This window comes from Rhinolophus ferrumequinum, chromosome 10, assembly GCF_004115265.2.
Source record: "Rhinolophus ferrumequinum isolate MPI-CBG mRhiFer1 chromosome 10, mRhiFer1_v1.p, whole genome shotgun sequence".
Taxonomy (NCBI): Eukaryota; Metazoa; Chordata; class Mammalia; order Chiroptera; family Rhinolophidae; genus Rhinolophus; species Rhinolophus ferrumequinum.
The window spans coordinates 24,816,516-24,960,694 of record NC_046293.1 but is presented as its reverse complement, the minus strand read 5'-3'; the positions used below and the strand labels follow the sequence as shown (position 1 = coordinate 24,960,694).

Here is a 144,179-nt window from a genome sequence, read left to right as displayed (position 1 = left end):
TTTTCCTGCAGTTCTTGAAGTCGTAACTGCAGTGCCATCCATCACCCTCCCAACAGATCCTCAGGCAAAGCAATTGTTTTTCGAAGCTCCCTTTTCCCCTGACTGGGAACTTGCTGTAGCCAAAGGATTGTCAGAACAGTCCTTCTGGAACAAAATAATGTAGGCTTGTCCCTAGTGCCCTAACTCGATTCTACAGATTTTAATTTTGACATGAAAGGCTCTGGGAGAAGGCAGGGAGGAAGGAAAAATAAGAGGGAAAAAAGGGGGGAGGGAGAGGGGGAGGGAGGAACGGAGGGGAGGAGAGAGAAAGAGAAAAGAGACTTTAGGAGGAAAGAGTGGAGAGCAGACAAGAAGAGAGGAAATGGACCAGGTGTGAAAGTAAAAGAAGAAACAAACAAAATAAAATTATGAAAGATTAGTTTCTTGAGCTTTTTGTTACTCAATAACTTACTGAGGTGACCCTAGAAGTAGAACAGAACATTTCTAGAGAAAGTTAATAGGAGAATCAGTGATAAAAATAGCAATCTTCTGATAAGATTGTACATTTTGAAATTTCCTAAAAAGACAAAATATCTCAACTATCTGCCACAAAGAAGATTTAAACTAATTAATATTTAGCGGTGCTTGGAGAAAAAGTACATTTCAATTTCAGTTAGAACAATAGATGATTTGTCCCAAATATTGCAGTATTTGAGATATACTAAAATTTTACCTGTTGTTTATTTAAAATTCAAATTTATTTTGACCATCCTGTATTTTATCTGGCAATCATGTCCTCAGGGGATTCTGATACATGATAGTGTTTGAGAAATACTGGTATAAAGTAAGAAAACCTGCATTTAGTTTCAGATCACCTATTGCAAAGTGGAGATTCTCACCCCCACCACAGACATACCAATTGAAATCCCCGAATAAGAATCTTTATTTGATATACAACAGATGGTTTTGATGTGCTAAAGTTTGATGACGATGACCACTGACTTCCCCACAATTCTTCCATGGAATCCTCCCTAAATTTGCATTAAAAATTGTTAAATTAATTGAACAGGGGCCTATAAATGAGTCAGGGTTAGGAAATCAAAAGCTAAGGACAACCAATCACAAATAGCCAGCTAGGCTTTAAGCTATAGCCAATCAATAATTTCCTTGTTTTCACCTTTTCTCTATGAAATCCTCTCTTGGAGCTCCTGTGGGTAGAGCACTCCTAATTTGGTGTTGCCCAATTCGATTTTTGTTCAAATAAACTCAAAAATTTTAACTTGCCTCAGCTTATCTTTTAACAGTTCAAGTGTCAGAAGAAGGAACCAAAGGAGACACCCGATGGCCCCCAGGAGCAATGAACAAGCAGGTGTGCTGCCCACTGAGCCCATTGAGCTGCCTGCTTTCTTCTTGTATTTAGTGGTCATAGGTAAGTCCCTCTTGGATCCTAGCTCCCCAGCTTTTGTGTGACAAGCTGTCTGACTTTGAGCATTTCTTTTTCCAGACTGAGTCCAGAAACCAGCCAGAATTGGACATGGTCCAACTTAGAAACCAAACTAGTTGGGGATGAAGCTGGGCCTGACTTAAACTTGATTGGGTCCAGTGTGAGGCCTCAGGTGAATAAAATTTTCTTTTAAGGCTGAATGAGTAGGTTAACCTTACAAACATAATCTTGAATTACAGAGGCCATGGTGGGAAACTTAATCTGGATCCATTTTTGAGGTGCCCTGGAGAAAAAAGGGTTTCAGTCAAGCATTCACTCTAAAAAGTAGAGGGAAAATTTTTTTCTACAGTTTCTAAGTGACCAGAATGACATCTACTGGGACACCCCATTCTTTCCAGAGCCTGCAAATGGGATCCTGGGAAAACTGGCATAAGCCAGCAAAGGGTGAGAATTCTTACCTACGTCAACTCTCCCAGATCTCTATCTGTGGTGCCTGCTTGACAGAAGAAGGTAGAATTTCATGTTGCCCCTTCTGTAGAAATTCAGAACAAGTCATAAGATGTGCCTCTGTGGTATGTGGGCTCAAGAGAAACTGTTGTGTTGTCCCCCACCCCACTACCTAAAAGAATTTAAATTAGAGGCCTTGTCCATAATGAGATTATCAGAGACAACCCTTTGACTTATCTATAGGGCAGGGCAAATGAACATCTGCTCTTCCTGCAATGACCTCCTCCCTTCTGAACCCCTAAGCTGCCTCACCTCATCCTTAGCTCACAATGCTATGTGTACTTTATTGTAACTCTCTGCCCATGAACTTCTCATGTGAGGTTTCCATACATACATATGTAATTAAATTTAGTTATTTTCTCTTGTTAATTTGTCTCATGTAGATTTAATTATTAGACCAGCTGAAGGAAACTTGAAGGGTAAAGTTTCTTCCTCCCACACATTTCCTGCCCAAATTCAGACTCTTGTGAATTTGGTTTTGGAGTACCCGTTGATTATTGATTCTTTCTCTCCCAGGGACAACTATTGCCTCCTGTTTGACTTATTTTGTGTCCTGAGAACTTGGCTTGGCTTTCTACCTGCTTGGGGCATGCAGTTTGTCAATTCTTGTGTGTTCAGGTAGCTCAACTATCAAGTTAGAAGTCCCAAAAATATGACTGGACAGAGATGTGAGTTGCATGCATTTGAGACTCGATCTGGCTGGACAGAATGTGGGTAGTACTCCATTTGTAGCTGAGCTGCTGCTGACTGTTGCCAGCTCTCAGAGGAATTATCTAAGTCTCTTTTGGCTGTCTTTGGGAGTGGCTCTGTATCTTAGGAGAGTAGTATCTTTTGTACCCTCTTTGAGGACACCTCTTGTGTCCATGGGGTTGTTTAACATTGCCAAGGAATAGTCACTGTTTGTCCCAGCTGAAACCTAACAAAATATTTTAAAAGATTTTTTTTCTTAAGGTAGTTCTATACTGTGTTTCCCTGAAAATAAGACCTACGCGGACAATCAGCTCTAATGCATCTTTTGGAGCAAAAATTAATATAAGACCCGACATTATATTATATTGTGCTGTATTATATTACATTATACCTGGTCTTATATTATAGCAAAATAAGACCGGGTCTTATATTAATTTTTGCTCTAAAAGACGCATTAGAGTTGATGGTCTGGCTAGGTCTTATTTTCGGGAAACACGGTAGTCAGAAGGTGGCTCAATTGGAAGCTGATATTCAGAGCCTGATAGGAACTTTTTTGGGGGGCATTCGCTCCTAAGCTATAAAGAAGCTATGTACTCAGAAGGAAAGAAAAATATTCTGAGGCCATTGTAGAAGCATTTTTTTTTTTTTTTTTAAGGAAGGTGCAGCTCACTGTGGCCCATGTGGGAATCTAAGCTGCAACTTTGGTATTATTAGCACCATGCTCTAACCAACTGAGCTAACCAGCCACCCACCCACTCCCAACCCACCCCCATTGTGGAAGCATTTATAAAAACATTCCAAAGACACACAGTTCTAAATCTAAAACATAGAAATCTGAATTTCCACCTTAGTTGGAAATCTCCCTGATATAAAGAAGCAAATTGAAAATAATGTAGGTGGAGTTGTGGGTCAGCCTCTCAGTATCATTTAGGTTGCAACCCAATTCTTGGAGGGACCAAACACAACTGTTCTTGCTTTATAAATTGAATTCTTACAAGAACAGAAATGGCAGCTCTAGAAGCAATACAAAGCCACCTATCCTTTTCACCAATCCCCAAACTTCCCTATTCATCTCAAAAGGCTTGCAGATATTATACAAGATTTGGATTTAGGAAACAAAAGCCCTTCTTGGAGAAACTAACATCCTTTCTCTGTGGCTTTGAGGTGTAAAAGTTCTTCTAGGCTTCTCTAGGAACCCAAATCCATCTCTTTGAAATGCAAACCTCAGATATTTAATGTCAAATGTAATTGAAAAACAAAAAACAAATGCAAAATTCAGGGAGGTAACTCTTATGGTAGGGGGAGAAAGCTATTTAAACAAGTAACAATTTTTTAATGTCTTTTCCAGCTACTTGGAAATTAAGCAAGTAAAAATTTTTTAATGTCTTTTCTTAAACCATCTGAACAGGTAACCTTCACTTATTCCACATGCCAGAAACACAATTTGGATCCAACTATCCGTTTATTAAATTAGTGAGTTTTGCATTATTGTACCTGCCTCGTAGCTAAAATTTTTAAACAAGAGTCATACGATTTATGCATGTCTAAGTTTATGTATGTCTATATATGTATGAAGGAAAAATATACAGATAGAAACTATGAAATTTATCTGTGAACTTGCCAATCCACAGAATGGTAGGGTAACAGACGTCCCACAATTACTTCTTAGTTTTCACTAGAAGTTAAAGTTTCTAAGGTTAGAAATTACAATCAATATATGTAATTAAAACCACTACAAATAATAAAGCTGAAATAAAACAACTGAGTAGGAAAAGTAAGTAATAAAAGTAAAATGCAGTGGGTTTTTTTTTTTTTGGCAGGGGGTAAATAAGGAAAGTCTGAAGGACGTGATTTGTTAAGGAGAAAATCGCAGTTTTGTCTTAAAGTTGAATGACTGGTTGTTCCAAAATGAAAAAAAGTATAGGACAAAAAAAATGAATGGAGAGGCCAGTCCAGTGGCTCAGGTGGTTGGAGCACCGTGCTCCTAACGCCGAGGTTGCCGGTTGGAGTCCCACGTGGGCCAGTGAGCTGCGCCCTCCGCAACTAGAATGAAGTCAATGCAGCTCCCAGATGGCTCAGATGGCTCAGCTGGTTGGAGCGCAGGCTCTCAACCACAAGGTTGCCAGTTCGACTTCTCGACTCCCACAAGGGATGGTGGGCTGTGCCCTCCACAACTAAGATTGAAAAGACAACAACTTGACTTGGAAAAGTCCCGAAAGTACACACTGTTCCCCAATAAAGTCCTGTTCCCCTTCCCCAATAAAATCTTTAAAAAAAAAAAAAAAATGAATGGATGGATGGAAAAATGTTGTATAAGATTTGTCAAAAAGGAATTTTGAGAAAAGAATGTTATGTGTGGTCAAGCTGGCTAAGATTGGAATAAATTTAAGTTTTTGAACAATGAGACTTTGTATCAAAAGTACACTAATGAAAAATTAGATTTTGATTTTCTGTTAAAGGACAAAATTTTCTTGGATTATTAATCTGCACTTGGTAAAAGATTTTGAAAGGTTTTTCCTTACCTTTCTAGTAATTTGGCTGGAAAGCAAAGATTTTATGTCTTTTTAGGACTTTGATTACTTGGGAGAACTGCGTCTTCTCTATATTAAAGAACTGGGTTTTGTTCACAAGTATGTAGCCTTCTGTATTTGTCTTTAAAATTATGTACTGTAACTTTGGTTAAATAGATAAGTCTGATTTCATAATGATCTGTGATTCAGTTCAATAAAATGTTCAAATATTTTGATGTTTTTGAAAAATTCCCCAAATCAAATTCTACATGGAGTCAATTTGATCTAAAACTAACATTGAGGTATCCCAGAGGGTCCCTGGAATATCTCAGAGGATTTGTCTCTGACCTTGTACAGGAGAGATGATAAACTAATTTGGTTTATTTGGTATGTTAAATTAAGTGGGAAGCATTGTCAAATATGTGATGGTAAACCTCCTTACTTTATATGTGTATGGATTACTAACATAGATACTCCAGAAATTATTTGAAGTTCATAGAAATTGGTCAATGCTCTCATTGTCCAATTATTATCTTAAGTTGTTATATGCCACAGAAATAACTATATTTCCTTATCAGATGCGTTTTCATCAGATCTTTAACCATGGCCTTTTGTTTGTTTTAGTTTTAGTCCTTTAGTCACTTACAGTTATTGTTTTCCTCTGATGTTTTTCATAATCAGAGAGATTCATGAAAAGGATTCTGACAAGTATTCTAGAATACAATTTTCTGATGACTTTTAAGATCATACCAGTGAATTTCTAGAACAAATGGAAGAACTGGTTTCAAGAAGAACCAGAATTAATAACACAGGATTGAATGAACTAATGGGGATGATTATTATTTTTATAACTTTTTCTTTGAAATATTGCTGGTTCCTTAATGTTTTATTTTCCAAATTTAAGGAAATCTTTTTCTCTTGAGCTATTTATGACTTACAGTTATGGCTCCATAAACCCATCGTAAGTTGAAAATACCTTAAGTCAAAAATGCATGTTAGTGCACTGAACCAAATATGTGGGTTTTTCCCCCACATTGACTAATTCTCAAACACCAGCTGGGTGACACTATCTACCTGGAGTTAGTGTCAGATCCCACAAGTTAAGGGTCAGTCTCACCAAGACTGCCCCCACCAACTCAGATGCCAATTGCAAGTCCTACCTCCCATACTTCTGACCAGCTGGCTATAAATCTGGAGTTCTTACAACTCCCTCCCGGAGTTCAATAGTTTGCTAGAACAGCTCACAGAGCTCAGGAGAGTGCTTTACTTATTATTACCCATTTATTGTAACAGCGAAATGGAAGAGATGCATAGGGCAAGGTATGAAAAACTCTACTATATACTATATGATTCCAAGCATATATGTTGTGGAAAAAGACAAAACTATGAGACAGTAAAAAGGGCAGTCATTGTCAGGGCTTAGAGGGCAGGGCAGAGCACAGAGTATTTTTAGGGCAGTGAAACTAGCATGATACTATAATGGTGGATACATGTTATTGTGCATTTGTCAAAACCTGTAAAATATATTAAATTGGCACAAGAGGATGTGCCAATTTATTACAATTGATAAACCTACATTGACATGTCTTATCACCAAAAGCCCAAAGTTTACATTAGGGTCCATCCACTTTGCTCTTGTACATTGAAATGAAAAAAAAAAAAAAAAAAGCAATGGGCTTAAGTAGGAGCATGCTTCTTCTCCAGCCATCCTAGAATTACTTGGGATAGAATTTGCTGGGTTGGTGGTGATCATGCTTTTCAAACATGTCAATCATTGAGGATATCCTAACTTGTACCCAATAGCTAACTTGTACCCAATATCTGACTGGTACCCAATAGCTAACTTTCCATAGTCTTAAGCAGCCATTGCTATTGTTGAAAATGGGTTAAATCACTTGTTTCTTTATATGTCAGGGAATAAAGAAACTTCAGAATCACCTCTCCCATTAAATTCTTGATTCCTTGAATGTACTGTCTGATTCATCTTTTTAAAATTACCAATACTTAGTGAAGTGCTGGCATTGAGAAGGCAACCAAAATATAAATGAAATACAGTTCTGAGTTATTAGGAATCTTCCATCCTGTCAGGCATAGCTCAAGAGTCATGCTACATGAACTACATCAACACTCAGTTGGAATAGTAAATAGGATGTAGGAAAAAGCAACTGGAACTGCAAAACTGGTCTAGAAGTTATTTGTTGCCCTCTTGTGTCCAGTTTTAGGAAATACAGCCTCTCCCCTCCACACTCAACACATCTTTCTGCTGCACAAAGTGTGTAGTCCCCTGTGCTTGCTTTTGGGCACACAACAGTAAACAAAGCATCAGTCCACAAGGAGCGGCTCACTATACTGGAGACACTTTGGAAAGTAATCCAAAGGGGATATTGCCCAAGCTGGGTTATACAGGAGAGTAGAAATTAAGCAGCTGAACAATAACGATTGTGGGAAAATAAGGATTATGGTGGAGGTGTTACAAATAGAATATAGCATGTGCAATGGCTTAGAAGCAAGAGAGAGTTTGGAGGTTTTGCAGAACTGTAAATAATTCGGTATGTTTGGAAAGCAAGGTGCCAATGGATTAGGGTGGGTGAGTTGCAGCACTGGTGATGAGAAATATAAATATTATAAATAGCTATGTATGCCATACGAAGAAGTTCCATCTATATTCCAAGAATAATGAGGAGAGTCTTTAAAGTTGTTAGACAAGAGAGTGACTTAATCAGATTAGTGCTAGAAAATTACTTTTGGTGCTTTGTATTATGAATATGGGTGGGGAAACACTGGAACTGGGACACCAGTTAAAGCAATGATTGGAAGAACTAAAGTGGTGATGGCAATAAAGGATTTATAATAATATATGTATTTGAAAGGTATTAAGGAGGTAAAATATCCTTTAAATAATGGGTGGATTTTAAAGATATTAAGGAGGTAAGATCACTATCATTTTGATAACAAAGGATGTGTGTGATGTGTGTATGTGTGTGTGTGTGTGTGTGTGTACCTGTGTGTGTGTGTTGGGACCTAAGGTGAGGGAAAAAGAGAAACTGAGGAAACTGAAGATGACTCACATATTTCAATTGGGTAACTGGGCAGATAGTGGAACCACAATCCTTATGTGGGGGTGGACTATGCAGGGAAGATGATGACTTAGTTTGAGACATGCTAAGATATTGTAATTTAGTTTGCTCAACATTTATTCAGACTTCCTACTTGTACACCTTCCCGCATTACAGAGTGGAAAACTAAAAACTACAAACCTTGTTGGGGGTGGCCAGATGGCGCAGTTGGTTAGAGTGCAAGCTCACAACAACAAGGTTGCCGGTTCAATTCCCGCATGGGATGGTGGGCTGAGCCCCCTGCAACTAAGATTGAAAATGGTGACTGGACTTAGAGCTGAGCTGTGCCCTCCACAACTAGATTGAAGGACAATGACTTGGACCTGATGGGCCCTGGAGAAACACACTGTTCCCCAATATTCCCCAATAAAAATAAATTTAAAAAAGAAAGAAACTAAAAAAAAAACTACAAACCCTGTAGACTCTAGTACAGCTAGAGTTTGAGTGTGATTTAGGTTCCAACAACTACGTGCACTAGCAGAAGACTGCAAAACCAAAGTAAGTGAGGAGAGAGGCAGGGAGTGAGGGTCCATTTTGCTGGTGTGGATTGTAGCAGACCCAGTGTGGTTCTAGAGCCTGAGCCATGACATCTCAATTTGGAAGGGGACCTCCAGGTGGAGGTCTCTTGCTAGTTACTGCTGGAAGCTCAGCGTACAGTCTGTTCTTTAGCTTTTCCCCTTTCTGCTTAAATGAATCTGCTCTCTATAATTAAAGCCTGACTGACTCAAGGTGCCAATGGACATCCAAATAGAGATGTGCATTTGTACATTCAGACATTTAGCTCAGGAGATAGATGTAGATTCGACTGAGGTATAAATATGGGAGCATACACCAATAGATGGTAAATAAAGACACGGGAGTGGATGAGACTAATGAGAAAGAGAGTATAGTTAAAAGACAGAGGTGGCTGGGGCAAGAACCTTGAAAACCACTGGCATTTAAGTGTAACCAGAAGAAGAAAAAGAAATGTACAACTTTACTATCAATTGTCACCCCAATAAACTTTACTTTTAAAAAAAAGAAATGTAAAAGAACCCTGAGTGGAACTAAGAGGAAAAGAAGGGACATGATGTCACAGATCTCAAGGGAAGAGGACATTTCACAAAGGAAGGACTGGTCAACAGTGCCTAATGCTGCAGAAAATAAGAGAGTAAGACTGAAATGTATAATATTGAGCATCAAAGAGGTATTTGTGTTACAGCTTTTCTTAGACTTGTGAAGAGAGGTGAATTAGGTTTCAGGGGAAGGGCAAGATACAAATGTTCCTTGTTTGGAACTTCCCTAGTCTGTTGAAAAGATTCAGTTTAACGAAGTTTTGGTGTGGTCTGTTAAAACACTATTAAAGGAACTGGGGAGAAGGCTCTTCAAATGGAAAGATATCAAAGGTTCATGATAACCAATCAGTATGTAGGGTTTGAAAGAGTAGTACTGTACCATTCTCAGGACAGCTTCAATAGCTTTCTTCACTCTTATACCAGAAAATTTTAAAGGTACAGGTGACCCGACTAAACAACAAGCAAATTCCAATTTCCCTGTGATGAAATTCTGTTCCAACTTTTATTAATCATCCACTCCATCATTCTGTTCCTAGAACTATATCAATGCCAAGTCACTAGAGAAGAAGTCTATCTCCAAAGAAATAATTCCAAAGCTTGCCTTAGAAAATGTGAGCATTATAAAGGCAAAATGTTGTCTGTTTTACTTATGCCATGTTCCAAATGCCTGTAACAGAATGGCTGGAGTATAGAAAGTTTCTCGTGTTTGTTGAATGAATAAATAAATTTTAATTATTCATGGTCATTTATTCAGGAAGTCACTCACTCTTAAGATACCATTTAAATTAAGCTCCAAAATAAATTCATTTTTATTCTCTCCTAATTTTTGTGGAAATGGTAAATGCTTATAAAGTTACCAAAATCTTCAAAATAGTATACATTTTTAAATTATTAAATTCTTCCTTCAGGTTTTCTCCTCTAGGCAAAATAACTTAAATTCCTTTAGTTCTTTCTTACAAACTATATTTTCAAATAGTTTAATTCCATGGTTCCTCACCAGATTTTCTACTACATTTCAAGTAAATTGTAGTACTAAATTATATAAAGGTTTGATTCGTAGTGAATATTAAAGAATCATTCTATGGTTTCCACCTGAGTTCTCATGCTCTCTCTCCCATCCTTTCTGTTTCTCCCTCCTTTTTTTTTCTTCTTACTGTCCACGTCTCTTCCTTCTCTTCTGTCTCTTCCCCCTCATCTCTTCTTCCCTTTCATCTCTCTTCTTTTTCTCTATGCTTCCCTATGGGTGTACTAATTTCAAAAGAAGCATAATCATACTTGCTTTTTAGCACAGTGCTTAGCATATTGTGTTCCGTAAACATTAGTTATTATTATGAACTTTGTATTATTAAAATGCACAAATGTCATTATATTTATATAATAGATTCAATAATTATACACAGTATTATAGTCATAGGACATATTAGTTATCTCTTTAGCAGCTTAAGACAACAAACATTTATTTTTCCAAAATTTCTGTTGATTAGAAATTCAAGCACAGCTTAACTGCATACTTCTGGCTCAGGATATTTCACAAGGCTATGTAGTCAAGGTGTTGGCTGGGACTGAAGTCTGATCAAGGACCCACTGAGAGAGGACCCACTTCCAAGTTCATTCACATGGCTTTTGAAGGCCTTAGGTTGCTGTCTGTTGGCTAGAGACATCTGTTCTTGCCACATGGGTATTTCTATAGAGTAGCTCACATCATGGCAGCTGGCTTTGTTTGGAATAAATGAGCAAACAAGAGATCAGGAGAGAAGCCCAGAACTAGAAGCCAGAGTCTCTTTGTTATCTAATCTGGGAAGATACACCCCATTGTCTCTGCTGCATTCTATTTGCTAGTAGTCCCTAAATTCATCCCACACTCGGGGGAGAGGATTACACAAGGGGATCACTGGGGGCCATCCTACAGGCAGCCTAGGCACATATAATCTATAAAAATATAAATATGTATTAATCATATAAATGTACTAAACTGAATAATTATATTAGTGGTTATTATTTGTTAATAATTATATACATTTGTTAATAATTATGTAAATATAAACTTTCCTGGGTTTTTTTCATATATGCAAATTCCAGGCTTTCTCTGTTTTCGTTTATTTGTTTATAGGTAGATTGGAAAGATGGAGATATCTCACCTGTTAATGAATTTCTAGATTTGTCCTATTTTGTTTGTGTGTAGCCAGTTTTAGCAGTTATTCATAATTTTTGTTGTCGGTTGTTTCAGGAACATTAACAGCATCCTGAACTTGGACCAAACATTTTACGTTTACATGGTCAAGAGAGTGTGGATATAACAACACAAGACCAGCAGCGCCATCAGAAAATTTCCACAAAGAAGAATGATCAGACAAAAGCACTAATTATTGTAGATATAAGTTACTTATGTTTTACATGCACTGATTTTAATTATAGCCTTTCTACTAAGATTCCTTCATTTCTAAAATAACCATTGCCCACTTCCTTTGCCTGTTTCCTTCAACTCTGTTACCTTCCTACCACTTCAGAACATTGGCTAGTCGTTCCACTTGCTGTACTCTCAAACTACCTTCTCCAGAATTTTATCCTCTACTTCTTGTTTATATATCAAAATAGAAGTCTTCATCTCAACTCAATTCAAATGACCAAATTTTGACTTATGCACTAATCATTACGTCAGCTAGAGATGAGTAAGACTTAACCTGTGCAATCAGAAACACTCAGTCTAATGTAGAATGTGAACATGTAAAAGAAAAAATATAATAAAGGTGATGCCATAATTATAAAAACAAAGAGGGTAAGCGCAGTAAAGGGAGAATGATTAATTCTTCAAAAGCAGAGGGAGGGCCGACCCGGTGGCTCAGGCGGTTATAGTTCCATGCTCCTAACTCCGAAGGCTGCAGGTTTGATTCCCACATGGGCCAGTGGGCTCTCAACCACAAGGTGGCCAGTTCAATTCCTCGAGTCCCGCAAGGGATGGTGGGCTTCGCCCCCTGCAACTAAGATTCAACACGACACCTTGAGCTGAGCTGCCTCCCGAATGGCTCAGTTGGTTGGAGCGCATCCTCTCCACCACAAGGTTGCCGGTTCAACTCCCACAAGGGATGGTGGGCTGCGCCCCCTGCAACTAGCAACGGCAACTGGACCTGGAGCTGAGCTGCGCCCTCCACAACTAAGACTGAAAGGACAACAACTTGAAGCTGAACGGCACCCTCCACAACTAAGATTAAAAAGACAACAAATTGACTTGGAAACAAGACCTGGAAGTACACACTGTTCCCCAATAAAGTCCTGTTCCCCTTCCCCAATAAAATAAAATTTAAAAAAAAAAAAAAAAAAAGCAGAGGGAACCAGGAAAGGTTTCTGGGAAGAGGCAGCATCTAAGCTGGGTTTTGATGTACATATAAGCATTTATTTACTGGAGTTGGGAAAAGGATATCTCAGAAAGAAAGAACAGAAAGTACAATGCACAGAGGCATGAAGAACAGTGTGTTATAGGCTACTAAGAAGGGGGAGGTTCTCCCCAGCTTAACTTTTCTGAGGACATATGTTGGCTGGCTCCTAAGTCCTGCGCTGAGTCCATCTTTTAGGTTTGGCTGTCACTACTTTATTGCTTCATTCCTCTACTGCTCTTTTTTTCCCTCCTCCCCCACCCCATATAACCCTCCTCCCTTCTTTTCCTCCCTTTTATGGAAATTTTGTGTGTGTGTCTTTGGGCCCTGGATTTAATTTAGCTGGATTGAACTGTAGTAATAACATTTCTGTACATTTGCCCAGAGGCCTTCAGCTAATGGGTGTATTCTGTACAGGCCAATAAACAGATGGATAAATTCAATGTGCTGTCTCATATCTCTGCCCTGCTTCTCTTTCTTTGCCCTTTGTCCATCTTCCATTGCTTGGAGACTTTTTTTGAAAGCTAAAAATTTTCCTAGGTAACTCAAACATTAGATTGCCTTCATTAAATCGCTTCTGCACCTGACATTTATTTCCATGGAGGACTTTCCTGATGCTGGAGAATGTGTTTTCTACCCACAGGAGATCCATCCAGCCTATGTCGGACGGGAGTTCTGATGCCCAAGGAGCTCTTCCCCAGTGTCAGCAAAAACCTCCGAAAATTACATGCTCATATCTGGGGTTGACAGTTGCTCATTTTTGACTAGTGGTGCTGATTCTGACTTCATGTAACTCAATGATGAACTGATAGTGGGATAGAGCAGAGGCTGACCAAATCACCTTGGGTAAAGTAAATCTGAGGATCAAAACCTGGGCTCTAAAATAAATGGGGAGATGACCTAGGAAAAAAGGGAGCCACCATAGCAGCCATGAAAACAAAAAAATTAACCAAACTACTTTGAAACACACTGCATTGTTGCATGTCAATTAGGCCCAATGAGAATAGATGGCGGTAACTGCTCTTACACCAGTTCTTGACTTGCTTTTTCTCCTTTTCTTTGCTCCCAGCCTGCCTTCTCCCTGTCCCTCTGCCTTGCTCTGAACATTTTGTTCCATTTTCACTGCCCTAACTTCAGACTCCCTCCCAGGACCCCAGGAGAGCACCCCCTCCTACTGCCTGGGGAGACTTTCCTACACCAGTTTCTAGCTAGGCCAGCACACTGAGGTCATTGCTCTCCTTGCCAAATGATTGGCCTGAGTTCAGTTTCTCCATCTGTCTGAGCTTCATGGAAAACATGATTCTTGCTCTAGGCTCTTTATTGTATGTTCTGCCTTGGGTCTGCTTTGCATCTGCTTTTTTTGTGTTTTCCCCCACCCCCATCCCCATGCCTTTTCTTTCCCTGCCTCTCCCCAGACTAGAATCACATCTGTTTTCCAGCCTCTGAACTCTCACTGCAGAGCAGATGGGAAAAGAGCAAGTTCTGGGCCAACCAGAATAGAAAGAGCTGGGATTTGTACTCAGATTTGTTCTAGGGACTGATCAGAATCCATGTATCTCAGAAATGGAACACTTATAGTTCCCTCAGAGGAACCAGAGGTGCTATTTACTTGTTTCTCATTATGTCCATTGTTCTCCCTTCCTCCCAACCAGACAGCTAGCTAGTTTTCTTCTTCCCTTCTTCAATCCCTTCCTTCCCTCCTTCTTCTCTTCCTTCCTTCCCCCAATCATTTACTCTTCTTTCTTCTAGTCTGTAATTTATTAATACTATCTGCTCTCTCTGTCTACCGGCACTCTTCTAATTTAGCACATCAGGGAGACACACAGTGTAGACTATAGGACCTAACAGGTAATTTGAAACTTATATGCTTCCAGTACACATAAGGTCAACCACTCCTCAGATTTGAGTTTCTATAATTTAAGTTGCTTCTCTCCAAAGTGGAGATATTTTAATGGCCTAATGACAAGGGTTACTATGAATAAGAGCAAATACAAAGTCTTTAAAACTCCTGGATCCGAGAAAGTATAATATTATCTACATATTACATGATATAAGGAAAAGTACTGATGGAAAATAACTTAAGCAGAATAAACTTGGTTCTTAATTTTCTTTGGGCCTCTGATGGCATTTTGTTCTTAAGATTCCAGAAACTAAGATTCTTAGCATAAGCTTAAACAAAGACAAAAGACAAAATACAGCTGGTATCTCCTCTCACAGAATTTCTCCACATTTCAAAAGGGTTGAGGGTACTGTATTCCTCAACTTTTCTAACCCTAAGACAGCCAGGCCTCCTTTTGGACAAAACTCATGTGATATCTGTATTTGTTTGGATGTGGGAATAAATAGGATTTCTAGAGGAAGAAAAAAACAAGAGTCTGAACATGTGCATCAAGAAAGAGGCAAAGAGAGAAGAGAAACACAGGAATAGAAAGGAATTTGTAGGTGTTGAAGAGATGAATTTTGAAAAAAAATAAAAGTGAGAAAAGAGAATGGAGAAAAAATTCAACATGGAAGACAGTACGAGATCGGAACAGATTCTGGTGATGTGCCTTCCAAGGATGACACAAAACTATTTAGGTAAGAAGGAACCTCAGGGAAGGGGAGGGGTGTGCTGGGGCCAGATTGCAAGAGGGAAAATAACTCATGGCAGAAAGTCGTACATGAGCTTGGGCCAGTCCTTCTAGGGAGCAGCAGTATCTCTCACCAATGTGGTCATAACCTTTGGAATGAGGGTGTGAGTGACTGCAATTTCCCATCCCTCTTCTCATTTCAGCCTCATTGCACTACTCTGGCCTGGCGCGCTCTCTCTTTCTCTCTCTCTCTCTCTCTCTCTCTCTCTCTCTCTCTCTCCCTCGCTCTCCCTCATCTCATTGTTCCAGGAGGCCAAATTTGAAGTCCTTCCCAGGGAGTGGCCCTGTGCATCTTATTCTCCAGCCAAAGTAGGAATAGCGTGAGAAGGAGAGAGACACAGTCAGCAGCCAAAGGACTCGGTGGAAAGAGCAGAGGACCATAGACAGTGAGTTGTTTGATTGTATAAAACCCTAAATAAACAGAGGGAGTGTGTATGTGTGTGTGTGCGTGTGTGCATGTGTGCATGTGTGTTTACATTGAAGGGCTGGAGGGGAGCAATGGGGAATGTCACTGAACTTAAAACTGAACAGATATTCCAATTATTCATGACATTCAAATAAGAGGAGACACAAAAATGAGCAGATGACATAAACAAGTCACAGATATCAAAAAAAAAAAAAAAAAAAGATTAGGCCCTAGAGGTGAAAGAGACCCCAGGGTAGGGGAAAACATGGACCATTTTGAATACAAAAGTTCCTCTGACTTGGTACAAAAGAATAATGAGAGTGAGAATAATGGTAAGTGATCGAACAACAGAATTTGAAGGAGAAATAAATTTTGGGTAAAAGATAAGAAAAGAGACAGGGTTGAGTCATATGGAGGACCAAGAAAGCTCCTGGGAAGACAAAGATATGGGTTACAGACATCCTTTCCTGGAACTGAAATGCTGGTGTGTCCCTGAGCATTCCAATTTCTACTCTCCCACCACCCCTGTTAGATATGCTGCTCTTGGGACCCAAGGCGCTGCTGTTTCTCACTGCACTCATCATTCCCTCGGGTGAGTCCCTACTTTTATTCTTTTCTCCCTAAAATGTCAGCCTCTCAGCTATACATGTGTGTGACAGTGTGTATTAGAGAGTGAGATGGAAGGAGGTCAAAAGGGGATTGGGAGAGAGATGCCTGCTGCAGAGTTCTAGAATTTCTATGAAAGAGAAGAAAGGAATAGACTTTGTGTTAAAGAAGAAAGAACAGGGATGTGGATAGACATGACCTGACTTAGGGGAAAGTGTCCTAAGAATTATGAAACTCAGGTAAAATGAAGCTATACAAATATTAACATATTAACCAAGAGAGGGTCACACACATAAATATTCAAGTAAACAAATACCAAAGAAAAAGAAACTAATACACTAATACATACACAAACATATAGAGACCACCTAATAAGAAAATTGACCAAATTTAACAGGAAAATAGTGGGCATAGATACACTAACACCTAACAAACACTAGCAGCAGCATACATACAAGTACATTCACATGTACACTAAAAATATGTACCAAATTTATACACAAAAGAAAAATGATCTTCACAGATTTCACAGAAGCTAGCTAAAAGATTAGCCACAGAAAATGAACTTTGGATTTCAAAAAACTTCTACTCTTATTTTTCTCATTCTGCCAGATACAGACTGAGAAGATCATCTTTTTGCCTTGTTCAGTATTGTATCTAGTGAGATGGCCATGGAGAGAGAAAGACAGGACACATTAAAAAGGCTGCTGGTCCTCTCTGTGGAACAGGATTCCATTTCTTTTGGTTGGCAATGAGGGCAAGAGGGCATCCTAAGTCAGGGCGTAACAGAGGAGGGGTTTGTTCTCAGAAATTTGTCATCTTTCTTGAGTGTTTCCACGTTTGTGTGTAGCACTAATGGTCTGAGTGATTTTGTATTGAACTATATAAAAATAAAACACAGAAAGATAAAGTACAACCATTGCTCCATCATTTTCTGGTTTATCTCAAAAGCCTAAGGGGTATAGAGCGCAAGTCACTCACATCCCTTTTCTCCTTCTTTTGGTACAGATTGGACACCTCTAGGGGTCAGTGGTCAAGGAGAAGGTAGGTCAACCCTCGGATCTGGGCTATGTTGGGGTTCTTATCAGGGTAATGCAGACGAATGGTCAGAGTTAAAGCACTGGTAATACAACAGAGATGTGTTGCCAAAGTGTGCGAAATGAGATCTAATTCACCAGTTTCCACAATCCTATCATCTCATTCATAAAACCTTGTCTTTTTTTTATCTACTGAAATATTTTTCCCAAGACCTCCTCTGTGCCATCTCTTGCTTCCACTCTCCTCTATTCATCTCTTATCTCACTCAGAAAATGCCCACTAATTCTAACACAAAGCATTTACCTATCCATGAAACAGTGGAGAAACTAAAATGCAAACACAGGATGAGAAGTCATCTCAATACGACAGTAAAATTATGGCACAACTGGACATAACCCAAAAGTTTGGGCTGCCAAAGGACCAACAGATAACTTTATTCAGCTTAATGAAGGAAACTCCACCCTGCCACCAGACATTCAACCTAATTATAATTTATCTTTCCCCAACCTTTGTGAGCACAGCATTATATAACCCACTAATAGGTCATACAATCAAAATAGTGGATCCAAACTGGTATTTTTATTTTTATTTTATTGGGGAATATTGGGGAACAGTGTGTTTCTGCAGGGCCCATCAGTTCCAAGTCATTGTCCTTCAATCTAGTTGTGATTGGCCCATGTGGGAATCGAATCTACAACCCTGTTGTTCAGAGCTCGCGCTCTAACCAACTGAGCCATCCAGCCACCCCACAACTGTTTTTTAATGAATCAGGATAAACTAAAATAAAAGTAAAGTACATGCAAGTACATTGCAAGAGTGAAGTATTATCTTTAAACTTGTTTCAGTTTTATGCATACACTGGGACATGACATAATTTCTTACTCTGTGTCCTGGAACAAAAGATAAAAATATAGAATTTCTTTTTCTCTGATATGAATAAAATGTTGGAATCCCTGCATTTCTGAACGTAGACCAGATTTCAACACTAGCAAAACTGAAAATCTGAATTCATTTCTCCGGGCTGGTTAAGGTCCAGTCCTGTTTTATGACTTTGTGATGCTTTTCTACCAGAAATATCATAAGATATGATAATATGTCTCCTTAAGATTCCTTTTCATAGAACATTCATGAATCTTACATAAGCATTTATATGGTGATAGCTCATGGAAAAGGTGGGTAAACTGATGAATGTGCAGAAAAACAGGACTCTGCCCTGAAATCCTCAGAAGACAGCTAGGATACACTCTCAACCCCTTTGCTGTTTCCCACTGCTTCATTTCTGTTTCTGTGAGTGGCTGGGCTGGAATGTGAATAAAGAGAAAGGGAAACCGGGCCAGATTAGGCTACAAATGGGAGAGGCTCCACTCCCCTCTCCTGTCCCTGGAATGACTCAGGTCAGTGATTTTTTTTTTAAGTATCCTCTGGAATTGAAACAGACTTGGATTCATTTTATCAAAATTTGTTCTGAAAGAAGAAAGCTTATTCTGAGCATTGAAGCTAAAAAGGCTCTGTTGTCAGATCTGATGATCTTTCTTTCTAGAATTTAAAACAAAAAATGAAAGAGAGAGAGAGAGAGAGAGAGAGAGAGAGAGAGAGAGAGAGAGAGAGAGAGAGAGAGAGAAAGGAAAGAAAGAAAGAAAGAAAGAAAGAAAGAAAGAAAGAAAGAAAGAAAGAAAGAAAGAAAGAAAGAGAAAGAAAAGAAAGACAAGAAGTAAGGAGGTAAGCAGTAAGCAGAAGAAACTCCTTCAAATTATTTTATTGTGTTTTACCGCTATTACAATGATCAATAACTCTGATGTGATTTATAAAAATGCTTTTCTCACCAGATTTAAATCTGACATTTAGACGCTGAAGTTAAAAACGTCAAAGCAAACTATGTGAATTTGCTGACCCCTAGTGGATAAAATAAACTATAACTATAGGCTTTCCATCATGAATGATAATAGTAGGTGGGATATAAATCAAGACAAGCTGTTCTAGAAAATGCTATTATTTATAGTTTCAGATACAGTTTTCTTGGTTTAACCCAATAGATTCCACCTTAAGACCTGGACCATCTTTATTCCTTTTCTCTTGCCTTTATTTCCCAATGATCAACTGCAAGGCATGCCCCTCTCTTCACTTCGCTTCTCACTAAGCATCAAAAAACTATCAACATCACCTTTTGTGAACACTCTAGTATATAAGCATATCAGCAGATTGATATCTAATTACATCAAAATTATAAATATCAAAGTCAGTGTCCTTGGTAAAGACAGTTTTCATTTTCAGTAAGCATTGCAAAGTCACCAATCCATTGTACTTGTTAACAAGCTCTAAGACCATGGGTGAATTATTTATAAATCTGGTGCTCAGTTTTTTCATCTTTAAAAACATGGATTTAAACAGTGCCTGGCACACAGTAAACCCAAATTATTATTTAATATATTTATTATCTGTTATCTAAATATATTTATTATCTAAATATATTTATTATCTGTTAGGATAATGAAATAATATGAATTATTCCTGTAGTCCAATGCTTAACCTAAGTCTGACTGAGAAAGGAGTGTTTGTGGAAGGTTATCTGAGGGCACGTAGTTCATTTATTTCTCTAAATAATACAAAGGAAAAAGGATGTTCTAGGCTAGGACTTATGGGAATATCCATGGAAGTAGGATTGCTTCATTGGGTTACAGGGAAAAGGACTTGACTGGGAAGCAAACAGAACAATTGTGGGGTACTTACTGCCTGTTGGCCACTGTGCTGGACAATTTCACTTACTGGGAGGGCAAGGATGCGATGGGTAAAGAGAATGCTCAGAAAATGTTTTCTGGTTTATTTTTTATTGTTTTGTGTGTTGTTTTTTTTGATTCAGCCAATGTGACTCAAGCGACTTCAGAAACATTCACAGACGATCCTAGTAAGCTACCTTTGTTTATTTCTTGGCTTTCATCCTGGGGATAGAAGGATTGAGAATGATATCTATACAAAGAAAAATGAAGACTAGAAAAGAGGTTGGTGGGTACTCTGAGCTCATGCAGTGCCCTGTCTTAGATGCTTCTGACGCTATAAACATGCCCAATCTTTTTCTCTCCTCAATTCCCTTCTGTGTTAGTCCCTTACATTTACCCCACAGTCCATTGTTTAACTTTGATTTTTCTTGCCCCGTTTTAGATCATCGTCCCATATCCTACTTCCCTTTCTCCTTTTCCTACCTGCATTTTTCATTCTCTGTGTTGTATCTTGGCAGATCTGGTAAATGAACCCTCTACAGATGAAACAGGTAAGTTTTACTACAGTTCTTAAAAAATGGCATGATTCTCATTAGTATTCACAATATTTATTTCAGCACTTGAGTTAATCCTGTATTTTTATCTTTGGGAAAGGGATAAAGGGATGGTGGGACCGTTGTTCAGTGACAATGGGATAAAATGAAAGCGAGGTCTCCTAGTCCTCTAAAAAGATGAAAGAAAGTAGAGTAATAGCTAAAATAAGGCATGGATGATAAGGGCTTCCAAAAATTAGTATGTCAATAGGCCAAATATTCTTCAAAACAATATTACTGCAATTAACTCTATTCCATTGGATATTAGACACAAACCCAGCCATAGCCTTGATTTTGCCCTAATATCTCTGTTCTGCCTTTTTCTACTCTGCCTCCCCCTTCACCAATTCAAAGTCCTTCTCACACCTGCTGTTTTGTGCCTTTTCAGTTCTGGCTGATATCGAACCTTCCACAGATGACCAGGGTGAGTTCAGACCTGGGATCCCAGGGCCACCGGGGCTGTTCTGGGCTTTCCCCAGAGCTGACTATGGAAGGCAGTACAGCTGGTGAAGGATCCTAAGTAGACAGGGTTACAGTTTATGTATCACTTTCTTCCAATAGTTAAATGTAAATTAATGACATTTTGTGATCCCCTAACAAGCAGGAACTGTGCTAGGTGTGTGATATACAAAATACTGACACGTGATCTTTCGAAGTTTCCAAGACTAGATGAGTAAAGGCAAGACATATACACAAAGAAATGTATGGGAAGATAAAGGAAAACTTTCTAGAAGAGAAGAAATGGTCAAACTGAATCTTGAAGGAACTGGAGTAAGCCAGGCAGTCAAGGGGAATATGCATTTTAGCCAAAGGAAACAGCATGTTCAAAGATGTGAAAGCAAAATAGAGCTTGGCATATTGGGGAAACTGAGTTTTTTTAATGATTAGGGCCCAAAACTACAAGGAACAAGTAGGACATGAGAAGATAGAAACTAGATTTTTAACCAATATTTACTAAAAATATGCTACTTAGGTGCCATGAATATAAGGGTGAAAAAACTGCTTTTCTTCTACTAGATATCTTTTTTCTCATAGACAAGATAGATATCCAGATAACTTTATTCAGTTTCACAAAAATGCTATTATCAGGATAAGCAAAGAAGCTATGAAAGACTCAAAAGAAGTCCTTGACTATATTCATTGTTGGGGGTTAGTCTTTTCTGGAGGGCCCATTGACTAAGTTGCTTCTTTAGAAGACAAGTAGAAGTGAATCAAGTAAGTGGAAAGGGAAGAGCTTTTAGGTAAAGAAAACAATGTGGGCAAAGGCTTAGGATGGAAATGAAAAACTATTGTAGAACAGTTTATGCAAAGGAAAGTTCTAATCAGATCTATGGATTGGAAAACCTATGAAGATGCCGTTGCAGTAGTCCCAATAAAAAATGATGGCCTGAAGTAAGGCAGAAGTAGTGAAAATTAACTGTGAGCTGTAAGGGAGAGAAGACTGGTGAGATGACGTTCAGTTTTCCATCAGGTAGATGGTGGCTGTCAGGTGGATGGTAGTACCATTCACTGAAGAAATATTTCAATTGAAGGTAAAGATAATTAAGTCAGTTTGAGATCTGTTGGGTTTGAAGAGCCTTTGAAAAATCCATGAACTCTTCCATAAAATGGCAATTGGATTTATAGGTCTGGAACTTAGAAGAAAGATCTGGGCTAGAAGTATAAATTTGAGAATTCTCAGCACATACACCTGTGATGGAACCCATGGGATAGATAAGATCACCTGGCACACTTCAAAATTATCCTATTAGCAACTCTTCTGATCACATTTTTACAGGTCACTCCCATGGTGAGTCTATTCCCTCAAGATTCACCTTGTTCTTTGATTTGTTCTCCATTCAAAATGGGCCCACATTTAAACTACCCCTAGGTTAGGAGTGACTATCGCTATGACCCTTGCCATTCTTTATCAAATAACTTTTATCAAACAACCCATAATGATTTTAAATTGGAAAAAAAAGGAGAACCCATGATGATGCATCTTATTTAGAGAGAAGAACATTTCTTTTTTGAGGAAGAGCTTCTACAGGATAAAAATCTTTTCTCTCTTTAGCTCTAGGATAAAGCTCATCTGAGCACATGGCTCTTTGCCTTGTATCCCTGCTAAATTTGTTTATTGTCAACAACACAAAGATACTCTCAATACAAAAAATTTCTCAACTCTGTAGGAGAGAAAGGCAAAATTATAGTTCCCATCCTAACTTCTAAATCTCTTTAATTGTGTGAATCAAAATAAAACATTATGGGTTTTCTTTTAGAAGTTGCTAAAAAAGAGTTATTAACTCATTTGTTTCCTATCTATATGGGTATCCTACATGGGTCTCAAGTGAGATAACATGACAGTTGCAGAAGCAGTGACTTCTAGAACTAGTAATAACTGAATAAAATTTCTGCCTTCTAGCCTCGTCTAATGATAAAAATACCACTACAGGTATGATTGTTTCTCCTAAGATTTTTTTTTTTTCTTCCTGAAGATGCCTTGCCTCCTTGTTCTTTGGAGAATACATCTTCTAGTGTACATCCAATTCTTTCTCAAAGAATATTTTTAGTATCCTTTATTCTTCCTCACACATACCCTCTCCCTTCTTTTGAGCTCCTTTCCTAAAACTCATGGTGAAAGATAAAGATTGGACAACTGTTGGATGATCCTGAAACAATCCTTTCCCTAAATTCCCCTTGGACTTTATTTATGGTTAGTGGGTTGGGAAGTTGCTGCAAGGACTCAATATTACTATAGATAGCACGGCTAAAATTGCTTTCTCTAATATACTGATAATTCTGATGTGCAGCTAGGGTTGAAAACTACTGGAACAGAGAAATAATTATGCACTTAGAAGTCTCAGTCTTCAGAATGGGGTTATCAGCATTTGGGTTTGATATTTCGTATTGCCATCTGGATAGCTCTAAAAGGGTTTTTTCCTAGAAGAGCCCTCAGAGATTATTTTAGCCACTTCTACTTCAATAGGGAAGCACCTAAATTTCATTTTAGTCAATTTCCTACTGCTCTGTTTTGGTGAGTAGGAAGGAGATGCCCAACTTACAATGATTCTCTGTGGAGACTACTTTGTGTGTTTTTTCCACTCCTCCTCCATCCCTTTAATCCTTTGTTTATACCTCTCCTGCTTGTTATGCCTCTCCCTGTTTGTTTGTTTTTTTGGTGTGTGTGTGTGTGTGTGTGTGTGTGCTGGGCTTCTTCAGAGTGCCGGGATGAGAAATTTGCTTGCACAAGACTCTACTCTGTGCATCGACCAGTCAAGCAATGCATTCATCAGTTATGCTTCACCAGGTAAGGGATCACAGAATGCCCAGAGAGCATCTTCCATGATAGTGTTTTCATGTCAGTAACAATTTCATGAGCACCCACTATGGAATTTCAGTCTTTGAAGGAACAGAATTTTTTTTTAGCATAACCCTCCTAACTATTCCTGAAGGCGCCAGCTAGAACCTGGAGTCTGGATTGAAGTATAGAGAGAACAAGTTGACTAACAAGTCTAGACGCTAGAGGGCAAATAAAGGTGAGGACTGGAGGAAGGGTAGTCATGGGGGAAACACAGATATATTGAATTTATTATGTCATAGTAAAAGACTGAAATGAAAGATCCAAGTCTGAAGGTAGAAAATAATGGGGAAGAGTATTAAGCTTGACTCTAGGTGGAGTGTGCAAAGTGTTACTAAGAAGAATAATTAATACCATTTCATCCCCTCTTCCTTGGAAGGAGGCGGGGAAGAAAGTCTAAAATACTTAAGGAAGTCCAGATAAGGAAGAGAGGGGAATACAGGAGTACTAGGCCTATGCTAGTTCTCCCTCTCAGTGATTTCTCTGTCTCCTTCCTTAATCATGACCTTGGGACTATGACAGTTTACGACGCATGTACATTATCAACAATGAGATCTGCTCCCGTCTTGTCTGTAAAGAACATGAAGTTATGAAAGGTAAGATGACATCTGTGTTTTTAGTGGAGGAACAGTTATGAGCAACGTAAATAAGGACACAGTGCTAATGGATCCAAGGTCTGGCTTTGGAGGAGAGTTTTAGGCAGCCCGTTACTTCCATCTGTCCCTGCTCCACCAAGTTACCCCAAATAATCTAAGTAAAGCAACATGCTTAATACATTAAAATGACCCTAAGAAAAGTAGCCCCAGATCTCTTCCCAACTAGACTGTAACCCCCAATCTCTCCTGCATATAGATAGAGTATTCTGAAGCTCTGGCTGCTTTGAAGATTATTCACTGGGGTTCTAGGTGAAGAGGCCGAGTCGGCCAGTACAAATAATAGACTCTACTAGTCTGCAGCCATGTTCCTAACTCTAAAAAGAAAAAAAAAAACACACATTAATTTAGAGACAGTAATGTTTGGAATGGGCCTACAAATGAATTAAAAATAGACTGGACATTAAAACTGGCTACATTTTAAATAGTCCACCACTTCCAGGAACGATTTGCATTGTTCACTGTGAAATTTCAGAGGTGGAGGAAGGTAGAAAGACTTTACAAAAACAATTAAAAGGGTTGAAAATGTGTGACCATGCAGGTGGGAACAAAGATACTTTTTATTTTTCCCATCGCCAGCCCCAAAAGGTGGCTGTGGTTGGTGAAGTTACCACAGACAAGCCACTTCTGACTCAGCAGCCCACCTCGCACTGAGCTCCTGACTAAGAGTTGTACTTAACTTCGCAGAAGGAAACTTGCTGCTTGCCCCCATTGGCTTTGTGCAAGCCACCTGCAAGGGAAGCACCTTGAGATTGAGGATGAGTATTTGGGACTCTAGGCACTTTCAAGTGTCTCAGGGGACCTAGTCAAGTTAGTTGTTTGCACATAGTAAACACTTAAATATATATTGAGTGGTTGGACCTCATTTTTTGGCTAGTTAATAAGCCATGATTAGAAGAATTGGGAGCGAGGTATACAAAGGAAACTAACATTTACTGACCACCTGTACTTTGCATATATTGTTTCATTTTAATACAACTAAACTGTTGAGGCAGGTGTTTTAATGTTTATTTTACAGAAGAGTCAAGTTCATAAATGTTAAGAAATTTTCTAGTAAGTTGTAAAGAACTATTAAGTCTCAGAGAGGGATTCTAACTAGGGTCTATTTCTATTCAAACTTTTCACTCCACCACAATGCAGTCTTCTCTTTGTCTTAAAACATGAGCCCTTGGAATCTTCCTGCATTCTCATCCCATGGTCTGCTTCTATTCTAGATGAGTTTTGCCGTCAGATGGCTGGTCTGCCCCCAAGGCGACTCCAACGTTCCAACTACTTCCGACTTCCTCCCTGTGAAAATGTGAATTTGCAGAGACCTGTTGGTCTGTGATGAACGAGAGAAGAAGAATGTGTGGATGGGAGGAAAAGAATGCTCTAGGAAGAGGGAACTCCTTGTCCAACCATTGTCAACTAACTCATCCACATTAGTATTTCTTAAACCAGTCCTTTTGCACTGTTTAGCTTTTGCCCCTACTCCCTGAGTTTTCACCCAGACTGATAACATTTATCTCATTTTTCAGTACTTACAAAACAAAGTCTATATTATTGCATAGTTTTACTGCTTCCCAATATTATAGCCATAAATGATGACCACATGGCTTATATACAAACACTCTACATGCAATTTCAAGGGAAAATAGACTTAAAGTTAATAATATTCACTATTGAATCTGTCTGAGATAGATTTCAGGGTGGAAGAAGCTATTACTGTCTATTTTGGCTAGCCACAGAACTTCATTTACTTTCCTGAGTTTCCTAGATTAACTCCCCATTCATCTACAAAATCATAGTCCTTTTACTCTTATTTTAACTATTTTGCTGATTGGCCTAACATTTGCCTGGAAGGTCCTCTTTATGAGAAAGATCATGATAATTTTTTGTATTCCTAGAAAATTCTCCAGAGCCAAGAGTTATACAACCCCACCAGCAATATAAAGACCAAAATGTTGTCTTCTGCTAAACTCAGAGGCTGAGGCTAAGGAGAGGGGAGTATGCCAAGTATAGAACTTGGACTCAGGACTCCCTATTCAAGTTTTGATGTGGTTGTCCAATCGGCAAGTAGGGCTGGAAAGTAAGTCTCATTTTCTTGTTCATTTATGGTAGTATTGGGGTTAACCCATTTCCACAGGTTAATTAGACAACTAACATCAAATCATATCACTGGTCTGAGTTTTCGCTAACTTTTCTTCTCACCACTTACCAAAATCTGTAGAGATTATTGTGCAAATAGATTCTGGAATAGCCTGATTTGGGGCCTAAGAAGGGCATTCAGACCTGAACTTTAATAGACAGGCATTAAGTTTATCTAATGGTTTATAGGAAAAAGTAAAAGAAACACAATATTTAAACAACCCACATTCTTATCCTGGATCTAGCAGTAGCCAGGTAGCCTCAGATAAGCCATGTTTCCTCATTAAGCCCTGCTTTAATTTCTCCCTCTTTAACATGAGAGGTTAAATTTACGTTAGTTCTAAGGTTTCTTTTAATTCTATGATTCTCGAGATTTAAATGTATGTTCATATTTCTTGGAGACTAGATACAGTCTAATTCACAACAACCATGTCTTCTTTATAAGGGAGGAAATACCCTATATTAGGACAGCAATCCACAATATGATAGAACAAAATTCCACCATAAGTGAAAAATTATATATTATGAAACTTCCATCTGAATAACTCAGTATCCTTTTTAAAAAGTCAATGGAATTCAAGTAAGAGCTAGGAGACTGAGACAACCAGTTACATATGACAAAATGCCATTCGGTAGGGGGTGGATTTCTTTCTTATTGCTAAGAAAACTATCTAACCGAAGATTGGATTCTTGCTCTTAAGAAACAATTTAGTTTAATGGAATTTGCACAACTGATAAAAGAGAAATGTTAGAAAAGCTCCAAAGCATGTAATCTCTGCTCCAGTCTCTAGAAGTAAATGTACTCATATATAGACAGACATATTAAATTCATATTGTAGCCACTGCAGAAAAATCTCATAGGCACAGAGTTTCCAAGAAGAATCACATAAGAATCTCTTCATGAACTTGACCCTCCTACTTCATATTGAACGATAGGTGGCATTCCCACCAGAAATCACTTCAATCCCAGTATTGTGTATATTGCAAATTAAACATTTTAAAATATTTTTTCCCCAATTTCTTTCTCAGAAGAGAGAGGTCTTTGGTCTGGTTATTTCTTTTTCTACTTTATGTTTAGAAAGAAGACCCAAATGCATGCTTTTATCCATTTTGAAAACTAAATACCAATATTGTTCAAATTTCTCTGTTCTGTTATTTTCTGTTGTATCCTTCACTCCATAACTTTGCTGTTGGTTCTCCAACATTCCAAATTTATTTACTCTCTTCTGGGTTAGACCCTCCTCAGTTCACCAGAAAATTCTTTTTCTTTTCTGCCCTCTTCAGGCTCAACTGTCTTGCTTGGTGAAGTTTCATATTTTATTCTTCTTTCTCTTTTGCATGATCAAATTCCTGTGTTTTGCCATTTCTCATTGTTCTTATGTTCTCTGCCTTTTTTACTGTTCTTGTTATGTAAACCAAAATTTCTTACTCGTTTCTCAGCCTTTCTTTCCTCATCCTTATAGTCTTATTTTCCCCCATAACTTTCCCCTAAGAATGATCCCGGGACAAAGTTTTGGGGGTTGTTTTTGGTCCCAGTTCTTTCCTTCTGTATCCTCTTCCCCACTGGCAGATTTCCATTTGCCTCCTTTTCGTTTCTTTTCCCCCTTGCCTCATTTCAGATCCCTGATGTTCTAGTTTTCTTTCCTTGTTCCTCCCATGAAAGGATTTGAAAACATTTTACTCTTTAAGATATTAGTATTATTCTTTTCCTGGTGAACACAAATGACAACCTCCTTAAGCAAGGAATTTATGTTGATGAGAAAGAATTACTTGAACCAAAACAATGGATCTTTAATGTTGGAATTAAAGGATTTGATAAAAGTTAGGCAATTTTTAAGATCTAATGTCTTCCTGTACCTTGAAAAGATAGCAGGTTCCTCTGCCTACCCATAAGGTTCACCCTTATTTTCTCTTCCAAAGTTGAGTTGATCCTGCTCTTTTTTCATATTTCATGCTTATGATTAAAGAAAGTTCTCCTTTCTCCTTGAATGAGCAAGTTCTGGAAATTCAAGTGTGCACTGTACTCTCTAAATATAGTTCCATGCACACTTTCTCTATTATTTTCACTTACAGGCAGATGGTGCAAACCCCAGCTGGTGTCCCCACTTCTGGGCCTTACTTTTGATGACATCAAGCAGATATGACATCAAGCTGCTAGCCACAAGCTCCACCCTCCTCTGCTTCAAGGTGCTTGTGGCAAAAGTTAAATGTTTAACCAAATATTTTATACCTGGTCAGAAGGTGTGAGCAATTTGCAACCTCTAAGTTTTCCCCTTCCTTCTGTAACACAGTTGTAACACAGTGAAGAAGGATACCTGAGAAGAAACAGGAAAAAAGATAGAAGAGCACCAGACAAGAGAGTTAAGGAGATGGGAGAGTGATGACAGGTTAACATCAAGGCAGGGGAGCCTGCAGGTTACAAGATAGGAATTCACAAATCTGTATGCGAGAAGGGAATTTGGCAAGTGTGATGAAGAGGTCCTAAGAGATCTGGAACCTTACAGGGTAGAATGGAAGGATATTGGGACAACCGTGGAAGGACTGTCATAGTTTTGTCAACTCAGGGAGGCAAAAAATTAGTTAAAAATACAACACTCCAATAAAAATTAAAATGCGTGTATCTTTTAGTGAAAGTGACTTGTTGAGTTTCTCTGTGATGGAGAGAAAAACAGGTGGCCAGTTTTTTTTTTGTTGTTTTTTTTTTTTCTCTAAAAGCCAGTCAAGCAAAGCGAGAAGCAGAAGCAGCAGTCAAACGACAACTTCTGGGCAGTCTAAGATGGAAAAAGCAAATATTTATATAAATAGAGGTGCAGAGCCCATAGCTTCCTGTTGTCAAATGGAGCTTCACTTCACCTCAAACCCTCAACTTTTTTTAAATAGCTGCTACAAGTTTATGTTTTTCTAATTTGTTCAGTCACTTTCAATAAGGTTCTAGTATTTTCCAAACTGCAGGGTCCTGCAGTTTTTGTTGGCTTTTTTTTTTTTCCTGTCTCTGGTGTTTGTCTCTTTCCTCTCCATTTTCTTTTCTTTTGTGCTTACCTAACCATACATATATACTGTGTAGCTTTATGGAGTACATTATTAAATTTGTGTAACAATTCATAAATATTGAGTTCAGGATGAGATCATAAATTTGTGTGAGATTCACCTCCTCCCTGAAACCCCTAAAAAAAGGTAACAGATGAGTTTTTTTTTTAAATAATGTTTTGTATCTCCTTTGCATTATTTTATTTTATTGGATAACAGTGTGTTTTTTCCAGGACCCATTACCTCCAACTCAAGTCGTTGTCCTTCAATGTAATTGTGGAGGGTGAAGCTCAGCTCCAAGTCCAGTTTTCAATCTAGTTGGGGCAGGTGGGGGCGGCGGGGAGGTGTGCAGCTCACTGGCCCATGTGGGAATCAAACCAGCAACCTTGTTAAGAGCATACACTCTAACCAACTGAGCTAAACAACCGCCCCAATAGATGAGCTTTGAGCAACTATATGGAAATATTATAATCGAAACCAACCTGAATTGTACTTAAGGGATCAATGGCTATTGAGGTATCAACTGCGTAATTATATACTATTTCCTAACATGTTGTTCTGTCCCAAATGGTTGAACACAGGAATTACAATGAAGAGTAATTAGAACTGCACAGAAAAACATTGTGTCTATTGTATAAAATTATACTCATATATCCATCCATCCATCCATTCTTGAATATGGATGAGATTTGGGGAAAAGGGAGGTAAAGTAATATTTAATACAAATAAGCTTATGAAATGTGTAATACTAACATCAAAATCAATAAGTACTGAAAACAAAAATTACTTCTAAAATGTTCACTTAATTCATAATTAAAGTATGATTCATAAGAATCACAATGTTCTAATGATATAAAACAGGAGTAATTTCTCTCTTGCCATGTAGAAACTAAAAAATGTATCATTTATGTACAGAACATCTAGACCTCAAATCAACGTAGTTCTAGGTATAATAATACGTATGTTTATATCATCCTGTTCATTTTAATATAAAAGAATTTGTGTTTCTTTCGGGGCTAGTCCTGACCTGGCATTCACTAGTCATGTGATCTTAAATGAATAATTTCTCAACTGTAAATTGGTGGCAATACATCTGTGTTTCTGAGAATTAATAGGATCATACATGTTTCAAAGATTTTGCACCTATAATATTATATACAGAGGGTACCAAATAGGATTTTGAATAGGATCATACATTATTCAAAGACTTTGCACCTATAATATTATATACAGAGGGTACCAAAAATGTATACACATTTTAAGAAAGGAAAAAATTGTATTAAAATTGTAATACTCAACATATATCGATAACAAAAGAAGAATACAAGTCATGTATATACATTTTTTTTGGCACCCCCAGCATTTAATAAAACTGTAAGACATTTTTCTACTTAAACTGATTGGTTTCTCCCTCTGTCCTTGAGTAGTTTAACTCTTCTATTCTTTCCCTTGTAACAAATGAGGTGACTCTTGCTGGTTACATTGTGAGTAGGCAGGTGTAGAAACCTGTAAAGGGTGGACAATACCATGAATACTAGTTTCTCTACAGCTTAAGGTTTCTAATTTAATTTTTTTTTCAGCATCCAAAATCTTTTTAATAACATTGAAGGATCCAAGGTTAGTTTTTGTAGGCACAGCTGGCCCATCAGCCTCTGTTGCTCTAGAACTGTGTCCCTTGGAGGGCGGATAGGATTCAGTCCCTTGAAGTCTCTGAATTAATCAGGAAATTTTTTTTGAGGTGAAATTTACACAACATAAAATCAACTATTTTGAAGTGTAAAATTCAGTGAACTTTCGGCCTCTGTGGATTTATATTTCATATAAACGGAATCATACACTATGTAGCATTAGGGTCTGGGGCATAAATTAATAATTACATAGCATATCCAGGATAATTATTTCAATAAGGATAATGTGAACTTTACTTCTTTTTATGCTGTACCCATACCTCCTTTAAGGAACCTGTGGATGAAGATCTAAACTAACCAGGATGCGTGGGAGGCGGGGTCATGGTAAATAAATGAACCAAAGTGCCGAATACACTGAACGGCTCAGAGGTGTTTTTGTTTGGCTGTGCAGCAGTAGTTGACCCTTCCTATCCTACTCTCATAACAAAGTGAAGACTTCCTTATTGGTACTTTTAGCCAATGTGTGGATGTGTAGGGGGAGGGCAGGCATCAAGGGGGAGAAGGAAACCCAGCTCAATTACGTACTAAAGAATTTGGAGCAGCTGATAGGGTCAGGCGCCCCTTAACGACGGGGATTTGTTCTGAGAAATGTGCTGTTAGGCAATTTCATAGCCTGTACAGCGTGTTACTGTACAAAACATGAGATTAAATCAAGCACAAGAGAAAATGATGCAATCAAGACTCACTAAACACGAGACTGTATGAGGCTGCTGCCAGTACATAACACAGAATACTGCTTACAGAGAACTTTTTTTTGTAAGTAGAAAGAGTACACTCTAAAAAAATGATAAAAAGTGTAGGATAGAAAATACATAAACCAGTAACAGTGGTTTGTCATTATCAGGTATTATGTTCTGTACATACTGTGCTGTACTTGTATCCGACTGGCAGCACGGTAGGTTTGTTTACACTAGCGTCACCACAGACACATGAGTAATGTGTTGCACTGCAGTGTCAGTAGGCAACCAGAATTTTTCAACTCCATTATAATCTTATGGGACCACATGATTGTCCCATGTCTGCAATGTTTCTCACATCTCTTCAAGAATACCAAATAATTAAGTCAAGAGGGGCTGTGATTTAATTAGCAGTAGAAGAAAGGCAATGATCAGCACAGACCCTAAAAAAAAGAGAACCCAGGAGGAAGAATTTGCCAATGTGATGCCAGGACTTCCTAGAGCAGGAGGTGATCTGATTCAAATGACTGTTAGGGACTATTTAGATAGAAATATAGTATGAGAATCTCAGAACTACTCACTCACATTGCTAATCAGAAAACTTTGAACCCTGAAAACAAATAAGTCATTGACGATCACAATTATATTTTTGAAATGTCTGGTCTTCTAAATATATCAGCTATTGTAAGATAATATTTTATGAAAACAGTTGTTCTTTATAGGATACCTTCCATGCACTAGGCAACATGCTGAGTCACTTGTTTATATTACTTTTAACACTCCTGCAAGATAGTTTTTTCACTCTGAACCTCAGTGTTCATGTCTGAAAATTAGGATAATAATCCCTACCTCTTGGACTTAAGTGAAATAATATATGCAACATGATTAGCACAGAAAGTAAGTGCACAGTAAAGGTTAGCTGTCATTATTATTTGTTCACATTTTACATATGGGAGAAAAATAAAACATAGGAGATGAAGCAGCACACTCAAAGACACTTTGCTAGGAAATGGTGCAGATAGAATTCAAGTCTTTATGTGCTTGATTACAAAACCAAACTTTTCCCACTACCCTCTACCATATCTTATATGTGCATGATCAATGAAGCTTCTTTAGGTAATTTTCCCATCAAAAATAACTCTGTTTTTTTTAGCCTTTTGCCCAGCCCTAGGCTTTTGATGAATGCTTGCTTAGTTACTCTCTCAACCTCAGTAAGTCCTGGGCAGCTGCACAGCAGAAGTTGAGTAATTCCAGTATATGTTTAAAGTCCTGTCCTTCAACTTCTTCATGCCCCAGAGAAATTCAGTAATATGGCTGGCAGTAAACTGAGAAAAACAAAAATTGGGAAATGCAGAAGTTGAAGTACTCCAAAAACCACACTTTCACCCAAGCAGACCCCTTTTTGGGGCTCTTTCAAAAACAACAAGGTATCATATTGAACAATCTACCTGGTGTCCAAAAATAGTGGCCTGGGGAGTCATGTCTGAGCTTGTTGACTCAGTCACAGGAATGTGTACTCTGGAGGATTCCCAAGGGGCCTGCTGGATGCACATACTGGCCATAATGAAACCTCACCTTGTGCTTCTCATGATGACAATTAGCTGTGGTGAAGTCCAGATGTCCAACACTTAACCACCAGATGCACAATTTCCAAGTCATGTTGTTTTTGTTAAAAATAAGCTCACCAGGTTGTCCAGGGGTTTTTCAAGAGAAGTTAGTGCAGGGAGAAGGTAGTTAGTAAGAAAAATAACTTTTAAAAATAGCTGAATGAAACCCCACAAAATTGTTTTTCTTAATGTCACTAACTCCAAATCCCCAGGAATGAAAAATGCTATTGTAATTATAAGAGATGTATGTTTCCTTCCTTTAAAAGAAGGAAGGTGAATAGGGAATACAATTTTCTGAGAAATAAAGCTATTTTTCTTATGCTGGACAAATCATACCTCTTTACTGTTGTTTTACAGCCATTATACAAGTTATTTAACTCTCGATTTTGTTAGAAAGTTTTCCTTCACAAGCTTGTATGAAATATGAGTAACGTCTGAATTTTATCTGTCATCATTGTTTTGTTATGAGCCATCACTCAAACGAGACTCAGCTACTCCTGGTTGCTAAAACCTAAGGAGCACATCCCCGCAGTCCCGCCCTTGCTCCTGTTCCTGTCACCCTGAAAGAGGCTAAGAAATCTTATCAAGCGTATTCCACATATTCCATATACCATGCTTTCACATTCACATACATTAGTTAAGGAGATCCTCGGAATGACTTTATGAGGAAAGTCTTCTCTCCCAATGTCATGCAATTAGTTCAATGAAAGGCCAAATCTAGGGCCCAAGTCTTTCTGTTTTCAAAAACTATCCTCCAGCAATTCTCTGCTCTACACTCTTTATTTATTAAAATTATATCCATTCATCAACATCTCAAAAAACACTATGTCTATCATGAAGCATTGACTTCTATCATCTATGGAAGAGAGACGGTATTATACTGTTATACAAAAGGGTAGGAGAGACAACTGTTTGTGACACTTTAGCCAAGGACTCGTACTTCCTATAGAGAATCATTGTTTCTCAATTTTTTCCCCTGTTAAACTGTAAAATAAGAAATGCCTAAGTATATGAGGATATAATCCCAAACAACCCATGTTAGGCTGAAATTGCCCTGGAATCTATGTTTTATCTTCGATATTTACATGGTGCTATATTAGCAACCACACTTGTGGGCCTGCCAGATGTGGGTTTATTGTACATACAGAGGAAAATTAAAATTGTTGAGATCTTCCCTGTTCTGAGGCCTTTTACTTTTTACATGAGGGTGGGGGAAAATACTGGGGGAAAGCGATGCATGTAAGGAAAACTAATGTGCACGTTATAGTCTGCTCTAAATAATTTTTTAAATAAAAAATAATGCTTTCTCATAATCTTTGGAAAACTTTTACATTCTAGGATAGAATGACATGTTTATCCTGGCTTTGACTTACTCCCTGATATATTGCTATGCACTCAGATTTAGGCATATCTCCAGACATGCTTATCCTATTTAGAGAAGTATAGGGCTAATGAACACTAAGGTTCCTTCAATTTTGACATGCTATGATACTGTAATTTTCAGATGTATCTTTTATTAACACTTAATTCTTTTATATTGTCATTTTTAAGTATTGTCTATTTTTAAAGCTTGACAAAATTATAAATTGCTTGAAGAACTATAATGTACATCATTGTTCCCCTTCAAAGCTCAACCTTATGTTTTCTCATTATAGATCTTCAATAAATATTAAATGAATAAAATTCAGTTTTCAAAGATGGTGTTCACAAATTACTTTCAAAAGCACTTTTTGATTTCCACCAAAGGAATAGAACATCAAAACAGACACAATAGAATATTTTTGTTCTTTAGCACCTTCATTTTCAAATACTGAATATCTAAAACATATATGTTGGAGATCACCTTTATATAATCTATACACGAAAAGTAAGATTTTCAAAATAGAAGGAGATATATTGCAAGAATGTACACTGAGTATTTTGTGTGGTATATATCAGATTTTTCCAATACCTTATCAAATCTACTTCATAAAATGGGATGAATAAACACCCACAGATAATTCTGCTTCAGAAACCAATTTGGAGGAATTGACTCACTAGCCACCTTTCTATATTATTTCTCATACTACCTGGTCTTGTATGTTTCCCAATATGCAGCATTTCATTTTTCTTTGGCTGAGGCTTATGTCCCATCATTGAACTGAAAGATGAGGAAAACATTCTGGCTAAAAATGTGGCCAACAGATAGTCTTGACAAAACAAATTGCTCAAAGTCCTTGTTTCAACTGTCTAAATCTTTTATGTGAAAAGTTGTATCTTGCGTAAGTCATTTATTGAGTTTGCTTGACATATACAACCAAACCCAATTCTAAATTATACAGTAATGTAGATGGAAAATCCTTCTCTGTAGTTCTGATGAAGATTTCTAACCTGACATGACCAACCCAATTAAAATCTGTAGAGCTGATTTTACCAGCATGACAGTGTTGCATGTGCTTTGATGTAAGACTGACTTGGGTTCAAATCTCAGTTCCAGTCTTTCTACTTTCCAGCTATTGGCTGCTGGTAGGTAACACATTTGTGAATAGAAGAATGGAATCGTTCCTGAAAGGCTAAGCAGAAAGGAAGGCCCTTACCTGAGAAGTTATTGTAACTTTTAAAGCAATAGCTTCATAATTTTGGCCGGATTTGGTGTGTGTGTGTGTGTGTGTGTGTGTGTGTGTGTGTGTGTGTGTTTGTGTGTGTGCTTGAAATAGCTGCCATTAAGAAGCATGTGATCGCCAGATGGGTACTTGACTTATCAGGGGGATCACTTCATAGATTGTGTAGATGACTGACCAATGCGCTGTGCACCTGAAGCTGAAGTAGAATAATATTGCATGTCAACTATAATGTATATTATATATAGTCCCGGGATGTAAAGTACAGCATATGGAATATAGTCAATGGTATTGTAACAGCTATACACGTGTATGATGTCAGAGGGGGAGTAGACTTGTGGGGGTTATCACTTTGTGAGGGGTGTAAATGTCTAATCATTATGTTGTTTTGTACACCTAAAAAAAAAATATGATCCACTTCCAGTAGTTTTGAAAACAGGGACTCAGATATGTGTACACATTATTCACAATAGCCAAAAGGTGGAAACAACCCAAATATCTGTCAACAAATGAGTAAATAAATAAAAGCGGTGGGGTGACCGGATGGCTCAGTTGGCTAGAGCGCGAGCTCTGAACAGGTTTGCCGGTTCGATTCCCACATGGGACAGTGAGCTGTACCTTCCACAACTAGATTGAAGACACGAGCTCCTGATGAGCTTCCAGAGGGGTAGCCGGATGGCTCAATTGGTTACAACATCGGCTCTCAACAACAAGGTTGCCAGTTCAATTATGGTAGGCTGCGTCCCCTGCAACTAAAGATTGAAAATGGCGACTGGAGTTGGAGCTGAGCTGCACCCTCCACGATTAGATTGAAGGACAACTACTTGGAGCTGATGGGCCCTGGAGAAACACGCTATCCCCTAATATTCCCCAATAAAATTTATAAAAATAAATAAATAAAAGAGGTATATATGTATAATGGAATATCATTCAACCATAGAAAGGAATTAAGTTCTGGTACATACTATACCATGGATGAATCTTGAAAATGTTATGCAAAGTGAAATAAGCCAGACACAGAAGGACAAATACTTATACAAATAGGCAAATTCATAGAGACAAAAAGTAGATTAGAGGTTACCAGGGGATGGGAAAAGGAGGGAATGGTGGTTAATGGTTGCAGAATTTCTTTTGGGGATGATGAAAAGATTTTGGAAACACATAATGGTGTTGGCTGCACAGCATTGTGAATGTAATTAATGCCACTGAATTATACACTTAAACAAGCGTGGAATCACAAAAAATACAAAAACAAACCAAACTCAAACCAAATAAAAAAGAAGCATGTGGCTAAGCAATGGGCCAGTTTTCTTATTTCTGGCTGGAACAAAGGGGCATAATTTAAAGAGAATATGAAAGAAGAACTAATACAGCTTTGCATAGTCATGTGACACACAAACTGCAATATCAGTGTGGGAGCTTCTCGCTGGGGCAGTTGGGAATTTTTTCTTTTCTATTTTTTTTGATTTAGAGATGGTACCATCTCTGAGAATTAAAATTTATCTTTTGGAAGAGAGAGAGAGAGAGAGAGAAACAGAGAGACAGAGAGAGAGAGAGACAGAGAGAGAGAGAGAGAGAGCATGTGTTGTTCTCTGGACAATTGGATGAAAATATGGTAAAGTCCAGAGACAACTTAAAAGGATCAGATTTCACATGTCTATATCCCACTGTGGCTTCTGCAGAAGAAGTCTCCTTCCCTCCTTCCCTCATCCATCTATTCTATGGAATTGAGTACCAAAGGTGACTACCATCTATTGTCTTTCTGGCACCCTGCAGAATTTTTTTCAGAAATAATTAAGACTTGGAGAAATTAATGTCTAGAGAGGAAGCATAGGTACTTGGGTGAGAATAATCCCTGAGAATACAAGGTAGAGCTCCCCTGTGGAAACTGGGAAAACAGGCTTTATAACAGAGTAGACTCAAGGACAGGAACAAGGTTAGGAATGGTTTGTGGTCATGAGCAGGGCCCCTGAGAAGAGTTTAATTTGGGGGAAAATTTCTCTTAAACTATAGTAAAGCCATAATTAACCTATTAATGTATGACTTCTCTCACATGCATTAATTCCCTTTGGTTTCTCTAACGTCTCAGTAAAATCTGCTGTATCTTTACACTTTGTTGTGGTTGTGTTGGAATAAAGTGAGAGATCTCATGGTAAAGAAAAGTGAGGCTTGCCCACATTAAATCCACTCCCTCCTGCAGAACCCTTGGGAGTGAAGTAGCATCAAGCCATCCTTGTCTGGGGACCCACAGTGGAGCTAAGAGGAATATGAAATTCATAGGATCAGTGACCATGAGCACAACTCAGGAGTATACAGGAGACTTTGTCCCTACCACCAGCTTTCCTAAATATGCTTACTGTGTATTTAAAGTGATTAGCACAATGCCTAACCATAACAAACACTCAAAACTCTTAGCTGTTACTTGGATAAACTTACTTTAGAAATTTTCCTTAATGTCCTTGGATTGATGGGGTGAGGAGAGAAAGGGTAGGGCAAATAGGGAACTCTAAACATCTCCGGTTTAACAAAGGGTGAAATTAGAAAATTTCTACTTGGGGCGTGGAATGCTAAGAAGCACCAGCGAGCACTCTTTCTTCAACAAGCCAATCATCCAAGAATCTTAGACTGAGAAAGGAGATAAGAGGTTGTCTATTACGATCTCCCAACCAGTAGTCCTTTCACTGGATCGCTGGGCCAGTCAGGTCTCTTGTTATGTGATGTGTACTTTTCTTTCACATCAAACATCAGTTTTAATTATATATTTACGTGTTCAGTTACTTGATTGATGTGTTTTTCCCACTTGACTGTAAGTTCCATGAGATCCTCATTGATTCATTCAACAATATTTTTCAGGGTCTGCTACATGCCAACATGCCAACATTGTGTATCACTATGGGGGGGAAAATCAGACAAAAATCCCCTTCATCATGGACCTAAGATTCAAGGAGGAACATAGAAAATAGTGTTATTTTAAGTAATAAATGCTAAATACAAATATAAACTAGGGGAAGTGTTTGGATGGTGAAAAATGTTGACATTTTCAATATGGTCACTAGGAAAAGCCTCAACTACATGAAAGTATTTGAGTAAAGAAATAAAAAATTAAGAGATCAAGCCGTAACTCTATATAGGGAAAGAACATACCAGACAGAGGATCCAGCAAGTTTAAAGGCAGAGGCAGCAGCATGTGTTCTTTGCGCAAGAAAGGAAGGGAGTCAAAGACGATAAGGTCAGCAGGAGCAGATGGTATAGGGTCTGTGAGCCATTGTAAGGATGTTGGCTATTATTGAGTCACGGAGAGTTTTGACCTGATCTAAAATGTTTTTGAAAGGATTACTCTAATTGCTGTGTGGAGAATAAACTGTAATTGAATAAGGGTGGAAGCAGGAAGACAGGTGGGTGGAAGCAGGAAGACCAGGTGGGAGGCTAAATGCTATAATGCAGTCTACTTGGATGTGGAGGTGGTAAAAGTGGTCCATTTCCTGGATTTACTGTGTAAGCATTGTTCACAGGATTTGCTAATGGATTGGGCATGGGATTTAAAAGGAAGAGAGCAATCAAGGAAGACTGCCAGGTTGGACTGTGCAATGGGAAGAATGACACTGTTATTGAGGTAGGGAAGATGACAAGAGGAGCAGGTTATGTGTTGGGAGAAAGAACAAGTGCTCAGTTTTAGGCATGTTTAAGATGCCAGTCAAACATCCAAATGGAGACACTGAGGCACAAGTTGGACACATTTGCCTTGAATTCTATAAGACTATAGATTTGGACATCATCAATGTATAGATAGTATTTAACGTCTTGAGGTAGGTAGAGAGCATGGACTCTAGCTGCTCTGCTCACCACTGTATCCTCAGTGCCTGGCACAGTTTCTATCATGTAGCATTAAGGCTCTATTGAATTAATCAATAGAATGTGTAAGGAGTGAGATGGGAGAGAGAATCAAAATCTTTAATAGACTGGGGCCGGCCCAGTGGCTCAGGTGGTTAAGCTCTATGCTCCTAACTCCGAAGGCTGCCGGTTCGATTCCCACATGGGCCAGTGGGCTCTACAGTGGGCTCTACTACAAGGTTGCCAGTTCAATTCCTCGAGTCCCTCAAGGGATGGTGGGCAGCGCCCCCTGCAACTAAGATTGAACACAGTACCTTGAGCTGAGCTGCCACTGAGCTCCTGGATGGCTCAGTTGGTTGGAGTGCATCCTCTCAATCACAAGGTTGCCAGTTCGACTCCCGCAAGGAATGGTGGGCTGCGCCCCCTGCAACTAGTAACGGCCACTAGACCTGGAGCTGAGCTGCACCCTCCACAACTAAGACTGAAAGGACAACAACTTGACTTGGAAAAAGTCCTGGAAGTACACACTGTCACCCAATAAAGTCCTGTTCCCCTTCTCCAATTAAAAAAAAAAAAAACTTAAAAAAAATCTTTAATAGACTGCATTGTATGAGGACAGGAACTTAAAGCCTCTTCTTTAAAAGCCCAACTTGTTTTCCAAGTTCAATGCAGTCATTGAGATGCTGATTCTGCCTGATGAAACATTCTTTTTGCACTGTTTGAGATGCTGCTGCTTCTGACTTCAATTTAATATACAGCTTTTGTGGAAAAGTTGGTTTATGCAAAAATTACTCTTTGGTGTAATCATGTAGTCTTCTGGCAATTCTTGTAACATGATCAGAAAGAAAAAAGAACCAGTGGTTTGGGAGGCAAAATTTCTCTTTTGGTGCTGGTCTCTATTGAGATTCATTCCGAGATTGTTTAAACAAGGGAATAGATGCTTTTAGCTCTGGGAACACAAGATATTATTTAAATGAACATTACTATTATGCTTTTAAAATTCAAGATATTATTTGTTACCAAGATTACAGCTGGCACAGTGTCGATTGCTACAGTCTCCCAATCTTTGTTACCTGGGGAGCATGGTCTGGATTTTTAGAGAAGCAGCCCTCAAGGAACCTGTACATTAAGCAGAGGGCCCTCAATCATTTTTATCAATGTGACTCTGCCATTGACAACCCCACCCATCTTCACTGGACCCAAACAGGAGGAAGGCCATTGGGGTACCTGGTGGTGGTGATGCTGTGGGAGGAGGAGCCCAAAAGGGTAAGCTCAAATTTGAATGTGTGGGGCCAATGCACCACTGTCAGTCAGTGAAGCAGCTGGGCTTGAGGCAAGCCTTTCCTTGGCCTCATACTTTCAGGGAGACACGAAAGACACTCTGGATTCCACTATGGACAGGTAAAGCGGCAGTCTCCTCATGGGTGGCTGCACTGGCTTTTCTCTCAGAGAAAATCTGAGGAATGACATACCTACCCCTTTCTCTTCTATAACTATCTGATTCACAAGATCTGCTTGGTCAAGATGCACATTTATTTCTCTGGATCTGTCTCATCTTCTGTTCGGATCTTACATGCTGTCTACTTAGTTCTCTCTTTCTCTCTCTTTTCCATATTTATACGAACATATATGTACCGTGTATTGACTTGTACTGAGATTTGTACTGCAGTTAGATCTAGTTTGTGGTAATAATATTAACACAGCAAATGTTTAGAGACTCAAATCATGACAAGGAAATAGCAATACTATACTAAAAACAGTAGTGGTGATTGTAATAATAATTTTATAAATACTCAACTATAAAAAGCACATGAAGATAAACTTACCTAGGGAGATTTTACTGAATAATTTAGTTACGTTGTAAGGAAATTATTTCATTAAATGCCAATATTCAAAATAAATTGCTTGAAAGTCACTATCACTGTGTCTATCATAAGGAGAAAAATTTAGTCAAGCAAGTTATTTAATGTTATAGGTCCAATTGTTAAGCAGTTAATGGTGTTTTTCTCATTTACCTAGAAATTTCAATTTCTTTAGACATGGCTGGACTTACTTCTTAAATGTGTATTCTGTAAGATTTTCACAATGTCTTCACATGCAGTTTATGTCAGTTAAGTTACTATCACAAAACTAATTTTATTCCTGCTTATGATTACTATAAATTTATGAGAATGATACCTGATTTATATACTTTATCTCAATTTATTTCTTTTACAAAGAATTTACACTTACAGAGTTAAGATTTTTAATGGTAGAATAAGTGTTCTTCAGGAAATGTTCTTGAGAGCAAAAAATGTCAAATGTCTGCTCTGTTTCAATAAAATTTTGAAAACTAAAGTATAAGTCAGAGGTAAGGGCTCAGTGGAGATACCTGTATAATAAAATGTAAAACAGTGGTAAAATCAATAGTTGAAATTCAGAGAAAGTCAAATAAAAAAGGAGGAAAGATGCAATTCAACAGGAGAAAAAGGGAAACGTATAATTATCATTAAGGAAAATAATACCTGCAGAACTCATTAGTGATGGCACCCGGCAGGAGAGGTTGACTTTATCACAATTATTTTTAACCCATTTGTCTCTGGTTTGCATTGCTGGGGATGCAACTAGTGTTCTGCCTCAGGGAGCACAGCTGTCCAGACAGCTGTCAAACTATACGCCTGAAAACTGCCTCTTCAAAGTCCTTTGTACCCAGAAGAAAACCCAACAGAAGAACAAGGTGCTGGCAACAGGCTTCTAGAAGTGATGGATTAAGACAGTTAATTAACAAGTCACAGTCATGCAATTCACTTCACTGTGACTAGTAACTTTTGACAGAAACAGTAAAGAACTATTGTATTTTCATGTGGAATAGGAAGTAAAAGTCCATCTGAATTCCTTTACCTATGTCATGTCATTTTCTATAATTTTCAGAACACATTTTCTTCCTCATGGTAACAAGACCCGCCATACCACCTGCTGTGCTTGATATAGTTAACCCTGCCCACCCTTTATCATCCATGTAGCCCAGAAGGGTAGGTTAAATGTAAAGGAGATTCATTGGTACTGAGATGATGCTAAATCTGTTTAAAACTGACTGGGCCCCAAAGAGAGATATTTTTTTTCTTTCTCTTCAGTATTTACTAAATACTTATTATATATTCAACTTACATATGCTATGGGCTATTATACGCTAAGTATGTAACCATAGTAAAAGTAACGGTGGTAGTAGTACTATGGTGATTACCATACGAGATTGCTATTATTTTAAAATAAAGCCAATTATTATTAAATCTTTGTTAGCATCCATTTCAAATTCCTGCCAAATAAGCATGTTTAATTCTAAAATAATATGGTTGGCTAATTTTTATATTGTCTGACACACATAATGTGTATATTGGTGATAAATCTCTGCCACAGGATTGAAAGTGTATTCATGTGTGTAAAGCAAGACATTTAAATTGAGACAGCTATAAAAAGTTCTTGTCTTCACTTATCTTCTTAATAAGGTTGACATTTAGGTACTTAACTTTTAAATTCAGGATCTACCACATGTATACAATATTAAAATATCAATCCTCAACATATATCCATACAAAGACTGGTACATAAATGTTCACAGAAGCTTTATTCACAACAACCTCAAAGTGGAAATAGACCACATGTCCATCAACAGGTGAATGAATAAACAAAACGTGCTATGCCCATGCAATGGAATACCACTGTGCAGTAATAGGGAACAAACTACTGATACAAGCAACATCATGAACAAATTTCAAAGTCATTATGCTAAGTGAAAGAAGTCAGACACAAAGAAAGAGATGATGCATGATTTATATGAAACTCTGGGAAATGAGAAGTAATTTACAGTTACACAAAGCAAATTAATGGCCGCCTGGGGTGGGGAGGGGAAGAACTGACTGAAAAGGTGAGAACTTTGGGGGAGGAGTGCCCTGGCAATGTTCTGTATCCTGATTGTGGTAGCAGTTTTGGGTGTTTACATCTGCCAGTACTCATAGAACTGTACAATTTAAATGGCTGAAGTATGTAAATTACACCTCAATGTAAAAAAAAAAAGTGAAAAAAGTTTCAATTCTCTTGCCAGCAAACCGTATTCAAATCCTTGACAAGGTGTTTATTTTTACAAATTCTTTGCATTTCTGCCCAGTGCCATTAGGTGGCAACATTATTTCCACAAATTGGATAAATACATTTCTGGAAAGGACTAGGGACAAAAACCAGAGACACTATTGGTGCTTTGGGACCAACCACAAGGTGTAGCTTATATTATGTTCACAACAACAAAGAAACTTGAGTCAGCAGAGAGTATTTCAACAAATTCAAATCCACGTAGTGCTTATGATATGCAAGACACTGTGCCAAGAGCGAGGAAACACCAAGCAAGAAGACCAGTCCCTGCACGTGAATATACCATAATATTTAGATTACACTGCCAAATTAAAAGAACAGAATACAAAATTATATGAGATCTGTATAATCAAAATCAGGTAAATATATTCTTATAAAAAGACTAGAAGGAAAAACATAATTTTAACAGTGATTGTCATTAGACACTGTTTAATTACTAGATGCTGACTGATATTCCAAATGTTAAATTTCTTTAATATTTTAAATTTTATAACTTTCTACTTTTTTGTAGTATTCAAGTTGACAACAGTCAAGTATTGCTCTTACACTTTTAAAAAATATATTACTCATAAAGTGACACTTTCTGCCTCAAGATACAGAAAGTCTAACCAGAGAGACAGAGGTATCAGCAATCAATTGATAACAAAGGAGGAAGTCTTTGATAGGGATAAGCTGGAGAACAAACAATGGGAAACTACAAGAGGGGTTTTGGTTGCTGTTATTTCGATTTTTGCCTGGTACATTTGGGATAGTGGTGGTGGGAAAGGCCTTACTAGAAGAATTGAAACTGTGGTTAGGCTTTGAAAGATGTGTAGGTTTTGCCCTGTAGAAAAAGGTAGGGAAGCACTTAGTCAGGGGAAGTGCCGTCAGTACGATGCCTGGAAAGAAAAAGGAAAGGGGACTAGTGCCAGGGGCCTGCTGCAGAGGGGGCCTAAGTGACGGAAAAGGGGGGAAAGTACCAGGAAAGGAGGCAAAGATGTAAATTGATGTCCAAATGTAAAAACTGGCCTAAATACCACATTAAAGAATTTGGCGTGTATCCTGTAGGCAGAACAGAATCGTTAGGGGTTTTTCAGCATGGGAAAGATATGGTCACATCTGGGTTTTGGCGAGATCACTCTAGTATAGCTTGGATAGCTTGGATTGAAATAGAAAACAGGATAGAGCAGGTACAAATTCAAGAGATAGTTGGAGATTTGAGTCAATAAATTTAGAGTACTAATTAAATATGAGGAGTGAAAAAGAATCAAAGGTGGTCCCACGCTTTTGGCCTGGCTACCTGAGATGGAAAAGTCAGGAGGACAGGCAGGGCAGTCTCATGATAGGGCAGTTTAGGAATAAAATTTTTGACCATATTGAGTTTGAAGTACACATTGGGCATTTAGGTAGAGATTGCCAGGGAAACCTGAAAAAATATAATTATGGGACTGAGGAACAAGTTTGTCATTCCAAGTTATTAGCATCTAGAAGATAGCTGAGGGAGGAGACTGTCCTGTGAGCTCGTATGGCTTTGGGGTTCTTGCTATCTCTCAACTGGTCTTAAACATAAGCATGAAAAGGGTTTATAATGGATTCCAAGCTCAGTAGGTCTTAGGCTTCCAGCAAAGGAAGAAAGAATATCTTCTCTGGTTTGGCCCAAGTAATTATAGATTTAAAAACAACTGAAGGAAAGGCAGGAATGACCGAGAATGAGCTGTACTCCTGCATTTTTCTCCCTCTTTTTACCCACAGCCTCCTGATGAAGCAGAGGAAGTTTCTTTACCATTTCAAAAACGTCCGCTGGGCTAAGGGTCGCCATGCGACCTACTTGTGCTATGTGGTGAAACGGCGAGACAGTGCCACCTCCTTTTCATTGGACTTTGGTTACCTTCGAAACAAGGTATCAATTAATATTTGCTTCTGAGGCAATTAAAAGCTAAACCGTGGGTACTTTTAGAGCCCCCTACCTGCTGATGGTACTACTTTCAGCCTGTTTTGCATTTGTCCTCACTAGATTCCTCAAATTTTAAAAAATACTTTACATGTCAAATCAATCATAATATATAATACCCCAAAGGATGTCATTCAATGTTCTCCCCATCGTGCTGGGCACATTAATGCCACACTTTGCTTCAATGCCAAGAATAACTGCTCCCAAACTTTCCTCCACTTTCCTCAGCATCTGAATTGCCTTTGAAATTAAGGAAGAAATCAGAGGTAAGAGCCTTTTGATTTGGGGAGAATATTATCAAATCATTCAAGCTAAATTTTAAATGTGAAAAATAAGTTGTGTCTCTAGAATGTTTGAAAATTAAGGAAGAAAAATTTAGGAAACATGAACAATGACTCAGTGCTGTTTTCCAAACGATTTCTGTTCCCTCTGGCTCACATAGAGCATAGGCCAGTGCGTACATACAGCATGGCGAGATCCAGAAAACTGAGTACATTGCCATGTATTATGTGCTCCCGTGTGTAATGCACACCCATGTTTTTGGCCCAAACTTTCAGGGGGAAAAAAATCTTTCGTTTTAATTTTTCAGTTCAAATTTGTATTTGTTTATATTTAGGTACTTATTTTTTGTATTATGAAGAAATTTTAGCATTGGTTTATTTACTTATTATTGCACTTTTAACTCAAAAGCATAAATAAAAGACTTGAAAACATTTATATAGAGATGGAATTAGTACTACCCATGTATGATGCACATCCTTATTTTTCCTTCACAAATTTGGGCAAAAAAAGTGTGCATTATACACGGCAAAATAAGGTAAATCAATCTCTCAGCAACGGAGATCAGAGAATTGCATTTCCAAGAAACTTTTTCACCAAAATCCAAATGGGTTGAAATAAGCTTCTGCTAATGGATATTTCCTCTCATAACATGCAGTGACATCTGGTCTCGAAGAACCCATGGGTGGAATGACATTATCTAGCTCCTTGTTTAGTGCTTATTTTCCTATTCAGTTTTCTTTGCCTCCCTCCCTATTATGTAAATTACCTCACTGTAATTGTTTTACATCCTAATCTCTTTCCTATTTGGTGATATGACACATTCTAACTATAGAAGGCTTTGCTGTTACCAACCCTTTACTTCCCTCTCATGTAATGAGGACAATACCAGCCTATTTTACTGATAAGATTAGAAGATCGAGAATTGGGTAACTTGTTTAAGTCACATGAGGGGTGATGCCAGAAAATGGAACCTTGGTCTTCAGATTCTGGGACTCACGACTTCTCTGCAGTACTAAGTGGACTTGCTATATCTCACTATTGCGATTATTACTACAATCACAGGAATCATACAATGAACAAACACATTATTTAATTGCTCTCAGCCCATAGCAGTGCCTACTGCCTCTCGTACAACACTGACCTGCGGGCTTCACAATAATCTATCTTACTCTTCCAGCCCTTCCAACCATAAATTTCCCTACCTCCACCTAGTGGTATATTTCTACAATGTTGCATCACCAAGCACTTACAAGCCGAATTCCTTCCCCTCAAAGACGCAAAAAGTAACTTCACTAACACAAATCCAATCTCTACTGAGATCATGTGATGCTACTCCATCTAAATGCAACTCATTTTATCCTCCCCATTCCTCAGAATATCCATAGCCTTTCTCCACTCTTCAGGGCCTAGGGCGCAAGGGTTCTGGCTCAGCACTGCCCTTTCCCGCAGTTGCTTAAACTTTCAGTAACTTAAGGACAAAATTACAGACGCCCCCAAAAAGATCATTGTGGGAGGGACATGGGTTAATGGCTGCAAAGCTACCAGCAACCCAACACAGGCCAGTAAACATGTGCTGAGTTCGGTGCTCCCTCCCTAGTCAGGTTGCCACGTGGAATTGCTCTTCCTTCGCTACATCTCCGACTGGGACCTGGATCCTGGCCGGTGCTACCGTGTCACCTGGTTCACCTCTTGGAGTCCCTGCTACGACTGTGCCCGGCACGTGGCTGACTTTCTGAGAGGGAACCCCAATCTCAGCCTGAGGATCTTCACCGCGCGCCTCTACTTCTGCGAGGACCGCAAGGCTGAGCCCGAGGGGCTGCGGCGGCTGCACCGCGCTGGGGTCCAAATCGCCATCATGACCTTCAAAGGTGCGAAGGGAACCTTTCTTCTCAGGCTCAGGGTAGCAGCTCTCACTTGGGATTGCAATCCAGAATACTAGGAGTCAGAGGAGAAATCCGGCGGCGGGGGCGGGAGAGAGAACTGTATAAGGGTTCTAGTTCACCTTTGGAGCCAAAAATTATCAACTAGAATTGGAGGAAAATTAATGGGGTTGGGCACATGGCCTTGGGAGAAATTATTATAGAATTAAAAAGCGGTGGGGGCTAGGGATTTCTTTCTTTCCTCTTGATTTGGGATCTAAGCGATCTTCTACTCCTTCTCCTCCTCTTTTAAAGATTATTTTTATTGCTGGAATACTTTTGTGGAAAATCATGAACGAACTTTCAAAGCCTGGGAGGGGCTGCACGAAAATTCAGTTCGTCTATCCAGACAGCTTCGACGCATCCTTTTGGTAAGGGCCTCCTTTGCTTACCTTCTTTCTCTCTCCCAAGTCATCGCCTCCTGGAGTTACTTACATTTTCTTTCCTTATATTTCTTACGTTTTCATATATGTATATGTGATTGTGTGTTTATCACTCTCTCATCTTCCTCTGACGAAAACATTATTTTCTATTTGTATTTTTTTGTTGTCATTTCTCCTACAATTGAGTTTATTCTGTTGTTTCACAATTCAGTGCCTTCGGCTAAGATTCTTTCCCCCTCATCCCCCCTCACGTGACTTCGTTCTGTTAGCCATTCCTCTGGATTTATTCCCCTCCTAGTAGAATTCCTTCCTTTCCTCTTCCCATCTCCTCTTTTTCCTCCTTCCCAACTTACCTTCTTCCAAAATGCTACAGTCATCCACTCAATTTATTTCTCTTTCTCCACAGCCCCTATATGAGGTTGATGACTTACGAGATGCATTTCGTACTTTGGGACTTTGATACCGACCTTCAAGAATGTCACTTACAATGAAATATCTCTGAAGATAGTGGTGAAAGAACGATCCTTCAAGAATAGTTTTTTCTTCAGCTCTCAATTTCTTAAGAGTTTAAAGAAATAATATTCATATATATGACTTTAAAAAAAAATGTATGTCTTGAAAAGAGAGAAGGAACACAGGCCCAGCAGGGTGATGCTGAACTAGTACAGTTTTTAACGCAACAATGTCCCCTACTGGGAAATGACAGAACTGCAGGGTCTGGGAGCAGCGAGAAAGCAGAAGGTAAATCCTTAAAAGCAAGGTGGGAGGATCGTGTTTTCATAATCTGTGTCCTTTATTATTTGACTCATTCTGAGTTTTCGATGGTATCAGTGATAAAGTTTTCTCTTTCCCTTTGGGGTTCACTTTCAAGTGAACAAACTTCGATCACCTCATGATCTATGGAAACTCCTAATGAGAGAATCTGAATAATTTTAACTCCAAACCATCTCTTCAAAGCATTACTATCCAAGCATGTGCTATATGTTTTAATTATCTGAGGCATGTATTTATGTTTGTACCTAAGAGCATTTCTTCTTAATATGGAATATGCATGGTCACCTTCAGGCTGCTTTATAATAAACAATGAGGACTGTGAAGATGACACCTAAAATGAGCTGGTGTTTCCAGTAACAAATCTGGAAATACACATCCTTTTAAAGTAGTCCATAGTTTAGAAACCACACTAAAACTTTACATATGATAATTAATGAATGCTTGGAAGGGAGTGGCTTGAATATTGAGAAGAGAAAAATCTGTTCTCTGCTATGGGTCTTTTTTTTTTTTTTTTTAAGATTTTATTGGGGAAGGGGAACAGGACTTTTTTGGGGAACAATGTGTACTTCCAGGACTTTTTTTTTTTCCAAATCAAGTTGTTGTCCTTTCAATCTTAGTTGTGGAGGGTGCCATTCAGCTTCAAGTTTTTGCCTTTTCAGTCTTAGTTGTGGAGGGCGCAACTCAGCTCCAGGTCCAGTTGCCCTTGCTAGTTGCAGGGGGCACAGCCCACCATCCCTTGCGGGAGTTGAAACCCACAACCTTGTGGTTGAGAGGATGTGCTACAACCAACTGAGCCATCCGGGTGTGTTCAATTTTAGTTGCAAGGGGCGCTGCCCACCATCCCTTGCGGGACTCGAGGAATTGAACTGGCAACCTTGTGGTTGAGAGCCCACTGGCCCTTATGGGAATCAAACCAGCAGCCTTCAGAGTTAGGAGCATGGAGTTCTAACCGCCTGAGCCACCGGGCCGGCCCTGCTATGGGTCTTTTAACCTCAGCAGTGTCAACCAGGTCACAGTTTTCTACTTTTTGTATGTACATGATGCTTCTCTCAAAGAACTGTTCACTATATAAGAGAGTGTAACAGGAGAGAATAATATTTGGGAGTGAAGGATGACAGAATATTGCAAGGAAATAATATTTTATCCAGCAAAATGTAGGGCGCCAACATGGCAGAGTTCCTATTTGTCCCTTACAACTATCCTTGACTGTGAAAAAAATATTCAGAATAACCATATCACTGTACAGTTATTACCCAGCAACCGTTGCAATACAGATAAGCAGATCCATAGGGAAAGTTGAATGCACAATTATATTGTCTTAATCTTATTGTATATAAATTTGTGAAAGAGTTAAATATTAAAAATCCTTATTTTGTGTATCCATTCATATTTTATATTATGCTATATAGTATCTAATATTCTTGTTATTATAATTTCCTTTTCAGATATATTGAAATGGATTCCTTAATGTCTCATAATTTTATACCTTTAGAAATGATTCTAATAATTAAGTACATAATTTGTAACATAGTCTAACATTGTCATAATATTGCTATGAAACCATTCCCTTAATTTTTAGTAAATTTTTCCCACAGGAAATTTAATTCTAGCTCATTTCAATCAACTGAATAAATGATAAATTATTTTGGAAGTTTTGGAAATAAGATGCTGAATAAAATAATTCTAAAAATGATTTATAAAAAGTTACATTTAAAAAGTATGATGGATTAGACTTGAGAGTCCAGAAATTAGCCCTTTCATTTATGTTCAACTGATTTCTGACAAGGGTACCAGGACCATTCAATTGGAGAAAGATCACTGTCTTTTCAACAACTGATGCTGGGACAACCAGATATCCACATGCAAAAGAATGAATTTGGGCCTCTACCACATACCATATACAAAAATTAACTTAAAATTTGTCAAATATCTAAGTGTAAGAGCTAAAACTATAAAAATCTTAGAAGGAAATATAGGTGGAAGTCTTCATTACCTTGTATATGATAATAGCCTTTTAAATGACACCAAAAGCACAAGCAACAAAAGAAAAAAAATAGAGAAATTAGATTTCATCAAAAACGTGTGCATGGATGGCCACGGGGTTTTGAAAATTAATTTGGGGAATGTAATCAATAATGTTGTAAAGATTTTGTAGGGTATCCGATGGACACTTGTCTCATTAGGGAGACCACGTCAGGGATGATGTAGATGCCTGATCACTGTGCTGTACACCTGAAGCTGAAGCTGAACAATAATAAGTATCAACTACATGTTTATGTGTATGTATATATATATATATATATATATATATATATATTTATATATGTGTTTATATATGTGTGTGTGTATGTGTATATATATATATATACTTACAAGAAGTGGAGTACAGCATTAGGAATAGAGACAGTGGAAATGTAATGGCTCTGTGCAATATCAGAGGGGTAGTGGATGGGGGAGGGGGTTCACACAGTGTGAGGGATATAAATGATAAACGTCTAAGTACTACTTTGTCTTGTGCACCTGAAACTAATTTAAAAAATGTAAAAAAAAACCAACTTGTGCATGAAAGGATAATACTGAAGAGTCAACTTAACAGAATGGGAAAAAATATTGACAAATAATATATCGGATAAGCATGTAGTATCCAGAATATATAAAGAACTCTTACATCTCATAACAAAACACAACCTAATTTAAGAATGGCCAAAAGACTTGAATAGACGTTTCTCCAAGGAAGATTTACAGATGGCTAATACACATATAAAAACATGCGCAACATAGTTAGCCATTAAGGAAATGCAAATCAAAACCACAATGAGATACCTCTCAAACCTACGAGGATGGCCATAAGCAAACAAATAAAAAAGGCATAATAACAATTGTTGGCGAGAATGTGGAGAATTTGGAAACTTCATATATTGGCTGGCAGAAATGTAAAATTGTGTAGTCACTATGAAAAACAATTTGGTGGTTCCTCAAAAGTTAAATATAGAATTAGTATATGATCCAGCAATTCTACTCCTAGGTATATACTCAAGAGAATTAAAAATATATGTTCAAACAAAAACTCATACATGAATATGAATATTCATAGCAGAATAGCCAAAAAAATGGAAACATCCAAACGTCCATCAACTGATGAATGGATAAACAAATGTGGTATGTCCATACAATGGTATTTTATTCAATCATAAATAGGAATGAAGTACTGAAACATACTACAACATGGATAAACTTTGAAATCATTGTGCTAAGTGAAAGAAGCCAGAAAAAAAATGCCACATATTGTATGATTCCATTTATGAAATGTCCAAAATAAGTGAATCCATAGCAACAGAAAGATTAGTGGTTGCCAAGGGCAACCATAGGGAGAAGGGAATGGAGTAACTGCTTAATAGACATGGGGTTTCATTTGAGGATGATGAAAATGGTCTAGAATTCAACAGTGGTGATGGTTGCAAAACATTGTGACTGTACTAAAAATCATTGATTTGTATACTTTAAAATTATGTGAATTTTATCTCAACTTTTTAAAAAGTCAGTATGACTTCGTAGTCAGGCTATCCTGAATTTGAGTTCTGGTTCCAAGCAACAGTGGGCAAGGTATTTAACCTGCATAGTCTTAATTTCCCATATGTAAAATGGGTATGATAATGTTAACTTTTCATATACAGATGGTCCCCGACTTATGATTTTTCAACTTACAATTTTTTGGCCTTATGATTATGCAAAAGCAATAGGCATTCAGTAAAAACCATACTGCACATTCTGAATTTTCACCTTTCCCAGGCTAGCTATATGCATTATGATACCGTGTGATTCTGGGCAGCTTCAGTCAGCCATGCAATCATAAGAGTAAACAACTGATATTCTACAGTGTACTGTGTTGCCAGCATTTTTTAAATATTGTATACTGATCACACTTAAGGTTGGCTAGGCTAAGCTATGATGTTTGATAATTTAGATGTATTAGAAGCATTTTCAACTTAGATATATCAGGATGTAACCCCATAAGTCAAGGACCATCTGTATTTTTGGTATTAAATTGGAAGATAACACAAAGCTGGTACTATCTTAGTGAATAGTAATCCTCTCTGTTTATAAGTCAGAAACCTACAAATTACCCCCTGACATCACCTCCTGCCACCGTATCCAGTACTGTAGACGTTGTATGCAGGACATTGGGATTTATTTACTTTTACCTCCTCTACTAGCACCTGAGAAAGAAACAGTGAAAAAAAAAAAAAAAAGCAGCCACTGATAGTCAAAAGCTGGCCTGACAACCATAACCAAGGTATATTTTCCTGTTGGACATAAACAGTCTCATAGAATGCCAATCTTAGACAAGATTACTCTGAAACCATGATAAAATGAGAGAAAACAAAGCCACTTTATAAAGTGTCTGAGCCACCGCAAAATACCAAATACCCTCTCTTGACTAAAAGGAATGACTGCCACTTCTTAGATTTATTGACATACCTCATCATAGAATTGACCCCACTTTCTCACAATATCTAAACTAAAGCAAACTCTCTTTTTCTTAGACCCTCCGCCACCAAACCAAAGCCTAAATTCTATAATTGAATTTATAGTCATGAAGTGTCTCAGTAAGACAAACACCCTCTAACTAAGACACCTCACTGCAAGAGTAATAAATCCAATTTTTACGTCTATAGGTGTGTTCTTTGTGTGCTCTTTGGCTGAAGGCCGTTGACACACCTTAGTTGGAGCTATCAACATCCCTTGCTTAGTCCATTGTAATATCTATGGTGCTCACTGATTCTTATTACATTTTACTGCAAATTATTTTGTGGTGATGACGATAATTGTTGTTTTTAAGAAAATTTCACAAGCAATAAATGCCTCATCTGTTAATCATTCATTCCTAATATTTACTAGATGCATAACATTTGTGACCAAGTCCAGAACTTTATCGAGCTGTAAAGTATTTATTCTACTTAAGACAATAGAATTTAATATCTAACATGGGCTGGAAATTCAGGACAATAATGTAGTTGCTTATCCACCAGATATTCCAGACCAGAACACAGAATCTGAAAATTATACAGTTCCAGGATAATGTTAAGAGTAAGAATGGACCCATGGGCCCTTTTGTACGGTTGGTTTGTCAACAAGAGATTCTCAAGTACCCTCAGCAACTAAACTTTAGTTACCAGATTTGGATAGATGAAATTTGGCACTCCCTACCATGTTGCAGCTAAATTCTTGATTGGATTCAACTACTTGCCTCACTGGTTGATTGGATTGTGGATTCTTTCCATAGTCTTGACTAGAACAGAGTAGTCATTCTAAAGTCCAGAAGTTGAATAGCAACGCAATTACAAAGCAGTTTGAGAAGTTGCTATATGACTTAATGACAAATATGTGTTAACAGTAATGCTTTTGATTTTTAGAAGGAATAGATTACTGTGGGTTGAATTAACCAAGAAAGGATTTAGAGGAGGTTGAAATTTAACTGGACTTTTGGCAAAATGTTAAAGAAATATATTAATGTTTCCAAAAATTCCTGTGGATAGAGTGATAAATGGCTCAATTATGATCTGCATGAACTCGGTAGAAGTATTTTAAATATTGATGATACATATCATGTGATTAAATAGTAATCCCATATAATTTTGGTGGAGAGTCAACTAATATAGTATTTTAAATACATATAATCTTTAACCCAGCAATTCCATATCTAGGAATCTAATCTGAAGAAATATCTCTTATATATGTACCCAAGGTTACATATACAAGGATATTCATTCCTATATTATAGTAGGGAGCAACTGAAAATCAACAGAACAGTAAACATATAATAGAACAATCACACTTAATAATGAGTATGCCACAACTTAAGAAGAAACGATGTAAAGGCACGCATATGTATATACAGAGAGACTTAGAAAAATATTCAAAACATATTGCTAAGTGAAAACATTGTTTTAAAACTTTGCATAGCTTGATCTCATTTATGCTTTAATATGTATATGTGTGTGTGTCTATAGCTAGACCTTTTTAAAACGTAAACATTCATATACATATACATATATGCTTAGCAAAAGAGCAAAAGAGACAAAATCCAACTTATTAGCAGTGGTTATCTTCAGAGAGAAAAACTGGATAAGAGGAAGAAGGTGGAGAAAACAGAACTTTCATTTTTACCTCCACAAACATATACTTCTATAAAAAATATAACTTGTAAATTTTAATAATTAAAGTTAAATACCATTTAAAACTTAGAATGCAATAGGAATCCCTTATTTTACATTCGCCAATGTTTACTTATTAACATATAGAATATTCCAAAGCTTTAAAGAATTGAGAAAATTTCAATAAAACAAGTCCAGCAAAGGGGATGGCATGGGTCTTTGAGTATCTAAAAACTCCTGCTTCTACCAATGATTTACGAAACACTTCGTAGGGTAGGCAATCTGCAGGAAAGAGAGTCTCTCAGTCAGGCTTCAACCAGAGAAAGAAAAACGAGTAAGAGATATAGATTAAGGAATCGGCTTACTTGATTGCAGGAGCTAGCAAAGCTAGACCAAGATCTGCAGTGCAGGCCCTCAGGAAGAGCCGCTGAAACTCTACAGCAGAAACTCTCAGGTGGAACTTCTCTGTGGAAAACAGCCTCAGTTCTGTTCTTAAATCTTTTACAGTAATTGCATCAGACTCACCCACATTATGTAGAATTCTTAGTCAATTGAACTTTAGATAGAACTACGAAATACCCCAGAGCAACACCTAGATTAGCCTTTTGATTGAATAACTGGGGCCTAGCTGAGTTGATAAAGAAAACAGGTATCATGGAGAGTTAACATTTTTGAGTGCAGCCTTATGCTTGTCACGTGCGAGTTGCTTTACATACTTTACCTCACCCAGTCATCACACCATAACCCCAAGGTGGATTTAAAATTCAGGACAGCTGACTCTCAAGTCTGTGATTGTCTTAGGATCACTCATTTAGTTGCAGATAACAGACCAACTCAATTTACCCAAAAAAAGGATATATTTTATGTCCGTATATAGACAGTAACTGGAAAAGTGAGATGGTTTTACTAAATGACAGATGGTTCTAGTGACTAGCTACATTTTTCTGTTTCTTTTGTCGGGCACCACATGGCCTGTCTCTCTTAGTGTCTCCATTTTTCCCGAAGGGTTCCTTCTATTCACCTCCCTTATTCGCTGACTCCCTCTGCTTACTCAAAGTTTCTGTTCCATGATACCTTAACTTGTATATAATCCATCACAGATGCTCCTATTGTCTCTATTTTTTATTCTTAATCCTTATGGTTAATTGGCAATTTTTTCAAATTCCCCAGAGAAGCACAGGTTACTTGGTCCAACTAATCTTTTGGGCCATCCAAAATATGTTACTACTAAGGTGGTATCAATAGGACTTAGAAATGAGAGGCAGAAAACAGTTATAGAGGCTTAATTTGATGAGGTGAATGACTACATATGAAGATTGCAAAAGGAGAATGAATTAGAAACAAACTGATGGTTTCTCCACTGACTAAAGCTTTGCCCCATGATGATAGTTGTGATGTAGGATGTTGCTTAGTGAATGCCGGGGTTCAGAGTCTCGTGGAGCCGAAGAATGGATACTCAGATCAGGGAGAGGCAAAAAGTTGCACAGGAAGATAGTTTATTATAGCAAGCAAAGAGATACAGCTCCCGAGCGGGAGGGGGTACCCGAAGCTGGGATGCCCACTTGCTAAAGCAAAAACTGGTATTTATATACCTTTATTTCTACCTGGGAGGGGATGTTGGGATGTGGGTGCCTATGGATACAATGTTTGCCAGACTCGCTCTACTGCTCAGCTTGGGGGAGACGAATGAAACAAACCCATTTGTCCCAGAGTATGATTGATGATATTTTTGTCCTGGGATGGTTGTCCTGGTATGGTTGCCCTATGTTCTGTTTTTGTTCTGTTTTTGCTCAGTCTACCAAGGAATTTCTAACTGCCTGATGTCATACTAACTAACCTGTCTAGTTGTACTTGAGAGAAAAGTACTGCATCTGAGCCCCCAGGTCTCACACAGCAGCCCCAGTCCCTTGCCTAACTGGCTGTCTCTCCTATCCCTGGTCCTATAGTCAGTGTGACTTGCACACTGGTACCTAACAGCCCTTGAACTATAAACTCAAAGCCCAAATATGAGCTTGTGTTTCTCACCATCACCCAGGACCCCCTTTGGCTTATTTCTGTCCTGCCTGTCCTCTAAACGTTAGTCTCATTGAATTACCCCAATTCTAATCTCTTGTTCTAGGCTTTCAATCTATATCTATCACTGAAATTTGCTTCTTGGTTCTCTTCTACTTAAGCTGAGCTTAGACCTTCAGTTTCTGGTAAAGTTTGTTGATTTTAGTAGGAACAGGACTCTGTCAAAACTCTGTGGAATCTAACTCCATTTTCTCATGACTATGACCAGTCAGGCTGCCTCTATCTCCCTCAAGCAGAAGGAGAGGAGTCATTTGTATCTGTATCACATACCTTTTGAGTACTTTCTACTTTATTGAACACTGTGCTAGGTGCCGGTCCTACAAAGTTAATGAGAAACAGTCTTTCCCCTTAAAAAAGATCCTAAAGGAGAGCGAGACCAACAATCTACAATTACACACAGTTTGACACAAAAACACAGATGTATGCATGGAAGAAGTCATTTTAATTAGCCTGAAGTTTCAAAGAAGGCTTTCTAGAGCAGGATACCCGTGAGCTTAATTTTTTTCAAGTTTTAAATAACTTTTTAGTTAATGTATATGTACACAGAGAAAAGTGCATGAATCATAAGTGACAGTTTGAGAATTTTTGTAAATGTATGACAAACTAAGACCAAGAAATAGAACATTACTAGAATTCCAGAAGAATTCCAGAAGCTTTTTTCTTGCCCCCTCCCAGTTCTCTTGCTTAAATTAAAAGAAGTTAGTAGTGAAAAATGGTAAGGATATACCTGACAGAGAGAATTGCATGTTTGACGACTGAGAGGTTAAAAGTAGTGCAGAAGATCAAAGGAGGTATAACTAACTGTAGTGGGAGGAGATAAAGCTGATCTTCACCTTATCAGGGGGGCCTGATCATGGAAAACCCAGGATTAAGTAGAGGAGTTTAATTTTTAAACTGAAACCTATAGAGAACATCTGAAAGGATTTTTTTTTTTTTTAAGGGGGAATAAGTTGATCCAATTTGCCATTTAGAAACATTCTGGCTGTGGTGTGGAGGAAGAATTAGAGCATCAACTGCAGACTGGAAGGTTTCTTAAAATACTACTGCAGTTAGGCCAGGATAAAAGAGGTGAAAGCTTAAAGGCAGAATTAGAGCCACGGATAAGGGCAAGAGCCAGTGAATACTAGGGAGTAGCATTTACCTTTGGCTAATTAGTTGTGGAAGAGATTGTAGTTGAGGATAACTCCTAATGTTTTCACTTTGAAGAATGATTTGATGGTAATCCCATTACCAAAAAAGAAAATAGAGGAAGAAAAAAAGAATAGGACGATAAAGATAATGAGTTAATCTTGAGACATGTTAAAGCAGGTTGTATATAGAGGTGTGGGTTGGAAAAAATAGATTTGGTTGTCATTAGCCTTATTTATTAAATGAATCCATGCATGTGTATGAGGTCCCAAAGCAGGAACGTGTATTGAGTGAGAATGATAGAGAACGGAGCAGAGACATTTAAGTTATGGGAGAAGAAAGAAGAATCTACCAACGAATCTCAAAAAAGACATCCAGAGGAAAAAGGGGAAACCAAAGGAGTAGCATAAATGAAAACAAAGAAGTAGGGAGTTTTCAGAAAGTGGGAGTGGTTAGAAGGAGATAAGATAAGAAGGGCTTCAGTGAAATGGTAGGTGCATTGGGTTGAAGAATGAATAGGCTGTAAAGAATTGGGGGTAGATAGCAACAATCAGAAATTGTTCTTTCAGGAAGTTTGACTGTGTATGAGAGAGAATTATAGGATTTGTATTGTTTTTATTTGTCCATTGTTGTCATAGAAGATTTTCTGAATAGTCCCTTGATACATATATATGCTGTTCTGATTGATTGAGCATCTTAAATTGGGCTACAGGTGAAGCTTAGCAACAGATCCTTCATTTTACCGAGATTGCTTGCAGCCAGGCCATAATTTCTCTTGCCTGGGAGACCACAAATAGTATATATCTGCTGGTTCCATGGAAGGCAGGGCCACTGTACCTATTCTGTGGTGGATCAGGTTAGTTGATGCCAGGGAATTTTACAGTCCATTAGTCAAGGGCAAATTTGTCTGGTCTTATTAAGTGGAAGGGTGGTAATATACCTATTAAAAGTTAAGGGTTGTCACAACCCATCCCTGCTGAAAAATGTGAAGGTAGATTAAGGCAATATGATAGACTAGGTTATAGCCTGGAGTCTGAGCTATCCTCAGGTTTATGAGTTTTTTGAGGGTCTAAAAGCATATTTGAGACCTCAAAGCAACCAAACACCTCTAAAATACCCAGTTCCCCATTGCCAAATTCCTGCAAAATCAAAGTAAATAACTGTTTAATTAAATGTCAACATAACGTGCCACTTAGCCAATTATAACTCAATTCATGTATAAACTTAATGTTATTATATATATAAATATAGGCAATTGATGTAGATAGTAGGGTCCCCTGTATTGTCTATATTTAACTTTTTCTGTATATTATATTTTGACACCTTAAAACAACATTTCTGGTTGGGGAGAGGCTGACGCTCCTGGGGCTAGCCAATTCTTAGCGACAGCAAGGACTCAGCATGCCCTTCATATGTAAACTAACCAATCCAGAGCCATCCCTCCTCCATTTGGCTTGTACACCCCCAAGAGTCAATATTCCTCTCCCTTAATCATCCCAGGTACAGGGGCCATCCCTATAGGTTAGAGCTCAGTGAAATTATTTAAACTAGCTAATCTTAAACTGTTTACCCTTTCTCCCTGGAAACCCCAATAAAGGTTGTGGCCTAAACCTTCTGCTCCCTCCTATCTTCTGCCTCCTGACTACTCTTCCACATGCTCCTGTGGCATGCTTCCTGTCTCTAGGACCTGGGAATATAATAAACTTATTCTGCGTCTGTCTGTCTCCTTTTGTGGCTATACCTGACTGATCATCTCATTAAATAATATAACCCTCCTTCTCCCAAGGAAGGATTACCTCAGGCCTATGGGTCTTCAGACCTACAGGTCTCCAAATAGTCCCTAGCTGTCTCCATGATCCATCACTCGAGATTTTATCATACATGTCTCTTTCCTAAGGCCATGAATGCATCTAGTTAGTGAACCTAAGAATGCCTTCACCTGTCACCCAGGTCATACACTGCCCTGAGTATTCCTTTTAACCCTTGATAGGGTCTCTTCTTTTATCAAAGATAAAGAACTCTTGTCATTCTCAGGTTTAACATTTTCTGGTTAAAAGAGAGCAGAATATCCCTCCCCAAAATATGCCATTTTGGCATATTGATTCTTTTGAATTAAAGGTACTTGAGAACCAGCCAGTACAAAAAAGACACTCTGACCCTCCTTTGTCTCCCTGAATGCAGGAGATAAATCTCCCATGTGAAAGCTATCCTCCCTGTACCAGGAGGATTCCATGTCACCAGACACAGAATGTAGTGTCCAGAAGGTTGTATAAAGAAATCTTGTTACTTCTTCACCAATTTACTCCCCAATCCCAAATCCCTTTTATTTTGTCAATTATTCACAAATTTATTGTTTCTTCATCTTAAAGGTTTAAAAGCCTCTTTTGAGTCACACGTTTTTATGAGGCTCCCATATGTACGAAATTTGTTTTTCTCCTACTTATCTGTCTCACATCAATTTAATTATTAGGCCAGCCGTAGAACCTAGAAGGGAAGAAGGGAAAATTTTTCCACTTCTACATGGTTTTACTATTTCCTTAGAAGACTAAATATCTATGATGTGTAATACTTTTTATTTTGTTTGTGCATAAATTTTTAGGCTGGTGTAAAGGAAGCTTACAGCACAGAAACTATATTTCAGTATGATTTTATCATTCTTTTTTCATCATATAGGGGGTAACTTCTGTTTATTTGTGGAAAAAAGTACTTAAATGATATATAAAACTTTACTAAAGGTTGAAAAGTGTATTACTTTGTGGTATGAGGATATTCATTGACTTTCTGTGAAATGTGATTTGGGGTACAGCTAGGAAATTGCACAAACATTTTCATATTCAGGGACTTGGGTATTCAGGAAGATATAGAGTAATTTTTCTTATATTTTAAGACATATTATTTTATCTCTGTTGCTTACCTGAATATATAATCTCACATAAAGCAGCCCTTTTATACCATCATTCTAGAAAGCACTGTTCAAGTCCTCTACTTGATGACCAGTGAAAATCTGAGAGAATATTTTTGGCATTTATCTGTCAAAGAATATGGCCGACTCACCAACACTGCCTTTACAGAAATCACGTAGTATAATTCACTCCTCTACCAAGAGTATACCATACTGCAGCAGCTATGGCTTTATCCTAGCAACTTGCTCATATGTACTATCACAAGCCCAGAAGAGCGGCAGACCATCCACCAGCTTTTTTCTAAGGTACTTGGTAAATTATAGCATAAAGTGAATATGTCATATACCCAGAGACAACCCAAGCTAGAGGTATTGACTGGTTTGCTTCCTGATATGTCTCTCCTACCTCCAGCCCAAACTGGAAGATTACCTTCCCCCATTTTTTTTTAAAGCTACTTAAGGTGATAGAGTTAATAAACCCTTTAGATTATCATCTCCAACAACACCTCTCTATTCAGATATACCCTTCTTGGATCTTCTAGCTCACAAACCAGCATCCAGCCCCAATAAAGATGAAAAAAAAGGTGGATGTTTGAGAGAGTACTGGCCTTCCTCTGACTCCTTAACCATCTCTAATATTTGCTGCAGTGGGAAGGGCATGGGACCCAAAGACAGGTTCTGGGTAACTCTAGGTACTCCATAGTTGGGTATACAAGAGTTGTATCTAGGTTCCATTCCATACAGGTGTCCAAGTTGAAGGGTGTATGATTTGTTCCTGGCTCTGTAAGCCATAACAACTCACAAATACATGCATCCACATGCCAGTCCACAAAGATAATCATTAAATATAGCCAATGACTCCAAAATCTGGGAAGAGTAAGAATGTATTTCCTATTGATTTCATAAAAACATTTAGAATTCTGGCAGGAACAGATGACACAATTTAACTAATTACAAAGTGAGGATAGGGCTTAAGGGAGCCAAAAAAAAAAAAGAAAGAAAGAAAAAACAGTGAAGTGTCGTGGGGCTAGTAACAGCTCAGAAGCTGTCCCATCTTTAGGCCAAGAGGCCAGGGGCAGGTATGATTTCCAGGATCTGGGACAGCTCAAAACAAAACTTGTCTGAAGTCACACATCATCAGGGAGGTAGGCACAAAGGCTGGCTAACTTGATGCATAGCAAACTGTTCTAATCCTTGAACCATGAAATCTGCACAGCACAAACAACCACCTCTGAGTGTTAATCAAATAAAATCTATCCTTAGGGTTTTAAAGCTGCCATGGTCCATGGAATTTGGTTTCTTTTTTTCCTAATTTATATCTCATGGGGGCTTCATGTACTTTTTATTGTAAATGGGATCCAAATCCAAAATTGAGACAAGAGAGAAAAAGTATATTGAAATCAATAAGCTAAAGAAGTTTGTGAAGACATTTATAAAAACTGGTGAAGTTGAACTAGAGTCTTAAAAACCCAAAATCAGTCCATGGTAGAATAATAAAACTAGAAGGAACCTGTGGTGATAATCTACTTGGAGTACAAAATTCCACACTTTTTTGTCCTAAGAAATTTTCAATGGCTATTTATTCATAATGAATTGTTTTAATATAAACATTCGTTTATACAAAGATGACATTTCATAAGTATATACTGCAAAGTAAATATGCCAACAACGTATATAGCCATGGAAACTTGAGCTCAGAATTCGTTCCATCCTGTGTCTCAGGATGGCACAGCTGTCCCATAATTTCAATTTATTCAAGTTCATGTGAATCGTTTTTTGGCACAGTGCCTGGTGCTTTCATTCAGGCTTCTCTTGACATTGATAATTCTCAGTTCTAAAACAGTTACTTAAAATGATCCAGTATATTCTTACATGAAAGGTTGTGATTATCTCTGATAATTTAAGAACTTCAGTTTGAGAAACACTGTCTTGGCCAGTTTCACAGGATGCCAGTTCCCAGCAAGTATAGGGTCTCAGTGAAGTGAAGTAACTGTCATTTACACTGAAAGCATGAATAGCATTAGATTGTGGATAGGTCAAAATTCATCATCCAGGTCTGTACACAGGTAGACACATCTGTGTGTTCACTAGCTCTGAGTTCTGGGACAAGGAGTTTATTAGCTCAAGTTTGTTTGTTCCTCTGTCTCCAGCTTTCTCTCTGACTCCCATGTGCCTGTTTAATCTTTAATAACAATTTCATTAGGCAATGAAGCAGGGCTGTCCAAGCCCACAGGAAATGTTCTGTCTCAGAAAACTCTTTTTATGTCTAAAATGAGGAATATATCTTTCATGATAAAAGATCAGATGTTTAAAACATTAGATAAGAAAACAAGTCACCATTAGGATACTGAGACCATATGTAATGAAAGGACATATTGTTTATTAACTAGCAGAATAAGGGTCCACAGCTTACTTCCTCCAGAGGATGTTTCTAAATTGTAAAATCTGGAGGGAAATAAATCTGATATGAAAAGAAAGTTGTAAGAAATACTCCTTTGTCACAAACAACCTCTTCCTCCTGGTGAGGCAGTATAGTGGTGTAACAAGGAGCTTAAACTCTGGAAGCAGAGTGGTTTAAAACATAGTAGTTATGTGACCTTGGTCAAATCATTTGAATCCTCTGTGCCCCAGTTTTCTCATTTATAAACTGGGGAAATAATAGTATTTACTTGGTGGGGCAGTTAAGATTAAATGAGTTCACATATATGAACCACTTCTAACAGAACCTGATACATAATAAGTAGTACAGTATATGTTTCCTCTTTTTATTATTTCTCCCGATTCAACCCATTCAAGTAATCAAGTACATATAAAATTTGATTGCCCCATTTGTTTACAAGGATGCTCCTACTAATTATACTGAACCTTGTAGGTTTCCCAAGCATCCATGGTATATTTGGAGGAAAAACCACTTAATCTAAAACTTTGGAGGTAAAGAAAAACAGAATCAGGATTAGAGACATAGTTGTGGAATGACGAATAATAATAGCTATCATTTACTGAGTGCTTAGTACATTGTATCCAAGCTGTTTTAAATACTTCACATCTTTACATGTGTTATCTCCTTTGATTCTCGTAATAACCCTATGCATTAGGTACTTTGTTATCCCCATTTTATAGAAGAGGGAACTGAAGCACAAACCGATGAAGTAACTTGCCCCAGGTCACACATCAGGAAGTAGCAGAACTAGAATTTGAACAGTTTGCAGGTCCTAGTCTGGTCTCTTAACTACCAGAAATCAAGTTATCATATACAAACATTTATATATTATATGTTGGGCAGATATTTAGCCAGTACAAGGGAGGATAGCCAGACTGGTTGTCTGTTTGCTGCCCTGCTCTGATTTCATTAGTGCTGCCCTGTTCTGATTTCATATATCAGCTGTTGATATATTATGACTATCACTCCTGATTACACGTGGTAGTTGAAGCCATGGAAATGGATGAGATCTCCTGGAAAGTGTCTTTATAAAGTATGAGAAAATGAGTATTTGAGCACCATGAAGGCAAACATGGGGTCTGTTTTATTAATTTCTATATTCCCAGATTAGTTTTACTCAATCTATTGAATGAATAAATGAATTAATGAATGAATGATAATCTTGTAAAACACTGATATTTCAGGGTTGGACAGTATAAGAAAAGCCTAAGAAGAAAACTGAGGAAGGATCCAGGAGACAATCAATATGTCATTGATGTGAAAGAGTTCCAAGAATAATGTGGTCAAATACATGAAAACTGCAAATAGGTAAAGAAAGATAAAGATGGAAGAGAGTCCATCAGTGTCCTTAGCAAAGGTTTTCCAAAGAGTTGAGGAGCAGAAGATAAGGAAATAGAATGATAAGGATACACCATTATTGTGAGAACCTTGGTTGGGAAGAAATGGTCACATGAGAGTTAACACATAATTGGTGAGTAAAGGGAGGGTCACCGTTCTTATCTGGCATGTAAAGTTTCATTAATGACATTTTGAAAATTCTGATAAATTTTTAGGAACTCCACAAAATTAGTCTAAAGTTCATCTACTACAAGAAACATGTGAGAACACCACGAAAATTCTGGAAAAGACCAATGGGGCTTACCTCTTAGCTGCATCACCTCCTCCTTTCTACTTTTCTACTCTAACTCAGCCAGGCTCTCTTGGTCACACCCTCGGTGATGTTATAGCTATTTTTATTTCAAAGTAGTTAATCCATCCTGTTTCTGACCATAACATACTATTCTTCAAGCTTGATTGTTTAAATACACCCACTACATCTATTTAATGATCTTATCAAGATTTCCAGTTCATTGGCTTTCTGACTACCCAACCCACAAACCCGCTCCTTTTTTCATTTTCTTTCTTAACCACCTCACAGATTTATACTCATCTGAAGCTTTTTTGCCTCTCATTCTTTTTATTGCTCCCATCTGCCAAAACCCTAAACATAGCTAACCCTAACCATCAGCACTCTCCATGCCTGCACCTTAGCAGTGCAAATTAAAAACGCCACACAAGAGGGCAAATTAAAGACTATATAAATGTATAACCACCATCCCAAATGGGCCCTTATAACCCTATAGTATGTGAGTCTACTCTACTTCTCTTGTCAACTCACTTTCCCCGCCTTGAGTGAGGAAGAGGTGGAGACACATGAATATATTTATACTCTGCTAGAGAGAAAAGTCTTTCTAAGCATTGTCAAATGACAAAAATGAGACAATTTAGTAACAAGTTTGATGTCCTCTATTCAAGGGAGAACAATTTATGGATTGGGGAGTACAGTGCCTCCCAAGCAGTGGAGCAGTTTTTCCGAGGGATGTTTGAGCAAGAACAAGTTTTACAGTGCTAAAAGCAGCAACATGAAAACAGGGCATGATTGCTAGGAGATCTGGGATTTCCTCTAGGAAAAGCCTAGCAGGTTTTATTTTCAAAGTAAGCTAGAGCTGAGTGGGAGGGTTGTGATTGGTGTATGTTATAATAGATTTCTTTATTATCTGTTATCCATTATCTATGACAGTGAGGCATTTCCCGTAAGTACAGGCTGACTTAGGTTTTGACTTTGTGATGTGGGCAAGCCTGCATTTTGTGGGTCTCTGAATTAGATTCTGGACCCAATTCTGTGGTGGGGTCAGGTTTCTCCCCCATACCACCAAGTAATGCTCAGGACACCAGCAGGGTATCCCACAATTCAGCACAATTCAAACACTGTCTACCTGGAGATAGCATCAGACTCCACAGGTTAAGGGTTCAGTCCCATAAAACTGTCACCCCTGCTCCACCTTCAAACACCACTCACAAGCACAGGTATTACCTGTGCCTCTGACTAACCAGCTACAAATGAAGATTCCAATTACCCCTCCAACTTAAGATGCCAATCACAAGTCCAGGTTGTCACCTGCATTTCTGACCAACTGGCTATAAATCAGAGGTTCACACAACCACCTCCTCAGGATCGAATAATTTGCTAGAACAACTCACAGAACTCAGAGAAACATTTTACTTACTAGATCACTGGTTTATTTTTAAAAGTTATGATTCAGGTACAGCCAGATGGAAGAGAGACAAAGGGCAAAGTATGGGGAAAGGGCGTGAAGCTTTCATGCCCTTTCCGGGTGTGCAACTCTCTCTGCATCTCCACGTATTCACCAACCCAGAAGCTCTCTGAACCCCATCATTTTAGTTTTTTGTGGAGCCCTCATTACATAGGCATGATTGATTATCATAGCCATTGGCACCTGATTCAACCTCCAACTCTTCTCCTCTCCTAGGAGGTTGAGGGCTGAGACTGAAACTTCCAACCCTGCAATCACAGGGTTGGTTTCCCCAAGCAACCAGCCCCCTTCCCGGGGTAACTTAGGGGTGTTCCAAAAATTACCAGCAAGTCATATGGTAGAGTAGGAAGAACCTGGGCTCACCTCCTCCCTCAAACACACCAAAACTACAACTAAATATAAAGCAGCTATCTCTAGAATGACCTGAAGACTAGCAGAGCAGATTCTCTACAATTAAGGGTATAAAGAAAAAAACACATTGAGAAACGTAGGAGAGGTAGAGGTGTGGCATCTCACAAATGGGAGAGATATCACAACTGCAGGGAGACCCCCAAGAGCAAGGCCTTGGAGACCCAATTCAGGCTCCCCTGCCTGGGGGACCTGCATTGGGAAGAGGAGCCCCCATAACATCTGGGAGTGAGAACCAGTGTGGCTTACCTCCCCCCCAGAACTGAGGAGGTATGGGAAACCAAGAATCACCCCTTAAAGGGCCCACACTCAAACTCACTCACTCTGAGTCCCAGCACAGAGCAGCAGCTTGAAAGGTGCCTGGGTCATACGTGAGGGAGATATATTGACTAATTTTAGGCCATGTGCCAGAAGGATCTATTGAGGCTTTCTCTGAGGCACTGGCAGTTGCCAATTTTTCTTTGTTTGCTTTGCTTCCCTCCATCCAGCCAGCCCAAACTGGCAGGTTTCAGGTCTGACACTTTCCACTAAGTTGCTAATTATTTACCTTCCCAGTGTTCCCCTGAGGACCTACCCAACCCAATCTCTTTGCCTAGGCCAGCATTCAACCCCCAAATCTATTCCCTACCCTCCAACATCCAGCAGGCATCCTGGTCGTCCTCCAAAGTGGAACCCCACCCTCCAGTACCCCACAGGTGTCCCAGCAGGCCTTTAAAGTGGCACCCTGTTCCCCAGTACCCAGTGGGTGGCACCAGAGTGCCCCCAACATGGGGTTGAGGGGCCAGCTCCCACCCACAAGTGCACCTGCCACAGTGGCAGCCAGGCCTTACAGCCAGGAGAACAGGGGCCAGCCAGGTCCAATATTGTACTCACACTCTTGGCCCAACCGCTACAGGAAGGTATACACATCCCACACTGGGGACACCCCTAGAGTACCTAGCCCTGGAGACCAGGGAGGGTTGTGCTACTGGGCCCCATAGATGCCTTCTGCATAAGGCCACTTTTTCAATACTGTGAGATGTAGCTGACCTGCCTAATACATAGAAACAAACACAGAGTCTTAGGAAAGTAAGGAGCTATAAGAATATGTTCTAAACAAAAGAATGAGGCAAAACCCCAGTTAAAAGAACTAAATGAAATGGAGATAAACAGTCTACCAGATAAAGAGTTCAAAGTAATGGTCATAAGGACGCTTGAACTCAGAAGTATGGATGAACACAGTGAGAAGTTCAACAAAGAGATATAAAATATTTTTAAAAATCAGAACTGAGGAATGCAATAAATAAAATGAAAAATACACTAGAAGGAATCCACAGCAGATTAGATGATTCAGAAAAATGGATCAATGACATGGAAAACAAGGTAGTAGAAACTACCCAATTGGAACAGCAAAAAGAAAAAACGTGAGAAAAGTTTAATGGACCTCTGGGACAACATCAAGTGCACAAACATTTGCATTATAGGGATACTAGAAGAAGAGAGAGCGAGAAAGGGAATACCTGTTTAAAAACATAATGACTGAAAACTTCCCTAACCTGGAGAAGGAAATAGATATAAAGGTTTAGGAAGCTGTAGTGCAGGGGATCCTGCTGACTATGCCATGTGTCATGCGGGGTGTCAAGCGGGGTCTCTGCTCCCACTCCCCACATAAGAACGCAGGACATGGTGAGGCCAAAAAGGAACACCCACGGAGCCATAGGTAGGGGAGTCACACCACTATACTCTCACTGGCAGCTGGGTTGGAGACACAGGAACCAGGAACAACACAATTCTCAACCCTCACTGCGCCGCTTGCAGACTCAGCCACCATCTTCTTGTTAGCTCCCCCTTTTTTTTGCTAGCCTAGCCACGGCAGTTATATTAGTGGCCAATGGCTCACTGGTTACAGCTGACGGCCAACTAGCCACAGCTGCTGGCCATTTGATCACAGTCGATGGCCATTTACTACCTGAGCCAGCACCTTTCTATGTGAGGCCGAGAGCCTGGAAACTGCTTTTTGGGGCTCTGTCCCCACAGAAGCCTTTAGGTTAAGAGAGTCCTAAAAAAGGTGAATTCGAAGAGACCCATACCAAGAAACCACATTATAATTAAAAGGCCAAAACTCATGGTTGCCAGAGGAGAAGGAGGTAATGGGAAGGGCAAAAAAGGCAAGGAGAATAAGAGGTACAAATTTCCAGTTATAAAATAAACAAGCCACGGGGATATAATGTACAGCATAGAAAATACTGTAAATAATATTTTAATAACCTTCTATGGTGACAGGTGGTTATTAGACTTAGCATGGTGATCATTTTATAAGGTATATAAATGTTGAATAACTACCGTATGTTGTACACCTGAAACTAATACAATATTGTATATTGACTATATATTTTTTAATTTTAAAAAAACACAATAATTACCTCATTAACGTAAGACAAGACATCTTTATCTCTCTCTTACCACTTAAGAAATTCCAAGTGTCTTAGAAGCTCTGTACTAGAAATTGGGATGAAGATCAAATATATATTTCTTATTATAATTCAAATTATAATTCAAATATCACAATTCTGATATATGAGCTACCTTTATCAGCATGATATAGGAACTAGAAATCATATATTTAACTACAGAAAAATTTTAAATTTCTGTTAAGAAAAAAAATCATAAAGTCAAAAGACTGGGGAAAATACCTATGATGGGAATGGATGTTTTCTCTGATGCACAACGCTCTCTTACAAATTAATAGAGGAAAGAGGACAAACCAATAGAAAAATGTGCAAAGGATAAATAGTAAAAGACAATTCCCAGAAGAGCTGTAATTAGTTAATGAACACACAAAATACTGAATACCGCAAATTAAAGAATTTGAAATTAAAATAAAATGCCATTGTTCAGCCATCAGATTGCCAAAGATTTAAGAGATTGATCATACCCCGTGTGATATTGTGATTTATAATAAAAAATATGTATTTGGTTATTTGGTCTTTATCCCTGTTCCAGTCATAGAGCTCCTAAAACCCTTGGAATTTCCTAAGTAATGAGAGCTATTAAGGTATCTTTCGTTATGTTAATGAGGTGACTTTTGGAATGCCCTTAGGTAACCTAAGATTAGAGGCTAGTTGTCAGGGGGATCCACCACATGAAGAAGGTTGGAACTTTCAGTCCCAACCCCCCCAACCCCCCCCCCCCCCCCCCCCCCCCCCCCCCCCGCGATCTCAGGGAAGAAGGGAGGGACTGGAGAAAATTGAGTTCAGTCACCAATGGCCAATGATTTAATCAACCATGCCTATGTAATTAAACCTTCTTTAAAACTCAGATAAAGGGGGTTCAGAGAGCTTCCATGTTTGTGAACCAGAATTATCCATGTCCCAGGATACATAGAGACAAAAGCTTCTGTATTTGGGACCCTACCAGATCTTGCCCTATGTATCACTTCATCTGGCAGTTCATGTGTCACTTAATATCCTTTGTAATAAGCTGGTTATCTAGTAAGAAAATTGGTTTTTTGAATTCTGTGAGTTGCTTTAGCAAATTAAACAAACCCCAGTAGTGGATCGTGGGGTTTGTTTATAGCCAGTCAATCTGAAGCTCAACTAACAATCGAGATTTTCAACTGGCATCTGAAATGGGGGCAGTTTTGTGGGACTGAGCCTTTAAACTGTTAGATCTGACACAAAATAGTGTCAAAATTGAGTTCATTTTATGAGATGCCTGGTCAGTGTCCACTGAGAATTGATGAATTGCTCGATGTGTGGAAAACCCATACATCTGGTACCTGAAGTGAAGTAGCATGGTAGAACAGTGTGAGAGGAAAGGAGAGACACACAGGTATCTCCAGTGTTGGCAAGGATATGGGAAAATGGAAAGTTTACTTTTTTTTCTTAGATACATTCTTTCTGAATCCTTTACCCTCTTGCTCCAAACTAGATAATTACTTACTGAAACTACTATTGTCCTGGGATCTCCCTTTGCTATCATCCTGTGGATTTTTTCTTTTATCTTCTGTGTTGAATTACTTGTGTACTGGATTCCAAGCATTCCTTCTTTAAGGTTTAGTCCCTCATTTTGGTGTAACAAACCCTTCAGTTGCTTCCTGAGAATGCATGGGAAATAATTTTTTTTTCTTTTTAATATTTTACATGTTGAAAATGTCTTTATTTCTTATTCACACTAGATGGTTTGGCTGCATATAAAAGTAAGCTGAGAAACACTTTACTTTGAGAATTTTAAATGCATGGGTCAAATGTCTTCTAGATTTCAATGTTGATCTTGAGAAATCTGACTGATATTTTTATATTTTGTATGTAACATTTCTTTCCCCTCTCAGGAAGCTTTCAGGATTTTATTTTTAAACCTGTGTTTGAAATTTCGTGTGGATGATGGGCATTAGTATGACTCTTTTTTCATCTAATAAGCTGGACACTAAATGTACACTCACACTGTCTGTAAAAACATTTGCAGCTTTTGTTAGTATTTCAAATATGCATCATTTCTGCAGGAAGTGGATTTTCTTCATAGGTTTTTAATTTTCTTACAGATGTTCATTTCTCAAACTGTGTTTCATGGAATTCTATTTTCTCATGAGTTTTTAATACCTGTGCCTTTTAAAAATATCTTTAATTCGTAAGAAGTTGGGAAATTCTGCACAGAATCTCTGTAAAGTTCCTAATGTGTACTTAAAAAACTAATGTCCATGATGAATCTTTAACAGAGTCTAGTCACCATAGAATACAATTTAGCAATTACAGATTTAGAAATGACTTTTTTATATTGATATTTATTTGATAGGAATATCAAATATTTATTTGATAAAAATATCAAATAAATAGAATGTCAAATAAATATTTATCTATATTCACCATGTGCCTTATATTAGTGAACACCACTGTGATTGCACTAATATTTCAATTGCAGAATACAAGAGTCATCTTGGAAACCTCCTCCTGCAACCCCCATGTTCAATCCATTTCTCTCCTTTAGTTTTACATCTTAACAACTCTTTTGATTCCATCCCTTTCTCTCTATATCCACTACCTTAGTTTACTATCGTCTCTTGACTGCCCTACAATGGAGGGAAGGCAGGACATGAGAAGAAAAGAGAAATTTCTAGCCAGCTCAGTTTTTTGTTTTAAGTTACCAAGTAGATAGTGGAATCATTTTATAGAATCCAGAATATTCACTTTTTAAAAATAGGGTGTGAGTTGCTTGTGCCTATATGAGTGCAGATGTTTCTCAGGAAAGAGGCCTAAGTAAAAGTACATATTTAGAAGATGTCAACATAAATATGGTAGTGAAATATAGAGGTGTAGATGAGAATTCCTAGTGAAAATATGAGGTCAGACAATTAAGTTCGTGAACTTGTTACAACAATGTTGCTAACCTTTTTTGATATCAGAGGGATTGTTCATCATGAATTTGCACCAACTAGACAAACAGTTAATCAAGCTTACTATTTGGAAATGCTGAAAAGGCTGCGTGAAAAAGTTAGATAACCTGAACTTTTCTCCAACAATTTATGACTCTTGCATCACAACAATGCACCAGCTCACATAGCAGTATCTGTGAGGGAGTTTTTAGCCAGTAAACAAATAACTGTATTGGAACACCCTCTCTGCTCAACTGACATGGCCCCCAATTACTTCTTTCTTTACCCAAAGATAAAGGAAATATTGAAAGGAAGATATTTTGATGACATTGAGCACATCAAGGGTAATACAATGACAGCTCTGATGGCCATTCCAGAAAAAGAGTTCCAAAATTGCTTTGAAGGATGGACTACGCACTGGCATTGGTACACAGCTTCCCAAGGGGAGTACTTCGAAGGTGACCATAGTGATATTCAGCAATGAGGTATGCAGCACTTTTTCTAGGATGAGTTTGCGAACATACTTGTCTGATCTGGTATACCGCAGTTAGCTGTCATGTTATGATGACACTTGGGCAACCTGTGAAGAGGGCTGCATGACAAGGAACTTAGTCATCTTTCCAACAGCCATGTGAGTGAGGGAGCTTGGAAGCAGATCCTCTAGCCTCAGTTCAGCCTTCAGATGAGCACAGCCCCTCTGAATCCTCTCATGTGACTATATGAGAGGCCCAGAACAAGCACCACCCAGGTAAACCATTCCCAAATTCCTAACACAGAAACTATGAGATAATAAATGTGTCTTGACTCAGCCACGAGATTTTGGTGTAATTTGTCATACAGCAACAGATAGCTAATATAATAGAAAGAAATAGAAATTTCTGACTTCAATTTTCCCTTCCCATAAGCTATCTATCATCCTAATCTTTTCCCTTTCCTTAAGTCATAATCATCAAAATTTTGATGATAAATGAGTAAATTAAGGCCCAGACAAGTTAGTGTGCTTGTCCAAAGTTATAATGTTGTTAAGGTGACAGAGCTATGAACATTTTTAAGTTTTCTGACAAATAAACAGTGCTCCTTATACCTTCTCATGTTGCTTTTCATAATTCTAAATAATTAATTGATTCATAATTAAGTGACTGCTATGGGCAAGCTGTTCTTATAGCTACTAATCCATGCACTGAGGATATAAAGGTGAATGAGGCAAATCAAGTGGATTTAGTACAAAGCAGAACTGTGGGATAATGGAATACTGGAGGGATGAGTCTGATGAGAGTAGTGGATATGAGAAGGTTCAGATACAAAACGACATCAAGTAAAAGCATCAGAATGAGTGTACTTTGGCAAGAGGGAAGTTTTAAGATTGAGAAGATTTGTACCTACCTCAGAGATTAGTCAAGAGTCAACTCAGACTTATCCTTCTTCGAGAAATATGTTGATCATAGGCATATCATACTTAATATGTGATCTATTTATTTAAATTTTTAGGTCCTTACTATATGGTTTCATAACTTCATTACATACTTTTTATATTGCTTACCATTTACATTTTTATTACATATCTATAGTAACTTCCCAAATCACAAATATAGTCATTCAAATTAGCAAAAGAACTTTAAAGCAAGGGTAAAATGACTAGAGGTAAGTAATTGGGGTGTGGACTATGCAGGAATAGGCTCAGTATATAAGACAAAGTAACAAATGTGTATAAAACTTAGCTCTCAGCTTCCTGAAAACCAAAACATATGAGACTTTTAAAAATTAGTGCTTTACACTATTCTTCTTGTATAACAAAAGAAAATCATATACCAGTTCATGTGAGAAACTGTCTCCTATCTTTAAGAGGTTTTTTTCCTAATATAAATTTTTATAGTAATTAATAAATGGTACTTTTCACAATAGGTTAAAAGTGCACAGATACTATTCATATAGACATCTAATAATGGGAACTTATGGGATATAATAATGTACTTATGGGAAATGCCTCACTGTCATAGATAATGGATAACAGATAATAAAAAATCTATTATAACATACACCAATCACAACCCTCCCATTCAGCTCTAGCTTACTTTGAAAATAAAACCTAGGCTTTTCCTAGAGGAAATCCCAGATCTCCTAACAATCATGCCCTGTTTTCATGTTGCTGCTTTTAGCACTGTAAAACTTGTTCTTGCTCAAACATCCCTCGGAAAAACTGCTCCACTGCTTGTGAGGCACTGTACTCCCCAATCCATAAATTGTTCTCCCTTGAATAGAGGACATCAAACTTGTTACTAAATTGTCTCATTTTTGTCATTTGACAATGCTTAGAAAGACTTTTCTCACTAGCAGAGTATAAATATATTCATATAGACATCTAATAAGTTCCCAGCCTATATGCCCCAGAAAGAGACTGCCTTATTCTCATGCCAATCCAAGAAGGCAAGCCATGATCACTGAGCTAGTCTGACTCCATTATGAAAGTTGGTGATATGTTGGCTACTGTCATATCTTGAATGCCTCAGGGGACCAAAAAAAGGCACATTGATTTTTCATTCCATTTCTGCCATGATATTCCCTATCTGACCCTTGTCAAGTTGCATAATGGCTTAGTGTCTTAGTTTCCTCATTGTTGCAGGCACTTTATGTGTTATCAAACACCATTTTTATTTCTCCTTGGGCACAGAGCTGAATTGAGTTTCTCAGCCTCCTTTACAGTTAGGTAGAGCCACATGACGGATTTTGGGTTAGTCAAATGGGGGCAGAAGCGATGCTTGCCATATCTAGTCCTTGATTCTAAAAACATTCTTTCATACTACTTAATGTGTGCGCGCGCGCTCTCTCTCTCTCTCTCTCTCTCTCTCTCTCTCTCTCTCTCTCTCTCTCTCTCTCTCTCTCTCTCTCTCTCTCTCTCTCTCGTTCTCCCCCTCCCTCTCCTGTGTGCTAGATGAATATAGAGAATTCAGTAGAGGACTCCAAGGCCATGGGAGATGGTGGAGTCATCAGATAAAAAGAATTTCAGTCTCTGAATAACTCCACAGAGCGATTACATTCCCACCCAACTTGCCTTTAGGCTGCAATTGATCAAAAAATAACCCTTTTGTGTGTGTGTGTTTAGCTACTCAAGTTTTAGGTGTTATTAATTACAACAACAAATCATTCTATAAATTCTGACTAATAAATCATCTAGTAAATCTCATGATTCTGATTCAGAAACAAATAAAAATAGATGCTACTTTGTCCTTTTTTTCCCTTTAGCTCCTTCTTAGAAATTGGCTTCATGTAATTATTTGTTCTAAAAACACAGTGGAAGTCCTTACATGTAAAATCCAAGATGACTTCCAATGATTGTCATCTCCTGGAATTCAAGTCCTTGTGTAGTCCCCTTCCACATTGAATCATGGCTGGTCACTGTGACCAATAGAATACTCCAGAAGAAATAATGTATGACTCTAAGACTAAGTTATTAAAGACACGGCAATTTCAACCTTGGTCTCTTTAAGACCACTTACTCTGTAGAAGCTTGTTGCAACGTCATGAAGACATTTAGGCAGCCCTGTGGAGAGAACTACATGGTAAGAAACTGAGACTTTTCACCACCCACTAGCATCCATTTGCCAGCCATCTGAGTGTACCACCTGGGAAGCACATTCTCTAGCATCAGTCAAACCTTGAGATGACTGCAGCCCTGGCTGACTGTTGGACTGTGACTTCATGAGAGGTCCTGAGCCACAAATACACTAAGTTGCTCCTGAATTCCTGACCCAGAAAAACTGTGACATAAGAAATATTTATTGTTTTGAAGCCACAAAGTATTGGGGGTAATTTGTGAAACAGCAGTAGATAACACAATCCGTGATATTGTTGTTTGTAAAAATTTCTAGATTCATTTGTTTTAATTTCTCTCCCCCCCCAGCTTTATTGAGATATGATTGACATTTAATATTGTGTAAGTTTATGGTGTACAACATAATGATTTTATATATATATATATATATCAAAATGATAAGGTGAGTTAACACAGTCATCACCTCATATACTTACAATTTTTTTTTGTAAGAACATTTAAGATCTACTCTCTTAGCAAATTTCAAGTATACAATACAGCATTATCAACTATAATCACCATGCTATACAATACATCCCCAAAACTTATTCATCGTAAAACTGAAAATTTGTGTACTTTGACTACCTTCACCCCTGCCTCTGGCAACCACTAATCTTCTATTTCTGAGTTGGGTTTTTTCCACACAAAAGTGAGATCATACAGTATTTCTCTCTCTGTCTGTCTGATTTATTTCAAATAGCATAATGTCCTCACGGTTCATCCATGTTTTTGCAAATGGCACGATTTCCTTTTTTTGGCTATATAACATTCCATTTTGTGGCTCTATATACCACATCTTCTTTACCCATTCATCCATTGATGGAAATTTATGTTGTTTTCATGTCTTAACTATTATAAATAATGCAATGAACACAGAAGTGAAGATATCTCTTCAAATAGTGGTCATGGGGATGTAGGATATAGCATAAGGAATATAGTCAATAATATTGTAATAACTATGTATGGTGCCAGATAGGTACTAGATCTATCAGGGTGATATGTGGGAATAGGGCTGAGAGCAGGGTAAGAAAGGTAAAGTTATTAAGAAATACAAATTGTAGTTAATACAGTATGGGGAATATAATCAACAATGTTATAAAGATCATGTAAGGTGCCAGACGGGCACTGGACTTATCAGGGAGATCACTTTCATAGACTGTGTGATACTTGACCAATGCGCTATACACCTGAAGCTGTAGAATAATATTGAATGTCAACTATAACTAAATATATATGCATATATAGTCACAGGATGTGGAGTACAACTTAGGGAAGATAGTCAATGGTATTGTAACAGCTATACAAGACGTGAGAGAGGTAGTAGCTTGGGGTGATCACTTTATGAGGGGTTTAAATGTCTAAGTATTATGTTGCTTTTTACACCTGAAATTAATTTTTTTTAAAAAGTGAAAAAATAAAAAGATATCTTTTCAAGATAGTGATTTCTTTTCTTCAGATATATATCCAGAAGTAAAATTGCTAAATCATATGGTAGTTCTCTTTTAATTTTTTGAGGAACCTCCATACTGTATTCCATAGTGACTATACCAATTTACATTCCCACCAACTGTGTACAAGTGTTCTCTCTTCTCCACATCCTTGCAATACTTGTTATGTCTTGTCTTTTTGATGATAGAAATTATAACTGTGAGGTACTATCTCATTAGTTTTGATTTGCATTTTTCTGGTGATTAGTGATGTTGACTAAATTTTCCTGTAGCTATATACCCATTTGAATCTTCTTTGGAAAAATGTCTATGCAGGTCCTTTGCCCATTTTTAAATCCGATTATTTGGTAGTTTTATTTTGCTATTGAGTTGTGTGAGTTCATTATGTATTATGAATATTTGCCCCCTATTACACAGGTGGTTTACAAACATTTTCTCCCATTCCATAGGTTCCCTTTTCATTTTGTTGATTGTTTCTTTTGCTGTGCAGAAACTTTTTAATTTGATGTAGTCCCATTTGATTATTTTTGTTTTTGTTGCTTGTACTTTTGGTGTAATGTTTATAAAATTATTGCCAAGACTAAAGCCAAAAAGCTCTTTCTTTATGTTTTTATCTAGGAGTTTTAAGGTTTCAGGTCTTACATTTAAGTCTTTAAACCATTTTGAATTAATTACTGTGCGTGGTATAAGATAGGGGTCCCATTTCATTCATTTGCATGTGAATATCAGGTTTCCAGCACGTTTATTGAAGGGATTACCTTTTCCCCATTGACTATTCTTGCTTCTTTGTCAAATATTAGTTGACCATGTATGAATGGGTTTATTTCTGGGCTCTCTATTGTGTTCCACTGGTCTTTTTTTATGCTGATTCCATACTGTTTTGATTAATATAGTTTGTAATATAGTTTGAAATGCAGAAATGTGATGCATCTAGCTTTGGTCTTCTTCCTCAGGATTGCTTCAATTATTTGGGGTCTTTTCTTGTTCCAAATGAATTCTAGAATTGTTGGGGGAAGGGGGGTTCTTTGTGAAAAATACCTTTGGAATCTTGAAGTGTATTGCATTAGATCTATAGATGGCTTTGGGTAGTATGAACAATAGTAAATCTTCTAATGCATGAGCATGGGATACCCTTCCATTTATTTGTGCCTTCTTCAATTTCTTTCATCAACGTCTTATAGTTTTCAATGTACAGATCTTCCACCTCCTGGTTTAAATTTATTCTTGTGCATTTTATTGTTTTTGATGCTGTTGTAAATGGGACAGTATCCTTTATTTAATTTTTAGATAATTTATTGTTTGTGTATGGAAATGCAAACTGAAAATTTCTCGATTCTAATGGCACTCACTCTTTAGTGAGTCATCATTGCTTGTTCTTGAAAGAGTATACACAAAGAATCATTCTCTTCATCTCCAAGTCACAGGAAGTTGTATCAACCCCGCAGATAAAAGGATCTGGGGTGGAATCCCTTGGTAATGGCAATTTTGAAGAGCAAGTCTGAACAATGTAAGCTGTTTCTGACATCTTCTTGAAATTATTAAACAGGAAGGGAGACTCTAGAATAAAAAAGTTATGATAATATTTTTTAAAATACTATTATCCCCACAAACATTTTAAAACATCAGTTGGAAGACCATTGAACTACTCTTAAGCGAACACAAATGCGACACTACATTTCTTCAAAGAACGATACACACCAATATGGGAAAGGAGAATATCTGCAATTCTATAGAGCCAGTATGTATTATAATAATAATAACAATGAAATCTAATTAATATAGTGTCCACATATATCTTAGACTAGTTTATTCTTCCCTTTTCTCAGTTGTTTTTCACAAAGAGATTGTCTTTGTTCTTATATTTTCTTAAGATAAGTGAAGTAGTTAAATGACTAAACCTCAATATAAATGACAAATGGTGAGGAGAGTACATGTCAAAATTATCAGGAAAGAAGTTTGAAGAAGTATGCGTCTTTTTGCATCAGAATCTTTGTCCCTTAAAATAACTTACTAAAATTATGCAGTGGAGTTCCAGTGCATATAGCTTCATCAACAGAGGGGGATATCTCGGCCAGTGAGCTTCTTTCCCAGGTGGGTAGTTGACAAAATTCCTCCAGCAGTGGTCATGCTCTAAGGAAACAAAAATCCTGGTTCATTCAAGAAACACAACAGAAAGTTACTTAAAGAAAGCCCAACTTAAAAATATACCATATATAAAGCCCTTTGGTTTATTTACTGCTGGAGGTGGGCTGCACTTTCCCAGAATCCCTAAAACAAAGTAGATCATTTGAAGATGGCTGAGCAGCCATAGTGGCAAAGTGAAAAAAGAAGTCATATTTTTTATATTTTCCCTGCTATGAATTTCAGACCTGGTCCTTTATCTTATCCACTCTGAGATAATCAATCTCCTGGCCCAGAAACATACCACCACCACAGTCTTTCATAAATACTTAAGATTCTTGGTTTTGTTTTTACCTGAGGGTCTCATGATCTGGATAGTCACACCACAATTAATGAGGTCCCTGAGTCCTTGACGGTTTTGTTGATCCATGTGCCAATAAAGTCGTGCTACATAAATAACTAAAGTTACACCAGGTCGTTGACTCAAAAATTCTCTAATAGCCTTGGAGCATTCCCAACAGGGACTCCAGGACAAGAACCAGATGATGGAGCAGCTGATGGATGAGCAAAAATGTCTTTCTGAAGTAAATTTTTCTATAAAATTGAGTTCAACATGCTTTGTAGTGTTTTTGCTTGAGTTTCTCCAGATCTTGTGGCTTGTGCCCCACTTGATTTCATAGAGCAGACAGGCCTCTTTACGGAGATCTCTGGGGTCAAAGAACATTTCAAATTCCCATGGTTCAATTCTTCTCCTGAAATATAAAAAGCACTCCCATGTTGTTATGCAATTTTTTAGAGAGAAACTTAGAAATAACTTTATGCTCCCCTCTTCTATCAGGCAGGACTAAAACATGACATCTCAGGAAACCTTTTTTGTTTTTTTCTGTTCTATGTCTCAAAGTTATCTGGGCTGGTCCACTGGAATTATCAGAGTTACCCACACAGTGAAGAGATTTTTCCCAATTCATGTTATTTGGGTACCACTGTCTCTGTACCATTGCTTGGTATTTCAGGTACCTGCTTGAATTCAGTATCAATGTGTCCTTTTTTCTCATTATAGTCTAATCTTTCTATCTCACACATAGAGGTGTCATGTCCCAATTGTTAATCTTCACTATTACTCAATGGACCCTAACTAGATTTTCTCAGGTGTAGAAGCCTTGAATTGTCAACAAAACTCTATTGCCAAGTCTAAGAACAGAGTAATTTAGCCTCAGAATTCTTCCACATTAAATTCTGTATACTAATATCTCATAAGAAAGAAATTCAAATTGCTCTCAATGGCATCTTTGGATTTAACACTCTTCGTGTGTCAAAGCTGTGACTCAGGAAACTCAGGATTGTACTTCTTTCCAAAATGGTTGAGTCATAAGCTTATTACATTCTAATATTTCCCACTCACCCCTTAAGTATTACATAGATCAGTCTTTCCACCCATCATGAGATATTCTATTCCTTGACAAAAGTCCCCCTGTTATAATGATGTTTGGGAAATGGGCATATAATATAAAATATTAAGATAAAATAAAAGTGACAAATAAGTTCCCTGGACCTTTCACTAATGGCTATAAAAATATGTGATTTAAAGAGAGAAGAACAATAGTAAGACAATAACAGAACAAAACTGGAAGATAATTTATTTAAACAGGAACCAAAAGACATAGAAAGCAATAACCATAGAGAATGAAGTTGGAAAAGAAAAAAAGAAAGAATGGGAGCACGGTAAAAGAGAAAAGGAACAAAAAGGAAAGCTATAGTCCTCTGGCTCTTAAACACTCACTTATTCTTGGTTGAATTAAATGCACAATATGATAGTAGTATTCTTACCTGGAGGTGGGATCGCCAGCTGAAGGACCTGTTAACCAAGAGATAAGTATGTCAAATAATACCCATACACAAATTGAGCTGCCGAGAAAAAAATGCTCTGTTCTTCAAACTGCAAACCATATCAGAGAATGGAGTTTTAAAAATCTCTTCTGGATTAATTGGATGAGATCAGGTCATTGTATCAAGAAAAGCAAGATTTTTAAGGACCATACTGAAATCCATTTGCCCAATCCTAAACCAGGTAATCCTTCAGGCTTCAACAAGAATGAGCGCAATGGAAAAGTCACTTTTCAGAGGCTCCTGGGTATAATTTCTATGCGCTCCCACAGCATCTTGTACTTCCTTCATCATCGCAATTATCATACTATATTATGATTGCCTATTTACATGCCTATAATAACAATGAATTGTAAATTATGTAAGATATGGATTATGTATATCTTGTTCCAGACTCTATCACTCTATCATACTGCATAAAACATGTTGGTTAAGAATAGATACTTATTGGGCCGGCCTGGTGGCTCAGGCAGTTAGAGCTCCATGCTGCTAACTCCGAAGACTGCCGGTTCAATTCCCACATGGGCCAGTGAGCTCTCAACCACAAGGTTGCCAGTTCAATTCCTCGAGTCCCGCAAGGGATGGTGGGCTGCGCCCCCTGCAACTAGTAACGGCAACTGGACCTGGAGCTGAGCTGCACCCTCCACAACTAAGACTGAAAGGACAACAACTTGACTTGGAAAAAAGTCCTGGAAGTACACACTGTTTCCCAATAAAGTCCTGTTCTCCTTTCCCCAATAAAATAAAATAAAAAAGAATAGATACTTATTGAATAAATGACTGAATGAACTTCATTATATATCTACTCCACTTCAGAATATATACCGGGGGTGCCAAAGAAATGCATACACATTTTAAGACATGTTATCTATGTGTTACTTTTCAAAGTTGAGTTGAATTACATAGCAATGTGTAATATGGTGTTCGCTCAAAAGATGGTGTTAATGAAATGAATGCTAGCGTCATTCATTGTATTACAATTTTAGTACAGTTTTTTCCTTCCTTAAAATGTGTACACATTTCTTTTGGCACCCTCTGTACATATGTACATTATATATATGAGAAACTGGATTTCTCATACATTGCTACTGGAAATGTAAATTGGTACAGACACTCTGGGAAACTGGCAATTTCTGAGGAAAAAAAAAGAAACAAACAACTAAAAATGCAGCTACTTTGGGGCAGCTGGTTAGCTCAGTTGGTTAGAGTGAAATGCTCATCACACCAGGGCTACCAGTTCAATCCCCGCATGGGCCAGCGTGAGCTGTGCCCTCCACAACTAGATTGAAACAATTACTTGACTTGGAGCTGATGGGTCCTGGAAAAACACACTTAAAATAAAATAAAATTTAAAAAAAAATGCAGCTACCATGCAACCCAGAAATTGCACTCCTGGATATTTATCTCAGAGACAGGAAAACTTAGGTTCACACAAAAGCCTGTATACAAATGTTCATATCAGCTTTGTTTGTAATATCTAAAAACTGGAACACCTTGACATCTTTCAATAAGTGAATAGTTAAACAATTTGTGACACATTTATACCGTGGAATACTACTCAGCAATAAAAAGGAACAAACTATTGATACATGCAACAGCTTCCCCAAGTGAAACTGGGGAAATATGAGTAAAATTGGTGGATTGTGTCAATGTTAATATCCTGGTTGTGATATTACTCTGTAATTTTGCAAAATGTAACTTTTGGGGAAACTGAGCAAGATGTATAAGGAACCTGTATTATTTCTTGAAGCTACATGTTTTAAGCTACAATTATCTCGATTAAGATTACAATTTACAGAAAGCGTATTTGGTAGTGTGGAGAGAAGCTGGGACATCTCTGGCTTAGTAGACTCCAGAAGGAGGAGAAAAGACATCTGCATAAGTGATGAATAAAAAAACCCAAAACATTTGCAAAGAGCATATAGAAAGATATTACTGAACAAGCAAAACAGAGAACAAGGTTTCAGTTGGAGCTCAGTGGTTACTGAAGGCATTGACAGCAAAATCCTGCTGCATAGAGGATCTCAAAGGTGACAAAATTCTCTCTTTGAATCATGTTAACCTGAAAGGAGGGAAAGAAAGAAGCAGCAATGACTGCCCTTAGGAAAAGGACAGAATAGTAGGGTCAGCAGCAGGACTGGGAGCTAGGAACTAAAAGTTGATGTGGTATGATTCAGTCATCTGAGTTCCCAACATGCAAGGTGTCAGGGAATGGAATACATTCCCTATCTGGGGGGATTCCTTTATCTGGGGGGATAAGTTCCAGGGCCCCAAATGAATGCCCGAAACCTCAGATATACCATACCCTATATGCTAGTATTTTTTCCTATACATAATACCTATGGTAAAGTTTAATTTATAAATTAAGCACAGTAAGACATTAACAACACTAACAATAAAATAGAAAACTACAACAATATACTATAATAAAAGATATGTAAATGTGGTCTTTCTCTCTCTCAAAACATCTTAATTGTACTGCACTCACCTTTTTACTTAAAGGAAGCACTTTATTATGGCTTCTCTTTGGCATATTCAAATAGCCTCATTAGGCATATTCAAATAGGCGCATCATTACTCTTGAGCTTTGGCCATTATTAAGTAAAATAAGGGTTACTCAAACACAAGCACTATGATACCATAACAGTCAATCTGATAACCAAGACAGCTGCTAAGTGACTACCCTGTTTCCCCAAAAGTAAGACTTAGCCGGACAATCAGCTCTAATGCGTCTTTTGGAGCAAAAATTAGTATAAGACCGGTATTATATTATTTATGTTATTTTATGTTTATATTATATTATATTATATTATATTATATTATATTATATTATATTATATTATATTAAAGACCGGGTCTTATAATGAAATAAGACTAGGTATATTGTATTATGTTATATTATATTATAATATTATATTAAAGACCCGGTCTTATAGTAAAATAAGACCGGGTCTTATATTAATTTTTACTCCAAAAGACGCATTAGAGCTGATTGTCCAGCTAGGTCTTATTTTCGGGGAAACACAGTAACAAGCAGAGAGAGTATACAGTGTGGATACAACGGACAAAGCGACGATTCATGTCCTGGGTGAGACAGAGCAGGAAGGCAGTAGATTTATTAGATTCATCATGTGACTCAGAATGGCATGCAATTTAAAACTTATGAATTATTTATTTCTGGATTTCATTTAATATTTTCAAACTGCATTTGACTGCAGGTAACTGAAACCATGGACAGTGAAACTGTGAGTAAGGGGGGACTACTGTAACCCTGATCCCTCCTTCAGTCAAAAGATGCCTGGAATAGCCAAGAGCCTAGTTGGTCCCTACCCTTCAATTTGCTATCACACAGGAACAAAATACCCAGAACAGCCAAGAAAAGGGTACTGGTGACCAGCAGATAAGTCACCCCTGGAACTTGGCAAACTACAGTCTGTATGGGATGTAGGGGATTACTTATATATCCTGTCAACAGATGTTAATTGAGAGCCTACTAAATATTAGGCATTCTTCTTAGTACAGGAACAAGGAACGAAACAAATCCCTATCATTACGTTTATAGAGGGAGAGAGACAATAGGTAAACAAATACATATATTAATTCAGTAGTGGCAAGTGCTATGGAAAGTATCGTACAGAGATCAAAGGTAATGGTGGGACAAGGCTACCTTGCCAGAGGTTGGTCATGGAGGGCCTTTTTGAAGAAGCATATTTAAGAAGAGAATTGAATGTAAAGTGAAGCAAGACATGTGGACATCAGGGAGAACATTCCAAGAAAAGGGAACAGCAAGTGCAAAAGTGGGGAGGTCTTGACATGTTCAAGGAAGAGCAAGGCTTGCTAGGTCAGAATGATCAAGATATAAAATGATAGGAGATGAGCCTGACCATATAGGGTCTTCTAAGTCATGGGTTTTATTCTAAGTATAGTGGGAAGACATTAGAGAGTATAAAGATGATTCAAGTAAAGTTACTGGATTTTAGAGGCCGTGCCTCTCAAGACTCAGAGCTTTGGGGATGAAATGGGCATTGACCTGGCCTGGATTCAGAACAGCCATGGTGCAGAATTCTAAAACTTGGAGAGCAGAAAGACAACTCATTTGTTTTATTTGGGGAACATAGGCATTTATATTGGCAACAGGAACTCATGTTAAGGATTTACCCTCTGCTTATTTGGAAGCCAAAGTTTGTCTGGGGAGGCAGGAGAAAGGGATCACATATCAAAAGGCAGTTACCATCACCAGTCTCTCTTTTCCAAGAAAGCAGAGATCCATGAAGTTTGAGACACAGAACATGAGGTTTCCCCACATGACATCCCTTCGGAGTGGGTCAGAGAGAGAGGAAAAAAGTCACTCTTACCTCTGAGGGTGAAGTGGCTGTGTGGAAATGTACGCAGGAGATTCAGTCCACCCTCCCGGCCAAACTTTAACTCTGAGATGCTATTTTTGAATCAAGAAGAGTCACAATATCTGGGAGACACTTCCTCTAAAACAGGAGGTGCTCTGCCCAAGGCTCCTTGTGTGTGTGTGAGTGTGTGGTGTGTTTGTATGTGTGTTGTAGGGTCCAGAATGTGCTACTGAGGCATAAAAATTGCTTTGAACTGAAGACATCTGAAAATAGACATTTCCCCCTGAAATTCTTTATATTCCTAAAAACAGAGCCTCTGAAAAGGACTCAAAATAAATAGAACACAAAGAACTCAACCCTGTTGCCAGTGGTAAGAGTCAATCCAGCTCAAATCCCACCTCATCTGAAAATTATTTTCTTCCACAGCCCAAAGTATTCCCCCTCCCCCCATCCCATGAATTCTTTTAAAGTTAAGTAACTAAACCTTAAATAATTAACATGCCCTTGTGCTATCACTACTCTTGCTATCTTAAACCGTTATTTAACAGTTGTATATTTTACGTAATTTTTTATTATGGTGAAACAAGCATCGATTTAGTGTCGTTTGATCAAAATCATTTGTGGATGAATAGTTAGTAATAACAATAATAAATCTTATTTAAGAATAAAATTAATATATGAATAAATAGGAAAGTCGGAAAATGCCCAAGGAGACACACACATACACACACACACACACACACACACACACACACAGGGTTTCTGCACTTTTCAAGAATATGGAGCTTACTAGGCCCCTCATCCATTTTACCTTGGTCCGAAGCCATGGCGCTGTGTCACTGGACTTTTCCCCCTGCAGCTATATATTGTGCGATTGCTCCTGCCAGCTGCATGTCGGAACATTGTTTCTTGAGGTGTGACCACTGCCACAGGCTTGGGCAGAGGATGACTAATTCCTGAGTCTCAGGCAGTTACTAGGTTTCTAGACAGTAAAAACAGGTAGCAGATTAAGAGGGAAGTTAGAGTGGGATTTTATATCCATGGGTTGATAAGAAGGCTTATGATGAAAATAATTAATCCTATAGAGTAAATCACTGAGGATATCCAAATTACAAAATTCTTTCCCGATAACATCTGAATTTAGGAACATTTCCCTTTCCTTTAAATTAAGGTTAAGGAAAGACTTACCCATCATTCTTTTGGAGAGAACAGAGGCAGAACAGAGAAGGGAGAATTGACCTGGTTCTGTAACTTGAAGCTTTCCAATGTTACATGGGGAAGACACTGTGGACTTGTCGTTTGGCAATTCCCTTATTTCTAACTTCCTCTTATTTTGCTCTTTGGCCCTAATCCTGTTGGAAAAGGGAGGGGAACTGATAGATGCAAAATCGGAAGGACTTTGGCTTCTGAGTCAGGTAATTAGGTCATCTCTCTTCCTTCTTGAAGCTAAGGCTGTGTATGGCCAAGTCCATTTATGCTCTTTTATGCTGGATCTAGCTCCTCTGAGTTTCAGTACACATTCTCAGAATTGAGGTCCCTCTCAAGACCCTTCTTGGCGCGGTGTCCAGGTTCTTGGCATCACAAGTAAAAAATTAAGTAAGACACAGAAATATAGTGGTGAAAGAGCAGTTTATTAGAAGTGAAAGTACACTCCAAAGAGTTAGGAGCGGGTCGAACACAAAAAAGTGGCTCAAAAGGCTGAAAGGGCTCAAGGGTTCAAGGGCTCATTATTAGAAGAAAAAGTACACTCCAAGGGTTTGGAGCGGGCCCCCGAGCAAAAGCAAGGCTCAAAAGGCCCTGACTGGCGAGGATTTACGAGTTCTTATTTCCTTCTCTTCTAGAATGGCCTCTTCTAGAATTGTGGGGCTGCTTGGTTGATACCTATGATTGATAATGGCTAATTGTTATTGTAAACAAGGGCAAGTTTGGTCAGAGAGGGGAGGTCTTTTGGGAGGTAATATTCCATAGACTATGTTGGACATAAAGGAATGTAACCTGATGTATCCAGGCGTCTCAGAGACCCAATTCCTGTCTCTAACTGCCTGCCTTATGACCCCCTTGAGAGACGTGATCCCCATAAGTCTCTATGGGAAATTGAGGGACAGATCTCCTCTCCTGTATCTGCTTCCTGCTGAATGTGGCCATTGTCCCTGCCTACTGGGAATTCACAGAACTCCCACCCTATCTGATCTTAGATGAAGGGACAGGGTCTCGAGATCTGTCTGGAAGACCATGCTGACCTCTGTGGTTGGGGTGTACTGGAAGTCATTTGTATCCTAAGGGCTCCTAGATGAGGAGAGATAGATTTTAGTTAATAGAGTTAGTAGTGTTGGCCCAAGGAGCAGGATTCAAAGCCATTGACAAAGTGTTGGGACGGTTTTTCCTGCAGGCAAACCCCCGCTAAGAGCTCCATCCCCTTATCGGAGCTGTCTCGCCCCATCCCCTTGTTGGAGCTGTCTCCTGCAGGCACTAAGGTTAGAGACCTCCCCATCAAAATGAATGTTGAAGAAATGCAGCTGCTAGGGACGGACATCCCCACACCCTGGCCAGGTTTAACCAATCCCTAGCATCGCAATAGCAATAGCGCGAATCTTCCCCAAACCCGGAGGCCTAACTCTATAAAACAAAGCCCCGGACCCCAGGAAGTGCTCAGTTATTTGGGAACAATCCCACTGAGCCCGCTGGCGTAATAAAGCTGTGTTCTCCTGATCTCTGCGAGCCGCTTGAGTCTCTCGGTCCTCGTCAGTTCTTCCGCAAAAAAAGGGTGACTGCTGATGAAAAATTATTCAGCTTCATGGAGCCTGGCCTTTCTTCTGGTTTAACCAGTCGTTCAGTTATTGTTCACCTGGGAGCTAGGCCTAGAAAAAACACTGTGCTACAATGACCATAGTCAACAGACATTAATCACAAACTTGAGGATAATTACCTAAAGCAGGGGGTAGGAGGTTTCTATGATTCAGGTTAAAAACAATCTTATTTACAGTAAAGAAACTGATTTGAAAAAATGATTATAACCAGGGGCTATGGAGCCAAAACACTAGAGAAAAGAAAACTTTTCTATAGTGTTTCTATAGAGTTTCTATAGTGAGAAGCCCTTTAGTTTGGACCATATCACTAAGGTTCCCTCCAGGATCTCAAATCTGGAGCTCCTAAACTTCAAATCTCAAATCCTATGAACCTAATATCTGAGCCTTAAATATAAGACTTTCCTTAATTATGAAAGACAAGCTGGAGCCCCCACAAGATGAAGAAGTTGTTTGGAGTGGCAGGTCAAAGTTTTGAAGAAGGAGCAGAAGTGCCACACCATAAATGAAGACAGTCCTTCAGAAGCCAAGAGCTTCAAAGTTAGGCATGAGTGGTGGGGAGAATAATGGCCCTCCCAAAGATGGTCACCTCCTATTCTCTGGAGCCTTATAAAGGCAAAAGTGACTTTGAAGATGTGATTAGGGTAAAGAGCTTGAAGTAGGGAGATAATCCTGGATCATCTGGGTGGGCCCAATCTAATCACACGGACCCTTATAAGAGGGAAGCAGAAGAGCCAGTCAGTCAGAGAAGGACATGTAAAGATGGAAGCAGAGGTCTGAGTAATGCAGTAAGTGGCTGGAAGTGTGCCATGATGCAAAGAATGAGTACAACCTCTAGAAACTGGAAAAGGCAAGGAAATGGATTCTTCCCTGGAGACTCAAAAAGGAATACGGCCCTGATGACATCTTGATTTTAGCCCAGTGGGACCCTATTTTATACCTCTGACCTCCAGATCTATAAAATAATTTATTTTGTTTTACACAACTAAGTATGTGGTAATTTGTTATGGCAGCTATAGGGAACTAACACAGTGACACATATAGGAGGCACATACGCAATAGTTAAGGTGGTATGTAATTTGAGTTTGTTTCTAGTAGAATTCCTATTGAATGCTTAATCCATCTTCCGTTTTGTTTTAGAAAACTCAGATCTATCAGATAAAATAGACTGCCATGACATTCATTATTTGTAAAAGAGGTCGAAGATAGGTCAGTGTCCTGTTCCTGGAAATTTATGAGTTTTAAAAAATATATACATATATTTATGTAACCATTCCACAATTGGGATATTTAAGATTCTCATCACCCAAAAAAGTTCTCTGTTTGCAGTCAATCCTCCTACTCCCAGTCCCAGGCAACCACCGATGTTTCTTTCACTATAGTTTGCACCATTCTATTAGATTCATATAAATGGAATCATATAATGGTTTTGCTCAGTAAAACTGATCTATGTGTTTAGATGTATCAGTGTCATTTCTTTTTATTGCTGGGTAGAATTCCATTATATGGGTATACTACACTTTGTTTATTGATTCACCCACTGATGGACATTGGGTTATTTCCAATTTTGGATTGTTATGTATAAAGGTGATATAAAAATTTGTGTACAATTCTTTCTGTAAACATATGTTTCTTTTTCCTTCTTTTGGGTAAAGAACCTGGAAATGGAATTGCTGGATCAAACACGTAAGTATATATTTAACTTTAAAAAAAATGCCAAATTATTATACCAGTTTACAGTCTCCACAGGAATACATGAGTTTCAGTTGCTCAACACCCTCACCAACACTTGGTAATGTCAGCCTTTTTAGGTGCAGTCATTTTTATGGTTGTGTGGTATTGTTTAAAGGCCCATCAGCTCCAAGTCGATGTCCTTCAATCTAATTTTGGAGGGCGCAGCTCAGCTCCAAGTCCAGTTGCCATTTTCAGTCTTAATTGCAGGGGGCACAGCCCACCATCCCATGCGGGAATTGAACCGGCAACCTTGTTGTTAAGAGCTTGCACTCTAACCAACTGAGCCATCCAGTCTCCCCTAATGGTGATTTTTAATTGGCAATTTCCTGATTATTACTGATGTTTAGTACCTTTTCATGTGCTTATTATTTATATGTCTTCTTTTCTGAAGTCTGTTTGAGTATTTTATCCATTTTTTTATTAGGTTGTTTGTCTCCTTACTGAATTGTAAAACATCTTTATATATTATGGATACAATTCCTTGGTGATATCTGTATATGTATGTTTCTCAGTCTCTTGCATGGCTTTTCATTTCCTTAATGATGTCTTTTGAAGAACAGTTCTCAATTTTAATGAAGTTTAATTTATCAACTTGATTTTTAAATTTTTATTAGTTTCAGGCATACAAAGCAAAATAATAGTTAGACATTTACACCCCTCACAATCAATTTGATTTTTTTTTTGTGGTTAATGTTTTTTGGATCTTGTCTATAAAGTCAATTACTTATTCAAAGGACACGAAGATGGTTTTGATTGTAAGTGATACTGGTTTTTAAATTTTATTTTCTAACTCAGAAAGATAAATCCTACATTATTCCAACATGGCAAAAGTAATGGTTGCAAAATTCGTGATAAATTTTTGTCCAAAAATAATGTACCAGCTCGATACTTAAACTTGCTAAGTAAACAATTAAACCCACAAGAAAGGGTGATAGAAGATTATCTGCCCATTTAAACCACTTAAATTTAGGGAAAAGGGGCAGCCGGATCAGTTGGTTAGAGCGTGAGCTCTGAGCAACAGGGTTGCCAGTTCCATTCCCACATGGGCCTGGGAAAACCACTGTTCCCCAATAAAGTCCTGGAAATACACACTGTTCCCCTTCCCCAATAAAATCTTTACAAAACAAAAAATTAGGGAAAGTATTTATGGTTGCATGTAATCACTGCCAATCATTTCTGCCCCAAAAAAGGTGATAAAAGTGTCTCGGGAGTCTCAGTTCTTCTTGCTGAAAAATCTGGGTGGGGTGAGGGAGTTACCTATTGATTTGGTGGGAAAAGGTGGTGCATGCTCTTTCACAGGAAGGTATGACCTCCTAAGATGGGTGGCGGTCTGTTGATTCAGATCCTTATCTTGCTCCAGACCACCTCTTGTCATCTCTTGTTGTAAAAACAGGTGTGTGGCTGGAGGCGGTTATCAAAGCTATGAGCTTTTCCTGTAGGCACTGTGGACCTCCTGCCACCCCTCCTCCTTCTCCTGCGTTTTCTGACTTGTTTCTAACAAAAGCAACAGATCTTTGCCCTTCCTATTAAAGCAAATGCCTCTCTTTGGTCACACGCTCCTCAAAAATCAAGATTCAGATCTTAAACATGAGCTCCAAGTATTCTACTCACAAGCAAAGCACAGAAACCTTTATGATAATAGTTGAAGTGCTTCATACTGTTTTGAGTAGAAAATAAAGGGGTGAGAAAACAATCTTTAGTGTCCTGATATTTATGCCTCACTTCTTACTTTAAAGCAACAAAATTTAGGCCTGACCTGATTTGGGGATGTGTCATTTTGCAACAAACTCTCCTGAGGCAGAATCTGTGCCTTCTTTCTTTAATACCTTTCAAAGCATTCAATAAATGTCCAGTTGGGTGGCCGGTTGGTTCAGGGATTAGAGCACAGTGCTCATAACACCAAAGTCGCTGGTTCAATTCCCACATGAGGCAGTGAGCTGTGCCGTCCACAACTAAATTGAAAACAATGACTTGACATGGAGCTCATGAGTCCTGGAAAAACACACGGTTCCCCAATATTCACCAATAAAAACTTTAAAAAAAAATAATAAATGTCCAGTTGAATTGAATTGATGGTGAAATTTCAAATCAAACTGGCCCGTGAGTGGGCAGGCCTGCCATTAAATACCACGAATGTATTAAACACAGACCCCAAATTAAAATCGATTTGTTAGAGTAAGGAAATCTGTCGGTAACAATACAGTTCAATTTAGAAGTCAAGTTAGCAATGCAGGAATTGTGATCAGGAATTGTGATCCGTTGAGCTTTTGATACACACTTGCAATAATGGAGAAGTAGCACCACCTTGTTATCAGTGGCTTTGTAAGGGAGTGGGATTATGTGAGAACTTTCATGATCGGCTTTATGTATTTCTATGTTTTAATATTCTATAAGCGATATTTTGTAAACTAAAAGAAAAAAACACTAAAAAATGATGCATTTAACAAGGCAAGCGCTTTTTAAAGATTAATTTTGTGTTCAAGAATGTGTATTCAGAGTTGCTACAATCTCTGTAGCCTCAATTTGTAAGGCATTCTCCTTACAAATTGCCCATATTCACCACTGCCAGACACTGAAGTCCTAGCTAGACAAATAAGAGAGTCAGCTTACACTTTTAACACTTTAATTCCATGTCTGAAATTTTTCTAAGGAGATATGGACAACACTACTCCACCACGGAAGTGCAAACAATACAATGGCCAATGATAAACATTTTCTTACATAAATTATGTATCTAAATAATCATATATAATACAGCCATTAAATTAACTATGTAGATGTTGGTCAGATGAAAAATAATTTCTATGATCATTAAGGTTTTGTGTGTGTGGTGTGTGTGTGTGTGTGTGTTAGTGTGTGTTAGTGTGTGTAATTAGGGACATCATCGATCATGAAGGATTTTCCAGGAAGACAAATTATAAATATAAATATATTGATATTTCAGATCCAACAGGTCATAAACCAGATAGATAGTTTTATTAAAAGCTTTACCTTAAGAATACTCCTTCGATTCCCTTTTCTGACAGCTTACCCACACCCACATTCATCAACTACCATGTCTTCATAATGTCGTAGAATGACATTGTCATCATTGTCCTGATATAGCATGGAAATGGGGGACAGTTTGGTGGGAATACAGACAGCCTGGGGAATCGTTGGGTCAACTACATGCATCAGTGCTTGCATGAAAGCATAATTGGAGCTGTTGAGGGCGGTGGTCATTGAGAAAGGACAATGTCCGTGGCAGTAATTTGCCATGAACCCTCTGGGGGCAATGATCCACTTGTGCCAACCCAGGTCCCGGAAGTTGATGAATAGCTGGTGAGGATGGCAGAGGTTTTTGCAAGAAGCGTTAGGGGCAGGGATGGCTGCCCTCCTTCTTCGGGAAGAAGAGTGGCACTGCTCCGGATTAAGGGTTACCACCAGCAGGGAAGCATGAAGACGGCTCAGTCTGGCACAGGTGGCCTCAAGCTGAAAATTCACCCCAGGGTCTCTGTCTCCTTTGACCAGTATCTCTAGGAACAAACCTAAGTTCTTCTGGGGGTTATTATTCCAAACCTTAGCCACATCCAGCAGGTTGAAGTAAAGGACACCCTGAGGCCAAGGTACTGACTGCAATACAAACATTTTACCTGGTTTAGGGATGGACCGGCTCCACATATGAGGCTCCTGAACCAGGCACAGAGATAATTCCAGTTCTGGTCCCAGGTTATAGTAAGTGTTGGGCCCCAAGTCCAGACCCAGAAGGGCCATTGTTAACTGCTCCGTATCTTTGACTGCAGACAGATTAAAGTAGAGGAGCTTCTGTAGGCAAGAGGAGTCCTTGGGAAGATTGTTGGAGTAAAGAACGAAACCTAGATGGGAACAGAGAAGTAAGCATCACATTTATTTATAAAAAATAAACATATTTTACTTCATTTTTATCTATATGATATAAATGTCACATGTAATCTGTATATCCACATATACAAAACAAGGGCAGAAAATAATCAGTTATACTCAAACCCTGCCATTTCAGAGGATTCATCTCACTTCTCCTTTAAAGCCAGAGGTTCTTTTTAAAAATTGATTTTTTAATTATAGCTGACATACAAAACTATATTAGTCAGTTGTACAACATAGTGAGTAGACATTTATAAACCTTATGAAATGACCACCACCATAAGTACCCATCTTACATCATACATAGTTATTACGATATTATTGACTATATTCGCTGTGCTGTACTTCACATCCCCTTGTCTAATTTTATAACTGGAACTTTGTGTTTCTTAATCCCCTTACAAATATGAAATGCTTCACAAATTTGTATGTCTTCCTTGCACAGCAGCCATGCTAATCTTCTCTGTATATTTCCAATTTTTAGTATATGCACTACCAAAGCGAACACAAGGCCAGGGATTCTTATCTTCACCTCCGCAGATCCCCAAGGGGTCCTGGACAGAATTTACAAGGCCCATGATCATGAATGGGAAAAATAATTACATCTTTATTTTTTCTAAACTCTAAATTTAATATTTCTTTCAATTATGAATATAGGTAATGAATCTCAATATTATCAGAGCCATGACACTAAACATGACAGTAAAAATTGTAGGTACGCTCATGTATTAAGTTGTTGCAAATATCTTAAAACACTTATGGCGGCCGGCCCGGTGGCTCAGGCGGTTGGTGCTTCGTGCTCCTAACTCCAAAGCTGCCGGTTCGATTCCCACATGGGCCAATGGGCTCTCAACCACAAGGTTGCCAGTTCAATTCCTCGAGTCCCTCAAGGGATGGTAGGCAGCGCCCCTTGCAGCTAAGATTGAACGCAGCACCTTGAGCTGAACTGCTGCTGAGCTCCCAGATGGCTCAGTTGGTTGGAGCGCATCCTCTCAACCACAAGGTTGCCAGTTCGACTCCCGCAAGAGATGGTGGGCTGTGCCCCCTGCAACTAGTAACAGCAACTGGACCTGGAGCTGAGCTGCGCCCGACACAACTAAGACTGAAAGGACAACAACTTGAAGCTGAACAGCACCCTCCACAACTAAGACTGAAAGGACAACAAATTGACTTGGAAAAAAGTCCTGGAAGTACACACTGTTCCCCTTCCCCAATAAAGTCCTGTTCCCCTTCCCCAATAAAATCTTTAAAAAAATAAATAAATAACACTTATGCTCACACTACTTGAATTTATGATAGTTATAGTCCCTTCCCTAAGTCTTGTTATTTGTTACATTAATAAGCATCATATATGTTACTATATACACAATTGTTTTTAAAATTTTTTATAAATGTATTTCAATGTTTAATTAATTTCTTTTGAAATTCTAAATATTTTATTTGAGGCATATAAACCATTATTCTGCGGAGGGGTCCATCGCTTCAACAGAATTGCCAAAGGGACCTATGGAACAAAAATGTTTAAGAACATCCTGGGCTATCAGGTGTTGCTGGCCAAAATGCAACCACTTAGACTGACTTCAGAACAAACTCTGATGGTTACTAGATGGGAAGGAGATTGGGAGGCTGTGTGAGAAAGGTGAAGGGTTTAAGAAGTACAAACTGGTAGTTACAAAATAACTATTTTGTAAAGTATGTATGTATGGGAAATGTAAAGTATGGGATGTAAAGTATGGGAAATATACTCAATAATATTGTAAAAACTATGTACAGTGTCAGATGGGTACTAGACTTATTGGGGGATAATTTCATAAATTATATAAATGTCTAATCACTACACTGTACACCTGAAACTAATATAAAATAATATTGAATGTAACTATAATTTTTAAAAAATAGTCATGGGGATATAAAGTACAGCAGAGGGAATATAGTCAATAATATTTTATGTTCAAAGTCTGATGGGTAATAGACTTATTGGAGTTATCACTTTGTGAGATATATAAATGTCTAATCACTGTGTTGTTTTGCACACATGAAACTAATAAAAAACAAACAAACTCCTGTCCAGCCAAGACTGGTCCTCCAGAAATCCCTTATTTTTTATCCTTAGGTAATTCCTTATCTAAAACCCACAGTTGTCAATGTCAACAATGTCTAGTGCTGTATTTCTGATGATCTGTCTCCCACCTCACTAAATCGTGAGGTGCAATGTGATTCTTCAGTTTCACCCCCTTCTCTCTATCTTTTGAAGTTGTAGATGTACTCTCCCTGTTTTCAAAGCTAACTTTGCTGCCTGTATTTTCAAACCTCACCTATTCCTCTAGGAAAAGACCCAATAGAGTATACTTTTACTTTTTTTTTTTTGGTATCTTCAATTTCTCCCTCTCCACAAATAACGTCTTTGGCCTAACGCCATCATTTTTTTTGGTAAGGTGGCTCCACCCTAAGTAGGAATATTCTAAGGTGATTCAGTTTGTGGAGAAATTAGAACAGAAACCCAAACATTCTAACCATCTCACCACAATGCCTCTTCACTTTCCAGTCTCATTTAAAAAAATAACAAAATTAAAAAGCATTTAAAATTACCTAGTTTCTCTTCAAGCCTACCTTATCATCTCTCCCTTTCTTTTCATTGACCATGTTTTTTAAAAAATCAGTCTACATTTGTTGTCTCTACTTCTTACCTTATACCCTTCTGTTATTTCCCAACTCTTTCACCCTTTCTACTCCAGGGAAACATCTTTCTTAAAGGTTGTCAGATGCAAGGATGTCATCACAGTACTTATCTTTCTCAACCTCTTTGAACTGTTGATTTCTCCTATTTACTGTTCTAATTCGAATATACTGGTCTTCCTTTTTACTCACACTTCTAAAGCACATTCCTTAGGCATGAAAACAAAACTCAAAAGCTGGAATGGAAAATATGAACAGATTTGAAAGCAGGAAAATGAAAAACTTCTATATTCAAAAGAACACCATTAACAAAACTAAAAGTACAAAGAATAACCAAGAGTACTTGTCATGTGCATAATGAGTTAAAACCCATGACTATACAGAGCTTTTCCCATGATAAGAGGCCATACAAGTCATTAAGAAAAAGAAGAATCCTCAATAGGAAAAGGGTCATAATGTATAGGCAACTATTTGAAAAATAAAGATGAATGATTCATTATCCATTTGAAAATTCATCATTCTACCTTGTTAAAAAATTAAAATTAAAACAATGAGATCATGTTTTGCTACCAGATTAACAAAAATTAAAAACTATTAGATTGGTGCAAAAGTAATTGCAGTTTTTGCAATTTTTTTTTAACCTTTTAAACTGCAATTACTTTTGCACCAACCTAATAAGTGTTGTTATTTAGTAGGCATCCAGTGTAACATGGATAAGTAAATACTTTGTCATACCTATAATACTAGAATGAAATACTATGCAGCAATAAGAATGAACTACAAAGACACACACAACATGGGTAAATCTCACATATGTAATGCTGAGTGAAAGCAGACACAAAAAAGGATACATTCCACATTTCCACTTATATGAAGGTCAAAAACAGGCAAAACTAATATGTAATGTTAGATGTCAGGATGGAAGTTACCCTTTTAAAAAAGTAGTGATTAACCAGAAGGGGACATGAAGAATTCTCCGGGGTGTTGGTCATGTTGTTTCTTGATCTGGTGCTGGTTATTCTGTGAAAATTTCTTGCACTGTGCTCTATGATTTACGCACTTTTCTTAATGTGTGTTATACTTCAATAAGTTTCTATTTTTAAAAATATTGCTGTCAGTTGTGGGTAAATGAGAATTCTCATACATTCATGGTGGGGTATAAATGTTGGAGGATATTTGCTATATATCAAAAGTATAAATGTGCCACTCTTTGATCCAATAATCCCCTTCTAAGAATTTATCCTAGGGAAATAATAGAAAAAATGCACACACACATAAAAAAATGGATGTGAAGCTGCACTATTTATTATATGTCTATGCCCATCAAAGAGCATCAAGTACAAAAATTATAGCATGTCTATACAATGGAACATCATGGAACTATTAAAATGAGCATACATTGACTATTTGTGTTGACTGTACAAGATGTTCGTAATACTAAAGGAATGTATAGCATGATCCCATTTTTTAAAAAACGTTACAAATTTATATGTACACAAAGAAGACAAGTCTGGAATAATATACATCAACTATTAATGATGTTTTTTCTCTAGGGGAAAGGTTAGGGAAGAATGAAGGTGAGATTATGTTCTCACCTCCCCCGCCCCCCCCACCCCCCCACCCCCGCCGACCCCCATCATTTGTTAGGATTATGATCATCACAAAAACCAAGGTTTTTCCATTAGGGAGGGAGGGAAGTAACCTCAGTTGTTTTCTACTCTCTCCATGGAAAACCCTTTAAACTAGCTTCCCTTACCTCTTAACCTTCCTCCAGAAAATTTCCCTGAACCCCCACTCCCAAGGCCCTGAGCCTCTAACATAATACTTAGTACGATGTATATATGGAACTCATCTGTTCGTCTATCTCCCTTCTATAAACTCTTAAAAAGCAGAGTTTTATCTTTAATCTCTATATTCTCATGGCCATACACAGTTCACAGCACACAGTACGTACCAAATAAATGGTTCTTGGACAAATAAGTATTTAAACTTAATTTCCAATTACTATGAAACTAACCAACCAGCACTCTCAATTCTGCCTCTGAACCCCCTAGGAGGCTATATAGAAATGCAGATTACAACACCCATCTCTGACTTTAAATAAGAATTGGGTGGTAGAGTAAAAGGCAGGAGCAGGTCTGAAGAATCAACTTTTACCAGGTGACCTTGGTAATTCTGTTGCGTGGTCAGTTTGGCAAATTATTAAATAGTATTCACTCAGACCTTTATATAAAGAGTATGACAATGGCATATATTATTGCCAAGTATTCGTATACCAAGAATAGCCTTTTCCATCCAACAAAAGTAGTGGGGAGGTATGGAGAAGAGAGGTTAAACTCAGGGGCAAAATTTTTATCCCCTGCTTGCCACACCAAAAGGTACCGATGCCCAAATTATGGGCTAGAGAGTGGGAGACTGACCCCTAATTCCATCCTCACTCCTCCCACCGACATAGTAGCACAAAGCTGTTGGTTCAGAAAAAAACCTATTTTGCATCCTGACTGTCTTCGCACACTAGCTGTATGATCTTGAATAGGTTACAGGGTATCTACTGTGTGAGCCTTCCTCCCAGGATTGTTGTTGGGATTAAATGAGATAAAATACATAAAATACCAGCATAAGGCCTTCTTTGAACCCCTCAGTAACAGTTCCTGCCCCTTCTTTCCTTTCTCCACACCATCCAATGCCAGATTTGTCTCTAGGAAACATTCCAATAGCCTTACCTTGATCAGGGAGAAGTCGAAGTATGTTCCCACGGACTCCCAGCTCCTTAACGGAGCATAAGTCTTGGGAGACTCCAGTGGTGGCTGCTGCCTCTCGATCCTGGAAAATTTTCTTCATGATATAAGGCACAGGTTGGAATTTCTGGGGTGAAGGCATCTTGTCTAAGCCCGAAAATTGGAGAAAGACATGTTCTTGAAATTGGAATGTCTGGCCCAAGGCCAGAGTTAACAGGAGGCCAAGAGCCAAGACCGGCAGGGAAGGAAGCATGGCCTCTGAACTGAGACAAAGCCGGCTGAAAGCTCTCTAAAGACAGCTCTAGCGCCCGATTTTCTAGCAATTCAGGTGCTGCTAATTTATCTGATGTAAGATAATCAAGCGTGAATTGCTCTCTTCCCAGCTCCTCAAAGGCAATTGGATGTGAAAAGACAGAATTTTTTTCTCTTCCTTAGCTCTACTGTTCCAGAAAAACTGTTCAGAAAACAAAGATTATTAGTGCATGGACCTAACTCTACAACATTCAGAGGTTTTTCAGCAGTAGACAGAGTGGAAAGAAGACATGCATTTATTCACCTCACAAACATTTATTAAGCATCTATTATGTGCACCTATTATGAACATAGTAATAAGTAATTCAAAGTCTTGTCATTCATAGTCTAATTAGACAAATATAGGTAGATTTCTATTAGACTATATCCACAGCGATATAGGAAACCAAACCAGGGAGAAAGAATTCCTCCCAAGGAAGGTGATCTACACTCTCCATCAGTTTTCAGCTCTAAGAGGAACTGAATTTTTTTCATCTAACTTTGCCTTTACTGACCAAAAGTCAAAAGTCAGACTAACGGGGTTCACTCTGGTTCCATTACTTATTAGCTATCTGACATTCAGCATGTCACTTAACCTTCTTAAATTTTTGTTTTCTCAACTGGAAATAAAAACTGATCTAACTTGCCATAGGAATCTGATAAGATGATGTGTTTAAAGTGCTCAACACAATGCCTGCCAAAAAGTGAGCACACATAGAGTTCCCAGAGGAGATACCTTCAGAGTTTAAGCAGACATTTTCAGTAAGGCATTCCGGCATTCAGGGCTGAAGGAACTACGTGTGGAAAGGCATGGAGGTTTTTGAGAAGTTTAAGTAGGGCAGCATCTATCAATTTTTGTTTTTGTTTTTTGTTTTGTTTTGTTTTGGCCGAACTAGTATAAGATTTTCAAATGCTATAGAAGAATTAGCTTGTCTATTGCCAAAATAGTTTTCAAGCTTTTTGAGAATAGGCACTTTATCATTTTAATTATTTTATACCACCTATTATAAGAACTTGTCTCCCCCACAGGAAAATCAAAATGTCATATGAAATATATAATAGTTTCCTGTCCAATCTTCAGGATAAAATCTAAACTCTTTAACCTGGAATTTAAGGACTTTCTTAGTTTGGCACCCATATTCCTCTTCAGCCTCATTTCCTACCTCCCTCCTTCATCAGTGTTAATGTTCTAATGATATTGACATAGTTCTCCTATGAGCTCATTTCATCTCAGAGCCTTTGCACAGACTAAGTTCAAAGGTCACTTCTACTGCAAAGACTTTCTTGACTCTCCAAAATAGATTTTGATGCTTCTTCTTTCTCCCACTGAGCCTCGAGGGGGCATCCATTATAGCACTTATCATAGTGCATTACACTGTGTTTTGCCTACGTTCCTCCCAGACAATACAGTTGTTAAGGACTGGAATCATGACTTTTCATCTAAGTATCTCTACTGTGTCTTTTCCTCTAAGCATCTCCACTGTCGAGGAAAGTAGACATTCAATAAATATATGTGCAGTAAATAAGAATGAATTGGCGTTATTTCCAGAGGTCTTACTCTACTAGATAGCCAGGTTTTCTCTATTCCCATTTCTCCTATCTTCTCCTACTTGCATCCCAATTAACACTTTTAATCTACAATCCCCACCTGTTTTCAACAATAAGTGTGGGCTGCATTTTGATTTTCTTTACTTTTCCTGACATAAAGTCAGAAATCAGACTAACTGGTTTAAATTCTGGTTCAACCACTTATTAGTTGTGTGATCTTGGGCAAGTCACTCAACTATAGATGGAGAATAAAACATTCCTTGCTAAGGTGCTGAGAGGATCTGATGAGATAATGCATATGCAATGCTCAGGACAATGTCTGCCAAATAGTAACACTCAATAAAAGTTAGCTAATACTAATTATTATTATCATCACTATTATTTATTAAAGTAGAGTTTGATCAAGGTAAAGAAAGCAATAATTGAGAGTGTACAGTCACCTAATATGACAGAAAAAGCACCAGATCAGGAATTGGTGAATCTGAATTAATTTAGGCTCCTCCATGTGATTTAGGGCAATTCACTCAGTCTTTTATGATACATGCTCAGGCATGGAAAAAGAAATTTGTTTTTTACAGTAGTGAAAGAACAGTTTATTAGAAGCAAAAGTACACTCCAAAGAGATAGGAGCAGGCCCGAGCAACAGAGTGGCTCAAAATACGTCGTTATTAAAAGAGAAAGAATACTCCAAAGGGAGCAGGCCTGAGCAAAAGCATGGCTCAAAAAGGCCAGAAATCTTTTTTAACAGAAGGATTTGAACGGTCTGAGATGTCATTAAGGGCCTCCTTTGGAGCTCCCTTACTTTACCTAAAATCACAGGGTTGAATTTTATTTTCTTTAAGGGTTCTACAAACAAAAACATTGTAATTCTGGACTTTCAGCCCAAATTAAGAAAATCAAAGTGAGGCAATATGACTAAATAGTATAGAACTGGTTCTGAAGTGATGGTCTTAGATTAAAATCCTAGCTCTATTACTTACTGGCTGTGGGTTCTTGGACAAATTGTTTTTTGGGCTTTAGTTTTCTAATCAATAAAATGAGAAATATATTAGTCCATAAGAGTTATTGTGATCATAAGCATCAAAAATATTCAGTAGTAAAAAAAAAAAGATTTGTCTATCCAATTAACAAAATGGAAAAAAAAAAGACAATAACTTGTATAGATGAGGAAATAAGGAAACAAGTATTGTTATACTCAGTTCTGGTATGCATTAATACAACTAACTTATCTGGAGGAAAACTTTGCAATATATATTAAAAGTTTTTAGGGGCCGGCCCAGTGACTCAGGCGGTTAGAGCTCCATGCTCCTAACTCTGAAAGGCTACAAGTTCAATTCCCACATGGGCCAGTGGGCTCTCAACCACAAGGTTGCCAGTTCGATTCCTCGAGTCCCGCAAGGGATGGTGGGCAGCGCCCCCTGCAACTAAGATTGAACACGGCACCTTGAGCTGAGCTGCCGCTGAGCTCCTGGATGGTTCAGTTGGTTGGAGCACGGGCTCTCAACCACAAGGTTGCCAGTTCAATTCCTCGAGGCCCGCAAGGAATGGTGGGCTGCGCACCCTGCAACTAGCAACGGCAACTGGACCTGGATCCGAGCTGCGCCCTCCACAACTAAGACTGAAAGGACAACAACTTGACTTGGAAAAAAGTCCTGGAAGTACACACTGTTCTCCAATAAAGTCCTGTTCCCCTTAAAAAAAAAAAAAAGTTTTAAAACTATTCACATCTTTCTTATACGAAGTACCGAGAATAGTCAAATTCATAGTGACAGAAAGTAAAATGATGGTTGTCAGGGGTTGTGGGAAGAGAGAAGGGGCATAGGGAGTTACTGTTTTATGGTTACAGAGTTATGCTTTGCAATATGAAAACAGTTCTGGAGATCAATGGTGGTGATGGTAGTACAATGTGAATATACTTAATGCCACTGAACTGCACACTTAAGAATTATTAAGATGATAAAGTTTATGTTATGTGCATTTTGCCACAATTTTTAAAAATAAATTTAAAAAATACTCATGTCCTTTGATCAGCAATTCCACTTCTAGAATGTTATTTTAAGCCACAAAAATATAAGCTACAAAAGGACAGGGACAAATAATGGATTCTTGATAAATATTTGTTGAGTGATTTAAGTAATGGGAGTGAACAAAGTATTATACATTGATTCATTTTAGCATTATTTATTATATATAAAACAACCCAATTGTATAATAATAAATACATTATAGAACATCCATAAGTTAGATTATTACTTGGTCATAAACAATGTTGTAAAAGAATGTTTAGGGTGGCTGGTTAGTTCAGTTGGTTAGAGCATAGTGCTAATAACACCACGGTTGCCGGTTCGATCCCCGCATGAGCCACTGTGAGCTGTGCCCTCCTTAAAAAAAAAAAAAAAGTTTAATGACATGGAAATTTATCCATGAATATTATTAAGAAAAAAAAGCAGATTTTAAAACAACATGTAGAAAATAATTCAATTTTATAAAAATATGCGCAGAAAAAAATTTGGAGATTGGTACCAAAACATTAACAATGGCTATTTCTTAATAATTTTTTGCAAATTTCTATATTTTTCAAAATTCTCATAATTACTTATTATTTTGATCATCAGAAACAAGTTAAACAAACAAAACAATAGAGTCCCGACCACTGAAACACATGACTTAAGTGCTCCTGCCAGTCAATGAACAGAACAGAACCATAATGAGTGTCATCAATGCATTAACAATTTGAGGATGACATAACTGTCAGCCTAGAGTTGGCACAACTGTTACAGAGAGGTCTTGCTAGAGATAAGAAATGGTGGTGGCTGATAAAACACAAAAAATTGTCTTTAATAATTAACACACACACTCACACAACCCCTCACTGGCATGTAAGTCATGTGCTCCATCATCTTTAAACATAATAATAGTAAGCCATAGACCTAGTGGGGACATAGAAATAAAAGTTGAGAAGAGTCCCAGAATTAAGGAAAACTCATTGAGATTTTTCCACACTAATTATAACTCACACCCTGGTGACTATTCGCACCTCTCTTACTAGTTTTTAGAGAGGACAGAAATGAGCACAGTCATTGAGAGATTATTCAAATAAGTAGAGTAAGAATTTGCTGAGTGCATCTACAAAGCTAACACATTAAAAATAGGTTTTCAGAAAGAAAATTTTTAAAATTGAGGTGGACATCAAGGGAAAAAAATGGAAATTTTTCACTTTCTTAGATGTATTTTACTGTTAAGTATGTTATTTATTTATAATTATGTTTAGGACGTGGGTGAATGGCAAGAACTAGAGTCTGAGCAGGAGTAATAATAATAGTACGCTGGAGGGAAAAACCCAGAAGATACACAGGGTTAATATTAGTAGTACTCATATATCTTCTGTAAGACCTCATCCTTGCCATTTAATAGCTTGAGCATATTATCATATTGCCAAAAATAAAAACAATAATAAAATCCCTTAGAATCACATTGATGACTATACAATAATATCACTTTGTGTTAATGTACCATATTTTACTTATTTAGGATTTTTTCTTTTTATCTTTAGACACTAAACAATGTGCTTAGCTGCATTTCATAACATGCCAAGTATATTTTAGCTGCATTTCATATTATGTTCTTATTAAGTTACAAGTCTAATTATCAATTCAATGTACATAAAGACTGTTAAGGGTCTTAATTCTTTTGAATCAATCATTTTAGATAATGTATCAATTCATACTGGCAGCAATAGTGAATGAGAGTTGAGTTTTAATAATAATTCTGCTAGCCTGGGATATCCTCTTTCCTTCTTTCCTTTTTAAAATGAGATGTAAATGATAGATCTTTTATATCTTATTTTGGACTTCTTTAATTACTAAGGTTTGATTTTTTTTCCAAGCCTTTTGTATATTCCCTTAGATGTGTACATTTCTGTTGTTCACACCCTTTTGGACTATAGTAAATGCACCTCTTATTTAAAAAGGAGCATTTTCAGGTAACAGTCAGCATCAGGTAATCAGAAACCCCCATTACAGGGTTTTGCACCTTCCATGTAATGATCACAAATTGAGGTTTAGATGTTCTGATGAGATTTCTAGGCACTGTCACCTCAATGGTGCACCACTCAAAGTCCCCTGAAACAAAAGCTACTCAAAATGTGGTCCATAGACCTACACGCTTATCTGCAAATTGCTTGTTCCTTGAGGACAACAGTGCAAAAAATAAAAGTGTTAAGCAATGTTTAAGCAATTTGACAAAGGAATGTATGTCAGGTGAATCTATTATTTTTAAAATGGGACTTATATTTTGTACATTTTCAAATTTTGATTTTTTAAAAATTATGTCTTATAAATGGTTTGGTCCATGATTGGAGATTAAAAGAAGCTAAACCTTTACCATAGACAGGTTGAGAAGCACTATTCTAAAATATTTTTTGACTCAGTGTATTAGTTTCCCATTGCTGCTGTGAAAAATTACCACATATTTAGTGCCTTAAAACAACACTAATTATTATCTTATGAGGGGAGCTAATGCAGTGCTGATACATAAAGAGTTAAAATGAACAGAAGAAGTCTAAGCAGGGACTTGGTTAATCAGGAGGCACAAATAGAGAATTCCCAAGGGGAACTTATCTAAACTAAAGAAACAAGTAGAAACCATCTGTCCTGGGAACAGGGATTTATCTATAGGTAGGAGGACAGTCGAGGCCTAACATTAGACACTACAAGATTACTTTATATTTACTGTCTCAGTCTTTTGATGTAACCTCCCTGTCTTTGTACACATAAAAGAGAGCTGTAAAACAAAGCAGGGGCAGCAGTCTAATGAGAACTGCTAGCCCTCCCGATCCCATCTTTGTCTCTTGTCTTCTTTTTTCTCAATCCTCGCTCCCCACTTCAGGACCATTCGTCTCGTCGGCAGGCTCCGACAATCTTACAGTTCTGGAGGTCAGAAGTCCAAAATACGTCCTATGGGTTAAAACCAAGGGCCGGCCAGATGGCTCAGGTGGTTGGAGAGCCATGCTCCTAACGCCGAGGTCGAGCTCCTCTCCTTGGACCTACGTTTGCTGCCGTGAGTGGCTGATAGCCCCCGGGGGAGCACAAGGTTCATAATACCAGCATGGGACAGGGAGCTGTGTCCTACACAACTAGAATGAGAAACAACAGCTTGAACCAGAGTTGGGGTGAGGGAGGCGGGAGAAGTGGGGAAAAAAATCACAGGATAGGTAGAGCTGTGTTCTTTCTGGAAGCTCTAGGGGAAAATGTGTTTCTTTGCCTTTTCCAGATTCTAGTGGATGCCTGAATTCCTCTACTAGTGACCTCTTCCTCCATTTTCAAATCCAGCAGGGTAGCATCTTAAAATATTTCTGACTCTGATCTCCTTCATCCACTTGTAAAGACCTTTGTGATTACATCACTTCAAAACAGGAAAATCTTCCCATCTCAAGACCCTCAACTTAATCACACCAATTAAAGTCCCTTTGCCATGTTAGGTAACATATTCACAGGTTTGGGGTTTAGGATGTGGACATCTTTTGGGAGGGTGCTATTCAGCCATAGTTTCAGCCTCCAAAGCCACATTCTTAAATCCTCCTTCAGAGAGCAATAGGGGTTCCTGGTTACACCAGACAGACTTGTTTTCCACAAATACACGTGTCAGACCATGGTCCAAGTGGTAAGTATTTACATGATTTGGTCCTGGATGGTAAACAAACAAATAAAAAACACCTGTTGCTTTTCATGAGTTTTTTTTTTGTTTTGTTTTGTTTTTTTTAACTGTCTCAGGTGCTACCCATTAAATCATCTAAAATCACTTTATCTATTTGCCTGTCTGGAAAAAGTTGACGAATAATACTAGAGGAAGATATCACACCACCACCATGTAACCCAAAGCCAAAAAGTTGTGGGAACTCTTATCAGAATTTACCAAACTTTATCACCATTTCAAGGGGTTTTGTGTGTGTATGTGTCAATTATTAAAGACAACTTTTTGTGTTTTATCAGCCACCACCATTCCTTATCACTAGCGAGACCTTTCTATAACACAATGCTATAGTTTGCGTATCCACACCACTCAACTTCTTCCTGATTAGAGCTACCTTAGTATCTGCTCTTAGTATCAATCTCTCCATTCATTGTGATTCCCTTTAGTTTGAAGCTTTTTTATTTTTCAAGGACCAGCAGACACTAAATAAGGTAGTAATTCTCAACTGACATTTAGATATTTTTTAAACAATTTTCACAATTACAAACAATGCTGGAGTAAATTACCTTATACATATCATTTCTTATGTTTGACAGTGTAAATGCCTAAAAGTAGGATACTTATAGAAAGCTTTGCACTTGTTTTATAAGTCCTTTATAAAGCTTATATTTTGACATATAATCTAAAATACTCTTCCAAAAGGTTGTACAGCCCTTTTGTTCAGGCCTGTGGTGATGGCAGGATGGGCAAGTGTCATGGTGTTTGTACTGCCCAGAAGCTCCGGAGTCACAGACGAGATCAGAAGTGATATGATAAACAGTACAAGAAAGCCCATTTGGGCACAGCCCTGAAGGCCAACCCTTTTGGAGGTACTTCCCATGTAAAGGGAATTGTGCTGGAAAAAGTCGGGGTTGAAGTCAAACAGCCAATTTCTGCCATCATGAAGTGTGTCAGGGTCCAGCTGATAAAGAATGACAAAAAAAAATCACAGCCTTTGTATCCAATGACTGTTGTTTGAATTTTATTGAGGAAAATGATGAAATTCTGGTTGCTGGATTTGGTCGCAAAGGTCATGCTGTTGGTGACATTTCTGGAGTCTGCCTTAAGGATGTAAAAGTAGCCACTGTCTCTCTTTTGGCCTTGTCCAAAGGCAAGAAGGAAAGACCGAGATCTTAAGTTTTGATGGTGAAAACACACTAGTAATAAATTTTCATATGCCAAAAAAATAATAATAATAAATAAAAGGTTGTGTTACATCCTGTGGTGTGGGATATAAACTTGATGCCATGGAAGCCTCTTAAGTATTCTGCTAGTCATGCTATCCAAGAGGTCATAGGACAGAAAGTCTCACCAACAAATTAAGATGCTCAAATCATATTTACTGAATCAATTGGAAACATAGTGAGAATCAAGGCGAAAGAGATGGAGTAGGTTAACACACTTAAAATGGGGTGCAAAGTAAGGTGGATGGACCATACTACCTGACGCCTGGGTTACTCAATGTTCATATGTCTTTTCTCTTACTCTCCCTCTCTGCCTTTTCCACTGATGGTAGTTATGAGGACCAGAGTTGACCTTTGAGCAAGGGGGCTCAGCAGATGCCTAGAGCCAATATATACTTGCTCTGTCAGAGACATACAGGGGCAAGTACACCTGTCCACAACTATGGCTACCATTTAGCCTTCTGGGGCAGAGCTCAAGTGGGAACAGAATGGAACCCTAATGGGTGTCATCAATGAGTTAACAATTTGAGGATGACATAGCTGTCAGCCTAGAGTTGGCACAATTTCTATGTATACTTGATCTTTCCATCCCCTTCTAACTAAAAGTATCACTTTTGTTTGTTCCATTATATATGCCATTTATTCTATGACCTTTAATATGTCTCACAGATTACAAATTACTTGATATTTAGCATCTAATGAATTCTGCCTACATCTCACAGGCCTCTTATTTATAAATTATGTACATATAACACTTCCTGTGAGTCTTGTCCATATCTCATAAGCTATTATAAGTTATACTCACGTATACTTAAATTATGTACTGTAAGTTATTTATAAGATACTATCTGGTGATTGGGTTTGGGACATGCTAGCCCAAAATATGACAGCTTGGCATATTGAATATTTTAAGCTGAAGGAATTTGAGAAAACAGCAGAAACAGGAAGGTCACTCTGACCTTTCCCCATCTTCCCCCAGAAACAGGTCATAAAACCCTCATGTGAAGGTCTCCTCCCTATACATGGAGGAAAGCAGCATCCTTATCTCCAAAGACAAAGGGACGCCAAGAAGAATCTGAACAAATAGGCCTTGCTCAGTTTCCCCCAGTTAACTACACGTACCTCATACTCCTTAACCTGTCATATATATGCCTTCAACCTTAGCATAAAAATACTCAGGTCTATTTCTTCAAGTCTTCGTTTCCTTATGAAGCCTCCCGTGTCACATAAAACTTATATTAAATAAATTTGTATGCCTTTCTCCTATTAATCTCTCTTTGTCAGTTTAATTCTCAGACTCAACCAGGGACCCTAAAAGGTCAAGAAAATTTTTTCCTCCCTTACACTCTGCTTAACACTGCTTATTGGTTTCATCCATCCTAATTTTTTTTTCTATAACACAAGTCAATATTCTCAAATAATATAGCACTCATTGCCAATCTCTCTAACAGTACATTTAAGTGCCGTTTTCCCCCACCACACACACTGACAACTGCTTCACCAATCTTGCTTTTGTTTGGGGTTTTTTCCCCCAATCCATTAGAAAGACATGATTGTTTTTATTTAATTTTATTGAACATTTAACACATTCACACTTTTTCGTATATTTCACAGCTATTTGAACTTCTTTTAGAAATTCCTTTACCCATTTTTGACTCAGATTATTCAGCTTTTAAAGTTTAAATTGAGGAATAATTAACAACCTCTTTAGATATTAAGAACTTTCATCTGTCATATTTGTAAAAAAAATTTTCCCGATTTAAATCAATCTTTCAACATTGTTTAAATGGTTTTTGCCACTTGGGAATGTTTAATTTTTATTTGGTCCAGTTTTGAAAACTTTTATGGTGTTTGATTTTTGCTTCATGCTTAGACTTCTCCCACCGTGAGAATATAGATTGCCACCCATATTTTCTTTGTAATGTATAGTTTAATCTAATGTGACATTAAGCAAGTGAATTAACAGCTCTGTGATTCAATTTTTTCATCTGTACAAAAATGAGAATACATCCTCATAAAGTTATGAGAAATAAATGTGTTGCTCCATTGAAACACTTAGAATAGTTTCATTGCACTTAAATGCACAGTGTTCTCTTCATTACCCCTGCACCAACATCACACAATTCTGACCATTTCAAGTATCCTACTTGGGTTCTTGAAAGTAAATATTGTTTAAAATATATTCAAACCATAGAAAATAGGAGAATAAAAATAACCACATCTGCAAAGATAACCACTGTTAGCAGATTAGTGATTATTTCTCCTATATTTATATTCCTATGGTGAATAAATATACAAATAAAAAGAATTGTTATTTGATTTATATAAAAATGGAGTTATATTACCGTGTTTCCCTGAAAATAAGACTTAGCTGGACCATCAGCTCTAATGCGTCTTTAGGAGCAAAAATTAATATAAGACCCGGTCTGATACTATATTATATTATGTAAGACCTGGTCTTATAAGAAAATAAGACCGGGTCTTATATTAATTTTTGCTCCAAAAGACGCATTAGAGCTGAGGGTCTGGCTGGGTCTTATTTTTGAGGAAACACAGTATATATATTGCTCTGCCTCAAATTTTGTTACTTAACAACATCTCTGAGGCTGCTCTACCCAAATATTTAGTTCCTTCTCTTTAATGGCAATATCTTATTTAATTCAATAATTTATTTAAGTGTTTCCAATTTTTCATATTACAAAAGTCTTTGTTTCTTAAGAGAGACCTCAAGGGGGTTTTGCTGCATGGGAATCATTCTACATTTCCCAGGCTAGGTTCTCTCCCACTCTCCGAACACATTTCCTTCTTTCCTCAAACTTCTAACATCTCCTCACTCATCCTTACTCTCAGCTTGCTTCCTGTTTCCCTGAGAAAATTGAATCAGTTAAGAGAACTTCCAAAGTCTCCCATAACCACATGGACCCACATATGCACCCACACACTGGGCCTTCCTATTACTGTAAATGAACTATCTAAAGCCCGTCTCTTGGCTTGCGTACTGACTGCATCTCTCTTGCTTATCCAAGTCATCACTCAGCAACTCTCTCCCTTCAACCTCACCCATTTTTCCCTTTTTACTGGATCCTCCCTAGAAGTAGACAAACATGCTGTTATTTTTCCAATCTAAAATATTTTTTAATTCTTTGATTCCACTTCATAAATTGCCTACTAATCCATTTCTACTCTCCTTTGCAGAAAACTTCTTAAGGTCGTTGATCATATTTACTGTCTCTGGTTCTTATTCTTTTACTCTATAACACTGCTTTTGCCCAGGTCACCAATGACATTCACCCTGTTGTCAGCTTTCATCTTACTTTACCCCTCAGCAGCATCTCACATGGTTGATCACTCATTCTTACTTTCTATGCTTAAGTAGCTTCCAGGCTAGTTCTTTCTCTTGGTTTACCATCTATCTCAATGGTCACTCATTCTCAGGCTCCTTTTCTGGTTCCTCTTCTCACTGGCCTCTTACAGTTGGGTGTCCCAAAATTCCGACCAAAGGTCTTTTTCCTTCTCTAATTACATTTGCTATCTTGGTGAGCTCATTTAGTCTATGGTTTCAAATACCATACATATGCTGATGATATTCAAATTTATATATATGGTAGCTCAGACGTCTAAATTCCAGAACCCTTTACTTAGCTGTTTATTCATCTCCTCTTCGGAGTCTAACAAGCACTGTAAACGTTTATATTCTCCCACAAGGAATTCCTGATCAACACGCCCTGCCCCTCTGCATCCCTAGCTGCAGGCTTATCTGAGTCAGCTAATGCCAACCCTGTGCTTCCAATTGTTTAGGACAAAGCCTTGGAATTATCCTTGATTCCTTTCTTCTTTTCATTCCCCATATTCAATTCATCAGGAAATTCTATTGGCTCTATCTTCAAAATATTTTCAGAATCTGTATTCCATGGCTCCTACCTTAATCTGAGACACTATTATTTTTCATCTGATTTAAATCGTAAACTCTAAACTTGATGGAGAAACTGATCTAAAATGGTTCCCTGCCACGTGGAACTGACCTAAAATGGTGGCCCGAGCAGAGAGAGACGTCCCCAGCCTAGGCCCCAGCCCACTTCCGCATAACCCCCTCCAAGCCACACCCCGAGCCAATCACCAGACAACATCTACCCCTTGCCCAACTCAAGGAAGTCCCCAACCCATAAAAACCTGCTCAAAACCTTTCTAGGGGCTCAGTCTTTTGGGAAGGATCCTGCTGAGACCGCCCGCGTAATAAAGCTAACACTCCTAACTCTCTGAGTGCCGCTTGGGTTCTTTCCTAAGGTCCTGGTATCCCTGGTATCCGTAACAAACTGACCTCTGCTTCCAACCTTGGCCCATCCCCATCCTCACTAGTCTATTTTCAACACATCAGCCAAATTATTTAAAAGTATCAGTTAAGTCATTCATTTATCTGCTCAAAACCCTCCACTGGCCCTCTATTTCATTCAGAGGAAAGGTCAATGTCTACACTATCCTATCTGTTCCCTCACCTACTAATTTTGCCCCTTGCTCCTCTGCTCCAGCTGCACTGGTTTTGCTGCTACTCCAATTTTTCATTCATAGCATGTATCTTCTAACATACCAATAATTTCATTCATCTGTTCAACAAATATTGGTGCTAGGAATTGTTTTAAGAATTTGGTATGTATAAGTGAACTAAACAGAAAAAAATACCTGACCTCATGTAACCTACATTCTAGTAGATAAGAAAGTCAGTATACAATAAATATAATAAATAAGTAAATATTATTTATTGAATAAATAAATGGACATATCTTTGAGCACTTATAAAAGCACTTTTATAGAACCAATTTCTAGAAATGGAATTGTTGGGTCAAAGAATATGCACATTTTAAGGTTTTGTACAATATAACCAAATTGTTAATCAATAACTAACATGAAAAATTGGTCTAGCAAACTTACGTACACATACATATATTCATTCATAAGTATTAGTCATGTGAGTAGCAACTGTCTTTTCTGAGTCTGGCCTGTAACTTAATCTGAGAACATGTCTTTCTTTTCTATTTTATGAAGTGCTGGTGAGAGTAAATGGTGGTATTTTTTTCATTAATGAGCTGACTGGGGAAAAAAATTGTAATTTTTTTGTGGAGAGAAATGGAAAATGCTATTGTCTAAGAACCAGAGACTTTGAGAATCAAGTCTGAGAACCACTGACTTAGAATATTTGGTATTATCATGTTTCTCTTTCATAATTAGGATGGATTTTAAAAATTAAGACTATTTAATCTTATCAAAGAAATTGCTACCTTTCATCTATAAATTTATCTACTCAGAATATTTTCATAATCAGAATAGCCTACCTCAAAGTATTAGACATATGTAAAAACTAATCCAGGAATAAAAATACACATAAGCATATAGCAATAGGATATTATATACTCTAGACAGGGTAAATAAATTATAAATAAAAAATATTTAACACAGTAAAATAACTGCATAACTTAAAATTAGATGAAAGATAAAATAATATTACATTATAAAACTTTGTATTTAATATTTTCTAAATTATGATTAAGAAACAGGTTCTTCAATGGCAATTTAAATTTTAAATAAATGTTTGTGAATAATTTCTCTTCTGGATAACAGATTTGTAAATCTTCTTGGCTTCTCCAAAGGCAGAGATAATAAAATATTAATGCTTAAATGTCCAAGTTGTCCATCCTATCTAAAAGACTACCCTTAAAGTCAGGGCCTAGAGCAGGGGTGTCCAAACTTTTTTCAACGGTTTTCACCAAGGGCCATATGCGGTAAAATACACAAACAGCTGGGCCACTCACTCGAGGTGAAGTACGTATTGCCTCACCTGGTTTATTTAAGTAAAGTAAATATATTTTTGCAATTTGCTGCGGGCCAATTAACAATGGATTGTGAGCCGCAGTTGGCCGGGGCTGCAGTTTGGACACCCCTGGCCTAGAGCAAAGCTAATAAAAGTTCTCCTTTCCTCCAAGGGTATAAATTTGCAGTTGATAAGGATTGGTGGGTCATGTGTATTGCCTTGGATAACAATGTTTTGTAAGTCTTGCATTCTCAGATAACAAATCCTTAAAAGTATTTTTGTTTAAGAGGGTCAGAGACAGTAGAAAAGATGTTGCTCATGATCTTTACTCCTGGGATTAACTTCTTTGACCACTTTGGATTTAGGAGCTCCAAGTTTCTGTGCTATTTTAAAACCAGTGGCAGATTTACAAGTTTTTAAGAAAGAGGAAGAAAAAACAAAAACCCAAACAATCATGGAAACAAATGTACTAATTCTTTCTGAATACTTGTGACTTATCATATATGAGAATATAAAATATACATGCCCAAGTGGCAACAGAGGCCACTTCTTTTCATTGATGGTTTAGTCTCTTGAGGTTCATATGCACCCCAAGGTATTTTATAGCTAGTGATGTGGAGCTATAGCACTTTACTTCAAGATGTATATTTTAATCACTTGTTCTCAAAGTCATAAGTTCAATATTGACATTCTTCCTGACTTGAAATGTATTCATATCCTAGCAAAATCTCTATAGTACAGGACTTCACTCATTAGTGAGCTACCATTGGCTGAATGGAAGATGAAAGATATAATAATATATCCCATGGGATTCTGAGTCATTATATATACATAATATGTGTGTATATATATGTGTATATATACATATATGTGTATATATACACACATATATAAAATATATGTATAATATCATATACATAATTATATATATCATATATATATGATATATATATATATATATATATCATATATATAGTAGGGTATCAAAGACTAACAACGCACATATGCTAGATGGATGATCCTATCTTCAGGAAAGGTAACCACTATAGGGCCTCCTATCTATTCTCTCATATTACTCTCCTATAGTCCATAACATTTGGCTTCTTAAAAGGCCAGCTTAGTGTTGTACATAACTTGGGTGTTAGAAAACCTAAATTATCTCCTTGAGAGGGGGTTTCGCTTGCATGGTATTATTACAAACCCCTATGCGTATTGTTAACTGGTTCTTTAACCCATTTAAACCAAACTCATAATGCTTTTGTACCATTAATATGATTTTTTTTTCTTTCTTTCTTTCTTTTTTTTAATAAGGAGGTCACAGCTCACAGTGGCCGGGGCAGGAATCGAACTGGCAACCTTGGTGTTATCAGCACCACACTCTAAACAACTGAGCTAACCAGCCACCCCTAATATGATTTTCTAATAAGTTCTCAGATCAATATTTCCCCCCAAATGTTTCAGACACAACCATATATAAGACGTATTAGTTTCCTATTGCTACTGTAACAAATTATCACCAACTTTGTGGTACTTTATCATCTTATAGCTCTGGAGATCATAAGTCCAAAATGGATCTCACTGGCCTAAAATCAAGATTTCAGATAGGCAGTGTTCCCTCTGGAGTCTCTAGAGAAGAATCTGTTTCCTCATCTTTTTCAGCTTCTAAAATATGTCCTAATTCTCTGGCTTATGGCTTCTCATCCCTTTGCCTTTTCTTTCTCTGCTATTGTCACATAGCCTTTTCTCTGTCTGACCCTCCAGCCTTTTTATAAGGACTATTGTGATTACCTTGGGCCCACCTGGATAATCCAGGATAATCTCCTGATCTCAGGGTTTCTAATTCTGTCAATGTAAGAATGTCCAAACTTGTAGAGAACTTTTATAAAAATGTATTGAAACCAAAACAGAGGACACGCCTGGAAGCAATATCTCAACAAACTGAGGAAAATCCTTCTGAAAATGGCAGCTTGCAGCTTCTTGTATGCATTTTGAATTAAGGAGAGAACATAACATATGGAAGTTACATGAAGATAGGAGAAAGCAAATTGGGGGCTGGATTACAGGATTGTTAACAAAATTATGTGCTCTCTTAAGGATCATTACTTTGAAAAAGAGGCATTTCAAAAGCATGTTAACCGGGGGCCAGCCCCGTGGCTCAGGTGGTTAGAGCTTCAAGCTCCTAACTCCAAAGGCTGCCAGTTCGATTCCCACATTGGCCAGTGGGCTCTCAACCACAAGGTTGCTAGTTCAACACCTCGAATCCTGCAAGGGATGGTGGGCTGTGCCCCCTGCAACTAGAAAACCGGCAACTGGACCTGGAGCTGAGCTGCACCCTCCACAACTAAGACTGAAAGGACAACTTGACTTAGAAAAAAAGGCCTGGAAGTACACCCTGTTCCCCAATAAAAGTCCTGTTCCCCTCCCCCAATTAAAAAAAAAAAAGCATGTTAACCTAAATGCACATAAACAATGGACAGGGCTTGCTTAGGGCAAAGATAAACCTTTTACTAAAAAAAGTTATAGGCGGGTGTGACTACCCACCCTGATCTGCCAAGCCCTGCCCACATAAACAATGGACAGGGCTTGCTTAGGGCAAAGATAAACCTTTTACTAAAAAACATTATAGGCGGGTGTGATTACCCACCCTGATCTGCCCAATTAGGAATTTATGATGGATCACTTATGTGAAGTTACTTTCCATATGGTTATCATCAGAGAGCCAGTATACATGCACACACACACATAATCTTTATGGGGAATATATGATTAAGAAGCAAAAAAAAAAAAAAAGCAAAATGCAGTCAAAATCTATGCATCTATACACAACAGTAACCATTTTAATGTAAACATACTAGCACTGTTAGAAAGACATACAAAATTCCTACTAAAGATAAAGGTAGCTTGATGAAAGAGAACTGTAGAGAGGGCTGAGGCTGCTGACTTTCTATGTAAAGGGACAAAATGCAAAGGTCACACTACCAAGAGTTGGAGCCTGGAAGGAATAGGCATTACGGACTTTGTTGTAAGATGCTGTTTCTTGGTGGTGCAAAACATTGTGTTAGGAAAAAACTGCATGGGAAGCAACTTGATTAAAATTTTATTCTGATACCATTCCCTTATTTATGATTTGCTTATGAGATATCTTCCTTTTAGGGGCTTTTTTCTATTTTTAAGATATATTTTTTTAGAATAGCTTTAGGTTTACAGAAAATTTTAAAAGATAATACAGAGTTACCATATACTCTACACCCATTTTCCCTTATTGTTATCTTACATTAGTATGATACGTTTGTTTAAATAAATAAACCAATATTAATACATTATTATTAAAGTCATAGTTTATTTAGATTTCCTTAGTTTTTACCAAATGTCCTTTGTTGACATAAAAAATGTCCAAACATGTATAGAATTTTTATAAGTTTATTTGAGCCCAACTGACAACATATGCCAGGGAGCAAGATCTTAAATGCTCCCAAGAATAACAGTTTTGCAGCTTATTTTATGCATTTGACAGTAAGGAGGGAACATAAGGAAAATTACATGGAGGTGGGGAAAAGCAAGGTGGGGATTGGATTACAGGATAGTTAACAAGTTTATGTGCTCTCTTGAGGGTTAATACCCCTTTCAAGGGCTATCATTTCAAAGGTGTGTTAACCTAGATGGACAAGAACAATGGACAAGGTTGTCTTAAAACCTCTCCCTAAGGAAGTTATATGTGGGGTGCATGACTACCCATCATAACCTGCCCACTTAGGAATTTATGATCAGATCACCCTGTGAGATTACTTTCCACAGAACCCCTTTTTTGGTCCACAGGCTGAATGGGAGGTTCTTTTCTAAGAGAAGCCAGGGCAGTGAGTCAGAGAAACAAAGGTACAAAGGATTCCTTTGCTCTCTGGACTGGATTCCCAGAGCCCCTTGGCAGTGCCCTTCCAGCATTACCTACTTACTGTATGTTCTGCAAAACCCTACATATAAATAGAAATCAAGTCTTTCCTGAAATCTCATCCTTAAGCAAACCTGGGAATGCTGACAATATTTGCTATTCTGTTCTGATAAACCTAATTGACTAGTTAACCAGTTTCTTTCTGACTCCAGCTAGCTTTACTCAAACAGCAAAATTTGGGAAATTTGTTACCCATGCTTCCCATCAGAAACCTGTCCAGCACGCTAATCTCTAGTAGGCTGTCATATTATAAAGTCATTAAATGTTTTCCACTAGCTATTAAATAATTGGTAATAGAGGCAGGATGCCATCCCTGGGAGTACTGAGTCTTCATTGTGAGATTTCAAGAACTAAAGTAGATACCCAGAAAAAAGGCACCTGCCAGTATTGGAGAGTGGAGAGAAGAGGCCAAGCAAGAAGTGGTTCTCCACGACAGCCTTGTGGGGCTGCGGCAACTTGGGCCCCACAGTGCCAGCAAGTACCATCCCCCAGCTGCACGCCACACCCCGCCGGTGGGGTTGCATGGCCGAGAATCTAGGGTGGATGACCCTGGAAGCCTGGGGGTAACGTCCTGCTGGAACAGCACCAGACAGCGGGTGTGAAGGGCACCCAGGGATGGGGTGGGTCCGCCAGGGGCGGAGGGACCCAGATCCCAGGAGGACTGCCGTGCCAGACATGGTCAGAGAACAATGTGGGGAGCATGAGTGAATCATTAACCCAGCACCTGGGAGAATGTTCCAAAACAACAGCCCTCCTCTCTTCATTGCCAGGCTTCACCTCTCTCTGGAATATTTTTCACTACGCTACCCTGTATTTGATCCAATGATCCAAAATACAGGGTATTGTCTGTCCCCACCAGAACATATGGTCCTTGAGATCAAAACTTTGATTTTGCCTGTGGCTCTCTCGATCTGACCTGAAGCCAGCCAGGTACTGTCCAATGAAAACATTGCTAGAAAAGGCACCTGGAAGGAAGAGGTGGAGTCCGCAGATAAGAGAGAGAGAATCAAGATTCCAAAATCATCAGTTTACATCTCTGGGAATGATTAAAATTTTAAAAGTACATTCACTGGATCTTAAAGGCTTTACCCACCTTCAGCCTCTAGCAGATTAAGCCATTTCACTGCTTAACATTCCTGAAGAGTAAATTTGGCTAGAAAGTCAATCGCGCAGAGGTTAGTGGAGAGTTAAGACTACACCTAACTTCAACTGAAGTTTTAAAACTTCCTTGTCTTTTGTTCCTTTCTCCCATCCCTGCATTTCTTGATGGGAATGGCTCCTAGTCCAGTCCATCTGACAAGGATTCCGACTGCCTCTTCCCAGAAATGAGTCTGGGCACTTGAGGTTCTGTGCATAGTTAAGTTTTCACCCTTATGGATGTTCACTTTGTCTTCCTTTTTTGTCACTGGAGGGAGTACACTCCTTCTTCTTCTGGTTTAAGGAGGTTTACTTAATTATATTCCTCCTTTAAGGGCTGGAAATTAATACAAAGAATATGGAATTCCCCTGTCGTCAAGAAGGGAGTTACATGGTTTATCTCTGTGTTCCTAGAAATTTTCTTCCCTAGTCATCTGGGAATCCTGGGGTTCAAGGTTGGGGAAACTCCTTTGGTAGGTCCAGGGAGTCTAGTCAGTGTGAAACTCTTCCTAGATGTTTGGGTCTGAACAGATAGGTACCATTCAGGGCTTCCAAATTGCTTCAGGTAGGTCTGAAAAGAACTTTAACCCAATTAGAGCAGGGGGAACTGCTCTAATTCCTACCTCCTTTTAGCCTATCAAATAAATCTATCTGTCAGCCCATTTAAACATAAAGGAACCATTGACTGAAAGAATTAGGTGGGTGGATATTGGGATTGAATTAGACATAATATGGTTCCAATTCTATTCTCTCTAAAACTACACTTTCTACAATTGTGTTGGAAAATTTAAAGAGCCTACATATCTTTTCCAGTTGTATCTCTTTGCCATTGCTTAAAATCTCCCTGATTTGCCAAGTCGAGCCTGAGTGTTCTAGGGCAAAAGGAAGAATAATGGCAGTCTCCCCAACACATAAAAAAAGTTTAAAGTGTGGAGGTATCTCAAAAAATTGAAAATAGAACTACCTTTAAAAAAAAAAAAAGAAAATAGAACTACCTTATGACACAGCAATTCCACTCTTGGGTATCTATCCAGAGAATTCCAAAATGCTAATTTGAAAAAAATCTATGCACCCCTATGTTTATTGTGGCACTATTCTCAATAACCAAGACATGGAAACAACCGAAATGCCCATCAGTAGACGACTGGATTAAACTATGGTACGTTTATACAATAGAGTATTATTTGGCCATAAAGAAAAACAAAATCTTACCATTTGCAATGATATGGATGGACCTAGAGAACATTATGCTAAGTGAAATAAGTGAGACAGAGAAAGACAAATACCATATGATCTTATTTATATGTGGAATCTAAAGAATAGAATAAATGAACTAAAACTAATCAGAAACAGTCTCAGAGACATAGAGGAAAAACTGAGGGTTGCTAGATGGGAGGTGTGGTGGGGATAACGGAGAAGGTGAGGGGATTAGAAAGCGCAGCCAGTAACCACAAGATTGCCACAGGGATACGAAAGTCAATTTGGGGAATATAATCAATAATGTTGTAAAGATTTTGTAAGGTATCCGATGGACACTTGTCTTATTAGGGAGACCACTTCAGGGATGCTGTAGATGCCTGATCACTGTGCTGTACACCTGAAGCTGAAGCCGAATAATAATGAATGTCCACAATAATTATAATTATATATATATATACACACACACACACACACACATATATATATATATACACACACATACACATATATATGTGTGTGTGTATATATATATATATATATATATATATATATATTCATATATAGTGGAGACCAGCATAAGGAATAGAGACAGTGGAAATGTAATGGCTGTATGCGATGTCAGAGAGGTAGTAGATTGGGGGAGGGGGGTTATCACTTTGTGAGGGTTATAAATGATTAATGTCTAACAATTACAGTATTTTGTACACATGAAACTAATTTTAAAAAATAAGCGTAGAATTACCATATGACCGACCAATCCCTCTCCTGTGTATCTAGCTAAAACATCTGAAAACATTTATCCATACAGATATATGTTTCACTGCAGCTTTACTTATGGTGGTCAAGACATGGAAACAACCAAAGTGTCCTTCGATAGATGAATGGATGAAGAAGTTGTGGTATAGGGGCCAGCCTGTTGGCTCAGGCAGTTAGAGCTCCATGCTTCTAACTCCGAAAGCCTCCCGGTTCGATTCCCACATGGGCCAGTGGGCTCTCAAACACAAGGTTGCCAGTTCAATTCCTCAAGTCCTGCAAGGGATGGTGGGCAGCGTCCCCTGCAACTAAGATTGAACACGGCACCTTGAGCTGAGCTGCCACTGAGTTCCCAGATGGCTCAGTTGGTTGGAGCACGGGCTCTCAATCACAAGGTTGCCAGTTCAATTCCTCGAGTCCCACAAGGGATGATGGGCTGTGCCCCTGCAACTAGATAAAATGGCAACTGGACTGGGAGCTGAGCTACGCCCTCCACAACTAAGACTGAAAGGACAACTTGAAGCTGAACGGTACCCTCCACAACTAAGATTGAAAGGACAAAAACTTGACTTGGAAAAAAGTACACGCTGGAAGTACACGCTGTTCCCCAATAAAGTCCTGTTCCCCTTCCCCAATAAAATCTTTAAAAAAAAAAAAAAAAAAAAAGAAGTTGTGGTATATATACACAATGGAATACTATTCTGTCATAAGAAAAGATGAAATAGTACCACTTGCGACAACATGTATGGATCTTGAGATTATAATGCTAAGCGAAGTGAGAGAAAAAGTCAAGAACCATATGATTTCACTGATATGTGGTATATAAAACTGAAAACAACAAAACAACAAGACAAACAAATGAAGAAACAAAAACTCATAGATACAGACAATAGTTTAGTGGTTACCAGAGGGGAAGGGGGTGGGGGGTGGTACATGAGAGTAAAGGGGATCAAATATATGGTGATGGAAGGAGAACTGACTCTGGGTGGTGAACACACAATGTGATTTATAGATGATGTAATACAGAATTGTACACCTGAAATCTATGTAACTTTACTAACAATTGTCACCCCAGTAAACTTTAATTTAAAAACAATAATAATAATAATAATAATAATAATAATATCCTTGAAATCACAGATGAGATGCAGTGGTTACATTTTTCCCCAAGATGTTAGAATAAATACATAACTATTAACATTAAAAAAAAAGTTTAAGCTAACTGATATGTATCCTTTAAGTATTTTTTGCCAAACACTTCTTCAGCCTCTTGATCCTGTCCCACTTTGTCTTCTACTGAGGGGAGTGGAGAACAACATGAAGGAACAAGTAGCAAAGCATTCAGGCACTAAAAGAGTGTGCAACTAGTAGATAAATAAGTTCTAACGATCTAATGCACAACACAGGGATTATACTCAACACTGCTGTATTATTAACTTCAAAGTTGCTAACAAACCTGATCTTAATTGTTCTCACCACAAAAAGTAAACTATGTGATATGACAGAGGTGTTAGCTAATGCTATGGAGGTACTCATATTGCAATATTTAAATGTATCGAATTAACACATTATACACACTAAACTTACATGATGTTATGTCAATTATATCTCAAAAAAATTAAAAATTAAAGTTACTACATCATCCCCCCAAAAATGTAAATCATGCAGAGTTCAAGAAATTGATGTTAGACATGTGTTTTGTAATTGCGATATTAATTTACTTTAAAACCTTATACATGGAATTGTAACCTATATGAGCAAATTAGGTTTGATAAATTGGTTTCTTCTTTCCTTCCATTTAATTAAATAAACTATTCCTTTGAAACATCAATAGTTTTTGACGTCTGCAAAAGAGACCCAACATTTGAGAGAATTCAAACCCTTAAATGAGTTCGGACAGCTTCCCAGCTGCTCTCTCTTGTAAACCAAAATTAATTTTAGACTATAACAAAGAATAAAAAGTATTTATTTGAGCAAAAGGAGCTGCAGCCCAGGAGACACAGATTCAAGTAGCAATCTTAATTGTGTTGTACTGAGAAAAAGGGGATGTGGCCTTTTACAGTGAAATTCCGCCAGTTTCCAATTAGGTTCATTTTATATAAATGAGGTATCCAAATTGTGCAGTTCCTAGCCGGACAGGGTAAGTCTCTGTCTGTTGGTAGAAAGACCACGCCAGGGTTTCCCTGTAGTTGTTAACTCAGATTTTTTTGCAAAGAAGTGGGGCATAGGGCAGGAAACCAAGAGCTCAGTCTGAGGTTCTTCCTTATATACAAAGTGTGTGAGGAACCCCCGTCAGCAAATGACCATTAGGCTCTTATTATTTATAAAATTTAGGCCCTTGATTGACCATGGGGAGTCTATCTCAGCAGATAAATTATTTCTCAGGGTTCACATCAAATGAATTTTCTTGGGGTCCATACTCTTATGCCACCTTCCCCAGCTCTATTTTATAATCCTAGCAATTACTGCTTACTACGAGATTTTTTTTTTTTTAATTTTCAAGAATACAAAACATAAATGGTCTGCGTGAGAAACACCATATCTTTATATATCTAAGATTCCCCTGGATATCTATACTCATTACTATAAAGTTAAAAATGAGACAACAGGCCCAAAATGGAGATACTTATGCTAAGGCCCGTGTCACCAAACTGAGATTTAACTTAATCACAGTATCAGCTCTCTCAGAAATGAACTTTAAACCAGTCAGTCAGGAATCACCTGATCAGCACTAGTCACAAAATCTGCCTGATAGACCCCTGCCGTCCCCTAAAGGAAAGTAACCTTGCAATAACAAATCCACTTTCTGCCTAGTGTAACTTCCTTGTTCCTCCTCCCTTCTGCCTATAAAAGTCTTTCATTTTGTGCAGCTTCTCAGAATTTTTTATCTGCTAGATTGGATGCTGCCCAATTCACCAATCATTGAATAAAGTCAATAAAATCTTTAAAACTTACTCAATAAAATGTTGTCTTTTAACAATAGTCTGGGTACAGATGCTGACTTAATGCGGTCATTCAACAAGCACGTGGTTCATGTCCATCATACTGTAATGTGTTAGGCACTAGAGATCACATGAATTCAACAGGTTAACTGATCTCAATCCTCATGTTTTGTATGTATCTATTTTAAAGCTCTTAATATTTGTTGTCATGCTCGCTTCAGCAGCACATATACTAAAATTGGAACGATACAGAGAAGATTAGCATGGCCCCTGTGCAAGGATGACACGCAAATTCGTGAAGCGTTCCACATTTAAAAAATATATATATATATTTGTTGTCAAATAATTTTACAAAAACTGTTCACAGCCACCAGCTATAGGAAATTCTAATTGCACAATACATCTTTGCTAGCATCATCTATTCTTAATTTACCATGCAACAGTTTAGAAGACACCTTACTTAGATAGCTTCAAAATTCAAGGTAGCTTTAGAATTCAAGTGAACTGGTTTACATGTTACTTTATTCATATTTCCTCAGATGAGAAGGCTTTGCTTATTTTTTATTCATCTAATGGATTTTTATTCATTAGTATTATTATGTATTTTATCTGTCCTATTTGCTGCAATCTTTTGTAGTGTATTACTTGTTTTTTAAACTTAGCTTGGTTCTTGATCTTGTGTAATAAAATCTGGCAATCCTTCTGTGTAATTATATTGTTCCTTTCCACATTTTGAACTCTTTCTCCTCAAATCTTCCATATCCTTCAAGGCCGCCACCTCTCCTAGCCTGCTAAGTGTGAAAAATATTCAGTTCTATTTCTTTCTTTGGGCTCCTCAGTGTGCCATCCTGGTTAAATGGAAAAAGGTGCAGGAAGTCTCACTTAAATAGCTTGAAACCGGAAAGTCTGCATGGTAAGGAACTTCCTTCCATGATAGGCGTCACCTATGGAATCCATGATGACTGCTGCATGTTGGTGGACTTACCTCATGCAACCCCTCTTAGGTGGGCTTCCAATTGTTTCAGAAGCTACACTTCTTGGTCCTGTAAAGACCATCTCCATGTGGTTTCTTCTTTATCTCCTTAGTTACAGGAATTCTGTCCAGCTAGTCTTCAGGCGGTTCTCAATGATGGTTGTTCTATAATTTAGTTGTAATTTTGATATGAGGACAGTAGGAGACAGGCTCAGAGTTTAACTACTCCACCATTTTGACTCTGTCCCCTGTTCTTTTTTCTGTTGTCAAATTCTTAAACAAATAATTTTCATTACCCACCCAGACTCCTGAATATAATATTCTCCATGTTGATTTCCCTACATTCATTTTTGCTCTTTTTCTACACATTTTGCATCAGACTACTTCCCCCCTTTAAAAAAAACAACATAAAAAACACATATACCTATTCTGTAAAGTGGCAAACAGTTCTAGATTTGTTAAGACAAACACCTGTCCCAGATGCTGTCTTCTGCAGCCCTCCCCATTTTCTTTTTCCCAGAAACACCCACTTTAGACTTTTTTTGGCTGATTTTTTTATGGTATTTGTCTCTGCATTTTAAAATAGCAAGTTTATAATGATACTTCTTAATTTTTTTTGTTTTTATTTTTTGGTTTTAGACCTTATTATTCACTTCCAATGCAGAGATCTAGCTTTTCCTCTCCCCTACTACATACTCATATATTTCCAATCCTCTCATCCTTCTGATTTGGTTATTTCCATTTTAGGTAAATCAATATTCCTGGTGTAGACAAAAAAAAGGGGATATTCTATGGAAAGAAACTTCACAGGGTAATCTGATCATAAATTCCTAACTGGGCAGGTCATGGGGGTAGTCATACACCCCAAATATAACGTCTTTAGCAAGGTTTTACGCCAGCCCTCACCATTGTTCTAGTCCATCTAGGTTAACAAACCTTTCAAATACTAGAATAGCCCTTAAAGGGGGTATTAACCCTCAAGCGCGCACATAATCTTGTTAACTATCCTGTAATCCAATCCCTGCCTTGTTTCTCCCACCTCCATGTAATCTTAGTTATTTCCTTTCTTAATTTCAAATGCATAAATGAAGCTGCAAAACTGTTATTCTTGGGAGCATTTGAGAACTTGCTCAATGGCATGTCATCAGTTTGGCTCAGATGAACTCTTATAAATATTCTCTACAGGTATGAACATTTCTATGTCAACGCTTGTAAAGGGTATAATGTGCATTTGCAGTGTTTTTTGAGAATATTCAATTCTGCAATAGAGGGGAAAACAACTGGGATGGATGAAACACTTAAGAAGTGTTAAGCATAGACAATAAACTCATAGCTTATGAGACAGAGGTGAAACTCATAGTAAGTGTGGATATTGAGTAAACAAGCAGCAAGTGACACATAGGCAGAATTCATAATGCGTTTAAATATACAGTAAGTAAAACAGTAACCTGTAAGTTAGAAAAAAAGATATTACTTACAGAAAGAAAAGGATGGAAAGAACAAGTCATGATCATATCGCCTGTGGACTGACAACTCTGTCACCCCTAAATCGTCACCCATTAGTGGTACTCACTATTATCCCATGTGGGGCCCACCTGAGAAATGCAAATGAAATTTGTGGTTGTTCACCAGGCAAATTAGCAAGCTACAGCTAAGGCCAGGACTATTTCACTGGTAGAATCAATGCGTCACTGGTGCCTCCCACTTTCTGTCTGGGGGCCCCTTTATCAAACCTGAACTCTGGTCCTCATAACCACACATCTATGGGGAATGATGAAGCAGTAGCGAGACAGATTGTAGGAACACTGTAGGTTTCTTGACCCTGTTAAAGTCCGTGGCTGGGTCTGAAAATTAAACTGACAAAGACAAATTAGTAGGAGAAAAACATACAAATATATTTAATGTGAGTTTTACATGACACAGCAGTCTTCATAAAGAACCGAAGACCTGAGAAAATGGTTAAACCTGAGTGTTTTTATGCTAGGTTTGATGAAGAATGGAAAATTGTGGAAAGATGATAGGACAAAGAGTATGCACTAAGTACAGAAAACTGGGAAACGGAGCAAGGCTGGTTCATTCCAATTCTTCTCAGTGTCCCAGTCTTGGAGATAAGGATCCTTCCTTCTTTTAGATATAGGGAGGGTTTTATGATATGCCTCAAGGGGAAAAGGTGGGGAGGAAGGTCAGAAGAAGATCAGAGAGACTTTGCTGCTTCAGCTGTTTTCTCAAACTCCTTCAGCTTAAAATAGTCAATGTGCCAAGGTACCACATTTTAGGGTAGCATGTCTTGAACCCTATCAACTGCATATCACTTTAACTTGGGAAGTAAGATCCACCTAGCTTGTATCCTATTCTCAAATATCAAAATTCAACTGAATAAATTTAAAAGATCTTATTGGCTTTATTCAATGATTCATGAATCAGGCAGCACCCAATCTTGCAGATAGAAAAGAGCTCTGCAGAGCTATATAACAAGAGATTTTATAGGCAGAAGGCAGCAGGAATAAAGAAGTTGTACTGGACCCAAAAAGCAGATTGTTTATTGCAAGTTTACTTGCCCTTATGGCGTAGCTGGGGTCCACCAGGCAGATTATCTAACTAGTGCTGATCAGGACAATCCTGATTGGTTTAAGATTCCATTTCCAGGAAAACTGAAACTGTAATTAAGTCTAGGTTTGGTGACATGAAGCTTAGCATAAACAACTCCATTTTGAGCCTGTTGTCTTGTTTTTAACATTCTAAATCTGTTAGATGACACCATTCCTTTCCCCTTGCTTTTTGCTCTGTGTTTTAAATTGACTTTAAAAACTGAGTGATACGAGTTTTTTAATATGATCTCTGAGCCTTTCTGTTTGATGGACTTTGGAATAGGTTCCCTGATCATGTTCCTGTATCAAGTTAATTTGCTACAAGACAAAGGAATCTATGTAGGTGGTGACATTCTTGAGAAATTGAATGTCTAAAAATGTTCCACATTTGCTCAATAGTTTGGCTGAATACAGAATTCTAGGTTGGAAATCATTTTCCTTCAGAAATTGGAAGGTGTTTCTCCATTATCTTCTAGTATCCAGTGTTATTGTTTATGAATCTGAAGCCATTATATTTCCTGATCTTAGATTCTCATTGTCTTATATTTTCTCTCCTATTTTACATCTGCTTGTGGTTTCGCTTTACTTATTAAGGGACTATCTTTGATTTTATTTTCAAACCCTTTTTTTGTTTGTCTGTTTCTAATTTCAAACTTCTAATCTCCAGGTACTTTTTTTTTTGCTCTCTGAGTTTGCCTTTTTTAAAAAGAGCATCCCGTTTATTTCAAAAATATGATTTTATAATCTCTGGAGAAATTAATGATTGTTTTCTTGACATGTTCTTTTATACTCTGTTTTTTTCAAGTTGCTTCATTCTAGTTTGGCTTTTTAATCTAATCTTTCACACTACAAAGGAAAAACACGGTAACCAGAAAGGTGTTATAATTTCTTTTATTTTATTCATCTTCTAAAGCACATTAAGGGATTGTGTTTCTCAATCATCCTCTCAGTATTTTTACCTTCTGTTGCTTTGAGATCAGCTTTTATCATGTTTAAGCAAACTGAAACTCCACCACCTGCATACCACACCTTCCTATAGCTATGGCGCTCTCACCTTTTCTTAAACCTGCATTTCTTGAGTGAAAGTTTATGTCAGTCCTTTTCACTATCTCACCTCTTTTTTAAAAAATTAGTTTCAAGTGTACAAAAGAATGTAACAGACATTTACTACCCCTCTGATATCGTATATACGTGACTCCATTGATTCTATTTCCTATGCTGTACTCCACATCCCGTGACCATATATATATAATTGTAGTTGACATTCTATATTATTCAGCTTCAGCTGCGGTGTACAGCACAATGGTCAGACATGTACACAGTCCATGAAATGGTCTCCCTAATCACTGTCTTACCTCGGTACTTGTCTTCACTTCTCCAATGGGAAGCTCAGAGACTGTTGTAGGAGAGGGTCCCAGGGCGAAAGGGAGAACAGCTGAGAGATGAACAACAGAAGTGGAAAGTTAACAGAGCCGTAAAGCAGACCTTCGTAAACTTCAGCACACATCAGAACCACCAGGGAACCTTATTACAACTATGATTGGGTGCCCAGTGTTTGATTCAGTAGGTCTGGATTGGAGCTCAATAATTTCTAATCACCTCTAAAGTGACCAGGTGCTGTCGATGCTGCCTGTCTGGAGGCCACACTTCTGAGAACCACTAGAATAAAGTGTTATGTCATGATATATATTTATGGCTACTCCTCATCCCCTACAAAATTTATGTTTGTTTGTTTCTTCTACAAAAATATTTCTTAATCATAACTTCAACTCTTGCTTTTTACTAAAAACAAACAAGAACGCTTTTGAGTATTTTCTTGTAGTTTTCAGCTAAAATGGGATGAGGGAGGATGCACACTGAATAGGAGATGGGAAAAAAGTCTGGGGCAGCTGGGGACTTTTTCTACTGCCTGTAGAAAATCAGCAGTTAACGTTAGTGCTCTTTGTTAGAATTCAATACAAGTACTGGGGGCAGTAGCAATACATTTAATTTACTTCACTTGCTTACAAATGCTAAGTGCATTTAAATTTAGTCTATAAAGCTAACTAAAAGTACAAATTCAAAATACGCATCCATAAAATATCAAGCAATTAAGCTGTTTATAACAGACACTTATTTCTCCTCTACTTGTCCTTACTAGCAGACTTCCCCTTACAAGCATCCAAAGGTTTAAGATGAATCAGGCACGGAAAACTTGAAGGACACTTTCTCAGTTAACTTAATTGGGAGTTAATCCAAAATGGAGGAGAAACTGCCCTTCTTTCTGCATTAGAACACTTCAAATCCAGTTCCAGTAGCGTCTCCAGAAGTAGAGCTTGAAAAAAACCCTGAATTTTAAGGCAGCCTTAGAGAGCCCCAGCCACAGAGCCTCTTTATAAATTTTCCAGCTTACTTGACAGAGGGCATGATTATTTTAATGCAGAGCAGATGAAGAATTATCCTATTACTCCACTAATAGGACTACTCCCACTCACCTCATTCCTTTAATCATCAGCATTTACATTAAAATAGGCTGGCTGACGGGCTTATCTGTAGTCTTTAAGAGGAAACCAGACCTAAACGTTTAGGTTAGCTCTTTCTTTCACCACGTTTCGTTGGAATTGGGGTTTTTCTCGCTATTTCTGGGCTATAGGGTTCTTTCCAGGCTACTTTGTAGCAACTTCAGAGTTTTGAGTGTCACCTTCCGCTCGAACCCTCTGGGGGATCTTGGAGGAGCTTCAAGCTGTGACTAGACTTCCAATGGACTCCCCAATGAAGCTTAACCGAACCTCCACCCCGGAGTCTCCTCAGATGCCCAGTGAAGAAGATTCAGGTAAGCCAGACAGTGTCCTTCCCAACTACAGGGGTTTCAGGAAGTGAAGGGGCTACACTCATTTCTTATATAGACTTCCGTCTTTTAAAGAATACAGTTAAGTAGGCCTCTCCAGTGAAAAAACACGGGACCAATAAAGGGGGGGAGGGGTAAATTGCGTTGCTTGCTTACTGTGCTCAGGAATACTTCAATTTTTTAGGTCCCTTTTCTGGGGAAGAGCAACCGAAATCCCTCCTATAACCGTGGCTCATAGCTTCTTGTGCTCAGTATTTCCTTCAGGAGTAATGAAAACGAACAAAATACAAGAAACCTAAATTTCAGTTTAACCTAAAGGTTTTCTTACTCTCACCAACGTTTTCGGGATTGGCTTTCCAGCTGAATTTACCCTTTAGGAATGTTAATAAACAGGGAAATGGCTTTTCAGGAAATTGAAGGAAGGGGTGGGTTTATAAAAGCCAGTGAATATGCCGTATAATGTAAATTAGTAGGACTTACTCTGGAGGGGCTGCTCCTGGAATCAGTGCTCCTGGAATACTGCTAATTAAGTCTCCACCTTCCTGCGTTCTTTCTGGGGCCTAACTTTTCTTGGAGCCGCACCCACTCCCAGGTTTGGCCACGGAGAATTACTCACTCAGTTTGAAACCTTAATTACCCTAAGGGCGGGACTGAGTGGTGTAGGGTAGTGGTGGACGACCTGGAGCCAATACCTCCAACTACCCACTGGTGACGTCATCTCCCGATCCCCCAAGGTCCAGCCTGCCTCCCCTGAATCTTGAGGAAAGAACCCTGGTTGATATATACAGGGACGGGGGGGGCGGGGGGGATGATTAATGAAGAGAGTATCTGTATAATATACCCAATCTCTCCTTATCCTTGAATCTGCCCTATTACCTGACAATTCCGCAGCTAGGGATCTTTATTTCTATGTGCACAGTCCATAAAAGTTGAATGGATCTTGACTCAATAGTTTCACATACAGGGAAAACTAATGTTAACTGCCTTGTTCTATGAGATGTGAGAGCATGGGACATGCATAATGGTTTGGATGGGAAGAGGCAAGAATAAGTGGTTGATTTCCCATAACATTGGGTTAGAGTGGAAAGATTTAATACCATGAAAAAGCTGGGTATAAATGGAGAGGATAACAGCCGCATCGACTTCCTACCTAGTTCTGCTTAAGAATGGGAATTGGGTTTCTTTGTGTATTTCACGGACGTGGGGTTTTTTCCCAGAAAATTTTAAGAAATTTATTTTTAATTGTTATAAATTTGAACTACTGAGACTTGTTTACTGACACATTTTGACTTGTTTTAATGAGTTATGTCCCCTCACATTTACAAATGAAAATGGAAAAACGGCCCACACTTGATTTCTGTCCCATATTTTTCCATTTGGAATCATACACTTAACTACTTTTTGACCCCTCATGGAAAAAATTTTACATCTATCACATCAGAACTACTAATAACAGGAAAAGGAGGAAAGAAATTTTTTGAGAATGAAATGTTACCCACAAGAGTGGATTCTTACGCACCTTCTCAATGTATGCTCTTATCGCGAGCTAGACTACACAGTGGGTAATGCACGGTTCCTCCACCCTGAGCAACCTCTCATTGTCCATTATTCACCTGTTTAAGAGCAGACCTAGTTTGAGCCTGAGACTAGTAGATGATGCAATTCACCCTAATTGATCTTAACTTTCTCTTCTTTCAGCTAGCTCTCAAGCTGTCTCAGAAGTACTAGCAAAGAACCTTAGTAACTTGACTCTCAGCCCTAGTACCAAATTCCCTTCCCTTCTACCAGAATGTTCACCCCAACAGCAGGACAGAGAAAAAAACTTACAGGGGCTTGGACTGGGGCTGGGTCAAGGCATAGTCTACAGGAGGAGACGTGGAGTAAGGACACTGGCAACTGCTCGGAAAGAAAGGATGCAAAGAATGTTACAAGTTGTTAGATACCGTACCCTGTCTCTGGTGAGTTTATGTGATCTGGGCAGACAGCACTGCCCAACCGGGGGGATGAGGGGGGCCCTCACAGATTAAGATGTAAGTAGTGATGAACAGCAGTCACTCCTCATTAACTGCACTCATGAGTGCAGGACGTAAATAACGCATTTTTAAGATTTTCCAACTTCTCTCTTTATGGCAAGTGTGTAACATTAGTAATCCTTGGGGGCAGCCGGTTAGCTCAGTTGGTTAGAACATGGTGCTCTCAACAACAAGGTTGCGGTTTCTATCCCCACAGTTTCGATCCCCACACGGGCCACTGTGAGCTGCACCCTCCACAGCTAGATTGAAACCACTACTTGACTTGGAGCTGATGGGTCCTGGAAACACACACTTAAAATAAATAAAAGTTTTTAGAAAAATTAGTAATCCAACATTTCTTGATAATTTTCAATAAATGTATGTATTTTTTTTCTTCCCATGAAGCTTCGAAAAGACCCACAGGAAAGGAAAATTGAGGTAAATAGAATTTTCTTACTATACATGTGCGTGGGTATCTGGTTTGGTTTTGGTTTGGTTATTTTTGAGAGAGGGAAAGGGAAATTGGCTTTCTGAATCTCCAAGAACTATGAAGAAATCAGTACATTTTTGTACTTTTTTAAAAAAAAACTTTTAGAGCAGTTTTAGTTTCACAGCAAATTTGAGCAGAAAGTACAGAGATTTCCTATGTACACCTTGACCTCACACGCTGACAGCTTCCTCCCCTGTCAACATCCCACACCAGAGTGGCACATTGTTACAGCCAATGAACCTACATTGACATATCATTATCACCTAACGTCTATAGTTTACATCAAGGTTCCCTCTTGGTGTTAATGTTTGTACTTTTTCATGTGCTGTCACAAACATGATGCTCAGGACATACTGTGTGGTACTGGACAAACACCTGAGCAGTGTCCAGCAGCAGAATGAGTTGCATAATGCATTCAGAGAAGTAACACTAGAATATATTTTTATTGATAGGCATTCAGCAGCTGTAACCATTGCAAAATGACCCACACTCTCGTACCCATTCATTTCAATCCTGCCTCCTTCCCCCAAAAACGGTTTTGTTTTTGACTTTTGACTTTTTTTTTTTAATTTATTGGGGGGACAATTTTTAGTAAAATTACATAGATTTCAGGTGTACAATTCTGTATTACATCATCTATAAATCTCATTGTGCGTTCACCACCCGGAGTCAGTTCTCCTCCCATCACCATATATTTGGACTTTTTTTTTAAGCGTGCCATATTCCTAAAGCTATTCTGGTAACATTAGATTTGAGGATTGTTACATCTCTTTGGGATGCAATTAATCATTTGATTAATTTTATTAACTCAATCTATTTCATTATTTTTTAGATTGAATCACGATTCAGAAGATTTAGATGTAGCTGTCATTATTGCCTATATCATGGAGATCCTTCTGATAATATTAGCATGGAGAATAATGATGACATGGAGTCCATTTAGCCAACAGTACCTTATTCTGGTACTGTTTTATTTCTTGCTAGTAATTTTAGGATCATTATGCAGCAGCTAGGAAAAGTTGTTCTATGCTAGGACAGACTATACCAATATTTTGATAACCTAAGATATAAATTCTGTGAGATCTTTTTTCTTGCATTTTTTCCTGTCTACTTTGATACCAGTAACTTCTAAGGGATCTATGTAGTTTGCATTTGAATGACTTCAATATACTTTAGTTCCACTTTTTTATTTGACCTAAAGAAGCACTAATAAGTCTTGAGTATTGCCTGTGTATTTTCGAAGCCTGAAGTCAGTAAGATGAAACCCAACATCAAGAATTAGAAGCAAGTAACTTTTGTGTGGAAAGAATGAAAAAGAAGACATTGGGTGGTTTGGCTAGAGCATGATTAAGGCAGGGTGCATTAGATGCTCTGGTTTTCAAAGTTTTGATTTGTAGCAAATTTTTTTGATGTGTTGTTTCAATTTTCAGTAGCAAATAAATGTGTGTATAGGGGATCTTATTAAAATTTGAGGCATATCTGAGTAACTTTTAAAATTGTTCTTTATTCTGAGTTTTATTTTATGCTTGTTTTTGCTAGCAATGAACAATAATTCTTATCCTCATCACACTCCTAGGATGTAAATATCTGGCATTCTAATTTTGTGATACTTTCCTACTAGGAAGGAACTATATACATTTGGGTAAGTTTAGAAAACAAGGACACAGATATTTGCATGTCAATTTCCTGGAAGAGATGTCAATAAATGGAGGTAGAAGGGAAGTGGAGCTTAAGAGGTTGTTGATTGGAGGGAACTGAATATGATAGTGGTATACAATACTAAGGGAAGATGCCATCCAATTGTGTTTTACTTAGGTTATTTTCTTTCATGACCCATCATCTACACAGACCTCAATTTCTTTGGGATATAAAAGATACGTAAAATTTGTCATTTACCCTCTAACTGTCATATGTTTAAGTGTTCTGTTCACTTCAGTACCCAGTTCTTAGATTTTTTTTTTTTTTTTTTCCTAAGAGAAAAGCAACTGGAGACCTGGGGTTAAGAAATAAAATTGCCATGCTGATAATGTAGATAGGTAAGGAACAATAACCTGTTGGTATTCGGCATGGAGTTGAAACAAACAAAGCACAAACATGGAGGACTGGTTGCAACAGAAATGGCAAAGAAATTGAACAGTGATGTGCTGTAAAGGGATATTAAATATTAACATCCATTGCCAAGTTAGGTTTTCAGAGGTTGTTTTACTTAGAAACTACTGAAACCGTGGTCTACCAACGTGGATAAATGTGGGAATAGTCTTGAGGTTGTTAAACTTGCAAGTTCCTAGTAGCACAGCCATCTTGACTGCTTTCTGTATGAATGTGAAAATCATTGACTAGTTTTTAAAAAGCCAACTTTTATTGTAATGATGTTAAATTTATAAACTAATGAGATTTAATAATCCAAGAACATAGATGAACAAAATATATTCTACCTGTCCTTTAGTGTCCTTCAGATGTATTTAAATTTTTTCTTCATAGTTTTACATTTATTGAATGCTAGGCATTATTCTTAAGTGTTTTATATGCCCCAGCTCATTTAATCCTCACTTAGAAAGCATTCTACTTTTAGTATCTTATAGAAAACCTATTCAAGGCTACACAAAAGTGGCTTATGAGATAGAAATTGAGTCAAGTCAGTACTTTCAGCCAATATTCTCTATTTTGTACCTCTTAATCTTTCCTCTTTAGTTCCTTTCTTTTTTTTTTTTAATTTATTGGGGTGACAATTGTTAGTAAAATTACATAGATTTCAGGTGTACAAGTCTGTATTACATCATCTATAAATCCCATTGTGTGTTCACCACCCAGAGTCAGTTCTCTTTCCATCACCATATATTTGATCCCCTTACCCTAGTTCCTTTCTTAGATGGTGTTTTATTTTCATTATATTTTCGAACTGGTTGCAATATGTGAAAACTCTTGGTTTCTATTTTTGTTTGCCTATCATTTTTCATTTTATTAACTTTTAAAATTTTAAACTACATATAATTTTCAAGATTAGCCCAATGGGGGGCTGGCCCCGTGGCTCAGGCGGTTGGAGCTCCATGCTCTTAATTCCGAAGGCTGCTGGTTCAATTCCCACATGGGCCAGTGGGCTCTCAACCACAAGGTTGCCAGTTCGATTCCTCGACTCCTGCAAGGGATGGTGGGCTGCACCCCCTGCAACTAAGATTGAACATGGCACCTTGAGCTGAGCTGCTGCTGAGCTTCCAGATGGCTCAGTTGGTTGGAGTGTGTCCTCTCTACCACAAGGTTGCCGGTTCGACTCCCACAAGAGATGGTGGGCTATGCCCCCCTGCAACTAACAAAGGCAACTGGACCTGGAGCAGAGCTGCGCCCTCCACACAACTAAGATTGAAAGGACGACAACTTCACTTGGAAAAAGCCCTGGAAGTACACACTGTTCTCCAATAAAGTCCTGTACCCCTTCCCCAATTAAAAAAAAAAAAGATTAGCCCAATGGGCTTCTGTATACACCTTACCTAGATAACACCAATTGTTTACATTAGCCACATTTACTTTAGCACTTTTTTACTGAGCTATTTGAGAGTAAATTTCACATATTATAACGCTTTGTCCCCAAATACTTTAGTTTGTATTTTAGAACATTCTCATAATGACAAAGGAATCAATTTCAAGAAATTGATGAAACTATATCTTTGCCTACTTTTTAAAACTTTCTGAATCACTTTTTTAAAAATCATGATTTTATGTGTAACTCTTCTATATAGCAAATGTTTGAGTTTTGTTGTATAATACAATCTAAAAATATTTCCGTTTATCTCATATTTCATTACATGTCAGCTATGTTTGTATATATGTGTTCTTCAGGAAGTTAGGAAGAGTCACATTTTCTTCCTAGTGGTAACTTATAAATTCAACCTCTTTAGTACCTATTTTCCTAATATGAACAAAGAATATATTTTCCACCTTCTCCCCTCACTCTTCAGTCTCCACCTCTTAGTTTGAGTCAATAAATTTATCTTTTAGTGGTAAGCTTTGTAATGCTGAACTGAATTTGAATTTTATTCTTTATCTCCAACTATATATGAAATAACTTATTCTATCTCCTAACATCTCTTCCCTTTTTCTTCTCAATTTTTTAGTTTTAGGTGTACAAAGCAATTAATTTCAGGTGTGCAAAGTAATTTAAACCCCTCATAAAGTGATAACCCACCCCCCATGTTACTATCCCTCTGACATCTTATATAGCTGTTAAAATACCAACAACTAGGGCAACCGATTGGCTCAGTTGGTTGAAGCACAGTGCTCAGAACACTTACGTTGCTGGTTCGATTCCCACATGGACCAGTGAGCTGCACCCTCCACAACTAGTTTGAAAAACGACTTGACTTGGAGCTGATGGGTCCTGGAAAAACACTGTTCACCAATAAAATTTATAAAAATAAAATACCATCAACTTCCTTATGTTGTACTCCACATCCCGTGACTATATATACCTATATAGTTATAGTTGACATTCAATATTCTACTTAAGCCTTTCAGGTGCATAGTTTCCTGGTCAGTCATATTGTATGCTTTTTAAAGTTTTTTCTTTTTCTACAATTAAATGTATTTAATGCTCTTTGCCATCTCTTGTGCTGTAGTTAACAAACCCCAGTTCTCAGTTTTCTTGTTTGTTCTCTAGTGCTTTCTTCAAAAAACTATGCCCTAAGTTCTTTCATGTCCAAAACTGTTCTCTTTTTTTCTTGATACACTGCTTGTCTCACTCCTTTTCCTCAAGGGTATTGTAAATAATGTTGTAAATGTTGAATGTTGAATATTAATGAGATCTGAGGCTAGCTTGCACATTCCCCCCACCCAAGTGTCTGCTATTCTGCCTGACTGCACAAGAGTCTTCATCTTTGAAGACCATTAAGTTTGCTAAAATAGCTTTGTTTTGACCATTCTGGGTCATTTCCTTTTGGAACATGGTGTATTCTTTCTTGAATGGTATTTTCAGAATTGTTCTGTTCCTTTTTTTTTTTTTTTTTTTTTTGAAAGTCTAAGTATGTGTATTTGAGATTGGTTTTTGCTTGTATTTTCTTTTCTCATTTAAAATTACTTCCATTTTTCTGTTATTCTGCCTTCCATCTTCTATTTACCGAGTTTTCCATAGTTTTTCCCTTATGCCTCCCACATTTTGTCATTTTTGCTGAGCTTTGCTAGTTCACATTTCCTTTACTCTTGTGCTCTTGGAGCCTCTCACCTTGGTTCCCACATTTTATTTCTCTATAGTTAGGGGTCCTTCATGGTTTTACATAATTATTTTGACTCTGACACATTTTTGCTTAATGTTCATCCTTTCCTCATTTAAAAATCACATTTGGTAGTCTATTAGCGGGCAGTATTTGGTGGTTAACATATGAATAGCTGAGCTCTGCTGCTTACTAGTTGTATGACCTTGGGCAAATCACCTAACTTCTCAGATATCTTTGTATTACAACAGATTTGAGCTTAGTTCTAGGACATGGTTAAGTTACTTGGAAACGGTTTGATCCCATGGGCTTTTTTAGGTAGGATCAGAATAGCTTCTAATCTAGGGTTAATTATTCCCCACAACCGGGACAAAGCCCTTCTGAGTCCTCTACCCATAAATTTTTGTTTTTCATTTTGGCTGGTGGGAACAGGCACTGTTCATGGCCTTGTGTAAGCACTGTGTTGTGTTTCCTCTTTTTGTTTTCCCCCTTCTTCCATCTCCTCCCTCCCCACTCCAGTTCAAGCCATTGTTTCTCAGTCTAGTGTAGGACAGAGCTCCCTGGCCCAGCTGGTATTATGAGACTTGCACTCCCCTCCCCCCCAGGCACTTGGTCACCAGTAGTCAGCCGGTCGCTCACAGCAGCTCTCGCTGGCTGCCAGCCACTCACGTGGGCTAGGTAGCCCAGGGCAGCACTCAGCAGCCCATGGCAGCTCACACCAACCTCCAGCTGGCTGCTCACCACAGCCCAGTTCCAGGGAGAGCTCTTGTTCCCAATCTTAGCTGTAGAGGGCTCAGCTCACTGGCCCATTTAGGAATGAGCACAGCACTCCAACCACCTGAGCCACTGGGTCAGCCCCTGCCTACTTTCATAGTACTGTGTTTCCCTGAAAATAAGACCGGGTCTTATATTAATTTTTGCTCCAAAAGATGCATTAGGGAGTATTTTCAGGGGATGTCATTTTTTCTTGTACAACAATCTACATTTATTCAAATACAGTCATGTCATCTTCTGGAACATCGTCATAATGTACTAAATGCATCCATCTGGATGATATCTTAATGGGCTTATTTTCAGGGTAAATCTTATTTTCGGGGAAACATGGTAGGGTTATAAATAGGTTGGAGACACAACAATGTGAATATTCTTGGGATTACCAACGTGATTGCTTACTGAGCTAATTGGCCACCTCATTGTGAATATTCTTAACAGTACTGATCCGAATATTTAACAGTTAAAATGGTAAATTTTGTTACATGTTTTTAACCACAAATGCATAATTTTTTTAAATTAAAATTTATTGGGATAACAATGGTTTGTAAAATTACTAGGATTTCAAGTGTTAAAAAGAAATTAATGAGATGACAACACAATAAAACCAAAAACTCAAGATTTGGTTTTTTAAAAGGACTAATAAAATTGATAAAATTTCAGAATGACTGTTAATTATATATATATATTAATATATTATATATATAATATATATAAAAGATCAAGGCAAAAATTCTGATTTTAGGAATGAAAACACATGACATTTCTATTCATTTTACAAGCTTAACTACAATAAGAAGCCCCCACCTGTTAGAATGAATATTACTAAAAAGACAAGAGATGAATTTTGGAGAGCATGTGGAGAAAAGGGCACCCTCATGCACTGTTGGTGAGAATGCAAGTTGGTACAGCCACTATGAAAAACAGCATGGAGTTTCCTCATGTGATCCAGCAATTCCACTTATGGGTATTATTCAAAGGAAATGAAAACACTATCTCCAAAAGATCTGCACTCCCATGTTCATGGCACCATGATGTGCAATAGTCAAGACATGAAAACAACCTAAGTCCATTGACAGATGAATGGATAAAGAAAATGTGAGGGCCGGCCCGGTGGCTCAGGTGGTTGGAGCGCAGTGCTCCTAACCACCTCGGCCAGCGTGAGTGGCGGGCAGCCGGTGAGAGCTACTGTGAGTGGCCAGCCGACGTCTGGTGACCAACTACCTCAGCCTGGGGGAACACAAGACTCATAATATCAGCACAGGCCAGGGAGCTGTGTCCTACACAACTAGCCTGAGAAACAACAGCTTGAACTGGATTGGGGGGGTGGGAGGCAGAAGAAAGGGGAATAAAGAAAATATGAGACATAGATGTAGATATACAGTGGTACCTCAATTTTCTAACAATCCACGAGTTCTGAAACGTTCGAAAACAGTCGACAGCTAGGCCTCAAGATCTTGCACTCAGTGGAAGCCGTGTGACATGTTTGACTTCTGAGTCGTGTTTGAAAAGTGACACATTTACTTCCACGTTTACAGCATTCATAAACCAAAATGTTCGAAAACAGAGGTACCACTGTACGTGAATATACATATACATGAATATTATTCAGCCATAATAAAGGAGAAAACCCTGCCATTTGCAACAACATAGATGGACCTTGAGGGTATTATGCTAAATGAGATAAGGGAGACAGAGAAAGACAAATGCTGTATGATCTCACTTATATATGAAATCTAACAACGTAGAATCTTCACTCATGGAAACAGAATAGTGGTTGCCAAGGGGTGTGAGAAATGGGGAGTTGTTGGTCAAAGTGTACAAATTTTCACTTATCAGATGAATAAGTTCTGGGGACTCATACAGCATGGTGACTATAGTTAACAATACCCTATGGTATACTTAAAAGTTGCTTAAGAGAGTAGAACTTTAATGTTCTCACCATAACAACAACAAACAAGAAAATGGTAATTTTGTTGACATGAAGGATGTAACTAACCTTACAGTGATATTTTGCAATATATACATGTATCAAATCACATTGTACACCTTAAACTTATGCAATGTTATATGTCAATTTTATCTCAATAAAGTTAAAAAATAAGAATATTATGTAAATCCTTACCCTGATAACTTTGAAAACATAAAGATGAAAAAATTCTTAGAAAATCACAACATACCAATAATGTCTGAAGATGGAAAAAATCTGAAGAGTTATATAGTGTTTTTAGTTGACTCTAAGTAAAACCTTGTCACAGAGGAAAAAATAGATTGGAGGATTATTACTATAATAGCAGCTACAGACTTAAAATATAAACAAACACTGAGCCACATATGCTGCTCAGTTCACAAAACAGAAGGATTCTGATTAAACAGCAGCAGCAGAAGGCAGATACATACCGTGTTTCCCCGAAAATAAGACCTACCAGGACAATCAGCTCTAATGTGTCTTGGAGCAAAAATTAATATAAGACCCAGTCTTCTTTGACTATAAGACTGGGTATAATATAATATAACATAACATAATAGAATGTAATATAATATAATACCGGGTCTTATATTAATTTTTGCCCCAAAAGACATATTAGAGCTGATCGTCCAGCTAGGTCTTATTTTTGGGGAAACTGGGTAGTTACTACTGATGGCACTATCCTAAAATGTAAAGGATGACATGCCATTCCTCTTCCTGGCAGCAGATGGAGCCATTGAGACACATACAACTTGCTAGAGGGAGAAAACTAAATGCTTTTTTTTTTTTTTTTAAGATTTTGTTGGGGAAGGGGAACAGGACTTTATTGGGGAACAGTGTGTACTTCCAGGACTTTTTTTTTTTCCCCAAGGTAAGTTGTCCTTTCAATCTTAGTTGTGGAGGGTGCCATTCAGCTTCAAGTTGTTGTCCTTTCAGTCTTAGTTGTGGAGGGCGCAGCTCAGCTCCAGGTCCAGTTGCTGTGGCTAGTTGCAGGGGGCACAGCCCACCATCCCTCGCAGGAATCGAACCGGCAACCTTGTGGTTGAGAGGATGCACTCCAACCAACTGAGCCATCCGGGAGGCAGCTCAGCTCAAGGTGTCCTGTTGAATCTTAGTTGCAGGGGGCGAAGCCCACCATCCCTTGCGGGACTCGAGGAATTAAACTGGCCACCTTGTGGTTGAGAGCCCACTGGCCCATGTGGGAATCAAACCTGCAGCCTTCGGAGTTAGGAGCATGGAGCTCTAACTGCCTGCGCCACCAGACCAGCCCCTAAATGCATTTTAAGAGATTCTTCTATGATTGATTTAAAAGAAGAATCCAAGGGATCCTTCATGATTGAATATGTCACCGTTTCTAATTCAAATGTGTCTAACCTAGTAAAAATTTTAAATCCTGGCTTCGGAGCTCCCAGGCAGGCGAAAGCTAGGGTGAGTTGTACATACTGTAGAGAAGCAGGAATTTCATTTAGGTATCAGGAGCTGAATCCAGAGAAAACGTAACAGTGAAGCTTTCTTCGTGCCTCTGACATCTGTGACTAGAGATCATCTATCACTCCTATCCAGGAGAAACATAAAGAGTGGGCAGAGAGGCTTTAATGGCCAAGTGAAAATACAACTTTTAAGTAAAGAGAAATGTTCCCACCACTACCTCCACCAGTGCTGCAAACCACCCGTGGAATCAGGGCTAAATTGTGCAGAAGAGAATGGAAACATCTGTTTCAAGGGAAGGAAAATCATCTAAAACACCTTTGAGTTGGGTAAAAATTCAAATATGTGTTGGGGGAGGCCGGATGGGTCAGTTGGTTAGAACGCAAGCTCTCAACAACAAGGTTGCTGGTTCAATTCCCACATGAGATGGTGGGCGGTGCCCCCTGCAACTAAAGATTGAAAACGGTGACTGGACTTGGAGTTCAGCTGCGCCCTCCACAACTAGATTGAAGGACAACTACTTGGAGCTGATGGGCCCTGGAAAAACACACTGTTCCCCAATATTCCCCAATTAAAAAAAAAATAAAATAAAACGAAATAAATAAATAATACAACTAATGTGTTTAATAAGTAGCTGTTTTACTTTAGACATACTCGTGTTTAAGTAAGATTGGTCTCCATAGATTGTAACTGAGAGAACATGGCCTGAGGTTTAGATTTTGCCAAGATTTCAAATCATGGGGAGGGGAATTGGGGGTAGAGTGTAGGGGGATTATGTCAGTTTGGGATCTGGGCTGTAACCATGTCTTCTCTGACTTCAAAGCTGGGAAAGACAGGGGGCATAACTCCCCAGTCCCTTCTTTTACTGAAAGGTAGAGGAGAGTGTTAATCAAAGGGAAGAATCTATCAAAACTAATTAGGTGTCAGGAGCTTAGTCACTGAGAGAAGTAGGTGATAGGATCAGCCCTCCTTGGGAGCTGAAAAGTCAGGTGCATAATCC

The 144,179-nt window shown here is 38.1% G+C and overlaps 4 protein-coding genes, 2 non-coding genes and 1 pseudogene across 9 annotated transcripts; 4 read left to right on the top strand and 3 right to left on the bottom strand.

Annotated features, from left to right (window-relative positions):
* Positions 1 to 15,536: 15,536 nt before the first annotated feature.
* Positions 15,537 to 26,815, top strand: MFAP5 (microfibril associated protein 5). 2 transcript variants are annotated; one of them, XM_033116055.1, is made up of 10 exons: positions 15,538 to 15,688; positions 16,241 to 16,300; positions 17,323 to 17,358; positions 20,210 to 20,254; positions 20,585 to 20,617; positions 21,048 to 21,083; positions 23,061 to 23,090; positions 23,858 to 23,945; positions 24,519 to 24,592; positions 25,864 to 26,815. In XM_033116055.1, the coding sequence occupies exons 2-10, from the start codon at positions 16,243 to 16,245 to the stop codon at positions 25,974 to 25,976; spliced, it is 513 nt and encodes a 170-aa protein (XP_032971946.1). In that variant the 5' UTR covers positions 15,538 to 15,688; positions 16,241 to 16,242; the 3' UTR covers positions 25,977 to 26,815. The 2 variants fall into 2 exon arrangements, with proteins under 2 accessions (XP_032971947.1, XP_032971946.1); XM_033116056.1 differs by lacking the exon at positions 23,061 to 23,090 and having other exon boundaries at positions 15,537 to 15,688.
* Positions 26,816 to 41,518: 14,703 nt separating this feature from the next.
* On the top strand, positions 41,519 to 50,186 carry AICDA (activation induced cytidine deaminase). The gene is made up of 5 exons (XM_033117719.1): positions 41,519 to 41,607; positions 46,063 to 46,210; positions 48,141 to 48,411; positions 48,718 to 48,833; positions 49,252 to 50,186. The coding sequence occupies exons 1-5, from the start codon at positions 41,600 to 41,602 to the stop codon at positions 49,303 to 49,305; spliced, it is 597 nt and encodes a 198-aa protein (XP_032973610.1). The 5' UTR covers positions 41,519 to 41,599; the 3' UTR covers positions 49,306 to 50,186.
* A 29,249-nt stretch (positions 50,187 to 79,435) lies between these two features.
* On the bottom strand, positions 79,436 to 87,884 carry APOBEC1 (apolipoprotein B mRNA editing enzyme catalytic subunit 1). Of its 3 annotated transcripts, none has more exons than XM_033117876.1 (6): positions 87,825 to 87,884; positions 87,364 to 87,534; positions 82,153 to 82,180; positions 80,680 to 81,077; positions 80,216 to 80,334; positions 79,436 to 79,761 (listed from the first exon to the last, which is right to left on the bottom strand). In XM_033117876.1, exons 2-6 carry the CDS (start codon positions 87,377 to 87,379, stop codon positions 79,612 to 79,614), a joined length of 711 nt encoding a protein of 236 aa, XP_032973767.1. In that variant the 5' UTR covers positions 87,380 to 87,534; positions 87,825 to 87,884; the 3' UTR covers positions 79,436 to 79,611. The 3 variants fall into 3 exon arrangements, with proteins under 3 accessions (XP_032973767.1, XP_032973765.1, XP_032973766.1); XM_033117874.1 differs by having other exon boundaries at positions 87,792 to 87,865; XM_033117875.1 differs by lacking the exon at positions 87,825 to 87,884 and adding an exon at positions 87,741 to 87,824.
* Positions 87,885 to 94,033: 6,149 nt separating this feature from the next.
* On the bottom strand, positions 94,034 to 100,646 carry GDF3 (growth differentiation factor 3). Its single transcript, XM_033118271.1, has 2 exons — positions 100,372 to 100,646; positions 94,034 to 94,944 (listed from the first exon to the last, which is right to left on the bottom strand). Exons 1-2 carry the CDS (start codon positions 100,637 to 100,639, stop codon positions 94,118 to 94,120), a joined length of 1,095 nt encoding a protein of 364 aa, XP_032974162.1. The 5' UTR covers positions 100,640 to 100,646; the 3' UTR covers positions 94,034 to 94,117.
* LOC117029535 (U6 spliceosomal RNA) lies at positions 95,373 to 95,476 on the bottom strand. The gene has a single exon (XR_004424271.1). It is a non-coding gene; the product is annotated as a U6 spliceosomal RNA (small nuclear RNA).
* An 8,012-nt stretch (positions 100,647 to 108,658) lies between the features above and the next one.
* On the top strand, positions 108,659 to 109,092 carry LOC117029326 (40S ribosomal protein S23-like; annotated as a pseudogene).
* Positions 109,093 to 125,128: 16,036 nt separating this feature from the next.
* LOC117029520 (U6 spliceosomal RNA) lies at positions 125,129 to 125,235 on the top strand. The gene has a single exon (XR_004424257.1). It is a non-coding gene; the product is annotated as a U6 spliceosomal RNA (small nuclear RNA).
* The last annotated feature ends 18,944 nt before the right edge of the window (positions 125,236 to 144,179 follow it).

Coding starts and splice junctions, on each gene's coding strand:
- AICDA (XM_033117719.1), top strand. Junction 46,211..48,140: donor TTGGTTACCTTCGAAACAAG/GTATCAATTAAT, acceptor CTCCCTCCCTAG/TCAGGTTGCCACGTGGAATT. Junction 48,834..49,251: donor AGCTTCGACGCATCCTTTTG/GTAAGGGCCTCC, acceptor CTTTCTCCACAG/CCCCTATATGAGGTTGATGA.
- GDF3 (XM_033118271.1), bottom strand. CDS start 100,639: ATGCTTCCTTCCCTGCCGGTCTTGGCTCTTGGCCTCCTGTTAACTCTG. Junction 94,945..100,371: donor TCGACTTCTCCCTGATCAAG/GTAAGGCTATTG, acceptor GTTCCCATCTAG/GTTTCGTTCTTTACTCCAAC.
- APOBEC1 (XM_033117876.1), bottom strand. Junction 81,078..82,152: donor GCTGGCGATCCCACCTCCAG/GTAAGAATACTA, acceptor TTTATATTTCAG/GAGAAGAATTGAACCATGGG. Junction 79,762..80,215: donor AACTCCACTGCATAATTTTA/GTAAGTTATTTT, acceptor TTTTTATTCTAG/AGTCTCCCTTCCTGTTTAAT.
- MFAP5 (XM_033116055.1), top strand. CDS start 16,243: ATGCTGCTCTTGGGACCCAAGGCGCTGCTGTTTCTCACTGCACTCATC. Junction 17,359..20,209: donor GGTCAGTGGTCAAGGAGAAG/GTAGGTCAACCC, acceptor TTTTTGATTCAG/CCAATGTGACTCAAGCGACT. Junction 23,091..23,857: donor TGATAAAAATACCACTACAG/GTATGATTGTTT, acceptor GGGCTTCTTCAG/AGTGCCGGGATGAGAAATTT.